Here is a 144,179-nt window from a genome sequence, read left to right as displayed (position 1 = left end):
CAAACCCAGTCTATAGCAACATAATCCAAAAATTAACCATAACCAAGGTCAACTATACATCATAGTGTAATTTAAAACCTTAAACACTTAAGCATGCATTGGATTCAGCATTCAACACAAACTATGCATTAGAGTGTAACTTAAAAACCTTGATCATAAAATTAAGCACAATCCACAACATTGCCTCAAAATTGAGACACAACCACTACCTTGCACACTGCAACTCTTGTTTCATGGCCTCCACATCGGCCCTCAGCGCCGGAACCCGTTTGGCATCGGTGGTCATGCGGGCCAAGTCCTGCGTCATGGCCTGCACCTGTCCGGACAGGTCCTGGCGGACGGCAGTGAGCTCCTTGACATCTGCTCGGACCTGGAGGAGCTCGGTGCGGGCGGCCTCGGCGCCGCAGAGCTCGGCCTCGAGCTGGGCCGCTTTGTCGTGGAGCTCGGGCATGCGGGCCTCGGTGTCGGCCCGGAGCGAGTCGCGGAAGTGCGCCACGCGCTGGAGCTCGTGCCGGGCGGCCTCGAGCTCCTGCTTGAGGGCCACGTGGGTGGCGGCCAGGCGCTGGTTGTCGCCCAGCAGGCCCTGGATGTCCTGGTGCTGGGCGGCCAGGCGCTCCTCGATGATCGCCGCCGGATGCAGCGGGATGGGCCCACCTCGCGGCGGGCCCAGCCCTAGCTGCGAGTCGCGGAAGTCTTCTAGAAGGTGGTGGGGATGGGGAGGGACGGGGCCCACTAGATGATGGTGGTGGTGGGCCCGCGCGCCGTATAGCTGATCGTGGAGCGGCGGCGACAGCCCCGCCGCGTGCGGCGGAGGAAGGGGTTGTCCGCGGTTCCGGCCCGACATAACGGTGGAAGAAAGGGGGAATTGGGGGAATGTGTGTGAGAGGAGAAAAGTGGAACACTTTTCGGTTTTAGGGTATGGAAAGAGAGAAGAATGACATTGTTGAGTGCGAAGGGAGAGAGAAGAATGACCTAAACGAGAATCTGGTGGTGGTTGTTGATGGAGAAGAGTAGTGTACTCTGCACAGAAGAACTGTCCCGGAGAGAGACGGGTGTTCGGCCCAAATTCACATTGAGCTTCTTTCCTTGTAGTAATTTGTAAATTTTAATAGCTTAAATATGGTTATCATATATATGTAATATGCTTTTTTTTATATTGTTACTTATTAACTTTTTATTTTAATATATGACATTTTCAGATTTTTATATTTGATATATGTTGTTAAATTTGTTAAATGATGACATGGTATACGGAACGTCACATCATTAATATCATGTTACTAGCATATTATATTTTATTTTTTCATGTCATTATTATTTTTTAATTATTTTGAAAAACACGCCTTTAGAGTCGGCTTGCCCGAATCCAACAAAACAATGCCGACTCTAATTTGTATCGATGAAGCTTAATCCAAATTTAAAACAAGCTACCTCCAAACCAAACTATCATATCCAAATTGAAACCCCTACACGATTTTGCCCCAAATCCATATTTGTGGCAAAGGCTGTTGTGCAAAATTCAGATTTCATGGGCAGCAAACCAAAAACGAAGCCTGATCAAAGATTTGCGGCGAAGTAGTGGTTTTCATGTTGTTTGGCTCAAATCTGGTGATGGGTGGTGGTTTTGGACATGAATATAATGATGGGTGGTGATGGTGGAGGAAGGGTGAATGGTGACACGAAGGACAAATGGCGGTTGTTGGTGGCTATGGTGTTTGATGGAATGGTGTTTAGGTTGAAGGAGAAGATTGGAAAAGAAGATGATGTGTTGTGTTGTTAGAGTCGACTAAGCTGACTCTAGCCTTGTGTCTTTTTATCCCATTAATGACTTGGAAAAGCAGAAATGGTATGGCATTCCGTTAGCCATGCCACCATTTAACAGAGTCAAGCTAACGACAATTACCAAATGCAAAAATCTAGAAAGATTAGGTAGCAAAAAAAAAAAGGTAGTAATCTGAAAAGGGGGAATATTACATGAAAAATATATTTAAGTCAATTTTAATTATAATTATAATATTTTTAAAGCTAAATTACTCATAATTTCCTAAATTGCTTACATTTTTTTATCTAGAATTATGAAGAAATAAATCAGTTGGATCATTAAAAAAATTGTTTTCTAATTGGGTCTTTCTGTTTGAGTCTCATTACGTAAAATTAACCACAAAACCTAATTAAAAAAACAATTCAAATTCAAGGATCCAATTGAAGAAAAAAATAGTTAGGGATATAATTAAAAAAATTAAATAGTTCAAGAACTTATTGAATAATTCTTAAATTCTTCTCAAGCTTTCAAGATATTCTTCTCAAGGCTCTACAAAGTGGCTTCTAAATCCAATATTGTCATGTTTGCAAGTTTACACTAGGTATTATCGCCTCTTTAGGTCAGTATTTTCCACCTCTTCAGACCAATATTGTCACCTATGTAGTATTTTCAACCTCTACAAGTTCTTCAATTATTCTCACATTGGTAGGTCTAATCAACATAAGTATTATTTCACAAATCTCTTTAGACTTCACCCTACAATAACATTGTTTCTAACTCATACAACTAAGCGCATGTTTGGATTAAAATTTTTGCAAAAACAACCCAAGTCTTGTTTTCACAAAATTGAGTTACTATACAAAATTTTGATGTGCAAACGTATTTTTGAAAATGACCAAACATGTCATGAAACTAAGTTTACTCTCCAAACTGAGTTTGGAGCACTCAAGATAGAAAGCCTAACTAAACATAATTTTACAACTTTTTCAATTCACATTCACAAAAGAACATAGTTACACAAGGGTTGTTGTTTTGGACATGACATAGGGTTATTATTATGGACATGATCCTACATGAATTCAGTCATACACCAAACCTTTTTACTTGGTTGTCCACGGTCCACTTACCTTGGCATCGACATGCTAGCCCAAATCACAGCATTCATTTTGTCTCTTACAATAAGAGTCAAGTTTGACGGCTTTGTGCCTATGCTATTTAATTGATATATTAAATGATGCAATTGTAAACTTTATTTTGTTATCATTAAAATTAAGGGTCAATCATCTTAAATCTATATAACACACTCATAAATAGCGAATAAGAAAACGATGGAGAAAGGCACATACACTACATACCCTAATGGGCTTACAGGCCTAATGCCAGTCGAGAACACTACATCTCCCCCTTGAAGTTGGAGCATGTAGATTATATGCACCCAACATCCTTGAGGAAAATCCAAATCCAAGAAATGCACAATTAAATCAATGATCATAAATGAAAGAAGAAAGAAGCGTATATGCTTTGTCATGGTTAAACAAAATAATGAGGTCAATGTTTGAAACATACCTTGTTGCAAAGTAAACATACTCACCTAGGTAAACTGAAATCACATAATGAGCGAATGATCCTATGATTCAAGAATCATTCAACATTTGTATTACATCATGTCCATTAGAGGAGGGTGATAAATAATTACAACATAGCAACACCATGGACGAATAATCTCAGATTAGTTCAAACTCGCGCACCTGAAACACTAACTTGTTACCATAGAGTGTTTGAAAGGGATTGCTTAAAATGAGTTGTTAGAACTCAAAGAGAATACAAATAGTTAGTGTTGACCGCTTAAAATGACAATAAATAAAAGTTAAGAGTTTCAAAAAATTATAAAAAGTCATCAGAAGGTATTGTTGATTGAGAACTTCTATAACTTATGTTTGAACTTGATCATAAGTTTACACAATCCATATCCAACACACCAAATATAAAATATAATATAATATTTTAAAAGACCATTTTTCATAACGTTTCGGGGACATAGAAAGAAAGAAGTAAATAACTAAGAAATTAACAGTGAAAAATAATAGTTTAATAACCTTTATTGATATCTAGACCCACAGATATTGATATGTTTTCTTGAGCTTATTTTGTTGTAGATTGATGATGTGAAGAACTTGTTCTTGAGGCTTTGCATACACACCATGTGTGTCCTTCTTTCCAATTCACCAAAATACATGACATCACCTTACTGTAATAGAAGTTGAAGATGTTATACATCCATTCACCTTAACATGAAGAAATAAATTTAGGAAAAGAAATCTTAGTACTTAAGGGTCCTCTTGTCAAGTAACAAAATCCCAAGTGGAAGCTTTGATGGAGTTCCTAACAATAGAAATAAAACAAAAGAAGAAATAAAAGTTAGTTGAAAACTAACAAGATGCAGTGATAGAAACAATGGCGCACCCACTTCACTATCCAACACGTTATATAATTTTTTTAAAGTATGAAAATAAGAAACAAAAACAATACAACAAGTCACATACACACAAACTTGAAATAAAGTGAAGTCATTTCAATGTGTAGAAGGAGAGAACAAATGAGGTCAACTTTGCTCACTCACAACACAAATAAATGTATATGTTATGGGTTGCAAGTAACATTTATGAAAAATACTAAGTTGAGAAAAAGTTAGAACATACCATCAAAGTACAATGGTGTGCATGATAGAAAACAAAAGTCAAGTGTTAAATGTTCACATGCAGATCAAACGAAAAAATGCTCACAAGTAGCTCTAACTCAAAAATCCTAACCCGTGAATCTCAAATTATTTCACATTAGTGCTCACATAAGACAAACATGCTCTATATAGATTAAATCAACCTTGAAGGCAAACATGAGGCAGAATCACCTTTCAAATGCTTTGTTGCATACTTTATGCTACACAATCACATACACACAAATATTGAAATTAAGAAATAGTAGATAATTTAAGAAAACTAAAAAAGAATAAGGAAGCAATATATTTTTTTTCCAGCATAATGTAAACTATAGTTTGTAAAAGAGAATCAATATTTAGAAATCAATTCCAACAAAATAATTCAAATGGATGGAGATGAATACAGAAATTTACCTTTGAAGATTTTTGTCATTGTAGTATCATTATGAGTGGTAAATTTCCACCTAACTTCCCTAGCACTGCAAAGTTGAAACCATGTAGATTTTGAAATTCTATTCATCTAAATTGTTTTTCATAGACATTTTATCTCAATTGAGCCAATTTATTTCTCTTGAAGTTCCATGTTTCAAACCCCTCCAAAAGTTATTGATTGTTGGAAGATGGACAATAGAGATAGGGTGGATGACAATATTGGTTGTCTGGTCCAATACTTTTATCTTCTATATTGGTCATCCAATCTTCTATAATATGGTGGAGCGCCCAGAAGGGAGCGTTCAATCTGGTGATTCATTAATATAGGTTGTGTTGTAACTATAATTATTTTTTATTTTTCTGTTGTAACCATTTTCAGTTAGACAATTAGTTGTTGTCTTCTTTATAAAGAGTTTTGTATTATAGGTTTAGAGAGCTAGAAAGTGCTTTCAATCCCTTCATTGTAAATTCTGTTATTCACAATAAACTTAGCAATTTTATGTGATATCTCTCCTCTCCTTCTATCATCTGAGCTTTCTTATTTGAATAGAATTTCCTGTATTTTTCCCAACAAAAGCTATTCATCATTTTCTATAATTGGTCTTTAGGGGATGCTGGCACAAAAAAACACTCATGTAGTAAGAAGGGATATCTTGAGCACAATATTTTACTAGAACTTCCTTGCCAACTTTAAAAAGGTTTCTGCTTGACCAATGATTGATTTTCCTCTAGAGTTTATCCTTCAAAAAACCAAAGATTACTTTCTTACTTCTTCCAATGATAGATGGAAGCCTAACATGCTTTCATTTACCAAGTTGATTTATGACACCAAGTGAATGGGAGAGTTATTGACAAATGCTTTGATTGGTATTTTTCATGCTTAAGACATAGTAGGCAAGTGTACCTAGTCCAATTTGTAAAAAAAAAAAAGTATTAAGAGTTATCATATCCAAAGAGACTATGTATAACTTAAAGGGAATTAACAAATTTTTACACTCATTCGTTGTAGTAAGTTGTCAACACGTTGCGACAAATGTGTGGTGTTTCAATTTTTGGAAAAAAAAATGTTTTGTTATAGTGAGATGTCAATTTGCTATGGTGAAACTAAACTGTTTTTTATTTTCAAACACCAATTTTGGAGTGAAACTAACATCAATTAGGTCAAAATGTTTATGATATTAAATCCATAAATTTCTTCATATGAAACTTGTTCATAATCAATATCCTAGTTAATTGCAACCAAGATCCAAACTAGAATGACTAATCCTAATTTTTTAGCAATTAATCCTTGATTTCCAAGTCAAACCCTAATTCCTTAGGTGACTCAAACCTAGAAACTCAAAATAAGATCTATGAATCTTTACAAATGCAAGTCATTGATCCATTCCTGGCATCAAAGCCTTGCGCAATTCCAATTCAAATATAGGATTTGAACTTGTTTCCACACAATCCAAATCCCTAAAAGCTAGGATGATCACCACTAACATGCATCTAAGCATAGAACTAAAATATGATCATATTAACTACGAGAATTGATAAGAAAAATAATGATTAAATACTTGAATTCTACTTCAATCATTTAGCAACTGTGAATTTTAGTTCATTTGGATCATGAAAGATCCAAATAGAGCCTTAAAAGAGCAATAATGGAGGGAGAGAGATAAAAGAGAGAGAAGAGAGAAAATGTTCAAGATTCTATTTCTGAATTTGTGAAATGAACCAAAAGTCTTTAACCATGATGTTACATGCTCTTTAAATAGAGCTAAGATTACATTTAACTTTTGTGCCTTAGAGGATTTTTGTTACATTGAAACTACAGCTATGAATTAAGGACTCTACATTTGATCTTCATGCCTTTGGACCTTCATTTGCTATGGGGAATAGACAACTTGTTGTGGTGAATTTCTCTTAATTCCAAGGTCTTAAGCTTTGTGGATTTGCTATGGTAAAATGCAATTTTCTTGTGGCAAATCTTTGTTAATTCCAATTGATCAAGCATTGTGTTTTGTTGTGGCCAAAACATATCTCATTGTGGCAAGATCACCTCTACAACTCTTCATATTTTGATGATAAAAACCTGCTCTTGTAACATCAAAGTTTACACAAAGACATCAAAACTATCTTTTTAAGTTTCTAAAATCATTTTATACAATTTATCAACAAAAACCACAACTATAAACAATTTTTTTTAAAGAAAAGCTAAGATAATTGTTCAAAAAATAAAGTGTGAAAAACAATTATTAGTATTAGAGCTACAAAAATCTCCAACTTATGGAAATTAATTAGTTGACCAAAAGCTTTTCCATAAGTGTCTATGATATTCTTTAGTGATGTAACCTCTTTTTCATCTGTCCTGCAAAAAGAAAACAGTTGTTAGCAAACAAAATGAGAGATTTGGAGCCCTTCTCCACACCTTAATATCATCAAACTCACCCTTTCTATCTTAACCTTTTTTAGAAGCGAAGAAAGTCCCTTATTACAAATAATGAATAAGTGGGGTAATAGTGGGTCACCGTGTCTGAGTCCTCTCCCTAGTGAAAATTTTCCTATAGAATCCCCATTAATCAAAATTGAATAGTTTCCAGTTTCCAAGCACAACTTCTTCCAATCAATCCATTTCTGATTGAAACCTATTTTAGACATGACCCTCGAAAGATAATCCCATTAAACTCAGTCAAAAGCCTTATTGATATCAATTTTGAGAGCCAATTCCCCCTTTTCTCCTCTAGACTTACATTTCATGTGATGAGTAATCTCAGAGGCAATAATGACATTATCAAGGATAGACCTTCCCTTAGCACAAACATATTACTTATTGGATATGCACTTGTTTAGGAGGGGCTTAAGGCGGTTGACTAGGGATTTGGAGATTGTTTTGTAGATTACATTGCAAAGGGATATGAGCCTATAATTTTTCACGGTTTTGGGATTAAGGATGAAGGCAATTGAAGTGGATTAATTTGTTGAGGAGACTAGCCATTTTTCAAGCCAGGAAGTAGCTGCAGTAAAAACTTTAGGTCCAAGAATATGCTAATTTTTTTTCATAGAAAGCAGGGTTAAGGCCATCTGGGCCCAAAGATTTATGTTGATTTAATGAGTTTAAAATTTAGTCTTAAGTTTTATTTTTGGTTTTATGATTTTGCAATGCCAAACATGTTTTAACGTATGTAACATTTGTATTGAATGCTTTTAGACTAGGCATGTGTGGTAGCTTTTAGTTTAAGTTTTGTTTATTCATGCTTAATAGAGTATCATGTATGATTAAACATGGATTCATCTATAAGTTTCTTAAAAATAATGAGTTCAACATAGAGTAACGACTACAAGGTTGTGTAATCAATTATCAGGTTATGTAATCAATTACAAGGTGTTAAAACAAGCATTTGAACTAACTTCTATTTGAAATTTGGGTAAGATCATCGAATTAATCGATTATCAATTTTAGTAATCAATTAGAATGCTAGTTTCATGAAAAAGAAGACTCTGTGCTTTGATATAATCGATTATCATATTTCGTAATTGATTAAATTGCATATAAAAACTTAAGACACTCTCTGTAAGATGAAAATAATCAACTATAACATTTTGTAATCAATTATTCTTGATTCTCATAAATAAAGGATACCGAAAAGAAAACAATGTGATTGAAAACCATTGATATAAGAAAACAAGAACAAATTTCTCACAAGAAAAGGAACACCTCACTCATGAGAGAAAAAAACTCTTTAAGTATTTGATATACTTTAATTTTTAAAAGTTATTAATAACAATTAATTCCGTGCCTCCGTGAATATTAATCGGGCTCATTATTATCCTAGACTATATAATATTTTTTCCATTAACCGTCTACATCGAAAACCCCACACAAGCAGCTGTTATTAATTTTTGCTTTCCCGTTTTTTTCTTCTTCCCGGACAATTATTACCAATTTCCCTTTCCCTCCCTTTTTCTTCTCTCCAAATAAAACCCCCAAACTCACTCACTCACTCACGCGCACAATCAAAACAACTTCGCAGTTTCCTTTTCCTCTCTTCACTCAAATTCTAGTTCAAAAACCACCACCGCCATGCCTCTCGACCCCGCCGCCGCCACAACCACCGCATCGCGACCCATCTCGCCGCTCCCCCAGCCGCAGCAGCAGCACCACCACCATTACCCTTCCCAGCAACAAACCCTCCCAATTCTTGCCCCAAACCCCCACTTTGTCTACCCCTTCGCGCCCAAAGGCGTCAGAGCCGCCGATCACGCCGGCGTCTCCGCCGCGTTCCCGCCGCCGTCCATGATGTACAGCGGCGGCGTTCGCGGCGTGCCCTTGGACTATTTCAGCCACGCCTTGCACGTGGGTCGGCCGCCGACTCACGTGCCGTTCCCTCACGCCGCACCCGCCGCTTCGCCTCCCGTTAAAAAGGTTCCGAATCTGAAGCCCCCCCTTTTGAATTTTACAAGTTTTCTGAATGAGTGATCTATTAGAGTGAATAAATGATGGTTATGATTTTCCCTTTTTGTTTTGAGGTTCTAGATTTTGTCCTTTTTAAATGATAGTACCAGTTTGATTCAACTTGGTTTTAAATTGGAAGTGTATCTTTGGTGTTGGTTGATGTGGTGGAAATAAATATTATGCTAAATTTCAAATTGTTATTTTTTTTTGTGATTGGTTTTAGGCTGCTGCTCGCTCCGCGGTTGCTGATGTCAATGGCGGTAAAGATACGAATACGAGGTGAATTTTTTGAATGTGTATTTATCGTGGTGTTTTGTTGTATTTTCGTTTGGTAATGGAGTTGGATTGATATTTCTGTTGGGTTTCTCAGGGAAAAAAGCAGCGAGGATACCTTCATTGTTGTTAGAGATCGAAAAGTGAGTCTCTTTTTCTCTTATTTTACATCCTTTGCATTGTATATGTCTCGCAGTGTTATTTATAATTACAGCATTAATTTGCATTTAATGTGGGGCTCTTCCCTTTTGTATGTTTATGTAATTACATTGTGTAATTGCAAGTGCTTGTTTAAATATTTTTCCAAAATATGTTGATGTTGGGATGTGCACTATGAGCTTGTCTTCTGCCTACAATTGTATCTTTCACAGTTTCAAGGCATCTGTATTACTTTCTCCTAATCTTACAGTGGTGACTTGTTTTAATTTCATTATGTGTTAAACTTGCGTTTGTAAACATGGTTATGAACTGAGCACCCTTACCTTTGATCCATTTGTTCCTTTCTTTTCATTTTTTTTTTGTCAATTTTCTCCCTTGATAATCATGTGCTTTAGACTCATTTTTATAGATGAGTTTATCCTCAGAAGTCCAACGAATTGTTCTATAAATCATAGTGAATATTGTCAGTTTCTCCTGTGATTTTTGTAGGCATCTTATTTTTATAGATGAGTTTATCCTCAGAAGTCCAACGAATTGTTCTATAAATCATAGTGAATATTGTCAGTTTCTCCTGTGATTTTTGTAGGCATCTTATAGAAATCCAACCATTCCTCTTTACCTTAAATTCACTCTCCAAGTCAGTTCTGCAACTCATCATTTAGTTTTCTTTCACCGTTGGTCATAATTGGAAAAAGGGTTTTGGTGAGCATAGTGAAATGTAGATGTGGAGATTGATGAATCATTAGTCTTTGCAATTACATGGACATTGTAGCATGATAGATTTGTATCTTCTGTTTGCAGTTAGAGGTGGCTTAATTAAGATTAAGAATAAGGGAGAAGTGTTTTTGGTTAGTTTTCTTATGTTAAATGAGAAGTGGTTTTGGTCTACTTGATCATTCATACATTTCAATTTACAGAATAGAGAGATGGATGAAGAATTATCATAGAACTTATAAGATGTAATATATCTATAAGAATGTGGTGTAGGAATTGCTTTATAAAGAAATAAATGGAAAAATATAATGTATATGGTAAATGTTTAATGAGTTTTTAAATATAATTAATTGAGCCTGATTTTGGCAATTGGGGTGGCTTTATGTGTTTTACAGAATTAGTGGTAAATGAAATCTTTTGTGATAAATTCAAATTGCTATTTTTTTAAACAATTCATTCAGATCCTGGTAAAATAGGAATAAGCATGGTTGATAATCATGGCTAATGGCGTAGAGCAGCCAACCCCAAAAATGCTGTAGTGGACCTAGCGGTAGAGCTGTAGGGCTTCTATACTGAAAGATAAATAATTATACTACACTGTAAATGCTCAAAATAAAAATTACCCAAAATTGTCATCATTAATAATTAATAATAAAAAGTCACAGTGACATAATCTAGACAAAAAATCCCCATAAATGCAAGAAATAAGTAACAAGTCTATAACAACAAAAGAAAATTTGCACAAGGTGGAAAAAGATACAGCATAAAATAATTAATACCTTGGAGTATTGTATCATGAAGTGCAAACTGCTCAACAGAAGAGGAAAAAAAAATCTGAACAGAGGAGGTTTCAAAATCACACTACACAGACCTGTGTAAACCTTGAGAACAGAGGTGGGACAGGACCAGAAACTGTGAGAACATCTGCAAGTTAATTACTTGAGTTAACAAACTAGTGATTTCCTTGGAAATAACTTCTTGGAGACATGGACAAAGTAACTATCAAATTCTATACGCCTGGTCTTCTCATGAAAGATTGGATTTGAGGCAATATATAAAGCCACTTGATTATCACAATGTAACATTGTAACTTCATATGATCAACATTTCCAGATCGAGCTGTGTAAGTACTTAATTATTCGAATAATTCTTTTGGTTTAAAAGTGACTAAACAAATGGGTATTGAAGGAGTAATAGAAGTAATCAATAAAAGTAAAAACTACTTAAGACTTGAAGGAGTAAAGGCTACTTGGACCCTATATTAAAATTGAATGACTGACATTAAAAGTAGACTGACCATGCTTCTGAAGTTGACATGACTCTCTAGTTTCACTAGACTCAAAGATTGAAAGGAAGCTTGAACATGTTTCCCAAGTACAGGATAACATTATAATGTGACTAGGGGAGGTCTTAGAATTCTAATTTATGTTGAAAGGAAAGAAATTTTCCCCGTTAATTTGAAGTCAAATAAGAAAAATGATTAAATCAGTTTTAGATTAAACAAAGTTCTAACTATAATTATAACAGTAACTTAATTTGTAATTAGTTGGTGCTACAAAATAAGTTTATGATTCAACATATAATTGTGTGTTTGGATATGCAGTGTTTAGATCAATGTGATTCTATAGAATTGATTAGGGTTCAAATTGATTTTGAGGCAGCATGATTTTTGTTTGGATAACAAGTATAAAAAAGTGATTTTTAAGAAAATGTTGTTTGGATACTTTGAATCAAATTTGATTGTGTGTAATTACCAAAATGGGTTTTAATGTCTATGTACATTTTTCTCTGTGTGTGTATATATATATAAATAGGCATAATTTTTTCAATTCATGTTAATTATTAAATTAAGAGAATATATGTATAATATGCTAATTTCTGAAATAGTCATCACTAGAACCAAACCATAACCCTTACAAAAATTATTTATAAAAGTGTTCCCCATCTCAACTATACTCATATTGCTCTGCGTAACCAGTGGAGTTGTTTCATGATATTCATATTGCTCTGTGTAACTGATATAATAAGTGTGGGGATAAATTAGAAAAAATACATTCAAAATTTATTTTGCATGAAGTAGAAGCAACTTCCTGTTGCTTCAACTTCACCATGATTTTTTCAGATTGGAATTGTTTTAGATTTAGTAACTAAACATCACAATTTTCAGTAAAACCAAGTTTGACCCAACTCACCATGATTTTAACTCCAATCCAAACACACACTAAGTTGAAAAGCCCCAAAACATTTTCATATATTATATCCAACCTTGTCACTTTCTTAACTAAATATTTTAAATCCAATGCATAAACTTGTAGTGTTGGTTATGACTTATGACAATGAGCCAGTCCTGTGAACCAAAATCTTAGCCCTTTCCCTGGTATTTTCTTTTTAGTTGTGGTAATTATGTTATATTTCATATTTTTAGGTCAGAGTAACGGACGATGCTTCTCTATATGCACTTTGTAGATCATGGTTGAGAAATGGTATAAATGAAGAAAGCCAGGTTTGATTATATATTTGTACTTCCTCTTTTTATAATTTTTCATCTGCTTCCGATTTCAAGCATGTGATGTTGGCTGGCTAAATATTCTTCCATAATTCCAGTTTAATTAATGTTAAAGAGATGGTAATTGCATTGCATGTATACTTTGATAAATTATAAAATTGCTGTAATTGAACTTTCACTTTAAATAAGTTTGACTCGAGGAAACTTGATGAATATTTTAGTTGGACCTTATCCTATGTACAGCAAATATGGAATTTAGAACTAAATACAGGTGATTCTCTGAGGTCATGACTTTTATTTTTGTGTGTGTGGAATTTGAATGAATTATATTGATTTCTAAACGCTGTACTAATTGTTCTTAATTCTATGAAGATGCATGATATTTTCTATCATTTGGCATCTTTGGAATGAGACTGATTGAATCTTTTATAAGTAGAAGTTATTAGTTTCTTTTGGCTCATGCATGCTTTTCCTGTGGGTACTGCATCAAGTAGTAGCGTGTTGCAGTTGCAGTGGGTTTTAATTTTATATATGATGCTATAAACAAGGGTCCTGTAACCTCCTTTGCACCAGTTACGAGTTTAACTAGAACACACAGTTTAGGTTTTAAAATTGAGACTAGGATATACCTTTCTCTGAGAAACTTGAATTTGAATCTGATGAAAATCAGCTAAAATTAACTTACTTGAAACCAAATTATTAGAGGAAGCTGTATAGATAATTAAAGCCAAAGATGCTCATCACCAGAATAGAGCTTTTTATTTTTATTTTTTGTTAGTGGACTCACCATTCAAAATATAAAACAGGGCTTAAGGTTTAATACAGTTTTATGTTGCATTCTTTGTTTTCTTTTGAATGAATGAGGTGTAAGGTGAAAGAGTTTGGAAAAAGATGGAAAATGGGACAATATCAAAGATGAACCATGATTATGGGTGATCCGTATTCTCTGGAGATTGGCTTCCTTGAGAAGATAGAGATGAAGAATAAAATATACAAATGTTCCAGCTTTCCAGGACTTCAAGAGCCTGGGCTTATCCTTGATTCAGTTACAACTTCACCAAAACTGACCATCTGTTATCTATTCTCTTTTTTATAACAACCTAGCTACTCTCATTTGCATTCTACTCGCTGGCTGCATTAACAGAGGTAAGTTGGGTGTAATCTTGTTCCTTCTACTGTACACACACTTAGTTTTTTTTTTTGGGAGCGGGGGGCGGGGGGATCTAACAATATCTCCCCCTCCCCGAGTTTGGTCTTGTCCTCGAGGTGCAAATCAGAAAATTCATTCTGCACGACAATGAATGTTTCACATGTATCTTCGCAAGTTAGTCCTTCCAAATCCAATGTATTAAGACCTCCCTCCATTCTGTTGGTGTATTGTGGCAGTGAGTACATTACAAGGGTGATTTGAAGCTCTTAGAGTGATCACAACTATCAATTATGAAAAGTAGAGAGAAGAAAAATGAAAATGATTTCAATATTAATAAATTCTCAATGGTAATACAAAGATGATTAGTATTTATACAAAAAGTCCTAGTTCTGATCAACAACTCAGTTAGTATATCTAACTGACAAACTGTCACTAGCAAAATGACAGCTGGATGAGAGTAAACTAAGCTTAGAAGCTACCGTATATGCTCTAACATGCTCCCCACAAACTCATGTGGGATGGATCAGTTCACTGTTCCAGAACTTGAGTTTGTCATGTGAGTTACAGAATCTTGGAGCTGAGACTGCCTTGGTGAGAACATCAGCAACCTAGTCTTGAGCAGGGAAATGGTAGACTTGCAGATTCCTACTGAGGACCTTTTCTCTGACCAAGAAAAGATCTAGCTCCATGTGTTTTGTTCTAGTGTGCAGAATAGGATTATGTGACAGTAGAAGAATGCTGTTATTGTCACAAAATATGATGATTGGAGTGTGAGTGGTGGATGACCTTCAATTCTTGAAGTAGAGATTCTATCCACAAAACTGCTGCAGTAGTGTTGGACCACCAAGAATTGGTTTGTTTCTTGGACCACCTAGAGACAAGATTAGAAGCACAAAATACATGATCCAGGAGTAGATTACTAGATTGCCTATTATCATGATCACTACACCAGTCAGCAATCAGCATCACCATTCACCAGTATGCTTGAAGAGAGAAGGGTTGGTCAGCTGCTGCAGGCTGCGGTAGTAGGCCAAAGGAAATAGATCCCTGCAGGTACTGTAAAATGCATTTAACCACTTTCTAATGTTGCTCTTGAGGTTGAGAAAGAAACTGACAGATCCTATCAGCACTAACCAACCTCTGGTCTGGTCAGTGTACCATATTGTAAAGCGCCAACAATTGAGTGATAAAGATGAGGATCTTCCATATAATCAGAACCATGCTTTGTTCCAATTGTCATAGCATGTCTTGAAGGCAGAATATCAAACCTGCAACTTAGCATCAAGAGAATAACAGAAAATGCTAGATTAGGATGCATCAATTTGTTTCCAACATGATTGGTCTTTGGTGAGGATAACTGTGAGTAGTTTGGTGAGGCGATTGGAACGACTTCATCCCTTGAAGCAAAGCTGGATAATTGGTAGGCCCAGTGTGTTTTTCACAAGGAATGAGAGAAAAATTGGTGAAACTCTCGGATGCAATAGTAGAATTGGATCTGGGGGAAGACACTATACTGATTTGTGGCTGTGGTCAGGCTGGGTGTGGTTGCCTAAAGCTCGATGGCAGGTTGATATCTTGTAAAAGGGTTCATGTGCCAGTTACAGACAAGCGTGTAGAGGGTTGTGTGGTGGTGTGAGGGGCTATGATGGAGGAAGGTTAATGGCAAAGGGGGCACTTGGTCATTGGATCACATTGGCAAAAAGGCACGTAAGCAGAGAACTGGATCAGCGAAGCATTGATCTTGTTCTAGTGGAAAAGAAAAGGAAAAAACATTTGTTTGTGAAGAAATAGCTCAGGTTATTGATACCATCTTAAATTTGGGCTAGGCCTAACTCAACCCCAAAAGTCATCTCATAAGTCATAAGGAGAGAATTGCCCGAGCCTTTAGAAGCTTTATTTTTAACCCTATCTATAGTCGATGTGGGATTTCACACCATACTTTTTATGTGGAACTCAAGTTCTATGTCTTAGCCCCGATTCCTGAGTGGGTTGGTTGTGTACTAGCCTTTTGACTAGTTTCAGGCGAACAATGAAATGCTGGTGTCACCACCTATGCCTCTCATTTGTAGCTAAGAAACATGGTGAAAAACTTAGATACCAATTAATAAGATTTTGGGAGAAAAACTTTGATGATGGTGTCACCAACAAGACCTTGAGGAGAACTAAATAGCAAAAGCTAGCTCTTGTAGTTGGAGAGTCCAAAGCCTTATAAAGAGTTATAAAACTTGGCTTGGCTTGGCCTGGCCAGTTGAATTGGTTTGACTGGGAACTGGGCCCATAGTCAGGTTGGTTTGCTTATTCAATTAGTTATTTATGCAACTTGGTGTTTATGTCATTAAACTGTCTTTGAACTGGATTAAACTGGTGAAATTGCCTCTAGTTGAACTGGTGAACCAATTTCAATGTTGAATACCGCTACACTCACAGCAGGAAACCAAAAATGCAACTCTCAGTCACAAAACTGCAAAAATACAAAATAGTAGCTACCTGCGGATATTGGACCTCAGACCACTTCCTTTACATAAGATTAACCTACCACTAGATTACAATTGTTTTGTTACATGCATGACAAAAATAATATTATATTACAATTATCTATTTATTTTACTTTAATTTATACTGGTTCATGTGATTCAACTAGTGACTCATTGATCTGATCAATGACCCATCAACTTGATACACATACCTAGTTGATGACCAGTCTGATTTTGATAACACTGCATTTAAACTCACTAGAATCCCATCCTTCCAATGTGTGCTGAAGTTTACAGGAATTTACTAGGTTTTATTTAGTAGCTTTAGCTTTTTGGGGATGATCTATTGCTATGTGGTCTTAGAATTGGTTATAAATAATATGACAGATATACAGGAATTTACTAGGTTTTATAATCAATGACTTACTTTTTGGAAGATGAATATTTTATATGCATCTGTTTATTTTGATGTGTTATTTATTTATTATCTTATGTTTCTTTGTAATTGGCAGCCACAGCAGAAAGATGTAATTAAGGCTCTTCCTAAACCATTGCCTGCATCTATGGTGGCTAGTTATCTGTCAAACAAGAAAGAGGATGAAAAAGATGAAGATGAGAAGGAAGAGGTTGGATTTTCTTTTCTGGTTAACTTCCTATTTTAAAGCAATCAAATTTGTGAAAGTGAAATCCTATGTACACGGAAAATAGATATTTCTTTGATACTTGTGTTGTTGAATAAGCTTTGTAGAATAGCACTGTTCTCATGCAGATTTTTTTTAAAGCAATGCTTCTGTTGAAATTTTAGTTCTTTCACTTCAATTCTATGTCAATATTTCACTTCTATTAATTGATAAGGTTCTGCTCATTGCTGCTTTCAGAATGAGCAGTCTGTTGAGCACTTGTCACCTCAAGATCTATTGAAGAGACATATTAAACGTGCCAAAAATGTTAGAGCACGGTAAGTTTTATTTTTAACCCTCCCTTTCACCTTGTGGTTTATTTATTCATCATTTATGAATGACTTGTGTAAGAACATTGCACGACTGAGTTGACAATGCATTATAAATTGTAACATACAATGATACAACTATCTACTGAATGAATCAGATTAACCATACAGTTTATGTTAATTTGTGAATGCATGAATTGTGGTCAGAACATTGCTAGACTTAGTTGACAGCAAGGTTGTCAAAAATTGTGATTTTACTTGTAAGATTGTTAGATCCTACGAGTTATGGATGGCTTCCATGCTTGATTCAGTGTAGGATTGTTGAGGAGTGGGATCGTACCATGATTGACAAGCAAATTTGCTAGCTCATGAGATTTTCATGTTCCTACAAGTTGATGATCCACAGCTTTGTGGGTTGGTTTGGGCAACCCAGTGTAGAGAAAATCCATTTCATGGGTTTTTGCCCCCAAAAGCTCTTCTTGTCAAGCGACACCTCTCTTGTCCCAATCAGCTGACTGATTTGTGACACGTTTCCTCTCCCACACCACAACTTTTCTGTTTTTTTGTCTGTTCTGAGTATGGCATCTCTCTTGTTTCAATCCCCCCCTTGCCCCTCCCTTTTGACCTCTGTCTTGGATCACTATGGATTGTGGGTCTCTTTTCTTTTTCTTTCCTTTTTTTTAGGTTTCTTATCATGTCTCTAAGATCACTTTGGTTTGTGTGGATCATTTTGAATTTGTTTTGCTTGTTTCTAAAACTCACACTTTGGGCTTGTTCTGGGCCTTTGAAATAACCTATGACTTTGATTTCTCTTTTTTTTACCCCTTTCTTTCTACAGTTTTTTTTCTTCTTTTTTCCTTTCCATAATCATTTTTCAAATATAAAATAGAATTAAGATATTAATAATACTATGACTACTAGATATATATCTAAATTATTGAATTTTAGTGGACTTATTACATACTTTAATTATCCTATTTTTATATTATAATGCACTTTTATATTTTTAGTAGGATCTTAGGATCTGTGTCACAATTTACAATTTTTCTCACCCTTTCCGATCTCAAGTAATTTCACAACCTTGGTTGACAGTACACAAGTTGTCAAATACATCTATCTACTGAAAGTTGTAGATTAACCATACAAGTTATGTGAAAATTGTAAAGTCACGTTACAACTATTATAAAGCATTCCAATTCTTAAGTTTAGAGATGGAATCAAGATCTTAGAAGGTCCATGTTGATTGGATATTAAAGTCAAAGCCATGAAGTTGTCTTGTAATAACTATTGCACATAGCATATGATGAACTTTGCTAGGAGACAAGAAGCCCAGACAGCATCAGTAAATTACTTAAATTTAAATATGATAAAATATTTGCTAAAAGCCTTTGGTTTTCTAATATGATCTCTGCCTGCAGTTTAAATATTTTTCTATTAGAGATTTTGTTAGGGACCAAAACACAGGAATGCAAATAGAACAGTAAATGAGAGAAGATGAGTATTATTTGCGGATAACAGAAAATACAGATGATAATCCTACTGCCCAGAGCCAAGCTCTTCCAGAGAGGTTACAATTCTCTCTCCATGACAGAATTCTAAAAATTCCCAATACCCATCTCTCTCTTTGACACCTTCCCTAAATACCCTCAGATCCCATCTCACACTTTTGGCAATTCTGTTACTCTCTGGCCACCTCATCTTTCCTTTTCTCACTTTTGTTTCTCCTTGCATTCACCCTCCATATCTTGGGCCTCTCCCTTACTTCTAAGCCCACACTCCCATTCCTATCAATACCTCCTTCAAAAAGAGACTTATCCTCAAGTCGCAAGTCAGGAAATTGACTTTTGATGTTGAATTCTTCTTCCCAGGTTGCTTCCTCGAGTCCCTCGTCTTTCCATTGAACTAACACCTGATTCACCAATTCTCCACCTTTCTGGACAGACCGCGGAGCTAACACTGCCTCAGGTTCTGGTGTTATGGTGCTGTTACTAGCCAATCCACTCGCATCTCCCCCAAAGGAGTGAGCCAGGCTACCCCCAAAATCAAGTTGATGCCCTCCAAATAAAATAACACTATGTCCACTGTTAACTACAATGAATCCACTTCCAAGGTAACACCCTTGCACATTCCCTAGGCATGAGCTTTATACCCATCCCCCAATTTGATATGCATGACTTTGGTTGCTATGGCAGGCCGACCCATAGCTTGGACCAACTTCTAGGAGACGAAGTTATGTGTGCCCCCCTATCGACCAACACAAGAACTGGAACTCCATTGATCCTTGCTCTCAACTCATCGTTTGGGGTTTTGTCCTGTTCACCAAGGACGTCATGCCCAAGAACAAAATACTGCATTCTCCTTCGTCCTCTTCATCATCAAGCTCGTCTTCTGCAATCATAGCATTTGCCTCATCGTCCATTTCTTCCCCTTCTTCCACCAACATAACCCCCAACTGGCAGTCAAGGCATTGATGATTGGGGTGGAATGGTCCACCTCACTTGTAGCAGAGCCCTTTCCTCTTGCACTCCGACTGCTCCTAGTAGGATAGATGACAAATGCCTCTGTCATTGGGGGTAGAACATTGTGGTTCAAAATTGGGCTCAGATCTGAACCCACTATTGGCACCCCCTTCTCTGTTTGAACGATTTGGGCCAAAATCCGATCTGGGCCCTTGACCGGATCCATGAAACTCACTAGTGAATGATGGGCTATTCCTGTTCCCTTGGCCCAGTCCACTTCTGCCTCGTATTGGGTGATCGAAACCCATGCCAATCTCTTTCCCTCTCGGAACTATAATTCCGTCGCCTTGGTGAGATTCATCATCCTCGAATACGTTAATGGACCCAGCGTACGCATACTATGGACATGTCCCTTGATGTCTTCCTTCAAACCTTGGATGAAGTAGCCAAAATACTAATCATCAGGAAATCGTGGAACCTGAGCAGTGAGGCATTCGAATTTGGTAATGTACTCATTGATGCTTCCTTCTTGCTGGATAGCCGCTAACTGCTCGAAAATGTCTCCATCTCCGATCCCTCCATATCGCTCCAAGAGTTCCGCCTTGAGTTGTTCCCATGTCAGCACATTGTGTTCATTGAGAAGCGACTTGAAGAAATGGATTGTAGATCCATCCATACATAGTTGAGCCAAGCTCACCTTCACATCGGGATGCATCTCTTGAACTTGAAAATAGACCTCCACACAAACAATCCAACCCGTGGGGTCTTCTCTGTCGAACATAGGCAATTCGGCTTTCTTCACCATTTAACAAAATTCCTCTAACACTCTCAATCAAGGAACTGAGACGAGGTTTTTGTCATAGAACCATCGCCCATATTGGTTTTGGACAACAACACAATCAACCTCTCGTGGTTCTCCTCTGCCTTGAGCTGCATACTTTTCATAGCGGTTTTGAGTCCTGCCACCTCCGACTCTATTGCTGCAACCTTAGCCTCCATCTTCTTGGGTGGCATCCGCTGGTATCGTCACCTTCTTGTTATGCTTCCTCTCACTCACGTATGTGGCAGGTCGGACCAAATTGTTAGGGACCAAAACACAGTAATGTAAATAGAACAGTAAATAAGAGAAGATGAGTATTATTTGTGGATAACAGAAAATACAGTAGATGAGAATCCTACTGCCCAGAGCTCCAGAGAGGTTACAATTCTCTCTCCATAACAGAATTCTAAAAGTTCCCAATACCCCCCTCTCTCACACCTTTCCTAAATACCCTCAGATTCCCTCTCACACTTTTGGCAATTCTGTTACTCTCTTGCCACCTCATCTATCTTTTACTCACCTTTGTTTCTCCTAGCATATACCCTCAATATCTTGGGCCCCTCCCTTACTTCTAAGCCCACACTCTTGTTCCTATCAGATTTTATGCACTTATTTATCACCTCATAAATATTAATGTAATTCTGAAAATAATAATACATAATTACATTGGTATGGAGTTTCCTTTCTCTATCAAAGTTTTAATTATTAAATAAAATGTGAGCTTTTTCTTCTCTTAAATACATGTCTCTCAAAGGTCCACTGTAAGAAAGAACCAACAAAGGGCTCAGTTAAGTGCCTGTTTGTTTTACTGCTTGATCATCACAAATGTGTTTTCAGTGGAAGGAGCTCATTCTTTCTCTTGTTAAATGTCGTGGGAGCATAAAACTATTGTTTGCAGTGAAATGAATCTTATTTAAACAGGCTGTAAGTTTGAATGATCTCTTTTATCTTTGATGAGATGCATAATAAAGGTATCTTGTCATTCCATAATGATCCAATAGAATCTTTTCCATTGACATTTTAATCACTTTAAATTTGGCATTTTTATATGACTAACTTGTTTGCCACATTCCTATTTGTGATATTGAATGTTTTTAATTGACCCAGTGTTGATGTAGAACACTTTGCACTATCATCAAGTTTAACTATTCCAACCACTGCCTAGGAAGTTTAACTATTATAATCATGTTTCTCAATATTGCTGGATGATTAGTATAATAGACTTTATGATGATATTTGTTCAAATGTAAACCCTGTTGAAACATATTGTTTCATCCTCCAGCGTATGCAAATTTTCAGTTCTAAATGAATTTGTTCCCTCTTGTTGTCTCTGAATCAAAGCCTAGTTTGGACTTATATCACCTTTCATATGGTGGACGATGGCGTGAGGTTGAGTCATCTTGAAAATGGGAATTATCCTTTTTTATGTTAGCTTTTCAGGCTGATAATTTATTTGTCTTATTCTTTAATTGTAACCTCAAAATAGATTGTTTTAAAGTATATGCATATTTTCTTTGCTCCATATTTGACCCTGCATTGTTACAATGACTGCCCTTATTTTTTTTTCCTTGAATGCTGTGTTTGGGTAAAGTGTGGATCCCTAAAGAATTATGCTATAGGGATATCCTTACACTATGTCTTATAACTTAATGGTTTTGAAAAGCATGCATGCTCCTTTTTTGTGAGTGATATACTGTGCTTTTGGATGAAATAAATATATTAACAATATGGTTATTACTTTCCTTTGCTTCATGTAGTTTAAGGGAAGAACGGTTACAACGTATCACAAGGTACAGAAGTAGGCTTAGGCTTTTGCTTCCTCCAGCCATTGAACAGTGTAGAAATGACACAGCTGCTGGGAACTGACCTTGCTGACTATACAGACATCAAAGGTTATTGCATGACACTAACATGCTTGTATTTGAATCAATATTATAATTTGTGGTTCATTGAAAACATGTTTTTCTTTGTAGCAATTGTATAAAACTAACTGGAAATGGACATGTAGATTTTTCAGCATTTCTCCACAATTTCTACTTTGGCTGGTCTTTGACCAGGAAATTGGCAATTGTTAAGAGGTTGAATGAAATAGCTATGATTCAGAAATCACTGTCTGCTTAGACCATTGTTTATTCTTGTGGGCTGATAGGTATGACATATCCCTTGGAAGATTATAAATCATTTGTTTTTTTGGGAGAATCATGCATTTGGATTAACTTATTTTTTAAGAAAAATAGTTTTAACCAAAAACTTGTGATTTTTTTTTTCAATTTAAAAAACAATTGTCTTGAAATTAATCCATTGTTAAACATGTACATATAAGTATCTAGTGCATGGCTACCATCTCTTCAATGATTTTTAGTGATTAGATTTCCATCCGAATTCCGAAATTTTCTGATTATGATTTGGGCTTAGTGTTTTTAGATTGAATTTTTTCAATGCATGGGCCTTCGATGAATCGGTATGTGTGGTGTTTTTGGTCACAAACACTGAATCTGCTGTGCTGGCTACATTATAACTTTGAGCTTATGAAATAAAAGTCTAAATATTTTACAATGGTTTTTCACGCTTAAAATTAAATTTAGAACAAAAATTATTCGGGAGAAAGCTGTTTGAGCTCTATTCACGAGTTTGACTCACTAAGAAAATTAGATTATGATTATTGATTCTTTCTATTATAAAGGGATTTATTTTAAATAAGTAAAATCTTGGATCTTATGAACTAGATTCTGTTATATAATTCCAATGAACTAGATTACTTTTAAAATTAATTTTCATTTCAAATATAAAACTTCTTTTTTACAATTGAGTATATAAATATTAAAAACAAATTTTGTAGCTAATCAAAACACAATCACTTGTTTCGATTAACTTATGTTTTCAAGTTATGCATGCTCCTCTCCTTTTCGTTTCGGGAAAAAAATGGTTTGTCGGTGAAAAGTGGTAAAGCAATAATGCTATAAGCAAAGATGCTAATGTTATTGCCATCTGATTCATAAGGTTCTAATCATCATCTTTTCCCTAGTAGAGCCGTAATGAACTTGTTCTCTTTGAAGTTAATGCAATGTAATATTAATAAGAATCATTTTATATTTATTTTGAAATCAAAATGGCGTTTGTAAGTTGACTATGCTCTAAACACACACATTCATCCTAAAAATGTTCCATTAATTGATGCTCGTAAAAGTGAATTGACTTTGTGTAATTGTTTGGACTAGTTACAAATTGAACAAGCTTGACAAATCAAACACGTATCAACCTCAAACTTTCCAAGGGTCAATCATCTCCTTTGTGATGGCTTAAAAGGTAAAATAACATGTTTAAAGTCGTTTTCGTTTCGTATGTGGAGTCTGAATTGGGCTTCTTTTTTGCAGCCATAATAAAGGGTCAACTTGTGGAGGTTGAGATGGGCAATGGGAATTCAATTGTCATTATTGGCGAGAAACAAAAAGCCCACTTATTATCTCGTAATGTTTACTTCAAATCAATGACTAAGATTCACCATGACTCAGCAATTTCTCCCACCTTAGCTTAGCTTGGTCAATTTTATGTGTTGAATCCAGGATTTACCAGTAAAATCGTAATTGTATGGATCAACTCAAGTGCTGGACATGCAGGCAGAAGAACCCAAAAAATTAATATATATATCTTATAAAAGGAAAATTGGTGGGGTGTAGGATAAGGAGTTTCATTAGACTAATAAGAGAGCACAATTCCTGCCGTCACATTATCAAAGATTTCATCTAATTCTAAATAGGGCAATAGGGCAATGCCATTTTTTTTTTATAAAAAAAAAATAGAAGTTCCTTATTAATCTTCTTAATATTTTATAGAAAATATTAAATAGAAAATGAATATATTAACATCTTATAAACATAAAAATGCTTAAGATTTTTTATTGAATAAATAAAAAAATTGGTGAAAAAAAATATAATGGGATAAGGATTTTTTATTTTATTTGGATAAACATTTATAATTATTATACTAGTCATGTACACAATCACACCGTCACCATATAACCACTACCATTTGAATTTTGATTATCCTGTCTAATTCTGTCTGCTTCAACCATTTCCCAGTCTGAATCATTGTCTTTTTCTTTTGGATGGTTTACTCTAAGATTCAGCAGATAAGAATGAGATTTGAAAGGTGTCTAAAAGTCAAAAAGTTTTTTATTATTTTAAAATTCCACATCTCAATATTGGTTTGGCTCGATCTATCCATTTCTTTTTCTTTTACGATTCTACATGGTTAATTTAATCATACAATAATAATATATAATAGCCATTCTATAATTAAATCAATCATATTTTACGTCACATCATTTAAGGATATGTAACACTTAGGTACAAAAATGTTGTCTCATGACCCTTCTTCAAATATATCATTGCTACTTGCGTGTTGAAGATGGCAGCCACATCATGCCATGGAGTTTGGTACCACATAACACGCATTCATCACTCATTTGTTTTTGGTTATATTCTAGGGGTTCTGTTGTATGTTAGTATGCACTCCTACTAATGGTACTACTATTAATTAATGATTATATTTGTTATTTGAAACGGTTGAAATCATTCAGAATTCCAAGCCACACTAATTCACCAAGTCATGACTAATTTAATACAACAGCGTTGTTCAAATTGGATGACCATAAAATAGTTTTTAAATCAAGCTATAGATTAGAATATCCAATGTTTCAGAAACTGTTCATTGATTATGTTTAAGAGGGAAATATAAAGCTTACATAAGATATTAAGCTCCATTATTGATGATTGCTTTACTAGCAAGCTACAAAACTCCAATATGGTGGTGGGTTTCTGTGTGTAAACATATAATTATTGGTTACATATAAAAATTGAAATTTCCACAAATTGTGTAGTAAAAGATAAAAAAATTCATTGGATGTATGTTTAGTGTCATAAATGCATAGTGAATTAGTGGTGGTTGCTCATCTTACCCAAAACTTATCCTAGTTAGTAAATTAGGATATGTCAAGTTCGCTGAAACATGTAATAAAATAGTTCTAGGTCATATTTTTCTATTTTAATAATTTTTGAAATTATTGAAAAGTTATTTTTTATTTAATTATTTTTATTAAATCTCTCTCTCCTCCACGAAACATTATTTTTTCTCTTTTTTTCTTTTCTTTTCCTCTTTCCTAACTTCGGCCTCAGCTTTAAGACCCCTTGGTGTTTTTGTTGTTACATTTCATCCAAATGTTTGAACAAATAAAACGCTATGTTTCCTTCCAATTGTGGAGACTCATCCATAAAGTCAGGCCTAATTTCAGCAAATAATAGAAGTCTCAAATTTTTCCCAGGTCCACTTGGAAGAAATTCCGAAAAGCCAATTCCAGACAATGACAATGGAACAAATAAAAATAGCAAGATTTGGAACTTTCATTGTAACTTAACCATCGCAAATTAATAAATTAACACAAGACAATCTGCTCTAAAGAAAAAAAGGCTCACAGAATATGAAATTAACAAATAATGGGATCTGGTATCTTTCTCTCCCTTTCTTTCTCTCTTATTCCTTTTCTTTTTCGTTTTCCAGACTGATAACATCAACATTTTTTTATTATTGAAAAATAATCTTCCAAGAAGTATTGAAAAATAATCTTTTAATAAACTGTTTTGACTAACTGTTAAGATATAGTCTTTTGTTTAATTATAGGGTGATAGAAGAAATAAAAATTGATAAAGTATTAAGATATAGAAAATATCGAGATACTAAAAGATATCAATGGTGAAAATTGAAAAATAAATCAGTAAGAGTGAAGATCGAAAACAAAAATCATTGACATCACGTTAGAGATGACGATGAAAAGTTATTTGAGAATTTATGAATAGTTAAAAATTATTGTTAATAAATATTAGTTTGTATCATTGTAACAAGGGTTGAAACATATAATACTCTTATATCTTCTTAAGTTCACACAACATGTACGGATTGATTATTAGAACAATGTTTTCAACCAACATTTAAATTTCAATTCTTATTTTTTTCTAAATTCTTTACTTTTTTCAATCTCTATTTTTTTTCAAAATTTTTACTATTTCAATCCCTACTACTACTTATTATTATTATCATCAAAATTATTATCAAAATTTCTATTAAAACTATTACCAAAATACTATTATTAGAATTATCATTAAAATTAATATTATATTAACTCGTCACTCTATTATTTATAATTTGTTCCAATGATTATTTGTTGTTGATAGAAGTTTAACAAATACCCATAACTAATGATCTACCATGAGGATAAAAAGTCTCCAAAAAAAGAATTGTCTCCTTCCTAATATATCTTTTTCCATTATGTTTGTTAATAAAAATAAAAACAAATTTGACTGTTAACACGCACATGTCTACTATCGGCATCTAGATTCTCCTTCTTCAATTTCTCTCTGATGATGCTTCGCTATGAAAAAGTCCATGGATTCTTCATCGGTGATTCGATTACTGGGAACCCATTGTGTTGTATTTCACGAGCTTGCAAGGGATTAAAAAAATTTCAATAAAACTAAGTAAATAAAATTAATTAACACACTTTACCAATTATTAACAATTAATACAACTAATTAAATAAAAATTTCAATAATTTCAGAATTATTAAATTACAAAAATATGATCTGTAATCATATATCCATAAATTTGACACGTGACATGTACTTTTTTTCCATGTGGAAGGTCAAGTCCTCAGTTAACAATACTAATGGAAAAAAAATACTTCGAGCATGAAGATCACTTAAAAAAAAGTTAGAGGACTAAAAATAAAAAATCCCAATAATTGAAACACTAAAAATATAATTTGTCCAAAAAAATAAAATGGTTTGCACATGATCATTTTATTACTAGCATTTTTTTTAAAAAAATGTTTACATTGAAAATTATTTGAAATTAAATCTAACAATGAAATAAAATGAAGCAACAATTTAATTAAGCATTAATCTATTTTGGGAAGTGCTTAGTTGTGTTCAAACTAATTAGATAGAGTAGAAGGTTGCTTTCAATTATGCTGCAGTAGTGGTTTGCACTGTGGATTTAATAGTGTGTGAAATATTCTACACCGAGCTGGGTTTCGCAATATGGGTGATCAGAGGTTAGCCACCTCGTATGATTTAACCTTTCATGAAACCTTAATGCTTATCCAAAATCAAGAAGCATTGCAAAATAAATCTCGTTTGCTTTTTGTGGAAAATTTGAGAAGGTGGAAGAAAACAAAAGAAATGGAAAAACTTGGAAATTAAGGGGAAAAGCAGGTGCTTATGATAAGTTGGTTGGTAGGTATTGGTATGTTTCTTGGTTAACAAGCTTTCGATTAAACCAAAAAGTTGTCATTCGTGCTTTGACAAATTGCAATGACCACAAAGATCTTCAAAATCTAGCTTAATTTTCTTTGATCATGTGCACTTAGCAAGAAGCACTTTCACATGGGATAGGGCATGTCCAAGGATATATATATATTATTAGGATTGGCTTAGAATTTCAATTAGATTCTCCACTTGACTATGTCATTGGTGCCCCTTAACTTAAGTTTGTTTCCCACATGCAATAAAGGCAAGATGATAGGATTGGTATTTTTTCCACGCATCACCAGTCACCCATCAACCTCAGCAAATCACAATCTTTCAAACGGTTGAAAAGTAAATACTATTATTCTGCCACCTTGCTTTTTCTTCAATATCAATATTTCAATTTTCAGATAAGATATGAAATATTTATTAATTATTACTATTAGTTTGTTTAACTAATATTTTAAAAGTTCATTTTTTCGATATACAATTTTAAAAATTCATAGCCAAGAATGCATACTTTTTTTATTATTAGGGAACAATACATACTTTGATAACTTATTCTTAATAAGTCAACCAAAATCGATTTCATCCAATAAATAGAAAATACCAATCAACTCCCCTGAAAGTTGCTTCCCCTCCCTTGCGTGCATGTGGGGTCTTCTGGTCTTCCTACACTTTAGAGGTAAAACCTAGGAATTGAACTCTTCAACATGCCACCCTCCTCTTGACAAATCGCATCCAACATTTACCTATACCTTGTATGTCTATTACTCTCTCTGAAAGCTAATTATATATATATAAAAGACATTTTCAATTAATTTATATTTTTTAAGAAAAATAATTAAGGATATATAGAAAAAATGATTAATACATCTAAAAATTAAAAAATAATCTTATAAAAAATATAAATAAATATTTAAAAAGAGTGTTATATTATAATTAGAGACAAAATAAAATAAGTATTAGCGGTATCCTTTAGGATAAATTACATTGATACCTACTAATCTTAGGTCAAATTAAGCTAGCAATACCCGTTTATCTTTTTGATCTTTAGACTTCTTTAATTTTGATCTTGACAAGAGACATTTTGGTGGACATGCAATCATTTAGTGAGGTGGAACTAGCTTAGTTAACACATTTTTTGCTATATAAAAGATTTGATTTTGAAACCTTGCATAAAATGTATCAGATATATATTAATTATTACTTGAATAGATAATCTATGTGTTAAATAAAAACAAATAAATATATATAGCAGTAATATAACTAAAGTTTAATATCCTAAAAAAACAATAAAGTCTAATAAGTTTTTTTTTTAACAAGACTGAAGTTTAATAAGTGTAAACGATATATATCTTGTTTTTATTTTAAAATCATTTTACGGTTTTTTTTAATAATAATTTTAAAAGCGATACTGCATGTATTCTGATGTTTACTGTTAATATTGATGTTCCCTTCACAAGGTAATAAAAATAGAGGGGAAAAAAAAATCAAATTATGACCGTTAATCATTCTTTATATTCAAAAAGAGGTTTGTGAAATCATGAGTGAAATGTGACACAAAGCATAACACAAATCATTGGATGACATATAATTATGGCAGTTGAAATTTTTATTAAGGTGATTAGGTCCTGTCTTTCATTTTTTTAAAATTTTTTTCTTTCATATTTTTCATTTTGCCTTAGAGTTCCCAATGAGGATGTGAAATGAATGGGTCCATGGTCGGTTGCATATTTTAATCATAAGCTTTGCTTTTGCATGCGATGTACTAATGTGTCTCTACATTTATGTTTCCACCCTTAGACCTCAACTATGAGAGCATTAATATTTTGAGAGCCAAAGCATGCCTTGCATGAGTTATAAACTTTCATGTCATCGGTGCTAGCTTAATCATAGAAAATGATGTCCTTGTCTTTTACCCTATATAAAATTCACTTGAAGTTTCAATGAATAAACATTTGTGACACGAGAATTCGAAAGGATAAGGAATCATCTTTTAGATTTTTTAATGTATATTATTATTACTTGTGTGTACATAAAATATTGTATTTTATCATTGGAAGCAAGTAAGGATAAGCATTTTATGTAATTGTCATGATCTATTGCACTATATTTTATATCAAAAAGTGCGCTACTCGTAATTTAGGTTAAGTAGCCAGATATGTCATTATTAATATATAAACGTTTGATTTTTTTTATAAAATAATTGAATTCTGTATATTCTTAATTTGCTTTATCTAAGTAAATGTCATGATATGTGAAACAATTTACAGGGATACTCTCAAAATGACTTAATTTCCCACGGCTCTCAAAATTTATAAAGCTGGTGTTTTAGTTTTGACTCTTTAATTGGTGTTGTTGTGTGCGAGTTGTAGTTTTATTACAAAATTAATTTAATGTGGAAAGACGAATAAAAGTATTATCTCAACCACTACATCAACTTGGTACGTGAGCATTATAGGAATAGAAATACTTTAATTTAATTTATCTGAACATTGTCAAACACACTCGATCAGACTATATTATTATTATTATTATTATTATTGTGCTAGCTCCATGTATAATTTCTTTCTCCATGAAAGTGGTTACTCGACAGTGAATATATTCATTTGTTTTATATATCCTCAAAAAATAAAAATATTTATTTGTTTTGTTTTTTCGCTTATCAATTTTTTTTAATATGTGATTATCGGTATTCAAATATTAAGATCAAGTTGAATAAAATTACTTGAAACGGTAAAATTCTTTTTTCAAATTTTAACGTATGGCATTTCTAGAGAGTCCAACTAGAGACCTCCTTTCCTTTCATATTTAAGACTTTAAAAAATAATATATATTATAGATTAAAAATAATATTTCTAGGAGGAAAAAGTAGCAATATTTTACGATTCTTCAAGAAGGTCAATATTACAAATACGGTTTTTTATTAAACAAAATTGATTTTTACTTCTCGTAACAAGTTATTTTATATTGTGAAACATGTAATAGTTTTAAATTTTTAATTTTAAACATGTTTTTAATTTATTTAAATACAGTACGGTTTTTTAGTTTTGACATCTCTTTGATTTGCATTTAATTACTTTTGATAGTCAATAATAATAATACTAACTACTACTACTATTATTATTATAATAATAATAATAATAATAATAATAATAATAATAATAATAATAATAATAATAAACATTAAAAATGAAATTTGAAGCTATATGTCCTCGTCTAAACTACGCTAACCTTTCACTATTAGCCCGATGTTAATGACTTTAATTTAGTCCTTTATTGTTTAAAAGTGACCAATTTTGGTCCCAACCAAATAGATCAATTTTTGTTAAAACATATACTTTTAAAATTACTCATTATTATTAACTGAAATTAATTAAAAATTACCAAAAAAATTTAATCTCATTATGAGTCTTACTCATAATTTTGTAATTTTTAACAAATTTTAATAAATAATAAAATATGTATAAGAAAGTATATTACTAGCATCTTTATAATAATATAATAAATGGAATTATACATTATCAATGCTGTATGCAGGGTGATTTGCTTGTGTAGTAAATTTATTTAATCTACAGTTTTTTTTCTTATACACTTGTTCAAAACTTGAAACCTCTTCAAAATAATGAAATATGCAACTAAATTGAGAAATAATTTATTCCAAATCATAGATTCCAAGTAACAAAAAATAGTTACTTTTAAAACAACAAAAGTACAAAGATAAATACACATTAGTGAGGGACGACAAAAATTTATTCCAAGTCAATTTGATATCGCGTTCTAATTTCTTAATTTAATTTATTTTGATTATAAAAAATATTGTTCAATCATAATCTATCAATAAATAATTCATAGGATTGACGCAAAAATATAAAGTTTTATTCATTAAACATGTAGAGAATGATCTATCAGCATAATAGTTCATATTCAATTCACTTTATATGTAGAATTCTCTTCAACTAGTAGGTATCACACATTGCAAACGAGTTTAATTTTTTAACTATTGGTTGAAGGTCACCCGTAATCTATAACCCTTGAAAAAATCTAGAAATAAATTGTTATGCTTTCGAAACGCAGAATAAATTAACCTATGCTTATAATCTTAACAAAGGTAATAAAGAGACTCATTCAAATTTTATTATTTATATGAGTGGATTATATTATTTTTGTTTAATGAATTAATGACAAGCAACACTTTATTTGATATTTAGCAGATAAATTTGAAGGAAAAAAAATACTATTTCATACACCCGTTAAACTTAGCTTAATTGAAGTGAGAAAATACAACAGATGACAAAACATAACTGAGCTTAATTATGTTATTACCGGAGAGATTAACTTAGTGGAAGAGACTTCAAATTTAATTTGCACAAGGCCCTATTTCAAACCTTTTTTATTTGTCATTATTGTAAAAAAAATTGATAGTCATGTTTCTTTTTGTTCTCTTTTAATCAAAATAAAAAAAGTATCGTAATTTTATTAGAATTTAATGTCTATGCACTGAGTGCAAAACAGTTTTACAGTCATTTAATTACAAATTATTGTTTGAATTACTTTAAGATAATTATTTTAAAAGTTAACAAACTCATAATACATGATTGATTTGTGATTGAATGTCCATGTAAAGCTTTTTACATTATTAGTGTATAATCATTTTTCTCTTCTTTTTTTTATTGATAAACATTAGTTGTTAATCTTTGTTAGTGAAATGGATTCAAACTTGCGACTTCTCCTCCCCTTTCCCCTTTCAACCACTAACTCATTCTTATAATTTCTAATTTGTTTTTGGATTTGTAGAAGTTAAAGACAAATACCAAGAATTTATAACACCTCACATAGTCACGCACCATGCTCAACCAATTAAGATAGATCCCCGATAGTAATCATCATTTTTTGATTGAGTATTTCTCTCTTAATTACCCTATTTATCAAAGGAGAGCAAGCACTGACAAATTTAGGATTTTTCCTTAGTGGAGGCGATAAATAGCTTATAATATTTCTACAAAAGAAAATATCACAAGTTTTTACAAAATACATAATGTCATGACAAGAGAACAATAAAAAATTACTTAACCTTCTATAAATTACAATTATCCTTTACACATTTTCATTGAAAATACTCTATGATTGTTGCATTGTCAATACTATAAAAAATATTTATTTATATATGTAACCAAACAATCATTCAACCATTCATCTTTTCTCATGTGATTGCATATTTTATTCTTCACAAAATTTATTGCAGAAAAATATCTTAAATGACAAACTCTCTTAATCCCTTTCTTGCTATTCTGTTTGGGAACTGGGATAAAATCACTCAAATGCAAACGTGTAGTGTAAGTTAGTAAATGAATCATTGTACTTTGTTGGATGTCTATTAGAGGGGTTGGAGCATTAAAAATTAGGTTATTATTTTGGCCATCCAATTTTTGTTAGGTTCAATTTAGTCTTTTTATTTTTAAGAGGTTCAATTTGATCCCTTAAATTATATATATTATGTTCAATTTAGTCCCTTGTTTTTTATATTTTCTAACTAGGTCTTTATTTTTTTAAAAATAGATTCAATTTTATCTCTTTTTTTTAAATATTCAGAGATGACGGAAGAAAAATAAGATCAAATTGAACTTATTTTAAAAAATAAAGAACCTAATTGAACTTTTTAAAATATAAAAAACCAAATTGAACCTAAAAAATAAATTAGAGGACCAAAATAATACTTAAATCTAAACATTTAAATGATAAAATAATAAAATTAGTATCAATTTATTCTCTCTTTTTTATTTCTTATATTTTTTATATACATTTAAAAAAATTATCTTATAGAGATAATAACTATTTTTTATAGGGGTAAATTTTTATTATTATTACACATAATAAGTAAAAAAAAAAAATTATTACCCCACACCATAATAGGTGGATCCGTCCCTGAGATCAAGGTTAGTCTAAAAATTGAGAATTTTCTAATTTGCACAAAATCTTATGTGTAATTCTTGTTGTCATCATTATATACATGGGAAAAAAAGGTGAAGTTATAGTACTCCCTTCATTTTAAAATGACTTTTAATATTTTTTTTATATTAACTAATGTTTATAGTTTGCAATAAGATATTAAAACTTTAATTCAAAAGTTGTCCCTAATAAATTGTATCAATATGATGATGAGTGAGTAATGTACCTATTAATTTTTTAACTATCACAATTAACTATCTAATATTTACAAGTAATGTATTTTTGAAGGAAAAATATATTTTATTAAATTTTTTGAATAAGTAATTTATTTATAGTTGTTCTTAACTTGTGAATAAAAAACCTTAAACATCAATCATTTTAAAAATGGAGGAAGTATTTTCTTTTTTTTGTTTTGTTTTCTTTTAATCAAAATGAGAAAACTGGAGGGAGTAAGACACCTTTATGGTACAATCTTGAGCAGGGACGACAAAAGAATTTGTACCCACAGATAAAATTAATAAAAAATAAGTATCTTTAACGAGTAATTGCATGTAATGTGTATGAATATTTTTACTACCCTCTGGTAATGGAAAAATGTATCATGATACTCGTATCTTATATCCATTAATATTAAAATATTTATATATATTGTTTTTTTGTGTGTGTTTTGGACTTAGTGCATGTTTGGTTTGTCAATTGGAAATATTATGAAATGCGTTCCAATGCAAGCAAACTCTTATATCTTAGTGTAGTTTTATTTTAGGTTATACTTCATAGAGTAATTTTAGATAAATTTTTTTGGAGCTTACAAAATGATTTTTTTTATTTTTAAGAATTATCCATGAATATTTTAATTGTGTAGAATATTTGTAAGCTTATATATTTTAGTTTTTAGATATTTAATCAATATTCATATAACCTTTATTAATTTAAATATTATTATTAAAGTTAAAAACTTATATAACTTGATATATTTTTTCAAAAAAATTACTAATGATATTTTTATTATTTTTCATAATTTTTTTGTAAAAATATTTTTTTTTTTATAATTTTAATTCCTTAAGAAAAATATATTTGGGTTTGCATTTACATTTATTTACAAGGTAGAATACTATATTATTTTTTTTTATAAATTTTTTGTGAGAACTGAACACGGTCACACATGCACATATTGTAAACGGTTCGTACCCTCATTAATTAACTATAATGAAAAGTGTACTTCCCTCGTGCATACTAATAATTGGGGTACCCCACTTTAGGGGACAGTGTTTTAGCAATGTGGCATTCCTGTCCTGTCCCTTTTGGGTCACAGTCCCATTTGTTGCCCTCCAAAGTCCCACAAGAGAAGCAAAAGGCATGCAATTGCACCCTGTTAGTGTTCCATATAAATTCTCACACATACCCATAAATAAATTGAATTTAATGAAGCAATGAACCACCACCATACCCATTTTGTTGACTCTTCTCTCTCTCTAGTTTCAAGTCTCGAGTCTGAACTCTCTATCCTTCATGATGATGAGTGACTGCTGAGGTTTGAAGTCTTCAAGAAATGAAATCATTAAAAGGTAGACCAATCCACGGATTTGAAAGTCTCTTGGTCTTTCTGAAAAGCAGCCTTGAACTACGGCCTTCCCCTCCTCACCTTATTATGACCCATACCTACCTAACTCTAATTAATCACCTATTTAATTTTTGCACCAACATTTTGAAACTTTCCAATTAATTTACCTATCAATTTTCAATTTTGTTCTACTTTGGGTTGTTTGTTTTTAAGCAAAGAAAGTTCCAAAAAACATCTATTCACGAGTATTTTAAAGTGTTTTAGCCTTTAGGAGAGTTATTAAGAAATAAAAATAATAAACTTTAGTTAAACTATCTTAAAAATTATGATAAAAGTGTATATATTGAAATTTTTTTCTTCATAATAAAACTGTTAAAGAGCAGTACTACTAGTAGTTTAGAGACAGTTACTAGTATTAATAACTAGTATTTAAAGAAAACATAAAAAAATGGGTGAGAGTTTTTTCTAGTACAAAAAAACCAGTATCATTTCCCTTTCTCTTTGATATCTATGATCTTCACTGTCTAAAATTTTCTGCTGCCTTTTTTTCTGATTTCACCGTGAATAAAACCAGAAAAAGAAGGATAATACACAGAGAGATTCAAACAAGAAAAAAAAAAAACCCAATTATCCAAATTTTATATGACCCCCTACACCCCCACAAAAAAAATCTATCAGCCTCTCAGAATCAATTAACCTTCCCTATATACAAAAATAAAATCAATTTCCAAGCCTCAATTCAACAGCACTAGTCTTGATGAACTTCATATCTTTCAAGATGCTGTGGATTGGTGTTGATGGGGTTGTTGGCTAGTGTGAACAAATGGGTGAAACCTCGGTTTTCCAAAGGGGAATCCAATGGCTTTGGAGGGTGAGTCATTGTTGTTATTGTTATTACTTGTTTTGACACTGGCCATGGCTCCTGAATTTGTAGCATTGATGGTGGCACTAATAGATAAGGAAGTGGATGTAGAATTTGTGGCCACGCGCTCACAAGAAGGGCACATGGTCAAAGTTGTGGCTGGTAATTGCATGTAGAAGGGGTTTGAAGTCTTCAAAGCCCTCAATTCCTGAAGCTCCTTGTGAAGTCTTCTATTCTCTTCTGTTAGTGTCTCACAACATCTCTTCAAGTACTCACAATCCACTTCTGTTTGCTTCAACTTAGTCCTGCATGCACACATACACACACGAGATATTTACAAGTAACCAATACTCAACCATATTATAAGCAACAATAGTGAAACTAATTTAAGTGTAGGACACTCCCATGTAAAGCACTTTCTAAGATTAAATAAATAAAAACCATACCCTTTTATATAATATGGTGTATGAAACAAAATGATATGAAAAATCTAGCAAAATAGCAAGGCCATGTGGAATAGAACTATGCTCATGCGTACGATGTTATACCTTGCTCGACGATTCTGGAACCAGACTTCTACTTGACGAGGTTGAAGATTGAGTTGTTTAGCAAGAGCAAGCTTTTGTTTCTGCATCACAAAATTACGTGTCCAACACTAATATTAGGTACAAATACTAAACAAAACAAAACCAAACAAAGAAAAAGGGATAAGATAAGTTATTATATGATTTGATCCAATCATGTATCCATCATCATCGTCCCCTCCTCCCTTCAATTTTCATTCATGTGACATGTAATAAATAAGAAAATTCATTTTGTGTTACATAAAATTGATCAGATTATAAATATTATAAATATGTGATGATGTGATGTCATACAATAATTTTTTAGAAGGGCACTCACAGGATTAAGAGTGTTGTGTTCCTTGAAACTCTCTTCAAGGAATGCAGATTGTTCCTTGGAGAGTCTGAGTTTTTTCCTAGTATTACCACCACTACCATTATTATTGTCGTCATCGTCACTGGCCCTTGAAGAGGTCCTTTGATCATAAGCCTCACCCTCAAAGTCCCTCTTATAGGAGCTCCCTCCTCTGCTGCTGTATATGCAGAGATCCATTTGAAATGATGAGGCGGCGCTGTTCGGAGACGACGACAGCGCCGCCGCTTCCTCCGCCTCGTCCTCCACCGCCGGCGGCTGCGCGTTCACGTCCAAGCCCCGAGAAGAGCCTCCCAACTCAGATGATAAACTTCCTGCACGTGTCCGTAATAGACCCATATGTCAAGTTATCATTGAAACTCAAATAGTAATACCAAATAATTGAAGGAAAAAAAAAAAAAACTTCTATACAGCAGATTTGTTCATACCTTTTTTTTTTCAATAAAATCAAAAATTTATAGTTTTATTTTATTTAGATAATTTGTATAATCTTTCCATACAAACTGTTATTATACAAATCACTGAAGTGAAACTTTAATACTAACCACAAAACAGCACGAATAATGCCCATAGAACTATATTTAAGTTTTGCCTATAATAAAATGAATGGAAAGGATTCGAATCTCTTGAACACGTTGTTTTTATTAAAAAGGAGGAGTATTATAAAAACTTAGTATAAGAGATTGGATGAAAAATAAAAACAAAAACTGAGGGAAAACATTTATAAGGGTAAAAATGGAAAAGTGGGTGTGTACCGTTTTCAGAAGGAGGGTGCCATGGGAGAGCGAGTTGAGGGAGAAGATCAAGTTGATGCAGAACTGTATTGTTGTTGTTGTTGGGATTGGAAGAAAGGCCATCAGGACCTTGTATTCTGTGAGTGTTGTTGTTCTTTGGCTTTGTTTCTTCTTCTTCTTCTTCTTGGTATTCTTCATCTTCATCTTGTTGATGATCTTTATGTGTAGTAATGATTGGACCAATTGATAACGTTGTGTTGAAGCCTAAACCAAGTTGGTTGGAGGCTTCACGAGGCTTTTCCATGAAACCAAGCAAAGGCCTTGAAGAGTCTCCTAAGCTCAAACCAAGCTCCATGATCTCCTTCTCTTTCTCTACATAGGCTGAGTTAAAATAATAGAGAGAGATATGTGGAATAGAAGTTGAGAAAGGTGTGGTTTGGACTGAGAATTAAGGAGGAGCTTTGAAAGAGAAGAGTCTTTATAATTATAGAGATAAGAGAGAGAGAGAGAGAGAGTAGTACGTGATAGTAGGATGACCCAAATGGTCACCTTTTTTAAAAATAAAAATAAAAAATTATATTTATATTTAGTGGGTATTCTTTCTTTTTCTTTTTTAAGTTTTTTTTTTTTTAAATTGAATTTTACTACTGAAAAATTGTGCAAGGGAAAAGGGTGTTTGACCGACAAAGGTTACCAAGGTTGACAAGCACACGTGAAACCCTATTTTTAAGATAGATGTAGATATAGATACTCGTATGCTTCTAGATAGCATTAGATGCATAGGTTGTGCAGTAGAGTTAGTCGTAGATTGATGGTATCAGTCGACAACATTATTCCTCGAAAGAATTATGCTTGGCGCGTGACCATCATATAGGTTAGGTTTGAGCATGGTTATTGGCATTCATTCACTCTCTTGGGGCTATGCTATTATGGTTTTACGAGAGGTTGGGATTTGGGACTCATTTAATCTTTTGTCTCAAAAGTTGTGTTGTGTCATGTTTGTGGGTACACATGAGGATGCATCAATAATATTCATTCATAATCCAATTTTTTTTTAAGAGTGTGGCTAATTAGTATCTTAGGATATTAATTAAAAAATTAAAATATTTTTTTTACTGTGTAAATTAAAGAAAAATATAAAAAAAATACGAAGATCACAAATTTTCATTTTCTAATAAAAATATTTCTATTTCAAATTACTTAACTACTTACTATAAACATTTTTTTATTTTAAGTTACTTTATCATTTTGTGTAAATTCATATTTCACTAAAATTTCACTGCCATTGCCATTTGAATCTTATTTTTTTCATTTATAAAATTTTATTTTAAAAAATCAAACTCAGTTTCTATTCAAGCAAGGATTAATTGCTACATTAATGATCTATCTGTCATGACTTTAGAGGGATTCTCCTCATTAAGGCTAGGCTACCCACCACCCACCTGCTTCTCTACCCTCTAGGGAGAGCCCACAATGTCTGCAAATTTGCAAAGATTGAGTTGAAGTGAACAGCATAACGATATGTTCGGAAACGGATCAGCCCATGTGGTTCTTGTAGAAATTTTTTTCCCGGGAAAATGAGAGAGAAAAAGACATTATAACGATCGATGTTGTTTGATGGGAACATGATTAATTAGCATTTGATACAGCTCTTCCTATCAATGAGAGATGGGAATACTACAGTTTACAGTCACACCGAGACACAGTAGGAATTAGGAGTGCTAGGGATACTATATTCTCTGACACAGTAACATTTATAACAAATTTATTAAAAATTTTAAAATTTTATATGGATCTCACTCTTTATAAAAAATTATAAAATCATATAAATGAGATTTGTTAAATAAAGTATGATCTCCACACAATTTTATAATTTTTAACTAAAAATAAGAGTAAGTTAAAAAGTACTATGTTACTAACATTTATAGAGTGGAAAACGGATGGTTCATATAACATGCGTTAAGTAACTTATAATATGGTATTTTCAGTCATAATTATTATAATATAGAAAAGTTTATCTACCCTCACATTATAGATATGAGAATTTACATATAAGCTAGAAAATATTTAAGAGTTACTTTTTTTTATTAAATTATGTAATTTTAATATCTTACATTGAGTATAGTAATTTTATTTATTTTTTTCTTATTTAATACTATCATCTAATAATATTTAAATGTAATTAATCTTAATATAAATTAAAATATAATTTTTGAATCTTTACATATGTTATTAAATTGATTCCTCATTTAATTTATACATAAAAGAAAAATTAAATGAAAATAAAAAATAAAATAAAATATCCCTATCTTTTCACACTCCAATTTCAAGTTCATATTCCTTCTCTTTTATCTCTATTTTCTTTTACCATTACATCATCATAATCATTTTTATCTTAAAATAAAATAACATTAAAGCCATTGGGTCCCGAGGATTCTTGATCTGGGCTTAAATGGAGGATGATAATGTGTGTCGTTTCACACTCTTTTGAGATTTAGAATAATAATAGTTAATACACTCTCTTTCCACTAATCTTACATCTATATTTGTATGATAAAAAATATAAATGTAAACACAGTTTAACCAAAATATAGTAAGTGTGAAAAACTATTTTTAATTATAAAATCATGATTTAACGTGATAAAAGGAAGAAATTAATAGAATAATAAATCGAGTGTGAAAAAAATAATCAATATTGCTCGTCAGAGATAGTAGTTCTAAAGGCAAGCAATGAATAGTGGGAACTTTTGTAATGTCATAACTCATAAGTTAGTGGTGTGCACCGAGACACCCATATTAGGGTTCAAATCATATATTTTCTTTTAATAAATAAAATTTATGTACATTTTATTAAAACATTTAATATTTTTAATAATTTATATTCATATTTAAAAATCAATAAAAAAATACTATAATTGAGTGTGAGATCAATTACCTCTTTGAACTTAATTAGTTGTCTTGAATTTGAGTTCAAGGCATGTAAGTGCATTAAATACCCAAAATAAAAATTATTATTTCTATTGATTTTATTCCACTCAAGCAAGATCGAATGTGCCTGTTAGAAAACACTTGAAGTCAATAAAAAATTATATTAAAAAAAGTTAATCAACATACTACTTTAAAATTTCTTTTATCGGAGATTCTTTCTCTCCTATATTGGTGAAGACATAGTTTAGTCATGGGTGGGTAAAGTTCATGAGCAGTCTCCCATTTAATTTTATGGTGGATTGAAGGGGGACAATCTCTCTTGATGACTGCCGGGGAAAATATTAGGAAATCATATTATTGATATCTGATTCTGATCCCATGCATTATTTGAAAGGAGAGTGAATATCTATTCTTTGAATGAGGGCAGAGGTAATTGGCATGGCCCTTTGACAGTGATTCTATACTGATCCCTGAACCCAATGTTGAGCTCCTGTCTGAAGCAATAATACAAAGTATGTAGCATATGGCATGTTTTATGGGGGGAGAGAAAGAGAAAAAGAACCTTGTGGCATGTTTTGAGGGAATGTTGATGAAGGCTCTTTAAACTCACATTTATTGACCACAAACCTAATTTTACTTAAAGTACTTATCAGTTGTTACAGGAAGAAAAAAAAATTAAATCCAGTATTTTCTTTTTTTAAAAAGTTATATTGTAGTTTAATTTTTGTGCATTGTTAACTAATTGAAAATAACCTTAATTATAATTTTTAAAGTAGTCAGTTAGTCACTACAAAAGGTTAACAATCTTATTTTAGATGACAATTTATAACATGGTGATTGTGTGAAAAATCAGTATGCTATACGTCTCTAGTTAAAATCGTAGAAATAAGTTAAGAAAAATCTTTTAGACTTGAGTTGAGAATTTTATTATTAAATTTTAATAGTTTTTTAAATAAATGTTTTATATAACTGATGTGGACATTTATTTGAGATCCATGTATGTTTAAAAATATAAGATGCGTATTGTTTTTCGCAATTGTCATCATGTTTTAGTGAGAATTTTCCTCCATAGAAGGTGATGTAGTTGCAGATATTCTGGTGAATTTAGCTTATCGTTATCTTGTGACATTTCACTTTCAGGAATGACCTCCTATTCATTGGACACCAATAAATCGTCTTGAATAACTTTGATGGATTTCTTTTTATGTAGCAGTTATTTCCCTTTTCCTTATTTCTTTTTTTATAAAAGAGAATTTCCCAATTCTTCCCTAATTATAGTCATTTTTTTACTCAGACCTAATTATAGACAGTAATTAATATCACAAATTAGATAAAACTTTTGAAATTATTATGAAAATTTAATTAATTTGTTTTGCCTTTTGTTTTAATAGTATTGCAACGGGAAAAAACGCAACAAAATATCTTTAAAATGAGTATTGATTCATGCAGCATATTTTGGATGTCGAACAATGTCCAAAAAAATTATTCTGAGCATGCGCTCAAATCCACTATTGATTGGAATAATTGCTAACAATTGAAATGATGGTACGTTTTTATTTTGATGTAATAGTATTTATGGGTCACTTGATGTTGCCATATTTAAAATGGAAACATGATGAGTTGCGTCTAAAACTGCCTACCAACTACCAAATGCAAGAAAAATAATATTACAAATGAATATACTCTTAAGCTTCAATGTCAAGTGCCCCACATTTCAATTCTTTGCAGAAACAAGTTCATCATATTGAATTATTTATACAACATTTGGTTCCTCCGACACATATCATGCTCATGTCTTCAATCAATATTGACCAAAAAGACATTTGTGGAAGATAATAAGTAGTTCAGTGATCATGAATCATGATCATAACATGATGTATCGATACCCCACCCAAAGATAGCTGTGTTAATAATGAGAAGTTGGAGAAGAAATAGTACAAACCCGCTTTAATTAATCTAGCGTAACAAAATCAAGTGAAACTATTTTAGAACCCCTATTTTCATGTATTGTTTTTTCTATCGGTTTTATCAATATTTTGTATTGTACATTTGGTGTACAATAAAGTAAAAGCATTTAATGTGAGGAAATGTGCCTTCAATGAAGATAAAAACTATTGTTTTTGGTGAATGATTACAACTTATTCTTTTTCAATGGATTAATTTTTTTAGGTTGAAATTAACCACTTATATATTTATGGAGGTGGAGGACAATCTTACTCAAATAGGGTATAATTTGTTGGATGTGGAAGTCCCAAAATCAGTGGGTTCTTCCCTTTGGCTTCCAAGCTTAGGTTATATAAGGAAGCCTTGGTGAACATTTATCATCATCCCAAATTAAAGTGTTTCTCTTGTATACTCTTGTACACTAAGAGATAAACTAAGGAGTGGTTTGGTTGAGTAGAAGAAATGGAATTGAGAAGAAATATTTAAATTAAAGTAGCATATGAAAATAAGGGACCCATACAAAATTTTAAATTTTTTTACATAATTCCACTCTACAATAAAACAACCAAAGGACACTAAGAGAGAATAATTAGTTTCTTCTCAAAGATTCGCTGAGTAATAGTATTCTCCTTCTATAGAAGAGTGTTAGTAGTAGTATTCTCCTTTGATAAAGAGATCTAGATGGAGTGGTAGTAGTATTTTGTAGAAGAGAGAGAGTATTCTACAAAAGAGAGAGAAAGGTGTTGTAATTTCTTCCACCTAATGATATTGTTCCATTGTGATACATGCTAGTACATTGGTATGGTGCCGAAGAATGTTCTTAGTATGCTTTGTGGCTATGATATATATATATAGTTTGATCTACCACATCATAAAATAATTATTCTTGTTACTGGATGTCGAAACTAGGAGCTAAATTCTCACCATTAGCTAGAATCAACGAATAAAGTGCAAAACAAAAGGACAATGAGCCACTCGTCATCACGACAATATTTTTTTTTAACTTAAACACACACTAACAACACCCATCATGACATTATTGAACCCTGAATATTGAGAGTTTTTATTTGACAAAAATCAAGGGATAATAGTGAAGAGTCAAAGTTAAGCCAAGTCAATTAGCCTAGGTCTTTTATCAAACAAGTAGTTGGCACTGGCAAGAACTGAGAAGTCACATAGCAACAGACAAGTTATATTATCTAAGTCAATAGAAATTCAAAGTTCAAAACAAGAAGGACAATTCTGTGAACATGAAAGGAATATCCAATAGAAGACATGTTCTTTACACAAATAATCCCCCAATTAAAAATTGTTAGAGGAAATCAAGATACATTACTAAATTGAAGTTTTTCTTCTACTAACAATTTAATACCAAAATACAAGCTAATAACAGAAAATTACAATAAATTCTTCTTCTCATAATTCTCATTCCCTTTTCACAAATTCCTTCCAGAAAACCCCCAATTGTCAAAGTTAGACCATCCTCCTTCCTCAGTTTTGGTGGCTTTCTTTTATTGTTCATGTCTCATCTCTTCTCCTTGAATCAATTACGAGAGTGGACCTCGAAATCCCAAAATTTCATGTGTTGTAGCATCTATCTGACTCTTAAGTATTTCCTTTTTTCCATTTTTGAGCTCTGATTTGCTTGTCCTCGCATTCGTGCATGGTAGAGATTGCTTGAAAAATGGTTGCATGTTGGAGAGTTATGGGGTGATACGAATGCCTGTTGGATAAAAGTGGGTGAGCATTAACACATTAGAGAAATGTTGTAGCTTCTAGGGTTTCATTAGAAGGAACTGGGTTGAAGAGGATTTGGGTCATGGGTTGTAGGTCCCTTTTTTTTTTTTTATCTTCTCATATTTCTTTTCTCTTTTTTTTCTCTTTCTCTTATAAAATAGCAAGTGATCCAAACAAAATTGGGTGTTGAAAATTTCCCTTCTTTACTTAGATTTAACTAAATAATACGAATAACCTTAGTTTGCATATTATTGTAGTTAAAGATAAGAAAAGAAACCCCAATTTTCTTCAAGGACTTAGATAGTATAAGGACTCACAAAAAGCAACAAAAATGGAAACTCTAGATGTAGTGAGTGTAATTACCTGAGATGTTAAGGATGTGAATACCCTGTAAGCAATGAGTGTGAATACCTAAGATGCTAAGGACGTGAATACCCTATATGCAATAGGTGTGAATACACAAGATGTTGAGGGTGTGAATACCTTATATGCATTGGGTATGACTACCCTATATGCAGTGAGTGTGAATACCTTATATGCAATGGGTGTTAATACCTAACATGCCACGATGTAGGTGTGAATACTCGAAATGTTGTGGGTGTGAATAACCAAAATGTAGTTGGTGTGATTACCCAAGATATTGAGGATATGAATACCATATATGTTGTGGATGTGAATACCCAATATGTTATGTTGTGGGTGTTAATACCTGATATGTTGGTGCAAAAAGGTACTTGACTTTAATGTTGGTTCCAGATAGGTACTAGACAAAAATGCAAGTGCCAGGCAGGTATTGGACTTAAATGTTGGTGCTAGGCAGTCATTGGACTTAAATGACAGTGTTGTGCAACTACTCTATTTTGACAAAAAAAAAACATGTAGGAGATTGATGTGATGTTTGATATATAGAAATGTGAATGAAACATGTGTGGTGCAAGCAAAAGGCTCAAAGGCCCAACAAAATGTAATGACAAGAACAAAATATTTTTCTTGAGAATGAAATGGTGGGACATGATGGCCAAACAAGTGTAAGATGTAGTTTAGATGTGATATTGATGCATTGATGAATGTGAAATATAGTTGAAAAAAGTTCCCTTTTTTGTTCAAAGAGAAAAGCTTTGAATTTTTATTATTTTTCTTGGAGAAAACAAATTTATGCAAACTAACTTTTATTATCATTCCTTCAAGGTCTATCACCAAGGATTCACCATGTTTCCCATGATTTTGAAATTTTCATTACGTCATGTCAGTATCTATTATCATAAAACAACACATTGAACAAGTTACAAGCGAAGGGAGAAATGTGGTAGATGGAAAGTCAAGAAGATAATTGCCTTGGTCAGTGAGTTTGGTTTGCCCCACTCTATAATGAGGAGCATGAATGTAATGGAGAATTGGATAATAACCATGGTTTGAAATAAAAAGGTGACAAAGTCAGAAAAATCAAATCACTACCCCTAATTTGTTTTTAAATGGCTAGGATATGAAAGTGAAATAAGGAATTATGGAATGACTTCCCCAATCTTGTGTTGATGAGTGTGGGGGGGGGGGGGGGATAAAAGACGGGACAAAGATGGAAGGGATTGTCCTATGAATAGAATGAGCTAGATGAGGATGAAAGTGAGGTAATTTTCCAAGGAAATAAACAACAAGGGAATGAATTTAAACTTGAAGGAGCATGATCAAAGGATGAATTAAGAGTGGAATGACATATGAATTAAAAAGGGTGACATCAAGGGATGAAAAAGGAATGAAGGGGTTGCCCTAGTTAGGGAGGATAAATGAATAGTCCCATTTTAGATTTATTTGTGTCCTTTGAATGATTCTTATGAGTGGAGCATGACAGACACTGCTTATTGAAGTGCATAAGATTTTTTCAACATTTGGATGGACAACCCTTGTGAGCATTGATTTTTTTTCTTTTTTCCTTCTTTTGTTTTTGAGCAAGGTTCTTTGGCGTGTCACATGTAATCTTTATTTTTCCTTCTCTCTTGCATTGCTTTTCTTGATCCTTTTTTTTTATAAGAAAATATCAATTTTCAATTAGGTAATAGGGGAGTTTTTATATATTTTTTTTTGGAGAAAGAGAAAAAGGACCATACATCCTTTCAAATCATGATTGCTCATTTTTAGAAATTTAATCTCAAGACACAACCTTGTGAAATGCATGTTGCTATTTCTTTATTTCTTTTGTCCTAACTTTTGCTTAGATTGCCCATATGGGTTTTTAACCTAATAAACTCTTTTTTTTTTTTGCTCAAAAAGTTTATCTTAAACAAACTTTAGACAAATGAATGGATAAAGGTGTTGAAACTTCTCTCATTAGAATTCATTCAAGCTAGTCTAACTTAAGAGTAGAAGATGAAGAAGGAGAAAGAAAACTAAAGATTGATTAGAAAATTCAATAAATATTTTATTAATAATAGATACTTAAAAAAGCAAGCAAGCCCATTTAACAAATGGAGTACCTTAAGGCCTTGGGTAGAGCAATAGGATTTACATAAAGTTTATCAAAACCAAAGGAAACTTGGTGATCGCTCAACTCATAGGTACTAGAGACATTGGCCACTTTTGACAACATCAATAGTTGGACCCCTTCCCAATCTTGGAACTTATTATCTTCATATTTCAATACATTTAAGTTTGTTTGGTCTTGTTTATAATTAAGTTTTGAATAAATTAGAATAGCTTTAAAATAGTTTAAATGTTTGACTTTTCATGTAATTTTAGTTTACTTTGGTGTAAAAATAAATGAAGAAAGAAGATAATTGGTGTGGGACCTAATTCAAGACTAAAGGGGCTAGAACTAAAACTTGGTGTGCGCTAAGCATGAACTGTGAGCTAAGCGAATTGTGTTTGGTCCAATAGTCAATTTTGTATATACTTTTATTTCTTTTATTTGGGTTCAATTAAACTTTAGATTAACAAATTCAATTAAGGTATCATAAAATTATTTAATTTATTAAATATAAAAAATATAAAAAATATAAAAGAAATAAATGTTTGTAAAATTGATGATTAAATCAAAGTTGTGAATTTTCTAAAATGTATGAACTAAATAATTGGATCAAAATCACAAATTAATAATTAAATGAGGATCAAAATTGTAATTTATCTATTAAAAAGGTATGTTTTTCGTGCTTCAGAAATAAAACACAACACAAAAAAAAATAAAAAAAGACTATCTCAGTCTTGTGAACTGAATTCCAGAACCAAATGAACTCCGGAAGTTTAATTTGATACATTATAAAAACTATATGAGTTAAAATAACACTGCGGTGTATTACTTTAAAAAAATTGATACATGTATCATTACTCATTAGTAGTATTCTTTGATTGATATGCAACATCATGCTCATCATTAGGGACCAAATGACCTACAGTACACACATTGTCCACTGAATGAAAGGAATGACCTATACATTAGGTTTTTGTTCCCACATTGTGTCATTGAAGGTAGTTAATGCAAAAATCAGCTAATAGCTATGAGCTATAATAGAGCTTTGATTCAGTTCACACATAAATAATTAATTCCATGGTCTTTTGGGGTGTCAATTAAGGGTCAAAAACACTGTTGCAACTTGTGCATGTTGCGGGTCCATCCAGTCAGTTGAAGGAAATATATCATCCATAGTAGATGTTAGTGGCTGATGATAATGATATATATAGTGAGGGGATCATAGCTAGATTGTGTTATTTTTTCTTTACATTGTTGCAACAGCCAAAAGCCAAAATTGATGTTCATCACACGGGATGTGCAAACAAACACATTATGCAGAATAGTATCCAAAGTCGACGCACCCGATAGTCTTGCCTTTTGCTTACTGAGTTTGTTCTCAATCTGCCTTGCTTTGTGTCCTAAAACTTGATATGTATATTATAATACTTCGTGGTCACAGACAGATCAGTATAAAATCCAATCATCATACCTTGTTTAGTGGTTAAAATATCATGTATACGAGGGAACCATTTTGATTCACTTGAATGAAATAATGATTGTAATCATTATAACGTATTTGGTACATATACGAAGTATTAGATTTAGGTTACACTTGGTATCCTGTTAAAGAAAAAAATGTTACACTTGATAAAAAATAACTCATAAGTTGTATCTAAGTTAAAAAGTTAAATTTTAGTTAAAAGCTATTAAGTTGGTTTATTGAATTATGATTATTTGATAAAAATTGATTATTAACCCAATAAATAAATATAAATAACAAAAAATGATTTATTTATATTAGTTTTTATGCTAAATGATCATTTTGATCTTGTATCTTACTTTTTTCAGCTTTTTTCTTTATCTTTTGTCATTTTAAAGCTAATGCTAAAATAAATTTGTTTCATCATTCAAAAACCCTAATATAATCTCATTTGTTCTAAATTGAAAATCACAAAGTAAAAAATTGGTTGTTTCCATAGGTTTTGATGGCAGAGGCAACGACAAAGGGGCTAAGGGATAAGCGATGGTAGAGGGTGACATGGTGGAAGTTGAGGGTGTGCTCTAGGTAGAAGTCACGCCGCACCATGTTGGAGATGTAGTGGAACACATAAGGAAGGTGCAATGGTTGTGGTAGGCAGTGATGATGCAACCCTTTTTTGTGATTAATTCCATCCTCCTTGTCGATGGTGACAACCTCCTAATCGTCGTAGAGGTGGTAGAAGTCCAATATGAGCTTAGCGTTGTAGGAGTCTGTGGTGATCTCCATGTGCCACATCACGACCATGTTGCGAAAGAAAGAGAAGAGATTTGAGTAGGAGTTCGTGATAGTGCATGACAAAGGTTCATAGTTGTGCACAGTGAAAGGGATGAAAATCTCAATAGTGAATGGGGTGTAAGAGGAGGAGATCGGACAAGAGGAGATGATGGAGAAGGGTTTTATAAGAGTGGGATAAACGTGACAAAATGAATTTTCATTTTGTGGAAACTTTTAGCCGCCAGTATTTGAAAACTATTAACGATGTTAACTTTAAACTAATGGAATGACAATTTTGAATCAATGAAAAAAGACTAAATTGTAATTTTGATTCCCTTTTAATTTTGTATCCATGATTTTGGTCCTTTATTTTTTTTTTCAATTTAGTCCCATCTTTTAAGAAAATATGTAATTTTGGTACAATAGTTAATTTTGTATATATTTTTATTTCCTTTTCTAGGTTCAATTAAACTTTAGATTTAATATATTCATTTAAGGTATCTTCAAAAAATAATTTAATTGATTAAATGTAAAAGAATATAAAAGAAATAAATATATACAAAAATGAGGATTGAACCAAAGTTGTGGATTTTCTAAACTGAGTGAACTAAGATAAAAACAAGTGAACCAAAATCACGAATCAGGAATTAAATGAGGACCAAAATTGTAATTTATTATCTATTACAAAAAAGTATGTTTTCTATGCTTAGAAATAAAACACAAACAAAAAGAAAACAAAAAAGACTATCCTAGCCTTATGAACTGAGTTCCAGCTGCATCAATAATCAAATGAACTCTAGAAGTTTGATACATTAAAAAAAGTATATGGGTTAAAATAATACTCCTTACTTTCCATTACAATTATTGTCCTCTGTTGTTTTACACATACCCCACAAAATTAATAAATAAATGAAAAAGAATAATGATTTTATAAAATTACCCTTATCATCTTTAATTCATTTTTTTTGATTTTGTAGCTCATATCATTAATATTATAAGGGATATAAGTGAAAAAAGTAATTAATATTACATTAAAATTAAAGTTAAAATGAAAATTATTTTGGGACAAATTTTGTTTTCTTACAAGACTATTACTATGGGATTGAGGGAATATTACTTTGAAAATTTTGATACATGTATCATCAGTATGCATTACTTTATCATCTAGTATTTAATTGTTGTACATTTATCTTAGTTATTTTAATTTTGATGTATAACATTATCATTTTCAAAATCCAAACAATTTACCACCGTTTTCAAAAATAAATAAATGGAATCAATATTTAAAGTTAAATATTTTGTGATTTATGTTGGTTGGTTTCATGTAGTGCCAATAGATGTTAGATCAGAGACTAGTTAATGAAGATGCAACTATCATCATAGGAGGCATAGTCCTTTTAATATTCCTGGAAAAATAGTACTTGATGTGCAAAAAAAAAAGTTTTGCTAAGGTTCCCCTCCCCAAAGATTCCTCTACCCCATGATAGACCCCCTCTGTCGTCGTTTACCCTTGGACATTACTCGGCCTTCCATCTTTGTCCACTTGCCCGTTAAATCTGAAACCAAACGAGGCGACATTCTTGAAAGATCGATCCTTTGTGAAAGTTTTCTTAAGTTCATACAACTTCCTTGTAAGCCAACTCCTAAAGCCCTGCTACAATGGCAATTTTATCTCCATCAAAATCTCAAAATCAGAATACAAAGTAGGCCTCCTCAACTAAAAGAACAACCTCCACATTAGGATAATATTGTCAAAAGGGATCCCTTCTCTCAAGGTCACCAAAATCATAGACAAGCTCTCTAAGCTATGGAAACCAATCAAACCATGGAAAGTCACTATGTTAGGGTGAGGTTTTTTTGAATTCAATTTTGCATTTGTTGAAGACATGCAAAGCTTTTGGAAAAAAAAGGGTCTGGAACCTCTAACCAAGCCTTCTCAAGCTCCTTCAATGGAGCAAAGATTTCAACCCCAATAAGATGAAGATGACACACGCATAGACCTAGATTTGCATCCACTATCTCCCTTAGCAGTATTGGCGGCCCCAAATCTTGTTTGAAGTCGTGGATGGAATGGAGATGCCTACTATGATTGACGACTCAACAAGGAACATATTTTTCGGTCATTCTGCAAGAGTCTTGGTCAATGTTGATCTAGCTAGCATTCTACCAGGTGAAATCCTAGTTGAAAGGGACAAATTCACTTTTTTTCATTTTTGTTGAATAGGAAAAGCTCCCTTTGTTGAATAAGGACAATTTTACAGTAATTGTCAAACAATTAGGCATGACAAGGCTCAATGCAAAAAGAAAGAGTCTCCCTCCTTATTTGGGGAAAACAAATAGCAATTGCCCATAGTAAAAAAGAACTCGTCTTCTTCCAATGCGGAAACATCAACCACACATGAGCCCCTGAGCATTAACAACACTAAGCTCACTATCCTACCTTTTTCATCGAATATAGAGGTTGTTGTAACAATAGAGAAGAATGGATAAGTGTGTGCAGAGCTAGATGTTTTTCTGGTAGCTCTCCATTATATCTCTTTTTTAGAGTGACTTGGTATTAAAAGTGTTTTATCTGAAGTTCAACTCAAGACTTTTTGGTTGTTGGGTGATGGTTCCTCCATCACCTTTTGGCGGGATAAATGGCTCTCACAACCCATTGTTGAAGTTATAAATTTCTCCCCTTTTTTTTACTCACGTAGGAGCCACGATTGATCTTTTTATCCATAAAAATTCTTGGTTGGTTCCTAATTTAATTAAAGGCATGTTTCCGAAGATAGGCTTGTTTGGAACAACTCCAACAATGGCCATCTATCTCTTGAAGATGCCTACTATCATATTCAGAAGTCTTCTGCCCCTCAATCTAGTTTTAAGGACCTTTGACACTCTCAAATCCCACCATTAACTTCTTTCTTACTCTGGTAGATCATGCATGGATGACAACCTTTGGTAGAGAGGTTGTTACATTGGCTCTATGTGCAACCTCTATGAGGGCAGTTATGAGTCTTCCAAGCATTTCATTTTTCAATGTCCTTTTTCTATTAGAATTTGTAATTGAATCAAGTATTTATTTAATTATGTCATCAACCTTATCTCCATTAATGAGCTTTTCTCCTTCATTACTACTAGTTGGTCCAAACATATGCAGGACATCACTTTGGCAGTAGCTACTTTTGTGTCTGGGCCTATATGGCACTACAAAAACAACAAGCGCTTCAATAACAAAGTCGTCTCCTTCCACTTAGTTATTGCATTGATAATTGGGAAAACTAGAATTATATGTAATGCTTCTTTAGCTTGTATGAACTCTTCTATACAACAATTTGTCATCAGGAAGCAACTTGGTATTTTGGATCATCATAGACGAGCAAATCACAATTCTTCAATCACTTGAACCCCCTTTGCAAGGATGGGTTAAGTGCAACACTGATGGCTTTGCTAAAGGCTCTCTTGGCTTCGCGAGTTATGGCGGCATCTTTAGGGATCACTCAACTAACTCTCTTGGTTGCTTTTCTCAAAATTTAAATGTAAATAATTCCTTTTTTGTAGAGCTTATGGGTTCCATCTTAGCTATTGTGATAGGTTTTTACAGAGGCTAGTTGAACCTTTGGCTGGAATGTAATTCAACTCTGATAGTTGAGTCCTGCAACAATCTTGACTTAGTTCCATGGTTTCTAAAAAAATAGATGATGTAATTGTATAGATTTAACTAGACAAATGCATTTTGTGATAGGACATATTTATAGGGAGGGAAACACTTTACAGACTTGATTGCATCCAAAGCTCATTTGTATGACAACTTTCATTGGTGGGATTCTATCCCTTATTTTCTGGTCTTATATTTTAACATGAATAAATATGGTATTACAATCTATAGGTTTAGATAGTTTGCCTTGCCATGGGTTTGGTCTTGCCCTTTCCCCCCCCCCCCCCCCCCTTCCCCTCATGTGTTTTATTATCATCTATTTTTTGTTTATTAAATTTTCTTGATTGCCTATTTGCTTTTTTACACCAAAGGTGCCAACATGGTTGGGATGCTCAACATTTTCTTGCCTTAAGTGTTCATTTTTAAAAAAAACTATCATTGCAATCCTTTAAGCAGAAATAAGGGAAATGCGTGTTATTAGGCTAGAACCGAAGGCATGCAGGTGACGTTAGAATCACGATTTCTATCAACAAGAGTGTTAACATAAAATAATATAGAGGAAAAGATTTCTCAACTTTACTCATATGACAAATCTTGAGCAACAATTTGAAGATGTTCAAAGCTCCACATAAAATTTGTTGATATCTTTCTTGAGCAATTTTTAACATTCAATCAGTGAAGCACCCCTTGAGAAATAACAAGGAACCCAACTACACAAGGAAAATACTTTAGGTTATCAAAGTTCTAATTAATTTAAGATGAGAAAATGTTTTATAAATGCAATGAAGGATAATGTAGAACGCAAAGCAAATGGCCACAATAAAGAAAATGAAGGATACTTGTGTCAACTAGATAAGCCCCAAGTTTGATAGAAAGTAAAATTTAAAGAGTGGTGACAACAGATCCTTGAACTATGGGATCTATGTTGTGTCTCGATTATTCAAAGGACTCAGTTTTATTTGTCATTCAAGGAATTAAACATGACCTCTCGCTACATTTATGTTTCTAGATTATCTTTTAACATATCAAATCTTTATTATAGATACTGATATTACTTGAGCTTAATCATTAAAACCTTCATAAGTCAAAGTTTTCCAAAAAACAAATTAATTAGATAGTGATATTAATTTTGGTGACTTGGTTCTCTCTTGAACCACACTTTGTTAAGGTTGTGAGTCAATTAATGCATCTTGTGTATCCACACTTTAAGAGTTGTTGTCATCCTTTAACTTGATTTTTTTACAAACAAGGAAAGGTTTCCTTGGTTGTTATAGGAAGAGGGTTTCCTAGGTTTTGATAATTAGTGTGCTCCCAAGTTTGCAGGGTGAGTGATCCTAGTGGTAGCCTCGGGTGTGTGATCCTTAGTGGGTGATTATAATGAATAGTAAAAGTGTGTTCAGGATTCGGTTATCAAGATTGGACTCCTTAGTGTAAAAGGGTTGTTGCATTGTTTATTTTTATCTGATAGTGGAGAAATCTCAAGCTCGACTTGAGGATAGGATGTAGGTCATAGTTGATGGTTGAACTTGTATATAGAGGCAACCTTGAGGGTGAGCAAGGTAGGCGACTGCCCATGGCCTCATTTTTAGAGGGGCACCAAATATTTTTTAGGTAGTTTCATAAATATTTATATAATTAAAATTAAATAAATTTTTTATCATATGAAATAAAGCAATCATTGGTCATTAGTCAACTCATTACTAATGAGTGATGTTTCCACACTCTCTCTTTAATTGGTCAAAATTTATTGAAAATTACAAAATTTGATGGGTCCAATATCACATTTAATGATTCTCACTCCTCATTTTGTAGTTTTCAATAAATTTTAACTAGTTAGAGAGAATGTGTGTGTGTGTTTGAAAGAGTATGTTAAAAAGTATTTTCCTGACACTCCTCATTGATAAAATATACATGGATATAACACTAAGACATTTGGCATGGTTGCAACAACACCCAATAAACGAAACTTGGAAATATGCTAACACTCCTCTTTATTTTTGTGTGTATCGAACTTGAATCCAATCTCTTATGGTTATTGTAATAAGACAATTACCATAGAGACTAAATTATCAATTATACTTCTCTTTAATAATAGTGAAAGAAGATCGCCAATAATAATAAAACCAAATTAATAAAATAATGACAAATAAAAATTATAGAATGAAAGATATATGTGTGTTAATCTATTCATACATAATTCCTTCCAGTTGCTTGTGTGGATACTTTGTTTCACTTCTTAGGAATCATGTATTATGTGTCTACTATAGGAACCTATTGCGGCATAAAAATTTAAAGTCAGCCAAAATATGTTTCAATTAGCCTTATCTCGACAAGATCCTAAAATAATGATGAAAATTTATGTCAAGAAAAGGAATCTACTCCTTGGCTATGGATTCCCAAGCTACTTCGGAAAACGCTAGGTGTAGGCGAACGAAGAAGAGAAAGAGAAGATAGGATTTTGCATGAAATGTAATGGTTGAAATGCTATAAAGGTAAGTAGTAAAGGAAAACAATAAAGGAATTGTTGTAAAGGAAAACTTTAAATGAAAGCAATAAATGGTAGAGATTGTAAAGAAAATTGATAAAATAAGTGCATGATAAAATAGGCTTGTGTTTTCGATTGATTGTGTGTTGCTAAAACATTAAATACAAGGCCTATTTATAGGCTACAAACTCAAATCCCCTATTGGACCATATTTTTCTACTTAATAACTTCCTAGAAAGTGGTTTGGGAGTTACACAACTAGGTTTGTGGGTCATTCGGCTAGTTTTACAATGATTCAACTAATTCTGCCAGTTGATTTTGACAACCAACAGTTGATTTCGACTAACATTTCAGCCAACTAATTATGAGGCAAGTCTATCTTCTGGTAACTAATCCTAAAATCTAGGCACATTCTCCTCTTTGCACAAGCCAACTAATAAGTTATTTCAAGCATTGAAGAAGATGGCAACTGCTTCTTATTTTTTACGGAGAACTATCATTGATTATTTTTGACCGCTAGTAGTCATTTGAATATAAAAAAATATGGAAATATCATATCTTTATTAAATTATATCTGATTTAATTCAGTTAATTTTCTTATGCTTTAAGTTAGCCGAAATCTATCATTTAGCTAACATTGTAAGTAGTCGAATTAACCTTATTCATGTTCAACTAACACTAAAGGTAGTTGAATTTCCCACTTGGGACGTAGCTGACTTGATCTTCTACTCATTCAGCTAACCTTAAAATTATCCAAAATTTTTCAATTCGATTAACATTGTAGGTAGTCGTATTAACCTTGTCCTTATTCTGCTAACCTTCTTGTTTGGCTAATATTGGTAGGTCGTCAATTTTGTATTCAACTAAACTAGCCTTCACGTCATCCAGTTAACATAAAAGATAGTTGAATTCCACCTTAGCCAGCAACCATTTTGTTGAATCCTTAATAGTTGAATTTTTCAACACAATTTGAGTGTAACAGGACCTTAGATGAATCTTGTAAAAATTGTAAGTTTGTGTTTGCAAGTATTTAAGTGACTAACAATTCTTGATTTTAATCATATTGTCTTGAAAGGTAACTTATAACATGAAAACATAAACTTCATGTGTCATCTTTTATCCTTGAGATGTCATTTGTTTTATTTCATTGAGAAGCTTTGTAATGACCTTTTTTTGTGTGTTTATTACATCCACCTTGTTCACCATGTTGTAACAAATTAGCCTTGGACCGTTTAAGCCCACATTTTTTATTCTTGCATAAGAAAATTACCAAGCATTCTCTCCTTACTTATGTATCAAGTGTGTTGCCTAACTCATTTTTCATTTTCTACAAATCATTCATTTTCCTTTGTGGTTCTTTGATTTTCTTTGGCAACTAACCAAAACAATTACTTCCTACTCTTCTAGTATGATGTCAACACACAAAATTTAGTTTCAACACTTCGCTTAAATGCCCATTCATTTTTTACAATACCACTTTTCCTCATTATCCGGCCACACTTGTTCAAAATGATTAAACTTGTCTCCTTTTTTCTTTTGTCCTTTTTTTATCCCTAAACTCAAACAAGTATAGGGATAGTTGTAATACGATCTATGTCTAGTCAAGTTTCAGACCCATGTTTCATTCCATCTCACCATCCAGGAAGAATTGGCAAGGGCACAACCCAACCTTTCTTACGCTAAATCTGTAGGCTTCCATTTAATTTGATAAATCGATAGATTACAAATCTTAGATCAACCAACAATCTTCCAAAGCTTGTAACCAATAGTCTTGAGATCCCCCACTTTTATCATCCTAGCTTAAAATCTCCTTTAAGTCTCTTATGCATGCATAACCAGTGAAAATTTGTATATGGTCACATCTGATCTTTAGTAACATTTTTTTGCTTAATATTTAGTAAAAATATTGCTAAAAGCTTTTGTCCACATTTAAAAAAATGTCACAAAATATCAATAAATGTCAAGAAAACACATTAATAACATTTATTCATATTTGATGACATTTTTTAAATGTTGCCAAAAGTTTTTAGCAACATTTGTATTAAGTGTTACAGAAAAAAATGTTGCTAAAGGTCATATATGTACTAGTGAGTATATGTACTCTTTGGTCATCCTTAGGTTGAGCCTAAAGGCATGAAGTGATTATTTTCATCTTGATTTGTCTTTAGCCTTTTATGTTTATGCGTTTGAGCCTAAAGGGTTGTATATCTCCAATCGTCATTGGGTCAAGTCCAATAACTAATTTAAGCGGGTAAAATCTGATGAACCTAGCATGTGGGACTGACAGCCATTACAGCCAATGCTTCACTTAGATTAATATTCTACAATTATTATATGTTACCATATCTTATCAATTTAATCATATCTTATATTATGGATATGAGTGACTCGGGTGGATTGAGTTTTGTCTATTTTTTCATTCAATCCGATTAAACTTAATTGAGTTGGATTGGATTGAGTTTACGTTTTTTTTTTGTCTATTCAGTCTAGTGGTTGGTTATCAGATTGAGCGATTAAAAAATTTGTCACCTCTTTGAAGTCTTTGAAAAGAAATTAAAAAAATCCTCAAACTGAAAAATAGTTAGGACATATTTTTTTTTACAGAATAGTAAGGATATTTTAAAAAATCAATATTCATAAATATTGTACTATTTATATGATAAACAAAAAAAACCATAAATATATACGTATAGTATCATTCATTAGACAATGTATTACCTTAAAATAAATAAAATTCCAAAACAATGTGTTACCTTAAAATAAACAATATATTACCTTGAGAATGAGATGTGTTTAGTTTAGAGTTTATATTTGTATTTTAATTGTATATGGTTGGATTAAGTTTTGTTCGGATCTAAAATTTCAAACTTGTCACCCAACCTAATTTTAATGGAATTTATTAAACTAAAAACAATTCAATCCAATAACGTAATCCTACTCACAAAAATCTAATTGAATTAGACGGATTCAGAGGTTGAGTTCAATCCACTTTTATACCTATCTTAATATCTTATATTATCTATGAGAATCAGGGAAGTAAAAATATAATCAGATTTTATTATATAATATTGAATAATAACTATATAATAAAAGCTAGTATAGAAGAAAGAGAGATTATACACTTACATGCTTTGGATAGACAACCTTCTAGAGAAAACCTATACCTAAAGAATTTCAAACTACCCAATAGTGACCATATTAGACGCCTATTTTGACTTTAAAGACAACCATAAATGAATGATAAAAAAACAAGTGAGGTGAATTATTGCTTGTGACTTTTCCCTGGATATAATTATGTAAGCTTAATGTAATATCAATCTTCATATTTGATCTTCAAATAAGTACCAATGCCCCAATTGTAGACCTCTCATTTCCTTTACAGTCAACGCCAAATATACAACGTTACTCAATCCATTTGTTTGCTTCAGGTTGTTCAACTCTTTATATATATATATATATATATATATATATATATATATTCCAAATTGAGATCCTTCGCGTCTAACTTGTTATACAATGCCCTTACTGCATGTGTGGTGTCCAAGCCCACGACAATTCCATAAACCTCTAATTTAACTATACATAATACAGGTGACACAGAATAATCTCCGATATAAGAAAAAAGGAAATTGTTAAGAATTTTTATCTCTTAATACAACTTTACTTTTAAATGATAGAACTTTATGACTACTCCCTTCAATCTCAAATGTAAATTAGTGATTTTATTTTTTTAAAATATAAGCAAATATTAATATCTATGTTTTATTTAATGAAATTTTCTGTAAAATACCCTTCATTTAAGAGTTAACAAGTTTTTAGTCTCTAATACTTTTTGAAATTTAATTTTTAATTCTTAAACTTTGTTTGACTGATTAAGATCTTCAATTTTTTTATTAAGATTTTTAGTTCATAAACATTTATTTAATTGGTTAAGGTTCCAAAAATTTTAGAAATTGTAGCTTTTAGTCTATGAATAAAAGTTTGAACCTATTATTTTTATTTATTTAATGAGATTTTAAGGACTAAACATTGATTTTTTTTTTAAGTTTAGGGATTAAAAATTTTAATGAAAAAAAGTTGAAAAATATTAATTGATCAAACAAAAGTTTAGAAAATAAAAATCTTAATAAAAAAAGTTGAAAAATCTTGAATACTCAAATAAAAGTTGAAGGACTAAAAACTTAATTAATCCTAATAATAAAGTTCAAGACCTTTTTTTAGTTGACATCAAGTTTGAATGAATGGTAATTTAAGAAAAATATTTATTTTTTAATTAAAAATAATATAATTTAATAAGGTTAACTAATTTTTTTAATAAATATGAAGTATATTTTTTTTCTCTTATAATCGAGGCGGGAGGGAGAATTATTTATTATATTAGAAAACAAGTTAAATTTCAGTAAAAAAAAAAACCAGAAAAGAAGTTAAATAATGATAGGTAATAATAAAGAAGTTTTATCCTAAGCCATGGTTTTAATTAACTATATTATTAATTTTATTTACCAAAATTCTAAAGTTAATCCAAGCCACAATAGCAACCTCAATAGAAAAAAAGGGGGAAAAGTCAAAAATCAAATCTTTCAGGATTATATCACAACATTCAATTTTGTACAACATCAGATTTTAATCAGGTTTTGTGAGGGAAGACAGAGACTATTATGAAGTGGAACGTGCTTATGTGTCGGACAGAGACATTTTTGTCTCATCACATTTCATGATCTGACGAAGAGAATTCACAAATATGACAATGACAATGACATTTTTTTCTGGGACTGAATATGATGGTGACTTAAACCCATAAATAATTAAACTAGTATGCTACTATTTTTAAATCCTCGTACACTAAAATATTACAAATAATAACTTCCAGATCTATTGACTTTTTTAACTGCACCATCTGGACCGCTTTATGTATAATTCATGTTAAAAATAAGTTTAAAAAATGCAGGTTATATACTGAGTTTCTATTATTGTGAAAACAACACAAGTAGAGGTCAAAGCTTATATTTGGCAATGATTAATAATTTTAGAAGAAGAAAAAAAGGGTTTCTATTTTGAAAAGTTTTATTTGAAATTAGGAAAAAAATAAATGGTTATTTTTCTAAAATAAATTCCCTGGGTCAGCTACTAATTACCCAACCTTGACCATGATGGTACATCAGCCTAATAAAGTTCATTAATTAATGCTAGTAAAATCTTCTAAATGACTTCAAATTCAATAATGAAAACCATAGTATTGCATAGTCGCACTCATGTTTTTGAATCTAATGAGAGAAGAAAGACTAGTGGTGTAGATGTTGCTGGTGACGGTCACACTCTTCTTTAGCTTGACACCTTCGTCAACACATAAAAAAGTTTGCTTTGCTTCTTCAATTATTGCTGCTTCCCCCTCCAAAAGTTGCACAACTACTTTTCTCATCTCAACACGATTCCAATCTGAACAGTGCTACATTTTGACAACAACAAATCAACAGCACCAAGTACAACTGTTTTTGAAAAGAAGGAAAAACAACCAATTTAATTTTGTGTTCATAAGTTTTTTTTTTGTTTTTTTTACAGAAACAAACTCAAGGGATTTCGTTCATAATGAGATCAACTATACATGGAGGAAATTTATGTAAATATTGGAAATTAGGATAGGATGGAGCTACCCTTGCAAGAGCATAAGCAACCCCATTACTTGTCTTCAAACAAAACCTAATTTAAATGTTGAATTGACTGCAAGAAGCTTTTTATATTCAGCAACCATAACGATGAATTGGAATGTCAATTTAACCTTTTTTTTTCATAATGAGTTAAGTCATTTTTAGTAAGCTAATGTACTTAAAAAAGATAAGTTATAAAGTTAATGATTCAATTAGTGTAAAATATGACATCGAAATATAAGAATTAATTATTTAATTTTAAAATTATTAACCTGTTATATTTTTATATATATAATAACAATAATCTTTCAACTTAAAAAATCAAGTAAACTACTAAAATTATGCAATTTATGTTGACCTTAAAACTCTTTAAAAAAAAAGTTGACCCTAAAATATATGTACATCATGTACGTATACCACAGTTTTATAGTTAAGAAAATGTTTTGACACTGTACATGGGGTTATTTAGGATGTGATTATTCTAGTTTAACACGTGATCTCAAGTTTAAACTCTTATTATGTAATTATGTTAAATATTTAAAAGAAATTATCACCTATAATAAATCTATTCAACGAGGGATGCATCCAGAAATCTATAACAGTGAGTATTTTTTTATGTTTTGATATTATTAAAATATTTTGAGTCATTATATTACTGGTGTAAAATATTTTTTCATAATATTAGCTATTAACTTGAGAATCTAACTAATTATCTTTAATGGATTTTTTCTTTCAAATATATTTTTTTTATCCATAAAACTCGAATAGAGATTTAAGATATTCAAACTTAGTTCTACTTAAAAAAAAAAATGTTGGTTAGTTATTTATACATATAATTTCTAATAAATAATTATTTAATAATGACTTTTTCAAAAAATATTGACTAATTTTGTACATAAAACTTAAATGATTTTCATTTCAAACAATAAAAAAGAAAACGTGAATCTTAATTTGTTTTAAAAGATTGTTGCTAAAGATTCTACCTATATATTATAACTCATTATTTCTGTTTCAAAGAAAAATCTTTTGGACAAAACAATTAAACAAAAAAAAAACACATAACAATAATCTTATAATCAAAGAAGATAAACAATCTAATCACATATAAAAATAATTAGAAGTTAATTATTAGTTTCATAATAATAATAATAATAATAATAATAATAATAATAATAATAATAATAATAATAATAATAATAATAATATCTGATGTTAATAATATATACAAGTCTTTTGATTTGTTATAGTATGATATATTCAGAGAAGAATTTAAGGGAACATATAAGAAGGAGAACATGAAATATGTAATAAAGTTATTAAAATTGAGAGTATACTAGATTTGTGGGAATTTTAAAGACTCAGACTCACAACTTCATATAATAATAAAAAAAATATATTTATAAATAATATATCAATTAAACATTTTAAAAACATAATAGAGTAAAATAATAAATTATAAATTTCACAACACTTAAATATTTAGGTTTAGTAATGCATTACTATTATATAATAACTTATAAAGATGATAATAATGATAGAATATTCCCATCAAGGATTTGATGTTGTTGAGGAAGAATGATTTTATGTTGTTAGAGGTGGAGGTTCTTATATTCATGAACAACACACCAAATTAATGGAGATATGTTAATTCCTAAATGCACAAACAACAATCCAAAACCATCCATATTTTAATCTAATTTTTTAAACTTGCTGATTCACTTGTTTTGTAGTAAACTTAAGAATCTATCAAATTTGTATTGAGTTTATAAATTTACCTGGAAAAAAAAATTTACATACAAGTCAACTCCAAGAAATAAATGAACTTATAAACTTGTAAGAATTAACAAATAAATTAAGAGTTTGATAGCATGCATTCAACACAATTTTTCACTAACACAATTCTTAAACATGAGCAACAAGAAACCAACCTATGACTCACAATTCTATTAAATTTTATAATTTCACAAAAAGTCAGGAGGGGCCAAGGCCTCCTACACCGACACATACGTCTGGCCCAATATAACTAAAGTAGGAATACTTATTCTCGTAGAAGATACAAGTAGCCCATAAAAAAAATAAAAAAAAATAACATGTTAACCCACTATGTATCACCACACAATTACTTGAATGATCAAAAGTAAATTAGTTTCTCAGATCTAAAAAATATAGTGATGGTTATATTAATTTATGGATATGAAATATATATTTAATTATCAAAATTATAGTTATATGTGTATTTCATCAATGAAATCGCTCTTCTTTATTCGTGACATGAATGTAGAGGAACTAATAAACAAAATGTATGAAACTCAGGAATTTCAAAAGAAGTATATACAAGTTTGATATTTTAAAAAATTAAAGAAAGTATAGGATGCTGCCGACAATTACTATTAAGAAGGGAAAGAATAAACGAAAAGTAATATTGGGGACCAAAACGCCACCGCAGCTGCAAGTTCATATGTTCAAACTCTATGAAATCCACACACAATTTCAAATGGAATTATTGTAAAAAAAAGTTAAAAAAGAAGAAAGTACTTTCAACATAAAAACGAAGCAGTTAGCTAGGTTAAACTCGACAAATGATGAGGTCGGGAGGAAAACCTAGTCATGTTCAATTAATTAGGTTTAAGTATTTTTTTTTCTTTATGTAATTTAATGTTTTTTTATTTTCATTCTTATAATTTTTTTGTTTTAATTCTTATCAAATGTATTTATTTTATATATTTTTCGTTCTTAAGACATTTTAGATAATATTTTTTATTATTGAAAATACTTTTCGTCTTAAAACGTTTTATATAATATTTTAAGGATAAAAAATATGTTAAAAAAATTATATATATTTCAAATAATTAGTGCATGTTAAAAATGTTTTTAAAGTAATTATTTTATCATTTTCTCAAAATTTTAAAATAATTATACACAGTTAAAACAATTAGTTAAATATGCTATTAACTTATCATTCAATAGATAAATTATAAATTTATTTTTTAAGAGATACTTAAACTGCATGCCTTTTTTTTTAAAAAATTGAGCTCCTCTTTCTTTAAATATTAAAATGTATTTTAAATGTGATTAAATCACTTATTGTCAATTTGTCTCTTTCCAAGGGTCATTATCAAATAGTTCAATTCAAAAAGAGATATAAAGTTGAATTAGGTGATTAAGAAAGAAAGAAAAAAAGTCCTAGAGTTTCTTTTGTTAAAAAAAACTAATCAACCATAGAACTATATACCGTTCGTATTAAGCTTACAGAAAGGAGTAGTTGGTGCACACCATTTCACTTCGTTGGTGTTCTTCAAAATACTACTGCCAGGGAAAGAGATTTTCATAGTATATATGCAGAAGAGACATAATCTGGTTGAGAGAAAACTAAAGAGACCAATCTTCATCTTGAAAAACATTTGCATTGCGACCCTTCCAAAATTGTCTAGCAGGTAATACCGAACATTTGACCTCTAGAATTCGTGAGGTTTGAAACGCAGCCACTCAGCTTCGTTGATTGTGAAGAAATTGCAGTTGACATCAAAATGGAGCTTCCCCCAGATGACAAAAGCATTAGAGTGTGAATCCAAGTTTTGTCTACTACTCCACCACACCTGCAACACGAAGTAAAGAAGGAAAATGACGCTTAAAGAGAAAAAGTTGGTGTGTAAACATCCTCTATAAGTGAACCAAAGGAAGTGTTTGAGATTTTATAGTAATGGCAGCTTCCAAACCCAAGCCCAGCTTTCCTTCTTGTAGGAATATCACAGTCTAACCACCTATGAAACACCGACACTATGAAACACCGACACTGATACGGACACCGGACATGACACGGACATAAACATGTGGATATCTGCCAAACACATCAAACTCAACCCAGACACAAGCGTCGGTGTCGTGTCGGTGTTGGTGTCGAGTCGGACACCGAACACGACAAAGGGCTGAGGCTAGGGTGTCCGTGCTTCATAGCTAACCACTTGAAGGAAGACTTAGCGGAATAAACTTTTGTATAGGATGGTGCCCAAATAAAGGCATTTGGGATGTCTTCTTCGTGCTTAAACATGTTACACACCTCACCAGTGTCGCTGATATGCACATAAAGAACCACAATTAGATAATATTAGATAATATTCAAACCCACAATTTATCCAGGTTATTTATGAGATCCCATGCATGCTTCCCTAACCCTAACAAAGAAATGTTCTGTTGTCTAGCATTCACCTGCCTTTTTTTTCGGGCTTATATAGTAATGGTTCCCGAGGACGAGCCCTGGTGCAACGGTAAAGTTGTGCCTTGGTGACTTGTTGGTCATGGGTTCGAATCCGGAAACAGCCTCTTTGCATATGCAAGGGTAAGGCTGCGTACAACATCCCTCCCCCATACCTTCGCATAGCAAAGAGCCTCTGGGCAATGGGGTACGAAGTTTTTATAGTAATGGTTCCCTAACCCAATGAGAGGTATTATAATCCCACACAAAAACACTAACCGTCGTATCAATAGCATCACAAGTACCTTTTGGAAAAAGAAAATTTTGCATGGTATAGTTAAAATGACCCTGCCAACTCTACTAAGCAACTTACTTTTCCAACCCGCAAGCTTAGAAGTAATATGATCCAATTAAATGAAATTAAAATCCCTTTTCTTCACCATGCCAATTAAGATTGGGAAACCAAGATACTTTCCAAGATTAGAAAGTGTGAGGGAAACCCATAATAGAATTGAAATGGTCATTCTCAATATTGGAATCATTCTTGGAGGCATCGGAATGGGATTTTTCCATATTCATTTTCAACCCCGAAGCAACACAAAATTTTCCATCACCATGCGACTCCTTGGGTTGTCATGAGGATAAACAAATATCACCTTTTTTTTTTTGTTAATCTTGGGTTCTAGAAATGGTTTCACCATATTGTTCCATGAAAAGCAGGCTTGTAAGTTGTAAAACAGACAAAGCAAATATAACAACAATGAATTTAAGAATGTCCACGAAGAAATATCAATAGAAAAGGAAAGGAACAAATGAAATTTTGGCTTATTTTCGACTTACAAGTCATAAGACTCATTTCATTTGTCCTATCGCAGCTTTGAAACTAGTGTCTCGATCACGACTAAAATTATGAGAAATTTTTTGGCTCGACTTTAAAATGTGGTTACTGTTCAAAAGATCATTATTTCTATTTAGTAAAAAAAAATAGCAATAGTTGTTTCTTTCTCAATTATAAGCCAATTCCCTCCCGTTGCTTTATCAAGGAACTTTTTAATTGAAGTTTATTCTAATACGCTTAGTTCAATTTACTATTATTTTATCATTCAAATCAGTTCAATGCTATAATAAGCAGGTAGAAATGACATACCAAAAAAATGGAAGAGAACATTTAATCTCTTTTTCTACACTTACATGAATTACCAAAAAAAAAAAAAACACAAATGATTATAAAATAACATGGAACGAGAAATCACCAAGAAAATAATAAGTAAAATGTGTATATTAATTTTAGAAAATAATACTCTTTTTCTATGACTTTTTTTGTGAATATAAAGAGTACAAGAAAAAATATTAGAGAAAATGTCATTAACATTCCTCTTAATTTTAATGAAACTAAAAATGCCAAGTGAAAAAATAATGACTGAAGGGCAGGTAAATGTGGAACATCTGAGAAATTATTACATGATTTCAGAACATTATGTGTTCAGAACCATGTAAAACTTCACGTAAATAATTGAGATTTTTAATTTACAAAAAAGAATTAATAACACCAAATTGAGAGTCACGTGGAGATTGATTGGGACCATGATGATCATAGGCCATGTAATAATATAACTATAATTTGATAGCATATTTTGTTTCACACCAAGAAACAGAAAATGTGGTGTAACAGATACTTTGTAGTATACATAATAGTAACCTTCTGTCAACATGATAATTCCCTTTTCATGAAGGACCATCATGTAAACCATCTCCTCCTAGACTCATTTGAAACTGATCTTAAAACATCAATTCTACTCAAAGATGAAGAGTAAGATGAAATAATCTGCACACTAGTATCGGTTGTCTGGATATTGGAGTCTGTAACAGTATAAATGCCATCATTCCTACTTGAAGAAGATACAGAAGATGAGGCTGCAAAAGTGGTAGCAGCAACATCTGGAGTATGACTCTGATTGGTTTGTGGCAGCAATGCTAAATTGTGAGTCTTTATTGACATAGTGAAGATTGAGATGCCAGATGCTTCACCAGGGACTATGACCTCAAATAAATTTTCTGTAAAATCTTAGAATTAAATACCAACGGAAGGGATGGAAAAAAAGTGGCTCCTTGCACTAACAACCTAGAAAATTAATGGGAAGGACTATGCTGATTACATTCTGTCTTCCAGTGAGAATGAGTGGCCAAAATATTAATTCTATCAATTTTACTGTAGGAGATTTCTAACTAAACTCAGTCACCTAATCCAACAAAGAAGTTACCAAACCACAGCAAGTCCTAGATTGTAGAAGAAGCTCCTCAGTATCTGAACCGCTGCCTAATACTCTCAATTCTATGTGGACGAGGTCGAGCAGGAACTGTCAAACCAATTTCATTCGATTCAAACTTGCCATTGTTATCAACACTTGCATTGCCATAAATTGGGATAATTCCTTCTTCAGTGACATCTCCTTTACAAACCGGACATTCCCTCACATTTGAATAAGCATATGACAACTTATGAAAGCATGGCCAGCAAAACAAGTGACCACAAGAAGTCAAAACTGGATCTCTTGCCTTGTCCAAGCATATATTACAATGAAACAAATTTGTTGCAAAACCCTCACCCTGATTGGTTTCCACACCCAATGCTTTAGCAACCAAATAGCTAGCTTTCCTTTTACCCATTCTCCCACTTCCCATCATCTCGCCTCCAACATCAACACCACCAAACTCTTGATGCACCCTGTCTTCTTCAGCTTGAAGGTCAGCTACTGTTACCGATTCTCCTGCATAGTTAGTTATCCGAATTGGAGCCTGACTCGGTCGCCACCTCTGACGCTGCCTAGCCCTGAAAACTACTGCTTCTAGGCATCTAATACGCTCTTCTATTTGGCCCAAATGCTCCATCACAAACTTCAATTCTATGCACAGGTTTGTCCCATCAACAACTCATTTCAAATGTATCCATGCCTTAACACAAATAAAACCAGATCAACGTTTCATACATCATACACAGCAAATGAATGATTACCAATACATAAACAAGATCACCACCAGACACATTGCATAGGGCACAATGGAATTGAGGGTCACCATTCACCCACATTTACTCAAGCGAATCAAACATTTCATACCCAAAATCTGTATTGCAACAAACATTATTGATGTTCTTTTAGTTTACAATGGTAATTTTAGAAAGCGTGATGATCAATGTAGATTCATTTTCTCCTTTATCTCATCTTCTTTGTATCTCTATTTTTATTTTTCATCACATCACATTACATCATTTATCACATCTATCACTTTTCTATTTCTCTCTTCCTTCCACTCATATACCCTAAAACGGGAGTCCGTTCTTCTTTTCCCTTCTAGGACTTTCATTTTTATTTTTGTGTTCATTTTATTTTCTTTGTTGGATTTCCATTTGAACCTGAACAAATTTGAATGCGCACAAAAAGTATTTCTAACAGCAAATCAAAGTATCAAATATACACTAAAAAAAAGATTGGTGTATTTAGGAAAGATTCAGATTAAGATTTACTCATCCCAATCTGATTTAATGTCATATGTTATGTTAAAAAGTATAACTTTTTAAATGATACTTATCATCCTTACTTTTTAAGATTAATCTTCATAAGAAAATGTTACCGATAAAATAACATATTTTGCTTAAAAGTATTTATTATTTTTCTTTGTAATTGATTTGTATTTAAAACATTTTCTCACTTTTTTACTATGCAATATTTCTCAATTTTTTCAACTTGAGTTTCTCTCATTTTCAACACTCATTTTACAAATCACATTAATATATTCTTGTAACAATTTCTTGTGCTTTCTCTCTCCAAAAGTTGATTTTTTATCTTATCTTTCAATAACTTCCTTAGCACATATCCTCAACAAAACCATACATTTTTCCATAATTGTTAACCTTACAAATATATCTATAATCAATAAAATGATACAAAAGAGAGTTAACGATGAAATTTTTTATAGATTATCATTTGGTTATTAATTTCTCCAATACTCTTTTAAGATTCTTTCTATTTTTAGAAATTTTTTGAATTTCAAAAGTATTAATTAGTTTTTTTCACCATAATATTGGTGTAGAATATTTACCACATTTAGTAAAATTTCTCCTTTTGACTCTAATTTTCATCCACAAGATTAGAACTCAAGATCTTGGCTCTCATCATTCAGGTTTTTGATTTTTTTTGGAAGACAAAAGCTAAGTATTATATATATATATATATATATATATATATATATATATATATATATATATATATATATATATATATAAAAGCTAAGGAAATTATTAATGTTAATGTACACATCCTTGTTTTTTAAAGTATGGGTGTATTAGCAAACATTGATGTATTTTAAAATATTCTTTAGATATAACTTGTTAATGCATTCATTAAAAAAATGAGTGTGTACATTAGCAAATCCTATAAGCATTTGCTAACATACATCCTTGATTTTTAGTATAAGTGCATTAGTAAGTTAAACCATTGTATATTTTAAGATACTTTCTAGTTAAAAGTTGTTAACGCATGCATGCTAAAAAAATAAGAGTATCTATATTAGCAAAGCCCTATATATAAAATGGCAATGCAACACAAGATGTGCAAGCGACTACCTGGTGTCAATACAAACGTATAAAGTCACCAACCAAAGTGGTTATTGGCTATATCCACGACCCTGAGAGTATCATGTGGTTAAGATATATTAATAAGTGAATTCCATTATAAATTTATCCTAACGAACCTATGCATAACAAAATAAATGTGATTCCACTGACCACATCCCCACAAAATTACAATTTATGACCCCCCCTCCGGTCCACACCACTCAAACCAAAATAAATGTGCTTCCACTCAAAAACCTTCAACCAACAAATGCCTACCCCAAAATACGTTCTAGATGGCTGGATACATTGTTGATATTTGTAGTACAACCCCACGTAGCTTCAAAGTTCGAATCCAATTCTAAATCAAACGAGATGTCTCACTATAGTTCAGCCCCCACTAATTCATTGTCTTTCTAACAAGCAAGCTTCAAGTTGGCTACTCCACTATACAAAAGAATATTTAAAGTGTTTCCCATAATTTTTTTTTGCCAAGCCCAAGAATAGAATAGAACTTCCTGTAGAATGGAGTCAAGATCAAACATTTTTGGCCTAAAAATAACACTACAAGAAAATAGGTAAATAGTGACTGAAAAATCAGTCGCTATTATAGACAAATCCGTCGCTATATGAATCAGCAACTAACATTCCTTCTATTCCAAAGTGTCAATGTTGTAGCGCACCAGATCATGACCCATAAATCTTTCTGCCAAACATTATAAGCCCCCCGATGGTGCTGTCGGAAGTGATCAAAAGGCCTCTTAGGTAGTACAGTATAAACACCAATTCATTTGTAACACTGATGCCAAATAGGTATAACTCTCGAACACCAACAAAGAACGTGAGCCAAAGTTTCCTCATGCACATGGTACCACGGACACAAAGAATCCAAAATAGCATGTTGAATCAACCTCTTCTTCAAATCATACTTTGATGGTAGCCTATCCAATAAAATCCTCCACACGAAACGTTGTACTTTTGCTAGTACTGTGAGGTTCCTAATACTGTGAAATGACTCGTCACTTTTCCCACCATAATACAAGTCAAACAGAGCAACCTAAGCAGTATTTACTGTGAAGTTCCCTTCTTATCCTTTCCTTTTTTTCCCTTGATTTTAGGATTTTGTTCATGTTTAGTTAGATCTCTTTTTACTTATGGTATAATTGGTTAATAATAATGTTTAAACCTTGATTGGTTTATCTATTCTATAAACGTTTTCTCTTATTTTTGAGTATCAATTACGATGCATAATGTTTTTAGATGCTTGATCACCTTTCAAATGTTGTGTTGACTGATTTTTATGCTAATAATAATGAGATATAAGTAGTAGGCTTCTTGCGTTTGATAATATAAGGAAGTTAATGGACATCTTTGGGCAATTGCTTCCTGCACCCATTTTTTGCTTATTGCACCCCAAATGTTTTTAATTCCAATATTTCCCTCCTTTATTATGGAATAACCATTGTGGAAGTGTATAGGTATTCTAGAATAGTTATTCTAGAATATGATTTTCATATCTTGGAATAGGTTTTCCAAATTACTAACACTTTTGAAATAACTATTATGTAATATGATTTTTATATTCCAAAATAAATATTCTGGAAGTGTATAGGTAATCGTATTTTGGAATAGGGTGGAAAATTTTCCTACACCCCTCTGCTTCAAACTCAGGCCTCTTTTCTCTCACCCACCAACATCTTATACCACAACGATCACCTCATCATAGTCAACAAGCACCATTGAATCTACTACGAGACCCTCATCTCTTCCCTCACCTCCCAATTACACGAGCTTCATCAAATGCACTGATGACCCAAAATGGTGTCGTCCTAGTAACCCTTCCATCTTTGTCATTGCAGAAAACCTTTGTCCTCCAAGCTATGCTCTTCCAGCGACAATTGCGGGTGGTGCAACCCTTTGAGACTGCACTTCGACCTCACCATGCCCATGCATAGCATCGCATTGACATTGTCCCCATATTTTAGCGTATACACCACCCTCTTTGGTCTCAACGTTGTCGACGTCACACCGCCACTTATGTAAGAGAAAACAACCTTGTTAAAGAAATCCTCAAAGATCTCGGCCGTGCAAGAGGAGTAAAGGAAGAGGAGGTGCTAGGGTGCAAATGCCACAAACAATTTTGTCCGTTCAAATTATTATGGGGTGCAGGAAGCAAAATTAAGAGGTTGTAGGAAGCAAATGCCACAACTTTGTTTATGTGATCTTTGCTTAAATTTCATTAACCTTATGGCCTTACTTAACTATCTATAATATATATATATAACTGAATTTAATATTTCTAATTGCATTAGTGAAGAATTAAGTTGTTGACATCAATGTTGTGTGTGTGCGCCCATGTGTTTTAGCATGTTTTAAAATATTTATATTAAGTTGATTTTAATTCATATGAACAAGATAACAAATGATTTTGGATTAATATACAATTTTATATATGTGATCTATGTGAAAAGAACTTTAAATCCAACGGTGAGTTTTAAAAAATATTATTTAGTTAAACATTATAAAATGGTGTAATAGTTGTCAAAGTTACACCAATATAATTTGATATCTCTCTCTCTCTCTCTCTCTCTATATATATATATATATATATATATTAATTTTGATAATTTTAATATTAAGTAGTAATGTTCTAGTTATGATATAATTTTTTTAAAATTAATAATTAAGGATAAAATAAAATAATAAGTTATTATATATGTATATTAGTATACACAATTTTTTAATTTAATTTTATTCAAATTATTGTTATAATAATAATAATAATAATAATTTTATTCTTATAAATTCAGGCCATAATGTACTAAATATTCATTACGAATAATAAATATAAAATATCTATAAAATATGGAATAATAATATAATTATTATTATTAATATTAATAACATTATCTTTTAAAATTTAATAAAAATAATAGATATAGTAACATATGAAAAATAACATGTAATAATATTAAAAATAAAGAGTAATGAATATACTAAATAATTTATTTTTATAAATTCTGGCCATAATATACTAAATACTCATTATTTATAATAAATATAAAATAGCTATAAAGTATGGATATTATTATTATTATTATTATTACTAATGTGGGTTAAACTTAAGTTTATTTACTGTGTTTACAAAAGCATCCCAAGTCTTACTTTTACGTGCAATGCATACATATTTTTGAGAATAATCAAACATGTCACCAATAAGTTTACTATCCAAACTGAATTTGGAAGAACTCAATCAGAAAATCAAACATAGTCTCATTTATACATAAGTTAATTTTAATTTATAGAAAAAATCATTTTTTCTCCTGTAAATTTTTATGGAAAAATTTATCTAAAAAGATTTGTATCCTTAATATATATATATAAAATAAAAATAAGTGTTACTATAATATATTTTAAACAAGTAAGAAGAATTACTGTAATGAAAGAAGAAAAAAAAACAAGAAAATCTTGTGAATTTCAAAGATAACAAATGGTTGAATGTAATTTATTGTTTTTTTTTTAATTGAGAGATGTTAGTAGTGAGTGAGAGAAATTCAAATTTATGATCTCTTCCTCCTTTCTTCAATCTTATAACTTTTTATTGTTTCTTCTTTTAAATGCATGTAAGTTATGGTACTGGTAAATGGTAATTAACTCCTTTTCTTTATACTGTGATAGATGCTAGATTAATGCTCTGGTGGTACTGAAATTGTAGTTTTACACGGCTCTCATTCCTCCACAGGGACTGAATCCATTCACTTTGTACAAAAGAAAATGTCTGATATATAGCTGTCTCGAACTTGCATAAGATATGTTTCTGCAAATAGATAATGCAATTTTGATTAAATATCATTTAAAATGAAAAATCAGAATAATGTTATATATCGCTTTGGATTCATGCATGGTACTCACGTAAGTTCATTTGGCATTGAGCATCAAGTGACACAAGACTGGTTGTGGCTACTTGCAGCCTCCAAGGAAACTTCCTAGTTACCTTTAAAGCATCTTACCCAAACATTCACTTTAGTATTTAGAAGTACATAAAAAGAAAAAAGTGACTCTTAGTGATATATTTATGTTTAAATGTTATTTTTATAATATTTTTATGTTAAAATATCATTTTGACTCGTTATCTTTTCCCATGTTTCTATTTTCATCATTTATATTTTTAAAATCTCATAATGTTAATTGCGAATGGATCCAAAAATATTCATTTCTTTCATTAAATGATGATGTAATATTAATCTTATTATTAATTTTAGTACTTTTCTGATGGTTCATTTTTTTGGAAATTGTTTGTCTAAAACATTTAATAAGTATCAAACAATATAGTCAGATATGGGTATAAATTTTCAATACATATTAAATGTTTTAAATAAGAGAGATATAGAAAGAGAAAAAGTGAAAAAATAACTAATTCAATTCTTCTCTAATATTAACAAACTAATAATTAATATTTATTGATAAAAAAATATCTTAAACAACTAATTTTTGATAGTTTTGAATCCATTACAAAGATACAAATCAAAATAAAACTTTTAAAATACAAAAGAACAAAATAAAAAAAATGTAAAAACTTACAAAATGATATTCAAATCTATTATTTATAACACTTTCCATATATTTTTTTAAAAGAGGGGCATCTTTCTATATCCATCACAATTCATTGATGTTATCTTATATTTCTCTCTTTATCTTTTCGCAACCTTCTCTCTTCTTATTAGAGATTATTATAAAAAGAATACTATCACTTTTAATTCTTTTTTCTTGAATATCTTTTCATGATGTGAACAGATAGATATTTTTCCTTACACTACATTTTGATATTAAAATTAAAGTAGCTACATGAATAAGCGTGTCGGTCACAAAATGTTAATTAAATTAAATAATCCCTATCAGTGTTAATCATTTACTTTTATATAAATTAATATTCATTCAAATAATCTGCCCTATTTGTTATCTCATTGATTTAATAATTTCATCCTCAGAAGTCAGAACAAACGTACCCCACACCGCGATTGTAAATGTAACCTACGGAAAGCGAACCTTATGATTGTAATTGCAGCTGTCTCTTCAGCCACAAAATCATAACCCTTGATTTTTAATTTTGAAATATTTTTGTAATCACTTTACTATTTTGACTCTATAAGTAAAAGGTTTTAGTTTCTCAACAAGCAAAGTTAATGTTTTCTGTCCTTACATTTAAAATTGTTATCAAAATATTGATAAAGCAATTAATAAATATGTACAAGTAAACTCTTACAGGTTACTACAATCCATGAATTTTTCACTAACCCAAAAAAAATCTTAACTATTTTAAACTCTTGTTTCGTTCATGATTTTACAAAAGTTATTTAATTAATGTCAATAAGAAAATAAGGTAAAAAAATGAAGGTAATTTTTTTAATTAAAGAAAAGACTTAATTGAATCTTTTCAAAAATAAAAAAGTAAGTAATTAGTATTAATTAACAATTACCAAAAAAAAAACAATTACAATCTCGTTAATCTAAAGATTTACATTTACTCAAAAACGCATCTATTGTTAATTAGTTTAAAACGTGTATTTAAACTAGTATTATTTAACAATTAGATTAAAACCTGTCAAATTTATCTCACTTCAAATAAAGGCTCCACACAAATACTTTTTATTTTTCACTTCAGAAGGGTGAAATTCAACATCGAACATGTTTATTTATAATACTTCAAATAAAAAAAAATAAAAACTTGATCAATCATATGGAATGATGATATACTTATAGTGGTGTGCAGTAGCTTATAAACACCATCGATAATTCAGATTAGATCCCATGCTGCTTGCTGAGAGAGAAGCTATTTCAAAATAATGAAACCTTGACAGATTAACCAAATGGATCCCACATAATGAACCATGGAAAGCACAACAACAAAATCCATATGGTACAGTTCCTGACACTATTGATCTTCCCCTTGTGCCGTGTGGCAAGAATGCAGACAAATTAGTTTTACATGTTGGAAAAAATCAAATAACAAGAATTAGGCACCACAATCATTCTCCTTTTGGCAATAAGAAAAATTAACATAAAACCTACACCCACATATAGCGAAAGAAGCATTCCCCCTCTTGCAAACCACAACCCCTTCATGTCCCCATCAAACATCAAAAACATAATTTGAGTAAGTTGGCAAAAAAAACTACCAAAACAAACAAATTCTCTAGTCTACACTTTCAATTTCTTATTCAACTAAGTTTCAAAGTCCTACCTAACTCCTAACTAAACCAACAAGACAAAATCCAAGTTTGTTCATGAAATAGTTAAATTACAAAAGAGTATTTATATTAATTATTGAAACCAAACCAAATTAAACCTAATGAAACTAATGCTACATGTCATGTTTATACAATCTTTTATTCACCTACCAAGGTAAAAAATAAACTTATTATCTAAACAAATGGTTAAAGAAAAGTATGATTACTATTGTCATCACCATTATCGTCACCATTATTATTATTTATTATTTATGTGGCTCTTTACATAGCAAACATCTCCCGCGGCGGGGAAATTCTCGGCCCCGCCCTCACCGCCGTGGCTCATCGCTCCGTCGGTCTCCAAGAAGTGAACCCTCCTTCTCATGTCATCCAATTGCCTTTCCATGAACAAAAGTCTCTCTTTCAGCGTCAAATTCTGTTCTTCAAGGTGCGCAATATGGGTGTCCTGTTCAGAAACCCTTTTGTCCAAGTTATTATGTTCTTCACCGGAATTAGGGTACACCATCTCGAACCTGCCGGCGCCGGAATCCAAGTTTCCGGGCCGGAGCCGGATAAGGCCCTTCATGGAGCCGTAGCCGTTGAAGCCCCACTGCTCCTTTGCCGACTTCTCGTCGAACGTCGCTGGAGACAGAGACGCCGCCGGAAAAATCGCCGCCTCTGGAGTCGGCGGCGACACCATGCCGCCGCAGTTCTTCGCCCTGATTATGAACGACGTCGTGTTGCGCGGCGCGAACGGCGGCGTGAGTCGACTGCTGCCACCGCCCCGGCCGAAAATTCGCTTCGGGTGGTGAATCCGGCGACCTTTCCCGCCGGAACGTAACGCCGGCGGACCCGACCCGGTTCGGTGGCAGTCTTTCCTTTTGTTCCCAGTGACCCGACCCGGATGTGGATTGAACGTCTCCCGGCGAGAGAACACCGCCGCGTTCTCCGGCGGGTACGGCGGCAGGGGATGCGTCCAAACGGCGTAGTTTTGGTTGTTTTGAAAGATCTGAGAGTGAGGCATCATTTCGTGCATGAAAAAAAGAAAGACTCTGAAAAAATTTCACAAGAAAATGAGACACAGAAAATATCAAAATAAAGAAAAGTTTTTTAAAAAAAAAAGCTAAAAAATAATAAATAAATAACCTGAAAGGGTTTCGTTTTTTTTTCTTTTGTAGTTTTTGGGGATTAATTTTCGTTGGCGCGGAGTGAGTGGAAAACGGTGTCTGAGAATTCGTGACCGAAAGAGAAAAACTAATTGCTCATTACATCAGCTATCTTCTGATGATGAAGAGGTAGAGAGAGAGGATCAACGGTTGGATTTGGATTTTGTTTAAATGGACGGTGGAGATTTGATTGGGTTGTTCAGATAAGAAGAATCGGGTTCTTAAGGGTTTGGGAAAAGTAGAATCACAGTTAAGAGTGTGTGATTATCACTTTTTTCTTAAATTTTCTATAATGCCACTGCTATGTGTAAGTGTCAATTGAAATTGACTTCTTTATTGTCCTTTTCTCGACTGTCCCTATGTTGTTTATATAATTGTGTTAATATTTAATTTTGTGATTCAATTTTAAAATTATGTGATTTTTAAGGAGCAATATAAGAACAGTTGAGAAAGGAACACAGGAAAGTCAGTTTGTGTTAATTGATGCTGCAATTTGAAAATTGTAGAACACTGATATAGCCCACCGAAGTACCCCATTTATTTATTTACTTTTTTTGCATATACATGGGGAAAAGATGAAGTGTCTTGTGCCTGTTGTTTACTTCTACAAACCCACGTTTTCTATAAACTTGTGATTAATTTTTGTTTTCTTTGCTTCTCTTGTTATGTTCAAAATCTATGTAAAAGGCAGAAAAAAAATTCCCTTTGTGTTTAAAAGAGCTGCTTAACTATACATTGAATTAAGACATGATAACTATTTCCTTTTATGTTTTTATATAAAAATAGATTGATTTATAAGGTAGTTAAAATTTGAATAATAATTTAAACACTTTATCTTTTTAAAATACTTCATCAATGTTTCTTTTTATTTATTTATCTATATCTTTCTATCACATTATATCATTATTATATTATTTATGATATCTATATGTTCATTCCTTTTTTTTTTCCACTAGCATAATTTCACTAGGAGTTTTTTTATGGATAATTTCACTAGGTGTTAAATAGCATTTATGGTATCTAATTTTTTTTTTGTTAAAAATTATATGATAGATCAATTTAGATCGATCTAATCTATATACTATTCAATATATTTTAATTGGAAACATCATGTTAGATTGAAAACCTCATTTCACATATATTATTTTTATGAAATTTTATATTAATCTAAAATTATTTGATGTCTCATTTATATGCATTAAAATAAACATAATATATTTGTTTAAAATACATTAAATAAGAATAATTTGATTATCTTCTTATTATTGTTTAATCTTTATAAAATTTGACCAAAAAAAAACAATCAACATAATTTATAGCATTATTAAATATTATGCACTTTTTGCATTGTAGCATTTGGTCACATTAAGTCACTATGCAAAGTGCATCATATGTATCAACAAAATATTTGTATAGACACACTTTATAATAAATAATTAAGGTTATTTGTGTTTTAGGAGTGTTAGGAATATATTTTTTAACACAATTCTTTAAGTATGTTCTCTTCAATTGGTCAAAATTTATTAAAAACTACAAATTCAGGAGAGAAAAAATTAAATATGATGAGAGACCCACAAAATCTTGTAATTTTCAATAAATTTTAATGAATAAAATAGAGAGTGTTCAAAAGATTATGTTCCTAACATTTCTCGTTTATTTTTGGTGTCCTTAAATTTTTTGTGAGTTTAATTTTTAGTTACTAAACAAAAATTTAAGCATTTTTTGTCCCTTATACTTCTATTCTATTTTTTGAAAAAGGAAAATTTTTATAAGAGCCAGACCCAATATACCGATAAGGCTTAAACCAAAAATACATTTTTCTTTTATTAACCGTTTTAATCTAGTATCTAGTGTCAAGTAACAACATTGACGAATAATGTGACAGTCACATAGGAAACCTAGTGATGTGTCATGTTATCAAGGAATTTGAGGGGGTAATTATGTGTAATTTTTTGATAAATTGTATTTTTAATCCTCATTTGTTCGTAATAGTCAATTATGTCAGAATAGTTAATGAAGGATTGAAAATACAATTAAAAAAACATGAGTGTCCCATCAAACTCTTTGATTATACGACAAATCTCTATGCAGTCAACTTAGTTATTATAACATCAACAATCATTTTTACTTTACAATATAGGTTAAAATTGTTGATTGAGAAAAGTATAAGAGCCAAAAAATTGTTTAAACACTAGTTGTGAAATTTGCAAAAAATATAGCAGCTAAAGCATAATTAACCCACATAACTATTCTAAATAATGAAAATAATAATTATTTATAAGGTTAAAATAATAATAAAGATAATTGTTAAAAAAATATATTTTTACCATACTATGTATTATTGATACTAACATAAAAAATGCATATTTATATACACTATAAATTATCAATACTAATATAAAAATTTGAAACAGGAAAAAAATGAGAAAGATGATGGAACTCAATAAACCAAGAGGGGGAGAATTGGTTTCAAAATAAAATATACCTTTTGAAAAACAAAGTTACACTAAAAACTTTTGTATGGATCGTATTATAAAATATATATGAATCGAAAACAAAATATACCTTTTAAAAAATAGTTATGCAAAAAAACTTTTGTATGGATCATATCACAAAACATATATGAATCAAACATAATCAATCATTTCTTTCACGATTATAAAACTTTAATCATTATGAAAAACTTGATTAATACTCAAATGACTTGATTTATACTTGAATGAGTTGATTAATACTTTGAATGAGAGAAAAAGATTAGAACAAGAGAATAAAGACAGAGTCTTTTATTGTACTTCACTCCCTATTTTTAGAGAAACTAATCGGGTTATTTAATTCACAACCTAAATTAGATTTCCACTATGTATCAAGAATCCTTACAAGCAATTACAACCAATCTAAAATTTTCATCCCAGCAAAAGAGATTAAGGCACCCAACACTTGGGTACTTTATGAATATAAGCTTAGGGACACCCTATTGTTAGCCCACACTAGAAAACTCTATTCTAGCATGTTGTAAGCAATTCCCGCAAAACTTTGTAAAAACCATACACAAGAAAACCCAAGTAAGAGAAATACAACCTGATCAATTTTTCTACAAAACCCTTGCTGGACTGAAAAGGTAATCTTCTTCCACTCAAAAGACACAACTCACTTTAAAAAAAAGATCTTCATAACCAAACGATTAAGAAGTTGTGAGTTACTATATAATTTTTTTCTTCTCTTCTCTTATTCACAAATAACAACATGAAATCTTGCTCATTCTGAGACTAAAATGTTATTTTTTAGATGTATTGAGTATTCTCTACTGATTCTTGATGTGTAAATATGAACACAAGCTGATTATTTAAATTATTTTTAAAAATTAAAAAATATTTAAAATAAAACAAATAGTATTAATCCAACAGACAATCCTAATTCAACACGAAATAATTGTTGAATATTCAAATAATTATTGCATGGTTAAAATAATAATAGAAGTAATTGTTATAAAAATTAATTAATAATTTTACAATATATATTTATAATATTGATAAAAAGATCATATTTAGGATATTATCATAAAACTAATAATTAACATACAAAAATAAAAGTTAAGCAAATATTTTGCATAAATTCACAAAATATACGTGTAAATATGAAAATTTTAAAAATATTCCAGAAATAAAAAAATTGTTTTTGTCCATACAGTGCACACGTATTCATTCTAGCTTTTAGTTATAATTCAATGGTTAGATAGTTAAAATTTACATTTTATACAAAATTACTAATAATGTAATAGTTGATGCTTTTTACAATAAAGGTATTAAATGAACAATACCAACTATATAATTTGTTTTTTTAAAAGTAACTACTATATAATTTGCACTCACATAGGTATCTTGTATAAAAACAAATCAAGTATTTTTTAGCGAGCTTAGCATTTAAAACAAATTTAATGAATTTTGAAAAGATTTTGTAACTTAATATATACGCACACGTCATTTCATTATTACCGGTACAAAATTTCTAACCAGATAACACTTTCAACATTATCACACTGAATTTGTTTTTTTATTCGTCATAATTAAATTCAAATAATAAAAAGTTTAAAATAATTCATATATTTTATTCCATTGAGTTCAACCCTTTGTCATCATCACACACATAAACAAAAGGAAGAAAGATAGAAAGAATGAGTCATCAAAAAATGGATAGTTAAAAGGCATTTAAACTCTATATTATAAATTATAAAACCTAGCACAATTTACAGAATAGAGAGCCTACCTGTTCTGATACAACTTTTAAACTGTAATCCATACTAAAGCATGTACAAAATCGCAAGTGTGTATATATATATATATATATATATATATGATGAATAAACTAAACATCTTATTATCTTTCATTATCATCCAATTTGTGTGGGCACATCATTTAAAGAATATATGAAACTCTTATAATAATGCAACCACACGTGGTTGAAACGTTTGATAATAAAGATAACAGATGAAAATGAAACTTCAGTGTCACTCTTTGTGGTTGGAGGAGCGTTCACTTCTTTGTCCACCAAGAATACGAGAAATCTGCAAACCTCTGCTGAAAGCTTGGTTGAAAAGCATTCTGGTTTGAAACTCTGAAACAAATGGGAACCATGCCAAGAAAGCAACTGGTGTGAAGAGAAGCAAGCCCATTATTACTTCATATCCGCGAGCAAGTGCTCGAACAGACCCCCAAAACCCAGTTTTTTCAATGAGAGGCTTGCAAGCTTGTGCAATCTTTTTAGAGGAAAAACAATAAGACAAAGAAAATGAAATGAGTAAATGCTCAAACTGGATTATGAGAAGAAATATTGAGGTGTCACTTTTTTATATTTTGATCATGAAATTGTGACAAAAGAGATACCATGAAAAGAATTTCATGTTTGTAGAGGATGTGAGCAAATCTATTTAAAATTAGAAGGTATTTTGAACAGTCTTTCGTAAAAACCATTGTTTTTCTTAAAAGTGATTTTTATGATTGCAAACAAACATAAATTAGCTTTTGCTTTTTTTAAAAAATCTCTACAAAATAATTACTAGATTATTTTACATCAGAATTACTTCTTTTTTTTAATCTGTAGGCCAAAAATAGTTAGGAACTTGACAACTTGATAGGGAAAATTAGTTAGCATGTAAACACTTTTTAGAGACCAATTTGTTCAGATGTGTACTCTTAGCCTTAGGGACCAAAGCAACACAAAGTGCTACTTTCAGGGATCAAATATGTTGAATTGAAAATGTGAGTAAAGAGAGAAAAAAATATTTACTGACCAGCAGCATTCCCCAGCCTGTTGGCATGACTGCAAGAATGCAGACTATTATGTCCTTAATTGTCATATTGGCCAGTAGTATTAGGATTATGAAGATGGCAAGGAATGTTAAGAAAATAGAACCCTCAATCAACCGAAATAGAAGCTGGTAGTCTGCACTGAGGCGGCGCCTGCCAACAGATACACCCTGCAAAAATCCAATAGAAAGGGATGCATGAGGGGTGTAACAGAAAAGGAGTGTGGAGATCATGACTCTTCATCTGTTGCTTGTACATCAGCAATATTTTGTTAACCATTATGCAGTAAGAAAAGATGCACATAAATATGTCTAGTCATGATTAAAAACAAGAATGACCTCACAAGTTAAAAGAAAAGATGGCATATTATGTGGATATGAGCTTTTAATACTCTATTTTTTCAAAAAATAATATTTAACTAAACCAAACACAAGGTCACAATAGTAAAAGTTTCTCAATTTATTTTTGTAATGCAGTTAAAACTTCTATATAGGTGAATCTTGGTTTTATTTTACTTTTTATTTATTTGTTATTTTTTCAAGTAATGCTGAAAACTCATTAATGGTGTTCAAAGCAAAACATCTTTTCACCTATTACATGTGCAGGCAATCAACACTCAGGAGCATTCCCTGAACAAACAATACACCAAATATTAATGATACAGAATATAATAATGTGAATTCTCACCTTCATTAAACCCAATATTACAAAGATTATCAGCCATGAAAGACCATAAACCTGTAAGCCAATAGTAACTAAAATTAAATCGATATCGTAGTTGCTAAGGTCACAAGCAATTAAGCAGTCAAAAGAGTACTCCTATGGAACCATGTGAGAAAAACACTTACCAAAACACTTTGAGTCTTCTCATCAGTGACTGAAAGGTGATATACCAGGCCATATTGATAAATGAAAAAGCGGAGGGCTAATATTATCTCAGTAGCGATACCGCGCTTGCCAGAGTGCCGGAGATGCTCATGTTCCTTTTCCCACCAGGATTCCCAACTTTTTTGAGGAGATACACCAATGCCTCCACGGTTGCTTATCCATTTTTGCCAATCTGTGTAGTCATCAACTATCTTCTGCCACTCAAAACCTGATGGATTGAAAAGGAATGGAGCAAAAAGCCATGTCCCTACCATGAACCACATGGTTACGGTAATTAAAATATAGGCAACCACTCCTCTGTATCCATGGCCAAATATATGGTAGACCACAAGCAGAATCATCAATTCAATCCCTTTAACAAAATGGCTGCGAGAATAGAGCCTATAGTTATCAGCAAATTTGGCATGAAACACCACAAAACCACGACCAGTGCCTTTGTACTCTGCACCTCCATGAAGCAATGTCCTTCCATAATAGTGTGTTTTTGTTCCAAGAGAAAATGTGAAAAATACAGGAGCCAACTGTAGTTGCATTAGTACAAATTCACTTAAAGCCTCACGAAATCCCCTCTCCAAGCCAATTTCCATCAACATAGGCAAGGCTAACAAAAATCCAATCTGCACAACTGACTGAGAAGCAAGAGCTACTTGAAGAGCTTTGTTGTCTCGTATAGCTCTTTGTTTGTTCAAACTTTCTTCAACTCCACTAAGGGCAAGATAGAGGCGTCCATAAAGGAATACATAAACTGTGAGGACAGTTATCTGTCAAAAACAAAGTCAGTATTTGTGACAGATCATATTTATATATGCCACAAGAAGTAAGGTAGGTTCCGAGTATACCAAGGTACTGAAATAGAAGCCAATGGTAGTGTAATAACAAGATAGCATTCGGAAGAAATCAAAACGGTGTCCAAGCCTGTATATGTCTCTACTCATTGTCTGCTCACCATTCCCAGCAGCGATTTTTGCTTCAAACATTGATATCTGGTTAAGACCCACATCCCTTCCTTTACCAACTTGTATGTACTCATGATGAGTGACATTGCCTTCACGTAATGTAGAATTGTAACCTGCAGATCATAAATAAGCTTTTACTATTCAATACCTCCATGAAAGAAATAGAAACAAGTTACATACAGGAAGAGAAACTAAAATACATGCCTGCAAATATATCCTCACTCAAGTTGATGACTTTAGAAGCCTTGCTTACACCCCCTCTTGTCAGGTGGAAAAGTCTATCAAACACATCCGGATGGCCATAATGGAACCGCACTCTGAATGAAAGGCACAAAAACATTACTAAGATCATCAAACAATAATTGACATAGCCAGTGGAGACATGAAACTAAACATTTCTACTGGACAACATCTGAATTGTGACTAGCAACTTGACTGACCTTAACATAAAGAAAGAAAGAATATATCAGAAAATAAAAGTAGGGAATATAACTAATACTTATATTCTAGCTACTTTTGGTATGGGTTTGAATATTTATATAAACAAATTCCTTTTGCTAAAAGTTTTTTTTTTCTTTTACTAAAATCCATTTTCACTTTCAAACAGGATAAACTCCTCATTTATCCTATTTCTGTCTCTGACTCTCTCTTTGTCACTCTTTATATAGGGGACATATATAGGGAGAAAAGTTCCCATTTTAAAAATGTGAAAATTATAAATCTAGGCCATACAATCATACATGGATGGTTAAGATTGATAATTTATCACTTCATCCTATATGAGCTGCTAGTTTAGTTGGGTACTAATATTGAGGTTGTTTATAAATCCATCCTTGCAACCAGAAGTCACTCTAAAATATAAATTTGAGCAATTTAGAAACCATTTGACCATTAGTACCTGAATTTACGTCATATGGATTTTGCAATCATCTATGGCTAATAATATCTTTCTTTCCTTTGATCCAAAATTTAATAAACAAAACTTGAAACCAAGTTCGGGTATCACTAATATTTCAGGCTCAGAAATTTATAACTACTTAGTATCAGATATAGAGCTCTCTGAGAAGTTCATAAGTGCAATATTCTACTTACATATAAATCAAGATATTATTTTAACATAACCTAGCTGTAGAGAAATACCCAAAAAAGAAGTAAGCTACAGTTTTATTTGGTTTCAAAGTACCTAAGAATATTAGAATTCTTATGCCTTTAGGAGCCTAATTATCTCCATAGTGTAACTGTTGTTGGCTTGAACTAGTTGACTAATTGTCCTACATTAGAATTTAACCTAGACTAATAATATCAATATACATTAGGTTAGTATTCTGCGATAGATCTCATCACAAACCTCCAATAAATACTGAAACCAAAGAGCAAAAACACTTACTTCAAGGGATAAGCCAACAATCTTTGTCCAATTGTCACAAAACTATGCTCTTGATTGGACATAAACCATGCAAGGGATGAAACACTGCAAGAAACAAAAGGTAGATAAAGATAAACAGCAAGCACTAATAGATTTCAGTTTATATAAAAAATGATACCAAGTAAATTGATATTGATACAATAGATCATACCTGCCAGTAAATATATGCTCTCTGAGTCCAAGTATTGTCGGCATTCTTGGACCATCATGTTGTTTGAGGAATTCTTGTAGCAAATTCCTCATTTTGAAAGCTTCTTCCATATAATTATCCTGTTACACATATATTTAGCAATCTGAATTTTTTTAAAAGCTAGCTTTCCCTACTTTCATATATAAAAATAATGCAGAAGACCTGATTCATATCAATTGTTTGCAAGCCTTCCCCACGTGTGAAAATGATGGCATGGTTTTGATTTTCTGGCTTCCCCTCACCCAATATTGCAGGTCCTGGAAGCTTTATCTTGTAAATTACCTACACCAAAACAACCAATAAACAAATTGATAACTGTTGCAAGTTGCAACTGTAAAGAATATATCATAGTGCAGGATATATTTGAGAAGAATCAATCCATCTAGAATTTGTTTCATTACTTTACACAATATCTAATTACAAAAATAGAGGAAAAATCATTTTTTCCATTCCAACAGGAAAGATGCCTCAAGATGTGCCTGATTCTTTTGTCATAGAAATTGTCTGTCACTCGTGTGTCTATATGAATTTTGGTTTTTTACTTGGTATTGAGCTTTCAAAACTAGGCTTTACAATATAATAATGTGCAGGACATTCATCAAATTTCAATCTATTGACTTTTGTTAATTCCAGGAATGGTCTATGAACAGTACCTGGTCTAAACTCTGAACTGTTTCAGAGGAATCATTTGATTTTGATGGTAATGCAGCTTTTACTAGAGCTGAATAATAAACCTTGTCTGTTTTTCGGGATGAATCTTTGATATGCTCTTCAACCTCATCAATGTAAGCAACTCGAAGAGATGGGTACCTGCAATTATAACATTAGTACTGAATGTTATAGGACAGTGTTTGCATAAGCTATAACAAAGTGAGGAGGTTGATTTGAGAGACATACTTAATCATAAGCTTTAAAATTTCTTTTGCCCTAGAATCACCAGATCGCTTATGAATACTATATTGTTGACATGAAACTACGTAAGTGAACTTCATGTCAGCTAATGATTGGCATTGTGTCCACAGTGACCGCTCACCAGTTGTACTTTCCATGCTCTCTAGTTCTGCAGCCTTGTAACCTTTCATTAATTCTGTGAAGTGAAATGACAATATTAAGCTCAGCCAATAATAGATAAGGTAATGATCTCTCTTTCTCTCTTTCAATGAATTTTCCGCAATATACCTTCATCCTTTGCCATATCAAGAAAAGCCTGTAGCTCCAATGCTTGTCGGATATACATCATTCCTCGGACTTCACTTGGCGAGAATAAGGTGAAAAGGCATAGAGGAAATTCATAATTATAAAATGAAAAATAGAACCTTAAATCATGCATCTGACATGTAGAAAGGTTGGTGGAGGGAGAGGAAGTCATTTGTACCAGTTTTGGTCAATGTCTGGCCTCTGTATGATGCCCATAAACGAAGATCTTCTTCATTCTCTACTCTGAGTTTTTCTTCACTTTTATTATCAAAACGTTGAACAAAATTTTTCCATTCATCTGCAGTGATGTGAGGAAAAAAGTGCATCATTAGCAAGGATGGACCAAGCTTTTGGTAATGGGGTTATGTCCCCACCAAATTTTATATATTTGGTCATGGTTTCAGTACAATAAACTTTTACTACATTTCAACCACCAAGGACTCTTGCATGGTGGCATGCTACAGTTATAGCAACCATTTTTGTGCTCTATCTTGATACAACAACGTAAGCTTTTACGTCAAGCAGTTCTTTGACAAATATCTAGAGGAAATGAGGAAACCTGGAAATATCTTTTGCAAGTAAAAGAGGATAGAGACTCCGTCTTCATTTTGCTTTTCCAGATTATTTAGGGAGAAAAGAACAGCTTCATCAAAGTATGGTGTCAAGACACTACAAAATCAAGATATATAATGCCATTAATATAATTTATATAGAGATTATATGTAAGACATTTTTGTTGTAAGTCAAAATGCTCCGTAATCCCTATTCTATATATCATAATCATACAGAACATATGTATGTCACTATCACTATATAATATTTGTTGTCCTTTTGACAAAACTTAAGATAATTGAGTGTAATTTACTCAATAATAAATCACAAAATGATGCTCTAGTATGCAACATAAGTTGAAGATGAAATGAGCTTACGAGAAGGACAACATATTCCGAACTTTGGGAGCAGGTGGCATATCCATAAACAATGAATTAGAGAAGAAAGATATACGCCTCCTAGCATCCAAGTTGGACGGAACATCCATAGCTGACTCCTTGACAGTAAGCAGTAACTGAAGCCTTTTTATCTGTCAAAAACAACAAACCAATAAAATGAATAAACCATATCATCATAAGCAATAAGTAGACTGACAAACTTGTATTAGAATTACACAGACCTCCAAAATATGGGTAAAATGAGGTTGAGAGAAAACATATAATTATTATGTTCCTCAATAATAACATTTTTTTTATTGTGAAACTTACTTTCTCTGCCCAAGCATCAATATCTGTTTTGACAGGAAATTGAAGTTTGCCAAAAAACTTATATTGTTTTTCAAGGGGTGTGAACCTTTCATCTTTTCCATAAGACCCACCATGGCTTGAATCTAGCAAACTACAAGAGAATGATAATGAATCCAAAATTTATCAAATTAGCAAGGGATACAAAAATTTCAAATGATTTACCCCTCAATGTCTCCATCCATTATGTCTCTGGTCACAATCTCTAGCATGTCAAGCAAGAAAATCACAATTGAATCCTTGTCCTCCTCTTTGTTCTCCAACTGAATAAATAACAAAAAAAATGGTTAAAATTCACACTTGATCAAACAGAAAATGTAACATTACTGGTTACAAAATAATTACCAAACGTTCAATCAGTTTAACAAATCGTTCATATAGACTGGGGACAGCACTCAAATTCAATTCATTCAGCACAGCTTTGTTTTCTATGTGCTCATCAACTCTTTGAAAAATATTCTGTATAACCCTGCATTGGTGAAACCATAATGTAACAATGCCGGTGTATCAAACTTTCTCAATATTCTCTTTTGATGCATATTTCATATAATAAGAAACTTACATCGTCTCACGTTCTCCAAGAACCAAGAAGTTAATAATACTTTTAAAAGAAGCATAGCATTCCTCAACTGCAGATTTCATGTACTTGTCTCTTAACAATCTTTTCTCCAGTTCTTGTCCTTTTCCTAAACTGTCTTGGGCCATGGACACTGCTATTGGGATCTGTGCACCCAAAAGAGAGTTACAAATGAATTTAAAAAGGATAAGATTATTCTCACACAAACACACAGAAAAGTTGAACAAAAGTAGATGAACCTTGCTAGCAAGTAAGAAAGGTGGCCACTGGATGAGGTTCAAAGAACGGTCGGCCGAATATGGTACAAGCATGAGATCCATCTCCCTAAACGTTTCATTTTAGTCAGACTTATTTGCAACAAAAATTAAAGACCTCACATAGAAACATGAAAATCTCAAGATTGTAATAATTCAAAGTTCATCATGAACAAAGAATTAAGAAGATATTGAGAAATGTTCAGTCATAGGCTCATAGCACTACCTGTTATCAATTAGGTCCTCCTCCCTCAGACTAGTGATTATTTTGTTCCATAACTGTGCAAACCTTGCAGATTCCTTCTCTTTATTAGAAGCAACCTGAAACAACCGGCTCTCCAAGAATCAAAAATAAAAAAATTTATTGATAAAAGAAAACTACTCACAGAAAGAAAGCAAATACAAGACAGGTAGATCAGGAATGGTATCCACAAAGAAAACATTAAGCTCAAAAGTGTCATATTTGATGAGGAAGCACCCTTAAAAAATAATCCAAAACTGAATAGCGAAAAGTATGATTAAAACTGCAAGCCAGTCTCGTAAAAGGTGTATATGGAAAAATTTGCCATGTTAAATTCTAGAACCAAACCAATTGGACTAGATAGCAGGAAAAGCAGCACCAATCTTAGCTACCCTACCATTGTCTTTACACTAAACCACTATAATGGACACAATTCGTTAGGAATATGCGTTCTCCAAAGCTACCAAGCAACTTACTTGTAGGTTGCTCAGAAGTATGTTTTAATTTAGCTTGCAGGTTAATGATACTTGAGATTTGAATTTTGTGTGGAAAAATGTCACACACACTGACTGCTTTATTGCTTTCTAATAAACATATATATAGAGTACAAAAGGAAGGGGGGGCAGCTGTTTACACTGACACAATTCAGCTGTCCCCTCAATAAAGCTAAACCACACAGCTACAATACACAAACCTTTAACAATGATGAGTGTTGAGATAATAGTTATCATGAGGAAAAGTTTCAAAACCTGATCAAATCTCCGAGAAAAAGTGGCCTTTAATCCCCTCTTTTTTTTCTTCTCAGTCTGTTCTGTGGGAATCAAGCAAGCATTAAAAGCACCCGGAATTGATTCAAACCGAGACCTCAGTAATTCCAATGTTCGAATCTGAAATTAAAATGAAAAAAATGAATCAAGTATTTCAAGATTCATAAATCAGCAGTTAATGCAGCAGAAAAAACCTGCATGGCTTTTCTTAACCATAGTTTCAAGGATATAGTAAAAATAACATAAAGAAAACAAGATCAATTCAAATTTGAACAATAAACCCTGGATCATTTCATAACTTTCAATGATATAGTTACTTAGTTAAGATCCAATGCAAGGTATGGAACTCGAGTTCAACATTGGAAGTATGGTATTCTAGCATGAGGTTTATAAGGTATTGGACTCTAACTATAGCGGATAGCTTTGGTGGTATGGTTCTCCTAAGGTTCTTATCAATTGATATCTGACTTTTTTCTCTTATCAATTTCAACTGCAAATGAGCAGCAGGAGTAGCAATGTTGGCATTGCAGTGTTTGCTTTGGACTAGTCAAAGGACTAGTGCACAGCCAACCTGTGTGGGTGTTAGGGATGCAGACTGTGGTGGGATACTGGGATATTAGGATCCAATTGCAAGGTATGGGACTTGGGACTTGAGTCCTACATTGGAAGTATGAGATTCTAGTGTGGGGTTTATAAGGCTTTGGGCTCTCCTACTGCAATGACTGGCATTTGTGCTGTGTTTCTACTAAGGCTCTTACCATACTTTATTAGATTTTCAACTATGAAATTCTATTGAGTTTGAAATTCCTTATGCCACCATCCATATATGCAAATTTATAGGTTTTATCCATAAAATTTAGTTATTCATACACCATGTAACCATTGGCTGCTCGTAAGTCGGCAGTCAAGCCAGAATTATCATCAAGGAGGGGCAATATCCAGATGAAATTGGGAAGCTTAGAAAAGTTAGATATGCAACAGCTATAAATATAAACATAAGTAGTTATCTCACAAAACTTGTGTGATAACTGATATCACATAAATCCTTCCATCACATAGCATATTTCAAGTCTAATTGTGAATTTACACATTACGTGAGTCACATACAATCATGTATTATGAAAAATTCTCTTTTGTAAGTATATAAGAAAAATATTTTAGCAAGATAAAAAATTAAACTTGATAATTTGTTATGAATTAGGTAGTTATGACAGTTATTGTATTTGTAGTTAGTGGAAGGGTTAGTCAATTAGAGGGGATTAGAGAGGTAAACAATCAGGAGGAAGATGTAAGGGAAGAGGCATTCTATTTAGTATCATTTGAGAATTGAGGTTTCCTCTTTGTTAAGGGGAAATTCTTTGTGAAGGGGAAAACTTTGGATGAAAGTCATCTCTCCTATATTTTGTTCTTCTGTAATCAAGAAATAAAATTTTTCTTTTCTAACAAGAAAAGGAATGCTTAATACACACACACACGCAATAGACAAACCTCTCCCAAACGTCGAAATGCACCATATATGCCTCCTACTATTGTAGAGAAGATAGCATACCAAATCTGTGTATCCATAAAGTAGACCTGCAAAAGGCACCTAATTGACTATTAAACTCATAGAATATAGAAAATAATATACTTGGTGAGACATGTGACAGAAAGATACACGTACAAGTATGATAGGGGACCATATTGCAATCACTACACCAATATTGTTTCTGGCTGCATGTAGTAGAAGATGACATTAAGAACAATCCTATTATATGAACTACATTCATCTTCATTTATTTCCAGTCTTACCATGAGGGAAGAACTCATGCCATCTGTAAACTGATACATGAGCATTCATGATGGCTTTTGTTGGAGCCACAAGAGGCTTAATCTGCAGTGTAAAGCAAATGAACCTAATGAATTTAACAAACACGTGAATATAAGATGCTATATAAAAACTCTGCACCATTGCAGATGTAGATACAGTCCTAAACTTGTAGTGTTGATATGTACCCAATGAAATTGAGTGAAAATGAACCAGTTAGTGGATGGAACTCGGATAAAAATAAAGAAAATAGGATCAAAAGGGAATATAAATTGATAAGAAATATATTTTCAAATAATCAGTCAATATAAACCTCCTCCATGCAGGAATAAATGGAACTTACTGAGAAAAGGGAAAGTAACAAGTTAGAAGAAAATAGGATCCAAAAGTAACTATGAAATGATAAGAATTCTATATATCAATGGCCAATCAAAAATGATGTATTTCTATATACATTATAATTATTCTAAGAAGTAAGAACCAATAAAAATAATATATTTCTGGATTGATCTTTACCTCCAGGTAGTAGCTGAATGCTAGTTTAGATAGAATTAGCATAACCCAGAAAGAAGTGTACCTAGAAAATTAAGACAGATACTTTAATCAATCAGAGCTGACCAGTGGAAATGAACATAGATGAGGATTGTAGAAATTAACTTCATTCTCTTACTTCAACAATGAAATTGGACCCTCCTGCATTCCTCTTCCAACGAAGAGCCGAGGCTGCAAATTGTGGAAAAGAAAATTAAGAGAGAAATAAGAAATACCAGAAAAATTAAAGAAAAATAAGACTAAATTTATTTTCTTTTTTTTATAAACCAGTGTCTCCCTATCATCTTCATGAAAAACTAGACAGGACAAATAATATTTGTCAGAAGTATTTCTTAAGGAAGATAAAAAAGCCATTGGTTTATGAGAAGATACACGTATCATTACAAAATATATGAGAATAAATACACAAACCAGATATGCATCTTTTTACCTGAGACCACCACATCATGAGCTTCACAACACCATTGTTAGACCTCTCAAGAAACTGGCGAATGAATGGGAACACAAATAACAGTGCAGAGAGTATATTTGGAGATAAGTAGATGAAGACAGCCAAAATGAACAAAGAAGGGGAACCTGTACCATTGCCAAACCAATTCTTTATGGTTTGTGCAAAGCCAGATGGATTTTTCCAACTGTAAGCATAAGTGACTGGTAAAATTATGACCCAAGCTGCAGCTAAAATTGCCTTAAATATATACCGCAGCTGGACATGAAGCGACATGACTTTCCTTGCTTTCCAACTAAGGAATATGTCCAGAATGGCTGGAAAAGTATACAAGACAGCATAATCAAGTTGCAACTTCATAAAGTAGAACACGTTGTTTGATAATTGAACATAAAGATAAAAAGGCATTGGGAATTTTGTAAGGTACAAACACATAATCAAGTCCCAACAAAAATTCTCAGTAACTTTTTGAAATGAAACATCAATAAAAAAAAACATAAGAAATTCAACATCTTGTGAAGCTTTTGAATAAGCATTCCATTATCTAGTGTGATCTTGCTTCTATACGTCTATAATACTTGGAAGAATAGTTTCTGAATTCTATTGCTCAATTTCTGAATACTTTTGAGTTTGGCTGCTAGGAAATGAATCACAAGGCACAGAGAATGAATTACTATCCAATGTTAATTAAATGAAATAATCAGCATCATTCAGCCTGCTTGGCTTCATTTTCATAATCTTGACAGAAGAAATTTCCTGAAATAAATTTTTAACATTTTTCTGCTAAATTGAAAAGAAAAATGTATAGTGGAAAGAAAGACATATTTTGATGCCACAAAATTGAGTTATATAGTCCTTTCTCTCCATCTTTGCTTCATAAATTTAAGACAGAAAAATGATATGGAAACAAGACCTGCAGCCTCTAGAAAACTACATGTTTTTAACTACCTTGTGCAAGCTTCAATATTGCAGCAGTTATGAAGATGCTGAGAACTTGCTTGAAAACATCACCCCTAAATATTGAGCTTAATTCGCCAGAACCATTCCAAGCAATGATTATCATTGCCTTAATTGAAAAGCATGATCAACACACGTCATTAGCTTGAGTAAAGGTTGTATATCAAAAACCAAATCTGAAATGATTACCTGTAAACAGAGTATATAAAAGCTCCACATTCTATCAAAACTTCTAAATATATGCCAAAATGTGCGTATTTCAACAAAATTAGTTTTCCCACTCCACCGGTCTGAAGCAGGACCTCTGTTTTCCTGTTTTCCAAAATCAAGCACAAGTAATTAGGATAAGATCATGGACAGAGGTTGGCTCATTCATGTTTCATGTTTGAGGAAACATGTGGATTGTTCAAAAGAAACTCTTAGAGGAAGAACTTAGTTGCATTCATCTCTAATAAATACCAAGTTCCTATATATACAGTCCTAAATACAAGTGCCAGATTGAAACTCTGTAAATGACAGGAGCAAAATGGTAAAAAAAGATGTTTATGGCAGTTTAATATAAATGCACTAATTAATATTAGAATTACAGTTTAATATAAATGTTTATAGTATCACTGAACGCCAGGAGCGACCTAGAGAATCTTAATCAGATTTCATCAGGATATACATGCACTCTCCAATTAAGTTTCTTCTTAATGAGAATAGACTGTTTCTTTGGAGTTCCAGCAAAGCATGAAGCCTAAAATGGTTCTTGTTACACAACCCTATGTGTAACTCTAATCACACACCAGACATGATATGCCATACCTCGTCTTTGTTAACTTGACGTTCCTGCTGAGGGAAAGGAACAGAGAAGAAATCAGAGTCAACACGCATAGGCCAACCTAGCCGAAAACAATCAACTGACCTACAATTTTGGAACGACAATTTAAAAAAAAAAACTTCGTACCCCATTGCCCAGAGGCTCTTCGCTATGCGAATATAACAAAAAAAATTATTGTGCAGGAAAACAACCAAATCAAAAAGAAGCATAATACCAAAAATATTCATTTAAATCATCATAGTTTCTCCAGTGAGAATGCTTTGCTTTTCCCATATTACTTCTCTTAGCTTCCTGCAATACAGAAAAAATCCAAGGAAACAGATAAAAGAAGGTTATCAAATGTTCAAAGTAAATTAAAAAAATTCTTCAGCTCATAAAAAATAAGCTCACCTTGGCTATTACATCATATATTGGTTTCACTACTTTCATAAGAAAAGCCTCATTATCACCACCATAGGCAGGCTTTACAGGTTCACCAGTCAGTGGACTAACATTCCCAGCTAACATCCCATACAACTCAAATGCCATCTAGGCAAATGAAGAAAATGATGCTTAGGATTTGTTCAAAATTATTTTGACATTCAAATCAATTAACATAAAAAAGTAGGATTTTACATCATATAATGGAAGATGCATTAAAATTTGGAACTACCAAAGCACATGCAAGTATGTGTTGGAAAGCTGCCTTAAATGCAGTCGCCCCTAATCCGCCTTAGTTTCAACCTCTTTGGGAGCCTTAATTGCAACCTCAAGAGTGGTGGTTAAGTCACACACCGACTAGAGGTATGGCTTAAATAAAGCTTGGACAGTCCTCATCTTACAAGCTAGTTTTGTGGGGTTGAGTTTGGCCCAAAACCCAATTTCTAAGAGTATGCAATATACGTGGAAACTAAATAAAAATATCTTAGGTATAGTATGTCAAAATGAAGAGTTTAAGTAGATAATTTTAGTGGAAATGACTGTACCACCAATGAGGGAAGGGTCTAATTCTCTCTTTAGACAGAAGAAAATCTTTTCTATTTTCAATATCTTTTATTTAATTTTAAATATTACTTACATGATGGTAGATATAACAAAGGCATTCTGGCATAAATCTCAAATTTGCAGCTTCTCCCCATATAAGAAGATATAGACCCATATATAATAATTTTCGCTGTTGCATTTCCTGCTGAATGGTTGGCAACCTAGCAATCATTTAAAAAAACATAAAACTTCAAAAGAGTATATTACAGAGTCCAAAAGTAGCCGTTTATGCATAGCAAGTAAATGAGTTAATTCCATCTTGTACCAAAAGAAGGAAAGAAAAAAAATATATATAAAAAAAATAGCCTACTCGACTCCAAGATATGCTAGTTAACTACCAAAACAACAAAAATGTAGGGGTATACTTAAGCAAAGCTAGAGCCAAGCCAATCCCAATTTTCATTGGCTTAGCTCCAATAATTATATATCCATATACAAGTAAACTTTAATTGTATTATAAATACAAATTTACAATACTATCATGTATCCAGGATTAAATGAACCTTTTATATATACGTTTACGTATATAACCTGCTTAAAAGATACAGAACTAAGCTTGCTTGGTTTCATTTAGGGCACTCAGCTAGCATAGGTCAACAGTTGACCTTGCTAAGTTAGGCTCAAAAGTAGATTGACCTCTACAGACAGCTCACTAGGTACATATAAGACCTTAAATTTCAATTTGACACTCAAATAAACTAGCATTTGAAGTAACTACTAGATTAGGATATGCAAATCTCACCAAAGGCTACTTTTGCGACCCAAATACTTGCACCATTTTTTGTAGTTTCTAAATAGTTTCTTCATCACTTCATTTAAAGCACGATCGTCCAACTAAACAGGGAAACGTACGATGTGTAAGAAACAAGAAAAAAAACAGTATGTCTAAATTAGAAAATAAAGGTCCAAGCCATAGCAATACATAAAAAGAAAACCTTGGGTTGTTGATCAGGCTTTGGAACTTGTCGTATATGTACATTCGCAAGCAAAAGAATCAAGTGCTCTCTTTGATTTTCCACATTGTCTTTCTGCACATGAGTACAAGGAAGATAAGCTTTGAATGAAGTATAAAAAACTAAACACCAAAAAGTAGACACAACAGTTCAGTCACTACCTGGAAACCAAACATCAGCTGAAGCCAGTCCAGAATGTCTTCATTTACTTTGTTGCCATGTTCCTTTGGCCAAGGCAAACCCCTGGTATTACGGAGTGCAGAAACAGAAGCTTGAATCTATAAAAGCAAATAAGTACAAGCAACCTAATCAACACATTCAACGAAATTCTAGCAGAGGTTATTCATAAGCTAAAAGTAGTAATAAGTTGTTGCCAGACATGAAAAAAGATGAGAAAATTATTAACCATACATTGTTACATCATAACTTCTGCCTGTGTTTGTAACACAGGTAATGCCTAAACCACTGAAAGACTTGATTTTTCTAGGAAATATCAGTTTTTGATTCAGTGATTCTACAGCCCTTAGTCTTTTTTGATTTCATTTGCTTAAACAGGAGTTTCCAAGTTCTATTAAAGGGTGTTACCTCTTGGAATCTTGTGTATCAAGCATTAACTCAAATGAAAAGGGGATTAAAACATAAATAAAGAGAACAAACCTCATGATATCTCATTATAGCCTCTTTTCCACTATTGGGATCAAGTGGCAAAATATTATAAGGGGCATATAATTGCTTCTGTTCCTCAACCTTAATATGAGCTTCCATAATCTGCAATTAAAATATAGTAATTTATACATTATTCTCTTTATATGTAAACTCTATTCAGCGACCAATAGACATAGTAATGTTACCTCATCAGATACTGGAATATCTTCTATTCGATTAACTGCCTTCAATACCTCAAATAAAACAGCAGCAGTTTGATATGCTTTTGTGAGCTGTGCACTGAGGAAGCATAAGAAGTTAATTTCAGTATTCTCCTTTTGCAATTAAAAAGAGACTATACTAGCAGAAATTAGTACAATTCACATATAATTGAGTAACATAAGAGAGAAATATTCAAGTCAGCGACCAAATTGTTGATTCAATTAAATTGTAAACTCACCGGTCCTTATCAGCAGCCTTATCTAATGCTTGAATATACTTTTCATAGTACTGCCTATAAAAAGCTTGCATTTCACGAGCATCACTCTTTTTCCTTCCCTCTTGTGTTGTGACATTTTCCTATTGAGAATGGAAAATTATTTCCATACCTTCAAATTTGCAAAGAAATGTATCCCAAAAATGCTACTCTAAAATAGGAAGAGTGTTTGTTCTTTGGTTTTTCGCTGGTCCATTAATATACTAAATTAGAAGTCATTAAACAAGCTTTTTCAACTCTCATAATTGTGGCATTTACTAGTGAAGGTAGGGGAATGATCTTAAACGGATTGAAAATATTAAGCAAGGAAAATTACTGCAGAAATTCTTAACAAATGAAATCAGAAGTCACCTTCTCTAGACGCTGAAGAAGAGCGGTTTTGAATTGGCGAACACCACGCCCACTTGATTGCGGATCTAGTCTGTGAGCTAGTTCAAAGGCATAAAACCGACCTAATGACAATAAAGACATGAGCTTTAGATAAAAAACATTCATATCAAAGTTCAGAAAGTATCTCATTGTTGTGCCATTCTATGAGGCTAACATAATATCCAAATAGAATAATAAAAAAAAGAGTGACAAGGTAAAAATAACAAAAAGAAATTGCAACAGAGTAGTTTCGGATACAAAGGAAGTAAACACACAGTAATTTTTTTTGGTTACAAACACCCAATAATTTAATAGAAGTGACAAATTAAGAGCTATATAAAGAGCATTTACCAGATGACTTAACCAATATAAAGGAAAGAAGCAATGAAGTTCAGATATCAAGTAGTTTTGATTCTTTGAGTTGTTAAAGAACCAGAAATTACCAATCATTAACATTTGGTACAAGTTCTATTCGGAAATAATAGTATATAGTAGATACAGCTGAGTCATTGCTGACTCGGCATAAGAGTTAGTTAGTTTTCTCTCATTCTCTCTCACCTACATGATTTTCTACAGGAAAAAAAAAACATTTGGTACCAGTAATAAATTTTAAAGAATTAAGAAAAACACAACGAACTCTAGTATTTTACAAATAAAATTAAGCATTCATGATTCATGCAAAGACTGGTCTGGAACATAACAGGAAACTCCCCACCCCCTAAACTATAAATTTTTCAATGATCTTTAGTACTTGACCATTTTTACCCTTGGGATTGAGAACATTTCCAATCAAACCAAGAATCTGATTAGTCAATTCATCAATGAGAGCTTAGAACAATATTTGTTTTCCTTTGTCAATGATTATTAGCAACATGTTGAATCTTCTAAAATCATAGTTTCTAAAGAATATAGGACTTCGAATTTTGCAAATCCTTATAAAACCTAAATTTATTCTGCAGTTATCTAACCAAACTTGTGAAATAACATACACCATACAAAGTACACACGCACAAAACAGCAACTTACAGAGATAACCAACTCTTTTATTGCTAGCCTCTACTTCATTAGCGACACGGAGGATTGGAGCTATCTCAACAAGTGATGAAGGAACCACTTCACTGTCCAAGATCGGGTCAGCTCCTAAATTCCCAGCAGTCTGAGTCCGCAGTATCCGCCTTTGTGGTGGCTGATCAGACCCCCTTCGATAAGACATCTTGATACCTCAATTTATCAATCTGTATCACTTCTAGCTGTTATCACTCCTGTAAGAAACAAAAAGGTGAAACATTAAATTAAATAGCAAATACCTTCAGGAAAAAAAAAATAGATGACAATTATAGGAAATGATGGCAAATCAGAAAACTGACCCTTCACAATTCAGTTATAATAATCACTTTTCAATAATTGGAAACGAAAACACATTAAGCTTGGTTATTTGGCACAGTCAGAGATAAAAAAAAAATTATTTCATCTCTACCCCTTGTCTCTCACTATCCCTTTGTGTGTGAGATATTAAGATCGAAGGGAGCATAAGATGCAAGGTTGAATGTGATTATACTATTCTTATGATCCATCATAAAGAGAAAATTTTATTCCATATGCAGTGAAAAGTTGAATATCCATGAAACCCCATATAAACTGCATCCAAATGAATTGCAGAAAGGAAATCAGTAAGCAAAGAAAATTCCCCAAAAGCACTGGTTCTATGATCAGTAATAAACACAAGTAAAACCAACTTTCCAAAATCAAAACTTGAAAGAAAAACCAAAATCCCAATTGCAAGAAAGCGCCTATAAACACACCTCAAAAGGCCATGGATGAAACTCTGACACTGATGCAGTGATATCCTCGTTTCTGCAAGGCACACCAATCAAGCAAGAAAAATTCTTCAGTTTTCCCACTATCTCTGAGCAACCCAACATGCAGAACAGCAAAAAGGATCAACTTTTACATGAAAATCATGTTGTGGACAACTAAGCATGTGGGAGAGAGTGTGAATAGGAACATCAAATTTACCTCTTAATTATTAAGGATAATATTTAAAATAGAAAAAACAAAAGGGAGTCTCTGCAATCAGCACAAGTCCAAGTGACAATAAAATAAAATAAAAGAAAGCTCTTTTACAAGAAAGAGAAAGGAAAAAAAAAACACAGTTAAGAAGCTTACATGGTTGTTAGATAGTGTGAGAGACAGAGAAAGTGAAAAAGAAGTAGTAGTAGTAGTAGTTGGGAATGAACATGGATGAGTGAGTGTAACCAAACAATTCACAAAATAAGTGAAGAAAGAGAGCAATGGTAACTGGGGATGATGGGATGATGCATCATGTATGCATATGATGGTTGTTTAAAGTCAATGGTCTTTAGCGGGTAAAGTTCCTCCAATCAGAGAAAGACACGTCACCACTTGAGGTTCTGCGTAGTTTCACCTTCCTTAAATAAACATTTTCCTTAAAACAAGGAAACGAAAATGAAAAGGTGACAAAAAAGTGTCGGGTAAGCTTCTGTTAGTTGCATTTTAGAAAGAAATTTCAGTTTAATTTCAATGCAAAGTGAATTAATCAGATGATTTAGCCTGTTTTTGGTTTCACGTGAAAAAATTAATTCTAAATTTATAATTAATTTTAGATAAATTTTGACGTATTTGATTTTATGTTAAATAAGAATTTAAAATTAATTCTGAGTTAAACGTAACTTTAAATAATTTTTGTGTTGAATCTAAAATTTTATAATAAAAATATCTAAACATAAATTATATAACTTCAAAATCAATTTTAATCAAAAATCAATTTTACTAAATTAATTTTATCAGCATTGATTCCAATACGTACTAATTTTTATGATATTATTGGTAAAATAACTGATTTATCATATGTAATATAAAAAAATTACACTATCATTATATATAGTTATATACTACTATTTATTAAAAAAATATGGTTTTATGTTCTTATGTTTTAATGAAGAGGACAATATATTTAATAAGGCAGAATTTATGGTTGTGAAAGTTGTTCAATTTTTGTTATCAATATTCAGCATAAAAAGAGAGGGAAAGGTTAACCACTTAATCATTATCTTGGTGAAAGCATAGAATATCAGAATTATTCTCAGATTTGAATTTAATCTGATTTTATCATAGTAGTCAAGATATAACTTGTTGTCCCTTTGGCCATCCCATCTTTTATAAATCTGTAATATGGATTCTCTTATGCTTCTTTTTCTTATCTTTATTTTTTGTATTTTTATGCAGCTTCATGTGCTATATACCTTAAACTCACCTCAAAATCTTAGTGGTTTGGCACATCCTTTAAAAGTATATAATAGTTTAACACTTTAACTTATATAAGTACTAGTAGTATTAGGTCTTTAGTCCTGAGCACGGTAGACACCATAAAAAATAAATTTGCCTGACAAATAATACTAAATGTTAAATATGAAATATAAAAAATTGGAAATACCTTTCTTTCTTATATGTGATGTATTTCAACCTTTATCTCTAGCTGATATCGTGATGTTTGGTGCTGATGTACATTTTTAGAAGTTAAAAATTATAATGTTTTGTTAGTCTAAAGACACTTTAGGAAACAGGAACTAGAATTAATAAAATAGAATGGTCGCGTAAGATTTCTTACGAAAAAATTACTATTGATTTTATAGTTTAAAAAAGTTCTTAAAAAATACAAGATTTGTATTGATTTTATAGTTTAAAAAAGTTCTAAGAGATAAAAATAATTATATAATAACTAAAATTAATAAAATATAATCTTCAGATAAGACTACTTGAAAACAGATAAAGTTACTATTGCTTTTATAATTTAAAAAGGTCGGGGATAAAAATTAATTTTATAATAATTACAATTTAATAAAATATAATAATTAAATAAGATTTTCCAAAAAAAAATAAGATTACTGTTAATTTAATATATAGTTTAAAAAGGAAAAGGAAAAAAAAGTTAAACAGATTATATAATAACTGAAATTAAGTAAAATGTAATTTTTAGATCAAATTTCTTTAAAAAAGAAATCTATGTTTTTACAGGCAAATTGGATGCCACCAATCTCACCTGATGTTGCTCATCCAATGTGAGTCTACAAATCAAATAACAAGACAAATCTAAAATCATGTTTACAGATTCCTGATGCTATAATCTATAATCATATAAAAGAAAGATTGTCTTAACAAAAAAAGTTAACATATGTTTTCAATGCTTAATAAATATTTATATTTGTGTTTGTTTTTTAATTTTTTTTTGGTATTAAATTTCTAATAAAATAATAATTTTATTTTTAGATTTAGATTTTTTTAATTTCTAATAAATTAATAAATTTTATGTTTATTTTCTAATAGTTTGTCAATTGTTACTAGTCTTTTTAAAAAAATTAATAACAAATGAAAAAAAATTATTAGCTAGCAAACAAGAATTCACTAATCTATTAAGAATTAAAAAATATATTAAAAATAAAAATAAAAATAAAATTTAAATATTTATTAAAAATCACAGAAGCGAATAAAAAATCATATATAAATAAATGGCAATACAAACATTACATCTTCTAGATGTCGCGCTACATTTGTTAATATATCCGTTCGTCTACTTCAACTTCAAGCATTTACTCCGAAAATATATGATCCACACCTTATTAATTTCCTGCTTCATCAATTAATGAATCATTTTTTAATATTTTTTAAGAGTTGAAGGGGTGATACACTAATATTGAAATAATTTTACACTATTATATAATCACAAATTATTATTATATATCTTTTAAAGTGATTATTATAAATCAACAATTTTATCATACATGATGAATTAAAAATGTAAATAAATCAGATAATCTGACAGAGGCCCACGACCTAGTCAGGTTAAGGCCCGACCTAATTTGACCTATTTATTAAAAAGGTCAAATTTAAGTTTTTTAAAAAAAAATTAATTAGAAGGTCAGGCGATAGATTTGGAAAAATATTCACTAAACTTGAATATTGGGTGTCTAAACGTAATACATTTTTACTTTCACCCATCTCACTTACTTGTAATACAAGCCATAAGAGTCAGGTGGTCCATCAAAAATCTTTTGGTTGGAATACAGTCGCATGATATATAAGTAGAATCAGTCTATCACTTCCATTCTTAGTTCTACATTTCTACATCTTGAATTAATATATTCATATTTCCTCGGATTCCTCCTTTCAATAATGGATCTGTCTTAGATTATTGGTCTATCATGTGACTCAAGTAGGCTTTGAGACTTTTTATGTATTCAATTAGATTGGATCTTGTATATAGGCTTTCAGGTTAGGTCAAGCTTTTATGCAAGCTAAACTCATGCTTCAATAAATTAGTTTTAACAGGTAACAAACTAGGCTTAGACTTAGTGATGGTGATGTAGGTCAAACTTACACCAATCAAAACCTGACCTAACCTATTTTTACCCCTAAATGATAATATAAAACTATTATAATCTTTTTTTCTTTTTTTTTTAAAGCAAAAGACAATAATATTATATCATATAATCTTAGTACAAGACGTAATTAATTAAGCTTAAAATAGAATCTATCTATTTATATTATATACGATACAATTCCTTATAAAAAAAAACTTAATATGTCAAATGATGTCAATCATACAAATATCATTTATCCAATAGACAATAAATGGCATTAATATACAATTAATTAATAAAAAAATTTAAAAAAAAAGATAATTTTTTGTAAAGTCTTGCAGAACATTTAACCGAGGGGGAAAATAAGCTGGAATTTTTTTTACGCTAAAAGGAAAAAAGGGAAACTTATAAATAAGGAAAGTTAAAATATGAATAATAAAGTAACATTTAAATATATGATTGAATATACATATCTTCCATTCAATATGGAAATAATAAAAATTAATGACTGATATTATTTCGTTTTTTAATCACACGAACATAATCCTCTAAATCCGAATTTCAGGAATAACAATTTAAATCGGGATATTTCTACAAAATAAATTATATATAAAATAAAATATACGAACTTCATTTTATAATAGAAATTATTTAAATCAACTATAGAAAATATTTTATGACATATTTTAAATTTTCATAAAATAATTACTGCATAAAAGATTTATTACATCACTTTTTTTACAGGATTATTACATCATTTGTTAAAAATAGTTATTGATAACAAAAAGTATATTGAAATAGTTATTGGTCAGTTTTTCTAAATATAAAATTATACCTAAAGATATTCAAAATCCATGCGTCTTTTCCTTAATATTTGCCTATGCATTGAATTATTGATAGAAATAAGTCCAAGACTTAAGTGATAATTGCTTTAAAATAAATTGTTATTTTATTAAATTAAATGAAAATAAGAAATGGATGATTATGTACATTACGTAACACAAATTATTTACAACATTTATATTTAGATATTATTCAATTTAAAATGATAATAATAAAAATGAATTTAAGCATGGAATTCAAATTGAATACAAAGTGATTTGACATTTACAACCTTTTTGTAAATGACATTTACAACCTATTTATTATATTGAAATTTGAAATAAAAACAAGGAAAACTAGGCACGGCTCTCTCAGAAAAACTGTTGATGTTAAAATTATTACATTAATTAATTTTAAGGTACATTTGATTTTGAAATTTGAAATCATTTCATCATATCACACATGTTGTCCTTTCTTACCCTAAATTTATTTTACTCAGTTTAGTGCTTTTTTAAAAAGATATCATTATAATTCATTTTTAGAAATGATTTATTTTCGTAAATAATTTATGCTAATAACAGAATTTATTTATGACAATATTTGATATAAGTTATACTGAAAAAATGTAACTATTATTATAAATCTTAAGTTTAATTTTATTTGATATTTGCTATAATTTGTTCAGTATAATTTGTAAGTATAATGGTTATAAATTAATTTTCTATTAAATACATACATGTGCCGAACATATATTAGAAAACTACAATTTCTTTGCTAAAAAGAATATAAATTGTTAAAAATTATTTTTATTTTCTATCATGTAACTAATATTAATAGAAAAATTTATATATAGTTGTTATCGTTAAAAACCATGATTTCTAAACCATTATTGAAATTTATATTGCAAGTTAATAATATATGGCAAACCATGATTTTTACATTTTTTAATAAAAATATTATATATCTGGAAAATCATGGTTTTTATTAATAATAATTATTGTCCGTTATATATATATATATATATATATATATATATATATATATTTATATTTATATATAGTTTATTATATATCTGAAAAACCATAAATATAATAATTAATCGAATCGTCATGTATATATATATAACATACATGATTGATATCTAACACAAAATTATTATTATTTTTAGTTGATAATTATTAATTCAATTTTTTTAAAAAAAATAAATATTGGTATTATTCACAAATAAGCATATATACCGTGCATGTCACACAACAATTTTTTTTAATTAGAAACTCACTTTATATTTATTTATTTCACAACAATTATTTAAATTACAAAATCACGGTTTGCTAGATATATAATAAACTATATATCTATAATGGAAAATAATTATTATTAATAAAAATATTATACTTTATTATCTATGATCACAATTAAGGAAAAAAAATAGATAGGTTTTTCTGATTCATTAAGTTGTAAGGTTCAATATTTTCGATGAATCAATTGTTTTCAATTGTGAGAACGGGGTTTCCAAACCCTTATTTGCTTACTTTTGATGATTTTAATTTTAATTAGATAGGTTTTTCTGATTCACCAAGTTGTAAGTGTCAATATTTTCTCCTCCGTGATTCTGCATTTTTTCCTTTGGACCCATACTTGGTGTTGTTGAGTTTGAATATTGGTTTTTGTTGATATGGTGTTCTTGTACCAGATGATGTGAGGAAGATGAGGGCATAAATGTCCTACAATTTCATTAAAGAAACATGGGCAATGCATGTGATGTGTTTCATTTAATAGAACTAACACCCTGCAGAAGTAAGGGGTGTGATTGTAACAAAATTTGTGTAGAGGTAAACTAAGGGGAGGATACGCCTATAATAAGTGTTAAACTTAAGGGAATGAGTGTAATTTGTTCTTTAATTAATATTCATTGACTTAGGTACTTTAAATTTCTCATATCATATGATAAAAAAAAATCTCTCGAGACTTCACTAACTAACCCATAAGTATATATATATATATATATATATATATATATATTACATAGTAAATAAGTGTATTAAGTTGTTCTTAACTTTAATGATTATGTATTATTAATGTAAAAAAATTTACTCTATCAATCAATAAAAAATTATTGTTAGTATATTGTTATTTTTTTTTTTAGTTTGTACCATTAGTATCTTCCATCCAATAATTGGAAATTAATCTATTTTGTAAACATTATTGAAGTGTGCTTTCCTTCTTTCCACAAAACATTTTTCTATTCATGTGCACAAGAATTGAACTTCGGCTAACATCTTTAAGGTTAAGGAACTCAAGAATCTGTTAATTATATCAAATTTTATTGATATATAAATATATTATTCATTACAAATTGAGAAAGAATATGACATATGTGTTTGATGGAACAAGGGGTTTATAGAAACTAACATGTATTGCACAATTGACAGAACCAGCGGAGAGCACGTAGATAGCTGCGGATGGTATTAATTACTTTAGAGTTCCATTAGATTAGATTAGATTAGATTAAATTATTAATTAGGCCACCTTTTCGGTTGTGCTAGTGGAACTTAAAAAAGGGATTTGAATTTATCCTACTTTTGCTTTTGGGCTACTTTTTTCGTACAATTTTAACTCTATAGGTCAGAGTCGTTGCTTATTAAATTCAACTTGGGAGTGAAATTAAATGCCTCTTTAATAAATTCTATTAAATAAAAAATACTTTATCCATAAATTTATAAAAATGTATTGAAAGTGAAACATGTTTAATTTAAAAAAAAATATCATGAAGCATTTTTATAATGTCGAATAAGTTATTCTAAATATTCTCTTGGTCATTAACTCAAAGTATTAGTTGGATTACTAATTCAATAAGTGAGTTATTGTTAACCTGATTCAAATGGAGTATTTATATTTTTAGTTTCCTAAATTAGAGTCTATTTTTTTTAGTCCTTCCAATGAAAATTTATATGTTTTAATCTCACAAATTTAAAAAACATTCTTTTTAGTCCATCCGTCAAAAATTTACGAGACTAAATAAAATACAAGTTTTCATTAGAGCAGAAGGGTTAAAAAAATATATTTTTTTAAATTTAAGGGATTAAAAATATTTTTATTATTATTTTGGGGACTAAAAAAATAGACTCACAAATTTAAGGGATTAAAAAAAAATTAAGTCTTAATTTAATTAGTGAGTTATTAGAGTTAATTCTTTTCATGGTCAAAATACATTTGTAGCTCTTTAAAATATTTTGAAATATTAATTTTAGTCTCAATATTACATTTTTTTTAAAATATATAGACTAAAAACATATTAAATTGTTTTAGAAAATAAAACTAATATTCTGAAATATATTTTCTTTTGAAAAACCTCTATATATGTGTGCCCGCATGCAAGTGGTCTTTAAAAAAGAAACAAAGAAGGAGGCATTAGATATTAGTGAATATCATTGTCAAAGATTAGGCAGATTTATGAATCAGCATGATCCATCTGCATACTAGATAGGTTGAGTGGAAAAGAAAGAAGATCAAGATAGTGTAGTAAGCATCATTGAAATGACTTTTGGCTTTGATCTCAAGTTAGGTATAATATTTCTTATGGGCTATAAATTTTTCGTTGTCCACATGCATGTTCATTCTGGTCTTTCTTTATTTGCCTGAAACGACGACAAGTGACCAAGAAGACATTGACTCGGATATTATTATATTTTGCATTATTGAACACCTCACAGAATAATTGTCAAAACAAAACAAAATTTCTTGCAAATTAATTCAGGCAGGGATCAGAACACAAGGCATCTCCAAAGGCTCTTGTCTATATATCTATTTTATGATTGGTCACAGTAAATTGAATGATAGATCTTCCCTACATTGCAATTGTTTTTACTTCTATGCTAAGAAATGTTGTATGTGTATATACCATAAAGTAATGTAATATGCTTTTGGAAAATTGTAACTTTCCGAAAAGATGGATGGTGGTCTTTTAGAATAGAGCTTTGTATACATAAAGGGACTTTCGACTTAATTTCTGCGAAGCTATAGTCCTATTAATATTTTGATCGAAAGCACTTTAAGATAGCGAAATTAGTACTTTTCAATAACAAAACAAAATCAAAGTCGAGTTCCGAGTCGTGTTATGTTTCCGCAGGATCAGTGGTTTGTTGTAGTCTTACACAAAATAAAATACCCAGATTGCTTTTAAAAACTAGCATGTGTTTTTCTTGTTTAGGACAAGATCAACTCAAGGATAAAATAACCAAAATCTAAATTTTAGGTTTATCTACAAAAGAATTATGGGAATTGATATTAATCCCTCCAAAATTGCTTTTAATCCCTATTATAAATGTGTAAATATCAAAATGATCTTTTGCTTCTTTCTTTTCATATTGACATCTACCACACACCCTTTCCGATACACTAACATAATGACGATTGTGTTATGTTACATAATTGTAACACAACAAATGGTGATTTTGTGTAACAATTTATGTAATAGAATCATATTTTTGCTGTTCTTTTTTTTCAAAAAAAAAAAATACAAAAAAAGTTTGATTTCCTTATACACTGAGCAATACAATCATATTTATACTGTACTTTCTTAAATTAACCCCCACTTGTACAATAAAATTGTGGTTCATTCCCTTGTGTACTTTTTTCACACACTTGGCTACACAACAAAAACACATTTATGCTAAACTAGTGGGGTGTGAAAAAAAGAATACAACGAAATCACGATTTGGTTGTGCATTGTGAGGAAGGGTATTTTTGAAATTTAAGAATGTTGGTAGAGATAAAAACAATGTGGCTGAGGTCAATAGCAAACTCCAAAAATTATTTGTTATTAGTTTTTATAAAGCAAAAAGGCCTTTGACAAAAAAAATACCTACTATAAAACTATCTCATTTTAAAATAAAATATTTCTATTAACATTTTATCATAGCACCAATTTGCCATAAAAATTTTACAGTATTTAGAAAAGAAATTAGCGCAATTTTTTAATTACTAAAGAGACATAGGTTTATGCAAAATAAGGTGATTAAGAAAAAAATATTACGATGATAATTGTTAGAAGAACAAGCTCAATAAGAGAGTGTGGATTGGGTTAGACATTCGGCAATCATAATAAGAGATATAGGAAGTCGCTATTCTTACCCCTCAATTTCTATTCACAACCAAACGTGGTTGATATATTTTTATATTTAAAAAATGCTCTTTTCACAAAAATATGATTTCGATTTGCAATTTCTACACGGGAATCATATTTTTGAATTTGTTTAAGTATTTTTTTTCAATCCCAAAATACACTAAGAAAATATAATTTTATTGTATATTACATAATGAAATTATATTTATGTTATGTAATACACAACATAATTATATTTTTGTTGTGTGAATAATTTTAAATATAATTTTTAAAAATATACATTTTAAAGGTAAATAAAAAAAATTATGATACAACTTACTTTTTTTTTAAATTGAAATAATTACTATTGAAGTTCTCATTTATAGTGGTAATTAAATTAATTATTATATAAATTATCTTTTTTAATAATAATCTAATTGATTATGATATAAATTTGTATCATAATTAATTTGATTGTAATTAAAAAATATAATTTGTGTAGTCACTAATTTAAATTTCAATTAAAAAATTAATTTAAATGATAAATAATTCTATTACTATTAAAAAAGGTAACATGTATCATTATTAAGACAATTTATATCATAATTAAATCAATAATAAAAAAATTAACTTACATCATAATTCAATAATTAGAATAAAAATATAAAAAATACATAACATAATCATAATTTCATTATGTATTTGGGTTTATATACACAACAAAATTGTACTTCCATTGTGTATCTAAACCTTGATACATGCATACAACATAAGATACTACATATTTAATTATAAGTAAAAAAATGCAAAGAAAAGTCAACTGCCTCTACAACAAGTGGTCCTCTGTGCGATTGTCAATGTTTATTGCAAGATATCATGTTTGTCTATGCTCTTGGGTACCACCCTCAAATACAACAAAATTACATTTCTATTGTATATCTAAACACTAATACATGCATAAAACATAAGATACTATATATGTAAATATAAATAAAAAAATGTAAAGAAAAGTTAACTTCCCCTATGACTAGTGGTCCTGTTCCTTTGTCCCTATGAGTTGCATCCAACTATTATGCCATCCTATGTGATTGTCAATGTCTATTGCAAGATATCATGTTCGTTTGTGTCCTTAGGTACCACCCTCAAATGTCTATAACAATCTACCACTGGATCTACGTAAAAGCGAAAAAACCATTACTTATATTTTGTTGTAAAACTTAAGGAAATAAAATTGACAAAAAGACATACTATTACCTCCATGAATAATCTCCATTAGTTACGTAATCCTCTTGTTGGGCCTAGGGTTGTGGTTGTTTACTAGCTAGACTTAACAAACATAATAATTAACGAATAAAAATGAGATTTTGATTACGATAAAGGAAGCAAAGCAATGAAACAAGCTTTGAAACTATTTTTGGATTTTTATAATGTGAAGAAATATGAAAAAGTTCAGGCTTTGCAAACGAGATGGAATTGTTGCAGTTAGATTTCACAAAACATCACTTTCTTTCAAAACATATTTAAAATCATATTTTGTACTTCAATTAATATAGACATTGTTCATGAAAAGTCACCCAAACCCTAATCCTTTAGGAGAAGAGATCCTAAGTTTCATTGTTAAGCTTCAATCTCTTGATAACTTAACAAGGTAACTTGCTTTAAGCTTAAGATCATAAGATGACCAACAAATCAAGATTCATTCCTAGTGTTGTTAAGTCATAAGACAAATCAATTCCCTCATTTCTTTTTAATTTAATGCAAATAAATACTAAGTTTAAAAAAGGTTGTGTCTGAAATGTACGTTTGATGCACTGAATCTACGTTTGATGTATCAAACAATTGCATACTGATGTTGAGATCTATAGCATTTAAGACCAAGTTAATGCTCGATGTGTTTGGATCCTCTATGTAGGGAGTGTCTAAATATTCTTCATGAGATTTGTTGAAGAGAAAGAGGAAGAAAAAGTCAAATAATAAGCTACCAACTACATAAAAAAGACACACCCAAAGCAAAAGATAATGTATTTCTCTGAACAAAAGTTGATTTGATCTCCGAAGTCAAATTTCGAGTTCTACTCAAGGAAAATATGCAGAGTGTTTTATGATTGGTTGGTGACAAGAATTTAATGTTGCATTAAATGCTTCAATGGATACTCTAATATGGGATGATCGACAGATGCATAGATAAGACTGTTTGAGACAACGATTACCTCATTAGTACGTTTATAAATACCAAAAAATTTGAAGTGCTCAAGTTACAAATTTTGAACGTAAGTATCCAATAAGCATTCAAACTCTCTAAATATCTCAAGTTGTAAATAGCTCCCAAAAAACTTTGTCAATCCTGAGAGAAAAACATTATGAGTTGAATGTGCGTATCCATTTGTAAGACTATTAACTTAGTTTGTGTACACAAAACCTTAAACAAATATGTTGATGTAGAGCCAAAAGTGGATTGGTAGAAAACAAAACTTGGATTTTCAGCTTAGAGAGGCTAGTGTAATCACTACTTGGGAAAAGCTAGAAATAGCTTGTAAAACTAAACTTGTATCTTTGTGAAAGATAGTGAAAAATTGGTGGATTGTCAAGGATTGAACGTAGTCTCAATAGTAGAGACAAACCAATAGAAATATTGTGTTATATGCATCTTTCTTTATATGTTTTAACTGACCTAGAGTTGTGATTCAATTTTGTGAACATGTTTTTAAAATTTCTTTCTAAGCTTTTGGTCAAGTTCCTCTTTGTTAATTTTTCTTTAAGTATCATATCCAACGATTGAGTTCTTTCAGCACACATTTTTAGCAAAGTCCAAAAATAGATAACTTGATATATCATGGAAGCTCTTATTGCTTTGCATCAACCAAAAGAGTTTCTTCCTCAATTCCATCACAAAAAGATATAAACTAGTAAGAAAACCTAATTAAACCATCAGAACGTATTAGTCCTATATAATTACAAGATTCTATGAAATTTGAGCAAGCAAAAACTCTAAGTTATAGAAAAGATTAAACAATTGTAAAATTATACACCAAAATACGTATGCAAAATTGCCAATTATCACATTTTAATATGTTATGTTGTATATTTTGTATATTTCAAAAGGTTACTATTCATTATTTTAACTTTGAATATTTTCCAATATAATGACTTTATTGTAATTCCTTATTACAATTTTAATTAGCCATAATTTTTGTTTTAAATTGATTTTAATACTTCATTTTAACATAATAATTACTCATTATTTGTAGTTAATTATCTTTATTACACATTATTATTATTATGTGCCTTTTTCTAACTATAAAAAGGATGCTCTCCTTCCTCCAATGGGAGTATATTTCATCCAATTTCTCCTTATTTGTTTTTGGGTTATCTACTCTTTGTGTTACTACTTGTCAGTTCTGATGCCCCTATTATTTGAGATTAGCTCGTTAAATCTTAGGGGGCTTACGCATTATGCGGATAAGTCCTTAAGGATAGTGTTTTTAACACACATTTCAGGCTTAGTTTGTTTGTAATCATATTTATTTTTAGATTATGTTCATGAATGATTGGTTCACTGGTTGTGAATAGTTCGTGGGATCGAGGATTCGAACACCTAGGATAACAACCTTAAGGACTTATAAGTTGTTCATGATGATGTACAGTGAGACGTTTCGTTTATTTGCATCATGTGTGAGCTTAACAACACTTGGATCCTATACCACATAGTGAGGAGAAGAGATATAATGGTTGATTGAGCCCCAATGCTAGAAATTAAATGAGACTAATTTTTAAAGTTTTGACCTTAGTATTTGTCACATTGAGGTACACAATTATATGACATTTTTTTTTATTTGTTTATGTGTGAAATCTAAATCTACCAAGAAAAAATGTGGTGGAAAGGTAAGAAAAATAGCAAATTGCAAGCCATAATTTGCAAGATGAAATTAGCAATTTTTTTTAGAACCTCTCCTGAAATCATTATGAATGGTATTTTTTTTAAACACATGGGAGAAATATTGGATACTTATAATTTTTTAGAAGTTTTTTTATGTGTTGAGTTAAAAAGTCTTTAGGGAGAAGTGAAATTAACATTACAGTGAGAGTATCCATTCTCATGAATAAGATGTGACTCATTCTTGAACCAATATGTGTTTGATGTTTTTTTCCTTATATATATGCATCAAGTTATGAGATACTGTGTATATTTGTTCTAAGTTGGAAATATTGGTTCCAAGTTTTCCTCAATTGGTGTCATCAAGTATATGTTTAGATGATTAAAATAATTTTTCATTTGTGTGAAGCAATATATTATTTTATAAGATATTGTACATTTTTATTCTAAGATTTGAGTATTCAAACGTGACACATATTGTACTTTTTCATGCTAAAAAGTTTCATGATTAAACTTGAAGATTATTTTGGTATGAATGATGTTGATTGCATTAACATGACAATAGTTTTTTTTATTATTTAATTTCCATTGTTACATGAATTATGAGTTTCTCTAAATTGATTGGAGTGCATTAATTTATATTCAATTGGTATAAAAGTTTTTTTTCTTCTTTTAATTGCTATTAATTGTGCTGCTAGCTATTTTGGGATGATTAACTACTTAAAATGTTGTAATTAAATTGTTACATTAGTTGTTATTATTATTTATTGATATTTAAGTATTCAGTGTAAAATTGATAGTGGTTATAACTCTTATTATATTACACAAACGAAGAAGTTTTGAACACTATGAGTGAAATTTGTGTGTATTCTATTTATTTAAATGTGTTTCGATTATTTGGGATCCATCAATGTGGGGATTTAGAAGTGACATTTTATTGACTTTATACACTAATGATAAAATGATTGGATTGTGAAAAGAATATATACATGGGCTATTTAAGATATGAGTTCTCTCAATTTTGTTCTTGAATGAAATTATATTTTGTGACATGAAATATTTGAGAGTATGTGAATTGTTAGCAACTTTCGAGTATTTGGTTTTAGTATTATGTGTGACGTTCTCCTAAATACAAAATTTACATGACATTAGACGCTTGAGATGTGCAAAAAATTATGGTATTAAACATAGTAGATTTTCCGTTGTATTAGAAAATATAGTGATGTTAATCGGATCTTAATTAGTCTAAAATCAAATAAACAATGACTTATACTTTTTAATATATCTTATTATAATTTATCACCCCATATTTTTTAAAATTTTATTTTTATTTTTATTTTGATACTTTAGTGACAAAAATAAGATATTATTATTGATGTAATAGTTTATTTATCATTGCATGCCACTAAAAAAAATAATGATGCAATTATACTTCGATAATTAATTATTTGCAACAATATTTTTAATTCAATACTAAAATAGTTTTATAATACTAAAATAAAAAAAGTCATCTTAGTGAATGAAATAAGTTATCAATATTAATATAATAATACCAAATTCACTTGAACAAATCAAATTTGTATGAACTACAATAATGTCCTTTTTAGTGAAGAACACCATGACAATGTCGCTTTTTCTATATTATTATAGGCCTTACTCTAATACTATTGTTTAGTAGCATTCCTTCATTATGATGAACTCAAGGAATTCATGCTTTCCTAATAATTTTTTTTTTGCAATGGTAGGTTTAGGTTAAATTAGTTTTTTATCCTCTAACTTCTTTTTAGATTTAATTTAGTCTTCTAGTCTATTTAGGATTCAATTTGGTCCTCTAACTTTAAGAAATGATTCAATTTGGTCCTTCCATCTAAATTGGGTCAATCATGTTAAGAAATCACACTTTATGGTGGTTTAAAATTACTAATAAATGATTTTAAATTGTCACAAAATGCACATTTCTTAACATCGTCAGTTTAATTTAGATAAAAGGTCAAAATTGAACCAGTTTTAAAAATTAGAGAACCAAAATGAACTCGAAAAAAATTAAAGGACCAAATCAAACTTAAATAATAAATTATAGGACTAAAAAGGTACTTTAACTATATGTTTATTTTCTATTTTTGTGTTTGATGATAATGGTGGCGGCGATGGAATGTGGTTTTGTTTTATTGTTGTTGTTGGAAGTAGTTGCAACTTTCTTCCACTTCTTGAAGATTTGAAGCCTAACCACTTCTCTTATCTTGTTATGCTTCTTTGAATCAATTGTGAAGAAGAGAAAGTTTGATCTGAGAAATTTTTAATAATTTAAAATTAAGTTAATAACTATCCAAAGTATAGTTCAATTGACAACATACACTGAGTTTGTAGGGGAGGATTTGAGTTCAATCCTTGCAAAATACACTTTTAGGGAGGGGCGGAAAATTTTAAGTTAATAATTCCAATAATCACAATTATTAGTTAATAAACACGACATAAATATGCCATATAGGCAATTACTCCATTTGATAGAGGAACAAAAATCCTTAATTTTTAGAATTAAAGGGACCAAATGTCTCAATTAAATTTTAGGAGAATCAAAATTATGAATTAATCAAACTAGGGGAATTAATATTACATTTTTTTCTAATTTATATATAATTTGTTTACAAATATTGCAAGTTAATTAGTGTCATAATGGTTTTTTACTCGTTGTTAATGCATTGGGATTGATCAAAATTATAGATTTTATAAAAAGAAGAGATTAAATGTTTATATTTTAAAATAGAAAATTAAAATTATGAATTTTAAAAAATAGAACATCAAAAGTGAATTTAAAACTTTTTAAAAATATTATCATGTCTTAATTGAAGTCCAAACAAATTATTCAATTTAAATTTTTGGTTGAATTAAGATATAGATAAACTAGAATCCACAGTAAAAAATGAAGTTAGATTTGGACACTTTTCGTGTATACGGAATTGGGACACTGTCCTGTTCTGTGTTAAGGAGCTAAATATCAGAAGAGATCACAGAAAGCGTCAGCAACAAAACTAAAGAAAGCGGTTTCACAGACCGAGAAATCCCAATCCTATGGCAGAGGAAGGGAAACCCGATGAACAGCTCTTTCAGCTTCTCTCCAATCTTCTCCACCAGGTTCATTTTCCCCCCTCTATGTCTTTTCATCTTATTATTATTATCTGCTCAATATGTTGTTCCATTCTCGAATTAACATTCAAGTTTTTCCCTTTTTATGGAATTTCATCATCTGGGTATTTCACTTTTCACCATCTTATTATTATCAGATCTCTGAATTGCGTTTCTGTTGCGATTTTATGCTTGAATTCTGTTTGATTTTACTCGCTGGATCGTAATTTAACTTGGGTTTTGGGCAGTTATCTAGCATAGGCACATACTTTGCTCTGTGTGTGGTTTTACGAGTTTTCCATCGTACATTTGAGGTTTGTGATTAATCCTTGTCCGGAGTACTGATGTTTCCCCTCTGTATGTAATTGTTGTTGTGGTGAATGTAATTGCATCAGATCTTTTATGGACTTTGCCACAAGGATAAGAAGAATATCTGATTTGAGAGCGAGTATTGAGAGATAGAGAGATACAGATAGAATCGAAGTATCACCGTATTGATGTGTCTTAAAATGAGCATAGTTGGTTTACATTTGTCTGAAGTCTACATTTTTGTAGTTGTTTGTGGGGTCAGAGCTGTAAGCAAGGTCCCTTGTGCCAGGTGTGATTTGCATTTGATATCCCATACTTTGAATCGTAGTTATGGCGGTTTGTAACTTATGCCAGTCTTATATTTTATGTTCGTCTTAACATTTTACTGTCTTCAATGATGAATTGTTGTTTTGATGTTACCCTGGGGTAATCCCCTGAACAGAGATCAGAAGTATGTTTTCCTCTATATGCTTAATACGACTCCTACTGACTCATGAGAATTTGTTGTTTCTCTTGTGGAAAGTAATGGGTTACTGCAACAATGCGGTAGGCTAATCCTCTTTATCTGTTGTTGTTTGTGTAATTCTGTTAGAACTGGTATCATAACAGTGTGAAAGAACTGTTTCTTGTTGAATGAAACTAGGGAGAAGCCCCCAAGGAAAAAAAATACACTACTCCAGATATTTGGAGAGGTTTGGATCCACTCCTTACACTGTTTTCTCAATCACCAAAAGTCTCCTAAACTGTTTACAGCTTAACATAATCCCACCCTTAATGGGCCTAACCGCCTAACTGTTTGCAGACTCATTCCCATTCTTTCTAAAGGGTTTCTATCAAATTCCATGAAGATGGGGGGACACAACACAATCGTCCTAGAGCCAAAACTAACCATGCTTTTATAATTTTATATGCTTCTTTGACCTTATGGTTAAAATTTGTGAATGAGCGAGGTAAAAGCAATTTCCCAGTTATTCTGGATGCCATGATCTGAATTTGTATGGTAAATGAAACTGTAAGATGAATAGTTGGACAATCAATGCTAATTGTCTCTTTGTGACATGTAAGATATCAACATATCAAAACTTTTAAGAGTTTCATAAAAATAAAAGAAAATTCAAACAAAAACTTGACATGTATTGATATCAGTTAAAAGATAACTAGCATGAAGTTATCTTAGATTTTGGGGTTAGGGCCTAACTGAACCGCACAAAAACCAGCTTTTACAGTGAGGATAGTCCAAGCTTTATAAGCACTACTTAGGCCTTATCTCTAATCGATATGGGATCTCAACCCCTTAAGAGTTGATGTCCCAACAGCTGCACACTACTATGCTTCACTCAGCCTTTCTGATTAGCCCCTTTATAGGTAGCCCTTTTCAAGACATTGGCAACCAACTCTGATAGGCTGCATTAAGGTGAGCTAGGGGTGACCACCAATAAGGCGACAAGTTGTAGTTATCAATTTCTAATGCATACTGTCTATACCCTTTTGAGAATGGTTTCTTCATTCATCTTTCTTCTAGCTGCATGCACTTCTGTCATCTTCACTTTCAATATATTTGTGACGGCTTCATGACTCAAGCATCCAAGAATTTGACTGTGCAATGATGCACCATGTAGTGCACCCTAAAGGTCTAATATATTTGTCTGGACCTTATAATATGCAATATCACTGTGCATGTATTAACAGATAGTCACATTGAAGCTGCTGTTATCCATGTTTCAATTGTGAATGATGTATGGATAATAATGAGGCAGAGGAAATAAAAGGGTATCCATATCTGCTTTTAACAGTGTGTTTGTACCAAGTTATTGACCGATATGAGCATTATTGTTTTCAAAATTTGGAGATAAATGAGCATTAGTGAGGATATTGTATGATAACTAAAATCTTTTGCCATTAGATGGGGTTGGACACATAGATCGAACAAATCATTATGTAGTGTCAAAAATAAAATCTTTACAGAGGCCAGTTAGAATTAATTCTTTTAATGGTTTCACTTAAAAGTCTTTATCTACTTCTATCCCTAATAGGTGGATTATCTTCCATCTTATCAACACTTCTTACTAGCACTTATATTGCTCTTTTTCTCAACTGCCCAAAACTGAGGAGACTGTGCCCAAAAATAAAAGGGCAACCAAGTTCACAAGGCTCCCAAGTCCCAACTATTGGGGCCTAGGGATGGTAAATGCACATAGCCTTACCCTTACAAGTGGAAAATCTGTTTCTAGGATTGCTACCCATGACCCTCCAGTGAGGATACTATACCCAAAAGAAAATAGTAAAAATCTATAGCTTTTTTTGTTGAAACTATGGAGTTGTGGATTTCTCCTTCACATAGCTAGGAGCCTCCGAGCAATGGGGTACGGTAGTTTTTTTTATGAACTTGTGGATTTCTCCGTCGAGATTCTGTACTGTGAATTGCACATAATCATTTACATTTTATGAAGTGATTCTGTACTGTGAATTGCACATAATCATTTACATTTTATGATCTTCATTTCATTTAACTATGATTTTAATCCTCTGCTTCCTATAATTAGATTTAACTTGTTTCCACTGTTGTTGTAAACATTAGAAGATTAGAGTACTTTTTCCACCTTGATGAGTTTTATTTGTTATATTCATAATTTTAATATCTTTGACCATTGCTGCTACAGATTGCAAGCTTTTTAATCACTTATGTATTAAGCATTCTAATGCATAAAATATTGAATATTACCTATGCATGCAGCTTCTCTGGATTCCATCCATAGCTCAGCTTCCCCTGCTTATTGCTTAGTGATCATTGCTATATAATGTACTCATGCATATTTGATGGTAAACTGTGTAGGTGGAATCACTGACGAATCAAGAAGAAGTTGAGCTGCGTTCTAAAATTGAAACTCTTGGATTAGAGGTTACAAAAGTTCCTTCAAAGTCAACGCAGCACCTTAACGAGGTGTTTTTCACTTGATGCAGAGTTCTCTTATCCCTGTTGAAATGTGCTAGAACATATGAAAAGATTTTTTCATCTTATATTATCCTGTGAATTAGTTTTTCGATTTCCTCGTTATCTCTTGGGATTAGTTATTATATTTTCTCAACATTTTTATTTCCTCATTGAGGATTAGCTATCATATTTTCTTTTCTTATCATGATTTTTTTTCTTAATTAATTAGGATCATTATTAGTATAGATAAGGGTTAGTGCTTAAGTTCTATGAACATATCAAACACATAATTTCAACAAAATGAAATACCATTCTCTCATTTTGTGTTCTTATTTTTTTAATACATTATCTACACAGTTGGAAATAGCTGAGGAGTTGGATAAATTATCAGCAAGATTGGATAATCTTGATGAGATGATATCATCATCAATGGCTTCAGATCCACAGGTGCAGTCACTCTTGAGTGATACAGCCGATGTGTGGATGCCAGTTATCACTGCTACTTCTGAGGAAAGGCGCAACTTCACAGCGGCTACTGGAGACAGCACCCTCCAAACTGATGTGGAAAAGTCTAAATAGTTTCCTATTTTCTTGTCTTTGAATATGGACATGTTTCTATTGCTTTACAGTATACTAATTCATTTATTTGTAATAGACTGAGCTACATAATAGTAAATAAAGTGTTTCATTATATTGTTCTTTTTATTGACATGTCAATCAAATATAAAATTTGGAAAAAGGTAAAAAAGAAAAACCAGTTTTTAATATCCCTACTATTGAATTGACTCCAAAATTCGCCCTTCTGGTTTTGTATTTTAGACATGGAATAGTGGTACTTCATTGAGTTACTTAGCTGTATGTGCACAGTTTTCTTTTATCTGGTAGCTACAATTACACATTTTACTTCAGTATTGTTGAAGACAACATAATTCAGTTTTATTGAAGTCAACATTCCAATGTGCATCATAATGTCCTTTTATCGTATAAAATAAAATGCACCTATAGTAATTTTGCTTTATATGGATGAATATTAAAAAAACAAAAAGGCATTCCAATGTGATTTGCGGTGAACATTCTTTGTCCTTGATGGTTGAATGTTTACATATCTCAGAATTGACACACTACATGACAAAATAAAAGGGAAAAACAAGAGAAAGTCAACCATGCAAGATTAACCATTACAATTTACAAGAAGCAATGGAAGATCAGACAAGTGATTCAAGAAGTACAACCCTTCTATATTATTTAGTAAAATATGATGAACAATTTAGATTGTAAGACACCAATATACTCTACCTAATGGCGAATGCTAATTACACGAAGTAGATGGCCATGGTAGGTTTGACAGAAATTCCAAAACTAATGGGAAGTGGGGATCATTACAAGAACCAGAAGGGGTGACTGAGTTATTTGAAGAAACTTTAATATATAATAAATTAAACTTAAATGGTATCAAAACATTGCTTCTCCTTTTTTTTTTTTCTATCTTCGTTTATTAATGGGAATTCTTTCGTGTATTAACATTATGGTGGTCTCTAAAAATATCGATATGGTAATCCTATAAAATATAATTTAAAAATACAAAAATACCAAATAAAATTAATTAAAAAATACAGAAAAATATATTTTTAGTAATTTAACAGGCCATCAAATAATTTTATTTGTAAGAGAACATTCTTTTACTATTAATATTCTTCATGTTAATATGTAATTTTAAAAACAATTAAATAAAAATTGTGTATGAAAAATCGTATTAAAATATTTATTTTCGAAAGAAATAGCAAGAAAAAATGAACAAAAATAAAAATATTATGAAAAGGTAAGAATATATGAATTGATAGAGTATAATATTTAATTAAATACTGATATATATTTATAGATTGTAAAATCTATAATAAATACTTATTTTTAATGTGTTCTTTTTCTTAATATACAACAAGGAAATAAAACTTTACATAAATATATTGTAATTGTAAGTGACTATATTTTATGTCAAAAAAGAAAGAAAGTAAAAACTATACAACAAAGCTTATCTTAAATATGTAAATCACAATAGTTAAGGGTATTTTATGCAAATATTAAAAAAATCAAAAGAAAAAACATTCAGATTTGGAGATAATACTTACATATAAAAAAATTGCACGGAAACACATTAGTATTTAAGTAATAAAAATAAGTATAAATAAAAGAATAACCAAAATTAGAAATATACCATAAAATGAATATTTTACATCAAAGCCTATTAACATCATCTAAAGAAAAGTTTGCTAATATTTAAATTTTAGAGTGAAAATATCATAAAAATATTAAACATTTGACATAAAATATATTATATCTAAATTATTGAAATAAAAATTAAAATTTAGTTAAATGTTTTTAATATAAATTTTCAAATTGTTTTTAGTATAGATTAAAGGATCCACATAAAGTGCAACAATTAAAATATCAACTAGACCTTGTTATTTGTCATACAAAGTTTAAAAGGAAAGAAAATCAATCAAGAGAATTAGCCAATCAAGTAAATCATCAATTATTTGTAATTAGAATAGAGAAATGATAGTATCTTGATACTATCACAACTTTATTCCTAAAATAGCTTGATTTGTTCTAAGAAACAAGACTAGTGCTGTGCTAATTTTGCTAATTTTATATAACTGTAGTTCTTAGAGAGTTTCACACACAGCAAAAATATAAAGATCGTTATCCATTTGTTTATGTTATCAAGAGCAAGATCCTGGTGCTTCTAGCTAGACAGCTTTCGCCACAAATAAGGATCCAAAACACTACCACACCAACCAAACATGGTTGACACAGAAGAAAACATCACTGCTTGTTCATGGCAACAAGAACTATAATAGACTGTACTCATCAAATACAAGATGCCACCAAATCATGTGTATTTGAATTTAAGTCTGAAATTAAAAGTCACCTTTTAAAGAAGATATATAAGAATATTTGTACAAATTTACGTATATAAATAAAATTCATTTCATTTTTTTCTTCTTATTTTCTTTTTCTAGAAACGCTTAACATACCCATAATATAATTTTCTTTTTTAGAAATCCAAAACTCAAATTAAAAATCATGAAGTTATATGAGAATATTTTTGCAAAATTGTATATGCATAAACTAATTTTAGTTTATGACGAAATTCATTTCATTTTTTTCTTATTTTCTTTTAATTCATTGCTGAATATATATATATATATATATATATATATATATATATATATATATATATATATATATATATATATATATATAAACAATGCTTCGTGTTAGTTTAACCAATAGTAACCTATATATGATGCCTGCAAAGTTGTGCAGAGGAATGTATCTCAAATGGCAAGTGAAAACTACATAGCAATTTAGAAATATTTGTATTGTAGGGAATATTTTTATCAAATATCAATACCTTAACCCGTGAATCTTCAGTAAAAATTTCACATTTCTCTCTTCCTTATATTAACCTTCGTTTTCAGTTGCTCTATCTTCTCATTTTCACTATCTTTGAATGCACATTTCATAAGAACTTTTTGAAACTTTCCATTAGCCTTTGCCGCACTTTTTTGCTTTAGCATTCACTGATATGCAGGACCTTGAATTCCATCTCTCTTAGTCAAGATTAGCTCCAGTTTTCATTTTTTGTCATCTTACCCATCTTTTAATCCAAGACAAAATGTCTTCTCAAGAGCCTTTTCAGTCCCTTCCAATTACAAAATTTGACTTCCCATTGACCAAAGACGACCTAGAGGAGGCAGAATTGTTGGTGAAATGCATGTTAATTGCTGTAAAGATTAGTTGGAAGGGATACAAAATGCTCTTGAAAAGACATTTTGCTACATTTAAAGATAGTAAAGATGAGCAGGGTTGTGCCTACAAATGAATTACATGCGTAAACTTTTAAGAATCGTGATAATAAATAAAAAGTTTTCATAATTATAATGATTTAATAAATTAAATATCATATAATATAAAATTATCATAATCAATTTAAAATTTAGTTATTGAATTGATTTATTTAATTAGATGATATTTTTATGGGATATTACTTTCAATAAAAAAATTAAAATCCGATCAATTGTATTATATGTGATTTATTATTATAAATAATAATAAAATCTAATTAATTACATTTGACACGAAAATGTATAATCATGATTTATTACCATAAATTATATCGTAGAATTTATGGTAATAAATCACGATTATATTGGTAAATATTGTGATTCTTACACAATTTGGATCAAATTGAATTCTTTGTAATGTGTGAAAGTTCACAGTTATTTTAGATACTGAATTTAGCATCTCTAACTCTGAATTCATCCAACAAACCAGAAATCACGCACAAAAGCAATTAACTTGGCCTCTTGTTTTTGGAGACTACTTTGAAGATCATCTAGTAATGAATCATCTTCCAGTGCAATTCCTTTAAAAAGCTAAAGCACGAAAATTAAATTAAACTAACCAAGAAAGCTCACGTAGAATCAATTTATAAAAAGTGCAAGAGACACCCTTACATCCTCCAAGGTTGATGACTTGGCTACTTCAAATTCAACTCTTCAAAAGTTAACTGATTATTTCCTTTAAGCTCCTCAACTAAATATGTTAATCTGATAGCATAAATTACAAACGTGATTGCGTCCTATGGAAACCCATCTCTGCCTCTGTTGATACAAAAGAGTACGTAAATATCTTTTTCCATTTCTCACATGATCATTTAGTATACGAGTGTGTTTGGATATCACACAGGAATCAATTCTACCCTTATAAAATCATGGTGATACATTCATACCATGAAAAAGTATAAACAGCTATTTGTTGCTTTATCTTCACCATCAAAAATTAATTGATTGTTTTTCACTAAAAAGCTGATCCAAACACACTAGCATGACTTTTAACATGCCTGGAATTTCAACTTAAAGCCTTCTTGAAACAGCTAAAGCGTATGATCATATATATATATATATATATATATATATATATATATATATATATATATATATATTAAACAATGATTTTAAGATGTATTCAATTTATTCCATTTTTTTAATTTAGTTCCTAATGTATCATTTATACAAATTAGACTGTTCTATGTCTTATTGGGGTCTCGAAAGCTTTTTCCTAGGAAGCTTTACGGTTTAATTTCTGAATGTATTAGGGGTGATTTAAGCTGAAACAGCATGCTTCCTATTCTATGTCTTATTGAGGTTTGTAGCATTTTATTTTCACAATTTGGTTTTTCGGTGGGGATGCTGTTTAATATCAGCTCCATTTCATGTACTTTTCAGTTGGGATGATCACTGCTTGTGGACAATCCAATTAGTTTAAGTTAATGAATTGCTTTGCCTTTTCCAAAAAAACAAACTAGACTGTTCAATGCCTTGCCAGCTTTGAAGTTTTATGCGGCAAAGCAGCAACATGTGGTCTTTGTCACGTTCCTTGCATCAAAAGTCTTAGTTGCAGGCAGAGATTCTTGCCCTAATCACGTTAGGCCTCTCTGTTGCCTGACAGTTTGTTAACGACAGCCATTGGAAAGAATCTTAAATTTTCAAAGATGGTTACAATCATCGTAAAGTGATTTTTGCAGGTTTAGGTTCAATCCTTTTAATTTTCTGTAATGGACCTCAAGGGCTTTTTATTTTAGGGAACATAAAAGGTTTCTCTTTAATTGCTTTTGAAGACATGTCCTGTACGATAATTAAAGATCTCCATGTATAGTTTATTTAAATAAAACAACATACAACATAAAATTTCTTGCGCTACGCATCGACTATTCAACAACAGATCACAAAAATTGAGTTGCAACTCAACTATTTATCTTGTCCTGTTTTGTCTGTCCTATGCTTTAATGTGACTATCATGATTTGTCTGTCAGCAATCTTTAAATATATCTCATAAACATCCTAATAGGACTAAAGGGAAGGGGGGTTACTTAGGATAGTTAGATTATTAGTGAGTTAGCTTAGTTAGAGTGAGTTAGTGACATAAATAATAAATAGGATTGAAGCTGAGGGAATTCATTAAGATCTATTATGATTTATTATGATTTGGAAATTGAGCATTAGCTCTTTGTGAAGAGGAAATCCTTGGAGAAGAATCCTCTCTCGGTTCTCTTCTTTTGCAATGTATCAAGAAATAACACATTCCATACATGGTGCTAGGTTTGACAAACTATGTTCCTCTCATCAGACCATGGTATATGCTACTGTAAAATAGTTAAGTCCAAATTCCATCATAATTAAACAAATTACAAGAGAACATTATGTGGGAGTGTGGGGCTTTATGCAGGAAATGTGAAGCCCCTAGTAAAGGCCAGTGTGTCTATACCTATCTTAAAATGACAAAGTCTTGTAAGGAGCGAAAACTAGAGAACTCAAATCCATATCAGCACCTAGACAAGAAATGCTAGTGTTACCTGAAAGTCATGAGTCCAACTTCACCCTTTCTCCAACAGCAAGCACCATTTGAGAATCAACTACATTAGGAAACAATCAACTATAGCCTTCCCCACTTTTCTGTTTCCCTTCTAATTTCTGCCGCTTCCTCCCAATAAAAGACCTTGATATGAGATGAAATAACATTAGGCCAAATGTCATGACTCTGACATTCCATGAGGCTACTTCCCGTGGCAGTTGTTGTTTCCTTAACTCCCCATTCTTTCATTTCCCCCTCTAATTTCGAAGTCCCTTCAAATTCCACCTTGGCATTTTGTCACTGCATTCATCCCTTTTTCACATTGCATCATTTGATATGAAACAACATTAGGTCAAATGCCATGACTCTGAAACTACATGATGCCACTGTCGGATGTTTTGTTTCTTTCACTCCTCATTTGTTCAGTAACTGATTTCCCTTCTAATTACACACCCCATTCCAATTTCCCCTTGGCATTTCATCACCACATTCATCCCCTTCCAAATCACATCATTTCTCAAAATAACAAACATGATCACGTCTCCGAATACACAACCCAACTACTCCCTGCGGCTGCCCTCACTCCCCTCTCCTTCATCTTCCTCCACCCTCTCCGCCTCCTCCATCCTCCCTACATTAGCATACATCTTCCTCTATAGCACATAATTAGCTGCATTCCCTGACTCCACCTCCACCAATGCCCTTGATGCAACCTTTGCCAGCCTCAGCTCCTCGAAATTCTTGCACGCCCCAAGCAGCCCCTCCCACGCCTTTTCCGTCACCTTCACCGACATCCCCTTGATCACCTCATAAGCCTCCTGCAACCTCCCAGCCCTCCCCAAAACATTCACCAAGCACGAATAATGATCACTCCCAGCCTCCACACCATACTCCCCACTCATCCTTGCAAAATACCACACCGCCTCATCCACCAACCCAACATGATTGCAAGCCTTCAACACCCCGAGAAATGTAACCCCGTTCTACCGAACTTCGACAGTCTCCATCCATCGAAAACTCTCTAGCCCCACCTCCGCCTCACCGTGGAAGGTGCACGTAGGGATCAAATTGCTCCACATAACCACATCTTTATCCTCATCCCTCATTTTCTCAAACACCAAACTTGCACAACGAAGAGAACCACATCTCTCAAACACTTCAATCAAAGCACTGCTCAACTGGTGATGCAGGTGGATGGAGTTCCTCACGGCGCAACCATGGATCTCTTTGATTAAATTAAAAGCGACAAGGTTAACACAAGCAAGGAGCAAGGACAAAAGTGTAATTAAGCACAATTTTAGGTTAAGGGGTAACATTTTGCGATAGAAGGAAATGGAATCAAAGGGATTGGTGGTGGCAAGGGCGGAGATGATGGGGTTGAAGGTGGAATTAGTAGGGTTAGTGTCAAGTGGGTGGAAGAGTTGGAGGGCTAATTCTTTTTATGAGAAAACTACTTTTATCCACAGGTAACTCAGTAAATAAATGTTACCGATCATTAGTCAAAAGGGGTAATTCCGATTTCATAAAGAATACAAGGGGGTAAACTTATACCCAAATACAATAATGCCTTTATTCTTATGCTCCCTCAAACCTAATTTATGCAATTCAAAAAAAGTGGGAAAGACCATTGAGGGTGAAAAGCCACCCTTTACCTAAATACCAAAATCTTCTAAAATAGAAACCATAGGGGAGGGTAATCAATATTTCTCATTACAATGGTACCACATTTTCAACTCAACACCACCACACACATCTACCGCAGTGTGTATTTTAGCAATTATTAACAGAGAAATGGCGCTTCAAATTTCACGATGATTTGGCAACCAATTGCTCGAGCTTCTCTAGTGTGACACTTTTGGGCCTTTCAAGTGGCATTCCAAGAGCCCTATCCCATATCAACTGAAATCCACCAAAATAGAAATGTTAACCCAAGGTAACAAAAAGAAAAGGTGGTTCTTGCACCCTATAATTTCACCTAAACCCCTTTTAAATTCAGGATTAGGTAATCTGGAATGTAAAACCCTGATTCTGGTTTAACTTTTCCATAATAAAAGGAGACACCCCTAGTAAAATTCCGGATTATTAATCCGGAATGTAAAACTTTCATTCCAGATTATTTATAGGGTGCAGGAAGAAACAGCCAAAAGAGAAGTGTTAACAAGGAAACAGTGAGGCACAACAAACCTGAGGGCCAACTCCAAAGCTCCTTGATACACCAAAGAGAACAGTATAATAGCTGTCCACGATGTTAATAGATCATTAGATGAAATTCACCCTAAAAAAATAATTGCAAAATGAAAACTATTTCAAGTGGAACAGGTGAGAGAAGTAACCCCATACTTTTCCTCAGTTAGACCATAGTAGTTCAGTAGCACTCCACTGTGCGCATCAACATTCGGCCATGGATTTTTAACCTACACCGTTGAAAACTCAAGTTCAGTCGTATCAGGAATAAATTATGACTAATATCTAGAGAGCAATGAGTACATCTGTTATCCGTTTTAATGTGTATCAAACTTAATGAAAGACGCAACATGAAAACATCATGTGGCAAAACATCTAGGTGCAAATCATTAAAAACAAAGCAAAATAAAAAATGTAAATCAAACAGAACCAAATTAGAATGTGAAGGACCGGATCCAAATTCATCTGATTGTGTGAGTGGGTAAAGAAATAGTGACTGACTACCCTGAAAAAAGCTGATACCATCATAAGAGAACACTTAACAGAGCACATGCTGCATGGTTCTCTCCAATGCTCCCCCCTTTTGAATCTTCATCCACATTTTTGTTTCTTTTGAATTAAAATTAAAATGCTTTACAAATGAAATTCAGATGATTGATGTCGTTAATTTTTTTTTTTTTAAAAAACTATAAACTCAACAAAGAACTAGAAATTCATTATCTAATCAGAAATGTGAGCATCAGACTCTTCTCAATATGCTACATGTCAAGAGAGTTATATGTAGGTCCCATTAGACGCTGGTTATTTACTATGATCTGCTTGAAGTTGAAGTTTACCCAACAATAGAGTGTGCCAAATAGTATATTGCTAGCATTTCTCTATTATAACATGCAGCCCCTATATCATCTTCCTTGTGTTGTGTTTAATTCAATGCCTGTGCCCGACCTTAAAATCTTATAATCTTACCGCAAATATGTTTTCATAAAATACTGGCATTTGGCAGTAAATTTATTAAGCATAAACCATTTAAATTAAAAAAAAAAAAAGAGTATAGAATAAATAGTTTCATAGAAACGCATATTGAAAAATAAAAACATAAACACTACCTTGCCTAACTTGGTAAGAATGGGAGGCACAACCTCTTTTATTTTAGACACCTGAAAGGGTCAGTTACAAGTGAGCTTTGGCTGTGTCGCAAGAAAGCACTCCAAAGAAAACACAATCTTGAAATAGGAAATAAGTGATTACCAGCTGGAAATATGGATCATTAGGCAAATGCTTCAAAGCAAACTCCCTCTGACATGTGTATCTTGGATCTGTCTGGCGTAAAACCCCATGTCCATATCCAGGCACAACCTGCAAATCCAAAAAGCACAACAACCAAAGCTTATATTATCTGAGAAGTTGGCAGTGATATTCTCTCTACATCATTTGGTGAACAGATATGCATATTAATACATTGAAAAACCCATAGTAAAACATAATATATTCATATTAATACGCATGTAATGTTCTCTAGTTACATATAACACACCTTTATTTTGAAAATCTACAAAAACCTATGTTAAGTTTTCTAGTAGAAACTTCCTGTCAGGGAAGGCTTGTATTGCAAAGAAAATATTTGTGGGTAGGGAATTGAAGAACCATAATTCCCTCCAGACAACCATTTTCCTCATAAAGAAAAAGATTTGAACATAACACATTGGACACGGTGTCATGGTTTGCTCAATGGATTTTTTTCCCTATAAGTGTAATTTTCATCCACATCTCTTCCATTACAAATGTCATTACTAAAAAAAAAGTAAAGACAAACAAATAAGCTAAAGTAAAAAATAAAAGGCTTCAAAAACTTCATTCAGCATCATAGATTCATATTAGTTATGATATTACCTGGCCCCTACTCAAAGTTTTATTAATGTAGTCAGCCAATTGTTCTGTACTTATGTTAGGAGTTCCAAACTCTGCAACTATTGATCTGATCCATCGTAGAACCTCCTGTAGCAACATAATAGAAGTGAACAAAACTAAAAATATAGGTGTTTTAATAGTATCTGACTATATCAGGACAGAGTATACTAGTAAAGCAAAAAGGTTTATTTACGGAAAAAAGATAAAAATGTAGGTCTGAAAACATTATAGCCAAACATGATTTCTAAACCAAAAGACGAACTATAGCAAAGTTAATACCAGAAAAACAGAAAACGGATATAAAAAATAAAATAACAAATAACCTGATTGGCCAAACCATGCAGGGGCCCAGCTAACCCATTCAAAGCAGCTGCAAATGCAAGATAAGGATCTGATAGCGGACTAGCAACCTGACGGGAACACACAGTACAATACATTAATATATATATATATATATATATATATATATATATATATATATATAATAAAAACACAGGCCTTTACCACAATATATATTAAAAAATCCTTTTTAATGTTTTACAATTCTAAATTATGACAGAATGGAAAGGGCTTGATTAAAGGAAGTAACTTACTAGGTGGGCTGTGTGTGAACTAACATTGCCACCTTCGTGATCACTGCAAAGAAAATTTAACCAAAAAAAAAAACATTAGAAACTGGGGTTGCTGGTAATTGAAAGAGAAATATACAACTCATCATGATCATAGTACGTGTCATCATTAGGGCTGTTCAATTTGAACCAAATTGTCTTGAACTGTTCCAAACTACAAATGCAATTCGCCCGAATCGAACTGAACTGTCAAGCAGTTTAGGCAAACTAAACTGAACTATTTTAAAGGTGCATTGAACTGGAAAGAACCAGTTCGAACTGAACTGCTCACTGAACTGTTCCGAACTACTCTGAACTGTTTCGTACTACATCGAACTATTTTTAAGGGGCCTTTTTTTTGTAGATTTTTTTTTTCTTTTAAGTAAAGAGATACCACATTGTTTTAGTTTGGCTTCTCTTTTTACATTGACTTGTGTTTGAATAAGTAAAGATTTTTTATATGACTGATTTTTCAAATTGCCATGAACAAAATATTAAAGATAAGTTTGAGCATTTTTAAAATTATAGGTTTTTAAATTTATGATCAACATTTTTGAAAATTGCTTATGGAGGTCACACGTGACAGTATTTGCTTTTAAGTGTTGCATCTTATTTGGCCAACTAATTGTCATATTTAGATTGATCTACATGTGGGTAATGTATATTAAAAGGATGAAGAAACAAATGTGTGGCACGATTTCATTCTCCTAATTAGTGTGATTCTTGCTTTTCTTCGTGTAATGGGCGGTACAGGGGAATATTATATGTTGGAGTGGAGCGGGATTTATTTTTCCAGCTCTGATGAGTATCAGTTTGGGAGTGCACTGAATTGCTTTTTAGCAGTTCAGTTTTTTAAAACTGAACTGAAAAGATGGTTCAGTTCAATTTTTATTCAAACAGTTCAGTTTTTTTCAGTTTATTTTGGTTCAGTTAACTATAGTTCAGTGCAGTTCAGTTTGTTTTGGCCACCCCTAGATCATTAGCAATAACTGGGGTCGCTAGTAATTACAGGGCACACATACAACTCATCATGATCATAGTACGTGCTATCATTAGCAATGGAATGCTAACCTGTGGATGGAAATATACAGCCTCATAAACTCCAGCATTTCCGGATCATCAAACCCTAACATGTGAGCATAGTTTGCACCATAATCCAAAGAATCATCCAACGGTATGATTTTTCCATCCTTGTATTTCCTTTAAAATAGGTTAACAAGTCAATACAAATGTACGAAGATAGAAAAAATCTGTCAAACACTTTTGATCACTGTCATCACACAATATATGATATATATATATATATATATATATATATATATGTGAGTGTATGTATGTATGTATCCCATTGCTTATTAAATGTGTAATATTGATTAGGATGATATGCTTTACATACCGTCGATAAATATAAGCAGCAATGGCTGGCAAACGAGCAATTAGATTCATTGTATCCTCATAAGTTGGCTCCCAATACCTAAATCCAAGCAGTAAACCAGCTAGAGTAACATATACGGTTGCAAATAACACAAACACTGTTTAGAATTTTACCTTGCCTTAGCTATCCCACCCTCATATGCCTTCTGAAACTCACTCTGCACCTGAAAATGTAACAAATTGATTGTGAATCATTTGTTGCTATTTACAAAAACATAAGAAATATAAATGTTAGGCAATCAAAACAGTTTACTATGAGTTTCAGGCCAGATTCAAGAAAAGATGATGATAAACAAGTATTGAGGAAATAGGATTAGGGGCTTTGTAAACTAGTAAAGTGTGCGAGTATTAGGTGGAAAATGCTCTGATCTATCCGGCTTAGCAATGAACAGATAGAGTTCTCACAGTGTCCAAAGAGGAATGAAGTTAGGAAAACATAGTGTCCTGGATACAGGATTTGTGTGTTCCCCTTGCTTAACAGATCCCTGCAATCTGGATTTATGAAACAAGGCATTGGTTGTCTGATTCTTGACTTAGCATCTTTTATTGAGCAGTGAAGTCATAGATTCTGAGATGTTAAAGGTGGCAGACCACTTTAGCCATTTCTGGATGGTACTAAAAGAATCAGAGTTCATAGCAAAGGAATATAGGTTCTTCAGTGCAAGTCATTTATGGAGTAGAATAAGTGGATAAGAACATTTTCTGTTGCAGTATCCGGGCACAACATGGAATTTGCACCCCGTATACAGTTATCATGTTTCCAATCTCAAATCTTGAGATACCTCAAGATTATCCCCTGCTCCAAAGTCTGTCAAGCTGCTTATTGATTAAAATATCCCAGCACATTGACCATACCCTAAGTCAGCAGTTTTTTAGTAACTTTTGTTTTCCCTTTGTATTCACAACAATCGATTAATTAAATACAAAGCCAACTACTACAAATAACTTCATAGCCACTTTTTAATTTTACTATACAAAATGATTATTTAAGACAATCAAAACAAAATAGATTATCTTAAAACCACTCTTCACCTAACATACCCAAACATAAAACTTGTTTCATGTAATCGATAATGCCAATAGTCAATTATATTATACCTATAACTGATTATTGAAATAATCTATTTTTCACAACTAATCCAAACACACTCTAAGTGTAGCAAGAAACAGTATAGAAAGGAAATAGCAAGAGGAAAAAAACTATAAAACTAACTATATCTTAGAGATTAAAGGATTAAAGTGAAGGTCTGAATCAGAAAAACAATAAGAGATTATCTGAAAGTTTTAACTACAAAAGCTAACCTAACCATAAATGACATGTTACCCTTTATGGAAATTGTTTTTGTTCTTTGGTTCACTTGGAAGTTAAGATGTGCTTATGATATGAAAATTACTCCACACTAGCTTGGTATAACAAAAGACATGTAGGATGAAGCAAAGTAGAGAGAGTGCATTGTGTAGAAAAGGAAGAAAATATCAAGGCAAGGGCATATTTGCTATAGTCTTTAACTCAACTATCAACATAATTAGTTTGAAATAGGACAGTTCAATTGTCTTCTCAGAGTGTACAGTTCATTTCTTGAAAGTGGCTCTGAATGATGCAATTATTAGAGGGATATGATGGTAATATTTTGTCTTTGTGCTTCCTTGTACCAGATGGTCACAGGTCACTTATGCTTTGGTCTGTATTTTATGTCTTCTTTCTTGACAGGAAAAACAATTTTATTAGAAAGAAAAGACTCCTAAACCAAAAAAGCATGATACTTAAGAGAACACGATAAAATACAAAAAAATGAAGCAATGTGTGCCCATTATGCATATCTAAAATAGCAGCTCCCTAGAAACATCCATGAACAGAACAAGTTTCAGAGGTACAGAGACATCCATAAAAATGTGAGCATTTCAATCCAATCAAACGCACCGAATGACTGCATAAGCCCTTGCATCACACTGATAAAAAAAGTTTAGTCTCCTTTTCTACAATTACTTCATAGATAACCATCACAAAGTACTCCTTGTAGAACACACCAATTGCATGGATCAAATGATGCCATAATGTCCTATAATATATCATGTGCAATGACATACCATTTAAATCTAAATCCTTCTTGATGGTTTGACTTATAATTTTTCTTGGCCTTCCTCACTAACTGTTGGATTACTCCCCATTTGATCAATTCATTTTACTAGGACTTCTACAAGTCGTCTGCACACATGCCCAAACTATTGAAGGCCAGATTCTACCATATTCACATTAGATGCTACCCCAAATTTCTCTCTAATACAACATTCTAGGTCTTATATTTGTGCAGTAAAATTTTCTTTAAGCTTGAGTCATGCTTTTCTAATAGAGAACAAGCATATTTCAATTTTGCTTCTTGTGCAACTGCAACCCATTACCAAGTTAATTCTCTTTCTTTATTGACTGGGTTTGTGCTTTTATGTTAGAGAACAAGCAGGAGTTGCCAAATCAGTCTTTCATATATAAGATAATAATATGCACAGAAACTAGATGCATAAAATCAACAACAAAAAAAAAAGATTTGATTATTCTATTTTGAAGATATACGCCACAACCCAATAATTTTATGATACCCTTCAATTACTTAAATTAAAAGTTCATGAAAGAATCTGTTACTCAACCTGAAGGGCCATGACACCAGTTGTGAATTGAGTCATTGGATGAGCAGAAACAGGCAATGCATCAATTGCCTTATAAGCATAATCTGCAACGAAAAAGTAGTAATAATAAGTCCAAGAATGAACTGAGACTAAAGTGCATCAGAAACAAGCTAGGAAAAAAACATGTAAAAAACTTTAGACACACCATGTGTGGAATTTGAACAAGAGCAAGATTAAAGAGTGAAAGTTGACAACACAGACATGTCTGTATATTTTAAGCAACAAGCACTTGCATACAGATGTGAAATTCCTCAGACAAGAATCATACATATAAAAAAGAAAAAGTGAGATGCAAGCCATAAAGTTCCTATGCAACAATGGTTCTAAACAATACATGAGCTACCATTAGAGACTACTAGTTATAATCCCATCTATGGTCTTGAACATATTGTCATGCACTATCTATATTGTGTCAATTCATTTTAATGAGTCAGTCCATTATAATACAACAAGCAAAACATTGCTTCAAGGTAATTATAACCAAAAGTATGACATGAAAAAAAAAAACAGAACCTGGGATAGTTGCACGACTTCGCAATTCCTTGGATAATGAGTCAACTTGCGCTTTGCTTGGTATCTGTGACCAAATGTATGAATCAAAGATTATACAACAAAATCTAAACCAAGTGTTGATATTAAAACACCTTCATAAAAGGATTATATATGCATTATGAGTAATATTCAAAATAATTAATTCAATTTGATTTTCTAAAACTATTGCATACCTTTCCTGTCAATAGAAGCCACAGTACAGCCTCAGGTAAAGGCTCCCCACCAGTAAAAGCACCTGGAAGCTTTTTCTGGCATTCAGGAATTGACATGCCCCTAAAGCGAATTCCCTATAAGACATAACATGCTGATCTCAGAGATCTATCCAGTAATAACTAATCAGTAAACATTAACAGATGCTACATCAGAGATTCTCTCAATTAATAAAAATAGTCATAAGCAAGAGTTAATTCACTTTGATAGTTCACAAATATCTGAAAAGTGAAGACTGAGTTAATTTATATACCTCATCCGGGTCAACAGCTGAGCCTAGCCATACTAAAGCTGTCATTCCTCTCATTCCACCAAGTACCTTTAAATTGTGACAGAGGTTACTCAAAATATAAGTTAAATCACAAGCTTATTGACAAGAGAAGAAGACAACTCTTAATGCCACTAGTAACTTTAAAAGATATATATCTACATGACAAGAGAAGAAGACAACTTTTAATGCAACTAGTAACTTTAAGAGATATATATCTACAAAAGGATAATATAATTACCATATCAACAGTAATTTTTCCCAATTCAACACTTCCATGATCTTTCTTCAGCTTCTTAACACGTTCCTGCAACCAGGTTTTATATATAGATTAAACATAAGATATACATATAACAATTTTTGTTAAGTATTAATCAATGTTTTGCAATTTACAAGCTAACATGAAGTAACAATGAAATGAAGGAAACATTGTTTAAGAACCAATCATCACTGAGAATTACAAATCAGGTAAAGCATTAACCAAGAATCTCAGACTCATAATAGAATGTGCACAGCACAAATCACTGCAACTAAATTGTGCATTGCAAATTGCAAGTTGAGCCCTAGCAAGAATTTAATTCACATTGGCTATCACCCATTATGCTCAATACTAAACCAAGAATAGAACAACTAAGCCCACACTCTGTATAGACGTCACAAAACTATCACTTGCTTGAATGAGAAACACAGATTATACATTAATAGATCCAACATAAACAGTATCACTACGGAAGCTTAAAATTGCAGCCAAACCTGATACTCTGGAACTAGTTCCTTCAACTCAGAATAAAGATCCTGCAAAACAGAAAAATAACCCAAATCAACAAAAGTAAAAATAAACAAAGTTCAATATATATAACCAACTTCACGCAAGAATAAACGCCAATTAGTCTCAGTTATCCTCGATATCCAAAGTCCAACATAGACAAACCAAACTACAATATCCAACTCCATACTTCACCACAATAACGGTAATAGAAACACCGTCCTCAGATAAAACATAGCATCTAATATTCACTGAACACTTTCATCAAACACCAAAGGCACAATGATAAGGGTAGAGCAAGAGAATACAGTGTTACTGGAGCTCGGAGTTTGGAGCCATCTAACTGAATTCGCAAGATTAGATTGCTGGCCCTAAAACATTGGGGAAATTTTTTTAAAAAAAAATCAGCAAGTCACATGAACAATAATCAAACACAAACAAATGCTGAAAACAAACAGCTCGCGTTTTTTCTCAGTTACCACGCGAGAGCGAAGTCGAGAAAGTGCAGAAACGCTTCTGAAGAACGCCATTTGCACCAATGCAACACAACAACCTGCACCAGCTCGTCAGTGTTAGGGACTTGGAAGCATTAAAAAAATATTAATTAAAAAAAATCGGATGAAGAAAAAGGTACAAGGTGGCAGAGGGATCGTGAATCGGAACAATGAAGAATGAAGAATGAAATGGAAAACTAGTTAGGGTTTTGGAATCGGAGGGAAGAGCGTACCGGCAAAAGGTCAAAGCAAGGAGAAGAAAGATCGGATTCAAAAAAGTTGGGAATTGAATTGGTCTTTATAAGGACAATGATGCGATGAATGTGGTTTCTCAATGTAATGTAGACGGTGGGAAAGTTACTCAAGTTTCCACCGTGGGGAAGTAGTTTCCCACCGTTAGATCTAACAATTTCAAAATCAATGGCTCCTATTTTTTCCCTCAATGTAATACAAATGACGTTCTTCAGAAGCGTTTCTGCACTTTCTCGACTTCGCTCTCGCGTGGTAACTGAGAAAAAACGCGAGCTGTTTGTTTTCAGCATTTGTTTGTGTTTGATTATTGTTCATGTGACTTGCTGATTTTTTTCTTAAATTTTTTTCCCAATGTTTTAGGGCCAGCAATCTAATCTTGCAAATTCAGTTAGATGACTCCAAACTCCGAGCTCCAGTAACACTGCATTCTCTTGCTCTACCCTTATCATTGTGCCTTTGGTGTTTGATGAAAGTGTTCAGTGAAGTAAATACAACATCATTAGGAAAGCTCACTTGGGACATTATCAAGGAGAAACCAAAGTTGTTGATATTTTCCAGTCTAAATACCTAAAGGGTGACTTAGTGCTTTCAAGGAATATCCCGGAAGCTCTTACACTTAGACTTCTATTGTTAAAGCCAAGGAAGTCCTCCAATCTGGCTTTCGTTTTCTTGTTGGGAAGGGCAACCTCTCTTTGTGGTATGATTGTTGGTTCATTGATGGTCCCCTATGCTCCTTGGTTGACTATGTCCACATTCAGGACACTCATCTTTCCTTGAAGGACATATTCGTTGATGGAACTTGTAACCTGAATATGCTAGCAACTCCCTTGAATCCTAGTTATCTCTTTGATCAGCCACACCTTCCTTTAAGGTCATAGTGAATCCATCCTCCACCTTCTCAAGGATCCTTCACTGTCCATGGGTTTTGCCCTCAAGGGTTATCTCATTGGATATTTGTAGATACTATTGTTACAACCTTCAATCGTGCAAGTTAGTTTCTTGTTTTCATCTGTTTGATTTTCTCGTTGATAAAAAAATATTTTAAATTTCAACAATTTTCTTTTCACGGTAACAAGAATCAAATCTAATAATATCTTAGTAGATATTACTCAAATCTCCTCCTCACTTGGACCACACTAGTGGGTACAATTTTCTGACATAGGATAAAAAAACTAGTAGTGGGTACAATTCGAACCAACTAATTCCTTGTGAAAAATGTTTTTGATCTTTCAAAGAGTATTATTTTAATACTGAGGATAGAATAGAATATAATATAGTCGGCACTAGACGTTGTCAAGTCTCTCTCTCTCTCACAGTCACCTTAATGTTATCTGTACACTTCAGAACCAACACAACACAACATCTCAAAACTCTGTCTCTCTGTCTCTCTTTCTTTCCTCGTATATTATATAGATATATGTTCTGAGTCTTTGGTTTTTCGCCACCTTCAAGTGTGCCATAAGAAAATGGAAAAAAACTGTTGCAATCAAAGTGATTGATTGTTTCACCATCAACAATGAGGCGCTACTTGTCAAAATTAATTCATGGCCCAGTTGGCTTTAATCCATCAAATTCCTTTCCGGTGAGACCTCTCTCTCTCTGTGTTTGATTTAGCTTACTCTTTTGGTGATGTAACTAAGCAATCAAGCTATGTTGTAATGGATTGAAAATTGGTCTCTTGGGACACACACACGAAGTTGACTGAATTGTCCATGCCAGTGTCTGAATAAATTTCGGTTATGAAGATATAATCCCCTGTTCTATCAGGAACTTGTAAAAAACCATCATTATACATCAATTGGGTTTTTATAATATGCTCGCTCCAATTATCTGTTTTAGTGATACCCGTTTACGTGCAAATGACTGAGATGAGAATTGTAATTTTATTTCTTGTTCATGCTGTGTGTGTTAATCTGGAGTGTGGTGGTGCTGATACATGTTCAGACTCAGTTTCAAACTTGTAATCCCCCGGGTCTATCAAGAAAATGCAAAAATCAATTATTGAGTTGTGTTGTGCCCTCTGAAGCATGGGTACTTCTAAAACTATGTTGTACATATATGTACTGGGTACGTATTTCAAAGAAAAAAAATTGGGTACTTTATTGGGTACTATTGGTCTGCCTGTTGTGAGAGAAATTAGAACACATATTTCTTTATCCATTCTATGAAAAGAAATATGTTCAACCCTAAAATAGATGAAGATAGTTTTATTACATACAAACCTTCATCTCCTCTTTAGAATGAGTAAGAGTTATAAAGAGGGTGAGAGCAAAAAATGGAATATAGGTGGAGACCAATAAGATTCAGTCGAAGGGATTGGCATTCTTAAAAGTTGCTACTCTTTCTCTTGACAAACCAGCTATAAAGGCTATTTCTTGAGTGACTGTGAACAAGAAAATGAATGAAACTGTTAAAGTGTGATATCATAGTCATGCTTAGGTGTTATTGTATTTATCAGTGAACATTTTCGTATCATAGTTTTCTATATGAAATATTTGTTTGTCATGTTGAAGAATTTAATCTCCATTTATATTTTTAATTTTGCTTATTTGTTTTTTTTTTTTATCATTTATAAAATTTAATCATGTTTATACTAAATTGTATTTTCATATGTACACATTTTTTTTAAAATTTATGTAACGTATCTGTATCCTAGATTTTTGGAAAATCTTTCTCCTACTTGATTCTGATACCAGTACAACACCTGTATTCATGCAATGTAGGTTGTTCCATTGTAATATTAAGTTTCTACAGTATGCTTACTTGAAGGATTAATTATACTGATACCCATTTGCATGCAGATGAGAATTGTTATTTTTTGTTCAGGGATTATGTGTGAGAATATTTGGTGCTGATATATGTTCAAATTTTGTTTATGAAAATGTGGGTGGCTTGTGACACAAATTTTCTTAAAGCAGTTGAATTGTGAGATGGGTTCCTACTGTGCTGCCAGAAGAACTAATCGCCAAGCTTCGTTCAGTGGCAACAATGAATATGCCACAAGAGCTTTTGCAACAACCTCTTGTGCTTCATTGTCTGAAGATCAGCCAAAGGATAATCCTGTCTCTGATATGTTAGTAGATTCATTTGGAAGGCTTCACACTTACTTGAGAATATCTCTAACAGAGAGGTGCAATTTAAGATGTCAGTATTGTATGCCAGCAGATGGTGTGGAACTCACTCCTAGTCCTCAACTTTTAACAAAGACTGAGATTCTGCGATGCGCAAATCTGTTTGTAAGCTCTGGGGTAAATAAAATACGTTTGACGGGTGGGGAGCCAACTATTAGAAAAGATATTGAAGACATATGTTTGGAATTGTCAAACTTGAAGGGATTGAAGACATTGTCCATGACTACCAATGGTATTGCCCTGGCAAGAAAACTTCCAAAGCTGAAAGAATGTGGGCTTAATTCTGTGAACATTAGTTTAGACACTCTGGTACCGGCGAAGTTTGAGTTTATGACGAGACGCAAAGGGCATGAAAAAGTAATGGATGCAATTAATGCTTCCATAGACCTTGGATTTAATCCAGTTAAGGTATTTCTTAGTCTTGTATCATTACTTTTTTGCAAGTGTTTCTCTTTGATCACCTTCCCATAAGCAGCTACCTTTTTTCCAAATTCATTAAGTTATTCAAATGAAATTATACAGCGAGGGAATTGTTCTTGAATAAAGGTGCATAACCTCTATGGAAAATTTCGTATGCCTGTGATGGATGCATTTTAAGGTATCTTGTATGTTTCTGTGGTATTTCAGGTCAATTGTGTTGTAATGCGTGGATTCAATGATGATGAAATCTGTGACTTTGTTGAGTTGACGCGTGAAAAGCCAATTGATATTCGGTTTATAGAGTTCATGCCCTTTGATGGAAATGTTTGGAATGTCAAGAAACTTGTACCCTACTCAGAAATGTTGGATAAAGTGGTAAGGTAGAATTCGGACTAAAGAACTAACTTTTATAGTGTTTTTATGTTTTCTTATAGTAGATGCCCTTTATAACAATCATTATCAAACAGATGAAACGGTTTACAAGCTTAAAAAGAGTTCAGGATCACCCTACAGATACAGCTAAGAATTTCACAATAGATGGGCATGAAGGTAGAGTTTCATTTATCACATCGATGACTGAGCATTTTTGTGCTGGTTGCAATAGATTGCGACTACTAGCTGATGGAAACTTTAAAGTCTGTTTATTTGGTCCTTCAGAGGTAAGTTATATTCAAATCATCAAAGTTCAGTATATTATGCATGGCACTTAAATTTGGTGATGGCAATTGGGCTAGAATCTGTGATGCATATATTTGATAATGTTTTTGGTGAACCTGTGAGGCTACAATTGAAGACGATAATTGCAGGCTTTCTAAATTCATATGGGTAAAGGAATTGGATAATTAGGTGATGTGGGTGAAGAATCTGAGATTAAGGAACTGGTATTTAAGTCCTATAAATGTTTTTAGTGAATAAAATCATGACTAATGCTATTACAAACCTTTAGCAGTCAGGTTTTATAAAATGTGTGAATGATGCCTTGCAGTCAGCAGTTGCAATTTCTGGGTATGACTCTGGGAGTTGTTTAGTCTTATATCAGTGATCATCAGTGGCTTAACAGAATAAAGGGTTAAAGAATGGGAAGCAACAGATTAGAACTTTGAACCTGTGATTTCTACTGTCAGTTCTGATTTCTTGATATATATGCTCAATTTTGGGGAAAAAAGGGAAACTATCTGGTCAACTCATAATAGACAAACATAACTACAAATCAGTCATCAAATAACATATAGCATCTTTCATATGTAGCTTCACCAAAAGATTTATGTGATTTTCTTATATAGGCTCATGTTCATTGTCTTGCAGATTAGCTTAAGAGATCCCCTGAGACGTGGTGCAGAGGATGATGAACTTAAAGAGATAATAGGGGCAGCAGTATGCACTTCTTCTGATTATTATTGCTAATACTCAGAATTGTTATACTGATTTACTATTTTTTATTTCTTTGCTAGGATTTATGATCCTCTTTATGTTGCAATAGACATGCTATTTTAATTTAGTATATGATAGTGGACCTCTAATAAAAAAGATCTAACCAATAAGAGAAGCATAGCAGGGGATAACACACCCCACCACCTAACTGAGAAGTTAGACTTTCTGTATATAAGAGGAGGGGGGCAGTGACAAATTCATTTCTGTTTTATGATTTCCTTCTGTCTTTGGTCCAGTCCTATCAACATAAGTGATTGCCTTCTGGCAAAATAGTCAACAGTGGGTCATAGACTACTTGAAATTGTATAAGCAAACTTTAGTTAAGCTATTTTATGGGGTCTTGTACTATCATATTTCTTAATGTTGTCTTTCCTTTGTTCTAGGTGAAGAGGAAGAAAGCTTCACATGCTGGTATGTTTGACATAGCAAAGACTGCAAATAGGCCCATGATACATATTGGTGGATAAGGTCTGTTCATCTTTCCTTTTACCAATAAAGGTTTTTCCTAAAATATTTATTTTACAATTTACTGAGGCACACAATGATTTGTCTCTATTTCAGGTATCATACATTTATAAAATTACTTATATATCAGGCAACCAGAGCAGCCCAGCCAGAAGCACCCTGAATTTAGTATTGGCTGAGAGCTTGAGATCTTCTTTGATAGTCAACATTACTCCTTGTAGAGTGACACAATTTTTTCAGTTGTACCTAGGCATATATTTTGCTAAATGTTTGTGTCTATTGGATACACTGCATCACTTGAACTCACAGCTGCAGTATCAGTGAATAATGCAAATTTGGACTTGGGCATATTTTTTTCTTACAATAACAACAATGAGCTTTGAATCTATGACTGATGCTTAGTTTTTTGGCCAGCATTGGAATACATAATTGAATTTGTATTATGTATGCAACAAGTTGTTGACCAGGTCTCATAATGCCGCTCCTCAGACTTTACACAGAGAAGCATTGTTCCATTGTATTAGAGAAAAGTTGAAGTTGTATGGATTAAGGAAGAGACGGTACAATTATGCTTAAGATGTTTTGGACATTCGAGAAGAGGATAAATAAAAGACTCAGCTAAAAAAGTATATTGGATGGAAAATAATCCAATCCATTAATTAGAGAGAGATAAACCAAGAAAGACCAGTGAAATCATCAAAAGGGGTCTAAAATAAATTTAGATAAAACACAGTTGCCTTGTTTAATCAAGTAATTGACTTTGAACGATGTTTTTTTGGTAG

General features: G+C 31.7%; 10 protein-coding genes across 15 annotated transcripts in view; 3 read left to right on the top strand and 7 right to left on the bottom strand.

The window, feature by feature from the left end:
- Positions 1-1,101, bottom strand: part of LOC100779805 (protein FLX-like 1) — a 2,621-nt gene extending 1,520 nt beyond the window's left edge. Inside the window, exon 1 of the mRNA XM_003546815.5 lies at positions 210-1,101. Within this exon, the coding sequence (XP_003546863.1) occupies positions 210-844 (635 nt within the window). The 5' untranslated portion in view covers positions 845-1,101. The remainder of the gene's footprint in view (positions 1-209) is intronic.
- A 7,655-nt stretch (positions 1,102-8,756) lies between these two features.
- Positions 8,757-22,958, top strand: LOC100779268 (uncharacterized). 2 transcript variants are annotated; one of them, XM_041009542.1, is made up of 8 exons: positions 8,757-9,318; positions 9,572-9,627; positions 9,719-9,764; positions 12,920-12,997; positions 14,105-14,146; positions 17,137-17,250; positions 17,503-17,582; positions 22,610-22,958. In XM_041009542.1, the coding sequence occupies exons 1-8, from the start codon at positions 8,977-8,979 to the stop codon at positions 22,716-22,718; spliced, it is 867 nt and encodes a 288-aa protein (XP_040865476.1). In that variant the 5' UTR covers positions 8,757-8,976; the 3' UTR covers positions 22,719-22,958. The 2 variants fall into 2 exon arrangements, with proteins under 2 accessions (XP_040865476.1, XP_003546862.1); XM_003546814.4 differs by lacking the exon at positions 14,105-14,146.
- A 13,171-nt stretch (positions 22,959-36,129) lies between these two features.
- LOC100778742 (homeobox-leucine zipper protein HOX11) lies at positions 36,130-38,734 on the bottom strand. The gene is made up of 4 exons (XM_003546813.5): positions 38,217-38,734; positions 37,429-37,775; positions 37,074-37,153; positions 36,130-36,830 (listed from the first exon to the last, which is right to left on the bottom strand). The coding sequence occupies exons 1-4, from the start codon at positions 38,548-38,550 to the stop codon at positions 36,437-36,439; spliced, it is 1,155 nt and encodes a 384-aa protein (XP_003546861.1). The 5' UTR covers positions 38,551-38,734; the 3' UTR covers positions 36,130-36,436.
- Positions 38,735-67,572: 28,838 nt separating this feature from the next.
- LOC100778919 (E3 ubiquitin-protein ligase RMA3) lies at positions 67,573-68,399 on the bottom strand. Its single transcript, XM_014767839.3, has one exon. The coding sequence runs from the start codon at positions 68,350-68,352 to the stop codon at positions 67,762-67,764; it is 591 nt and encodes a 196-aa protein (XP_014623325.1). The 5' UTR covers positions 68,353-68,399; the 3' UTR covers positions 67,573-67,761.
- Positions 68,400-76,335: 7,936 nt separating this feature from the next.
- Positions 76,336-77,637, bottom strand: LOC102660381 (uncharacterized). The gene is made up of 2 exons (XM_006598182.3): positions 77,446-77,637; positions 76,336-77,351 (listed from the first exon to the last, which is right to left on the bottom strand). Exon 2 carries the CDS (start codon positions 77,333-77,335, stop codon positions 76,559-76,561), a length of 777 nt encoding a protein of 258 aa, XP_006598245.1. The 5' UTR covers positions 77,336-77,351; positions 77,446-77,637; the 3' UTR covers positions 76,336-76,558.
- Positions 77,638-81,656: 4,019 nt separating this feature from the next.
- LOC100778380 (callose synthase 2) lies at positions 81,657-100,958 on the bottom strand. Its single transcript, XM_003545910.4, has 44 exons — positions 100,800-100,958; positions 100,436-100,487; positions 99,660-99,895; positions 98,616-98,716; positions 98,229-98,347; positions 97,975-98,068; positions 97,781-97,891; positions 97,285-97,401; positions 97,106-97,198; positions 96,913-97,004; positions 96,205-96,331; positions 95,538-95,675; positions 95,362-95,438; positions 95,132-95,231; positions 94,514-94,636; positions 94,316-94,433; positions 93,350-93,684; positions 93,038-93,090; positions 92,884-92,944; positions 92,352-92,433; positions 92,224-92,273; positions 92,049-92,135; positions 90,543-90,680; positions 89,779-89,873; positions 89,538-89,622; positions 89,284-89,444; positions 89,067-89,190; positions 88,887-88,984; positions 88,686-88,815; positions 88,356-88,507; positions 87,986-88,095; positions 87,605-87,724; positions 87,409-87,477; positions 87,127-87,316; positions 86,883-87,039; positions 86,392-86,511; positions 86,191-86,309; positions 86,001-86,084; positions 84,818-84,930; positions 84,497-84,726; positions 83,618-84,418; positions 83,457-83,507; positions 82,754-82,939; positions 81,657-82,219 (listed from the first exon to the last, which is right to left on the bottom strand). The coding sequence occupies exons 3-44, from the start codon at positions 99,844-99,846 to the stop codon at positions 81,971-81,973; spliced, it is 5,847 nt and encodes a 1,948-aa protein (XP_003545958.1). The 5' UTR covers positions 99,847-99,895; positions 100,436-100,487; positions 100,800-100,958; the 3' UTR covers positions 81,657-81,970.
- A 15,769-nt stretch (positions 100,959-116,727) lies between these two features.
- Positions 116,728-120,866, top strand: LOC100777666 (uncharacterized). The gene is made up of 3 exons (XM_003546811.3): positions 116,728-116,943; positions 120,077-120,184; positions 120,533-120,866. The coding sequence occupies exons 1-3, from the start codon at positions 116,881-116,883 to the stop codon at positions 120,752-120,754; spliced, it is 393 nt and encodes a 130-aa protein (XP_003546859.1). The 5' UTR covers positions 116,728-116,880; the 3' UTR covers positions 120,755-120,866.
- A 6,379-nt stretch (positions 120,867-127,245) lies between these two features.
- Positions 127,246-127,908, bottom strand: LOC102669476 (putative pentatricopeptide repeat-containing protein At1g03510). The gene is made up of 2 exons (XM_006598589.1): positions 127,624-127,908; positions 127,246-127,545 (listed from the first exon to the last, which is right to left on the bottom strand). Exons 1-2 carry the CDS (start codon positions 127,906-127,908, stop codon positions 127,246-127,248), a joined length of 585 nt encoding a protein of 194 aa, XP_006598652.1.
- A 152-nt stretch (positions 127,909-128,060) lies between these two features.
- Positions 128,061-138,535, bottom strand: LOC100499624 (citrate synthase). 3 transcript variants are annotated; one of them, NM_001354206.1, is made up of 20 exons: positions 137,932-138,066; positions 137,684-137,757; positions 137,513-137,575; positions 137,192-137,233; positions 136,680-136,745; positions 136,424-136,489; positions 136,134-136,247; positions 135,922-135,985; positions 135,370-135,452; positions 132,841-132,890; positions 132,689-132,766; positions 132,364-132,492; positions 131,278-131,320; positions 131,008-131,094; positions 130,667-130,771; positions 130,025-130,132; positions 129,883-129,933; positions 128,933-129,006; positions 128,777-128,828; positions 128,061-128,491 (listed from the first exon to the last, which is right to left on the bottom strand). In NM_001354206.1, exons 2-20 carry the CDS (start codon positions 137,732-137,734, stop codon positions 128,399-128,401), a joined length of 1,419 nt encoding a protein of 472 aa, NP_001341135.1. In that variant the 5' UTR covers positions 137,735-137,757; positions 137,932-138,066; the 3' UTR covers positions 128,061-128,398. The 3 variants fall into 3 exon arrangements, with proteins under 3 accessions (NP_001341135.1, NP_001341134.1, XP_014623369.1); NM_001354205.1 differs by having other exon boundaries at positions 137,839-137,977; XM_014767883.3 differs by lacking the exons at positions 137,513-137,575; positions 137,684-137,757; positions 137,932-138,066 and adding an exon at positions 138,518-138,535 and having other exon boundaries at positions 128,088-128,491.
- On the top strand, positions 138,297-143,785 carry LOC100776612 (GTP 3',8-cyclase, mitochondrial). 3 transcript variants are annotated; one of them, XM_014767884.3, is made up of 7 exons: positions 138,297-139,532; positions 140,866-141,489; positions 141,709-141,876; positions 141,969-142,160; positions 142,807-142,875; positions 143,316-143,400; positions 143,494-143,785. In XM_014767884.3, exons 1-6 carry the CDS (start codon positions 139,467-139,469, stop codon positions 143,397-143,399), a joined length of 1,203 nt encoding a protein of 400 aa, XP_014623370.1. In that variant the 5' UTR covers positions 138,297-139,466; the 3' UTR covers position 143,400; positions 143,494-143,785. The 3 variants fall into 3 exon arrangements, with proteins under 3 accessions (XP_014623370.1, XP_014623371.1, XP_040865474.1); XM_014767885.3 differs by having other exon boundaries at positions 138,299-139,532; positions 140,869-141,489; XM_041009540.1 differs by having other exon boundaries at positions 138,501-139,532; positions 140,752-141,489.
- Positions 143,786-144,179: the final 394 nt, after the last annotated feature.

The sequence above is a fragment of the Glycine max genome, chromosome 15 (assembly GCF_000004515.6).
Source record: "Glycine max cultivar Williams 82 chromosome 15, Glycine_max_v4.0, whole genome shotgun sequence".
NCBI lineage: Eukaryota > Viridiplantae > Streptophyta > Magnoliopsida > Fabales > Fabaceae > Glycine > Glycine max.
The sequence above is the reverse complement of the archived record's forward strand: the minus strand, read 5'-3'. Positions and strand labels throughout refer to the sequence as shown.

Bases quoted from the DNA above. Each gene is read 5' to 3' on its own strand.
- LOC100779268 (XM_041009542.1), top strand. From the start codon at position 8,977: ATGCCTCTCGACCCCGCCGCCGCCACAACCACCGCATCGCGACCCATC. The intron at 14,147-17,136 runs GTAAGTTGGGTG...TGTAATTGGCAG, and splicing joins CGCTGGCTGCATTAACAGAG to CCACAGCAGAAAGATGTAAT. The intron at 17,251-17,502 runs GTTGGATTTTCT...TGCTGCTTTCAG, and splicing joins ATGAAGATGAGAAGGAAGAG to AATGAGCAGTCTGTTGAGCA.
- LOC100778742 (XM_003546813.5), bottom strand. From the start codon at position 38,550: ATGGAGCTTGGTTTGAGCTTAGGAGACTCTTCAAGGCCTTTGCTTGGT. The intron at 37,154-37,428 runs GTGAGTGCCCTT...TTTGTGATGCAG, and splicing joins AACACAACACTCTTAATCCT to AAACAAAAGCTTGCTCTTGC. The intron at 36,831-37,073 runs GTATAACATCGT...GTGTGCATGCAG, and splicing joins TTCCAGAATCGTCGAGCAAG to GACTAAGTTGAAGCAAACAG.
- LOC100778919 (XM_014767839.3), bottom strand. From the start codon at position 68,352: ATGGAGCATTTGGGCCAAATAGAAGAGCGTATTAGATGCCTAGAAGCA.
- LOC102660381 (XM_006598182.3), bottom strand. From the start codon at position 77,335: ATGCACGAAATGATGCCTCACTCTCAGATCTTTCAAAACAACCAAAAC.
- LOC100778380 (XM_003545910.4), bottom strand. From the start codon at position 99,846: ATGTCTTATCGAAGGGGGTCTGATCAGCCACCACAAAGGCGGATACTG. The intron at 93,091-93,349 runs GTAAAAAGATGC...CACAATTTGCAG, and splicing joins TCATGATGTGGTGGTCTCAG to CCTCGGCTCTTCGTTGGAAG. The intron at 89,191-89,283 runs GTAAGTTTCTTA...TCACCAATGCAG, and splicing joins CTTGGAGAACGTGAGACGAT to GGTTATACAGAATATTTTTC.
- LOC100777666 (XM_003546811.3), top strand. From the start codon at position 116,881: ATGGCAGAGGAAGGGAAACCCGATGAACAGCTCTTTCAGCTTCTCTCC. The intron at 116,944-120,076 runs GTTCATTTTCCC...TAAACTGTGTAG, and splicing joins TCTCCAATCTTCTCCACCAG to GTGGAATCACTGACGAATCA. The intron at 120,185-120,532 runs GTGTTTTTCACT...TTATCTACACAG, and splicing joins CAACGCAGCACCTTAACGAG to TTGGAAATAGCTGAGGAGTT.
- LOC102669476 (XM_006598589.1), bottom strand. From the start codon at position 127,908: ATGTTACCCCTTAACCTAAAATTGTGCTTAATTACACTTTTGTCCTTG. The intron at 127,546-127,623 runs GTGGGGCTAGAG...GGGGTGTTGAAG, and splicing joins CCTTCCACGGTGAGGCGGAG to GCTTGCAATCATGTTGGGTT.
- LOC100499624 (NM_001354206.1), bottom strand. From the start codon at position 137,734: ATGGCGTTCTTCAGAAGCGTTTCTGCACTTTCTCGACTTCGCTCTCGC. The intron at 136,248-136,423 runs GTATATAAATTA...TATGTCTTATAG, and splicing joins CAGCTGTTGACCCGGATGAG to GGAATTCGCTTTAGGGGCAT. The intron at 128,829-128,932 runs GTATGGGGTTAC...CATCGTGGACAG, and splicing joins TATGGTCTAACTGAGGAAAA to CTATTATACTGTTCTCTTTG.
- LOC100776612 (XM_014767884.3), top strand. From the start codon at position 139,467: ATGAGGCGCTACTTGTCAAAATTAATTCATGGCCCAGTTGGCTTTAAT. The intron at 141,490-141,708 runs GTATTTCTTAGT...GTGGTATTTCAG, and splicing joins TTGGATTTAATCCAGTTAAG to GTCAATTGTGTTGTAATGCG. The intron at 142,161-142,806 runs GTAAGTTATATT...ATTGTCTTGCAG, and splicing joins GTTTATTTGGTCCTTCAGAG to ATTAGCTTAAGAGATCCCCT.